The sequence below is a fragment of the Thalassophryne amazonica genome, chromosome 17 (assembly GCF_902500255.1).
Source record: "Thalassophryne amazonica chromosome 17, fThaAma1.1, whole genome shotgun sequence".
Classification (NCBI taxonomy): Eukaryota; Metazoa; Chordata; class Actinopteri; order Batrachoidiformes; family Batrachoididae; genus Thalassophryne; species Thalassophryne amazonica.
In genome coordinates, this window is record NC_047119.1 from 40530299 (window position 1) to 40641649 (window position 111351).

The following is a 111351-nucleotide window of genomic DNA, read 5'->3' on the forward strand; positions in this document are numbered from 1 at the left end:
TTACAGTCAATCCACAAAGGTGACGTGTGGGCAGGCTCGAGGATAGAAGACGTCTGTCCTGAGAAGAGCCGGAACCACACGATTTCCACCGCCACAGAACCTGGTGAATACTGGAGCCGGCAAGTCCCGAATTCCCAGGTGATCACCGTCCCCGACTGTCGGATCTGGTACTGCTGGCGAGAACAAAGACAGTCAAGTGTGGGTGTGTGTACACCCAGTAACAACAGCGGTGGGAATGCCACCTCCAATGAAGTATGATGTCTCGGCAACGAGGTGGAGATGACGTCTGGTCTTTATGGAGTGAGAGGACGTTGAGTAGATGGGTGACAGCTGTCAAGAGGTAATGAGTGACAGCTGTCACCCCCGGCTGCGTCCATGGCAGCAGCGCCCTCTCGTGCCTGAAGCCCGCACTTCAGGCAGGGCGCCCTCTGATGGTGGGCCAGCAGTACCTCCTCTTCTGGCGGCCCACACACAACACAGTCTTCTTCACGGACTAAGGTTAATTATGGAGTTCCACAAGGTTCTGTGCTAGGAGCGATTTTATTCACTTTATACATGCTTCTCTTAGGCAGTATTATTAGAAAGCATTGCTTAAATTTTCTTTGTTACACAGATGATATCCAGCTTTATCTATCCATGAAGCCAGAGGACACACACCAATTAGCTAAATTGCAGGATTGTCTTTCAGACATAAAGACATGAATGACCTCTAATTTCCTGCTTTTAAATTCAGATAAAACTGAAGTTATTGTACTTGGCCCCGCAAATCTTAGAAACATGGTGTCTAACCAGATCCTTACTCTGGATGGCATTACCCTGACCTCTAGTAATACTGTGAGAAATCTTGGAGTAATTTTTGATCAGGATATGTCCTTCAATGCGCATATTAAGCAAATATGTAGGACTGCTTTTTTGCATTTGCGCAATATCTCTAAAATTAGAAAGGTCTTGTCTCAGAGTGATGCTGAAAAACTAATTCATGCATTTATTTCCTCTAGGCTGGACTATTGTAATTCATTATTATCAGGTTGTCCTAAAAGTTCCCTGAAAAGCCTTCAGTTAATTCAAAATGCTGCAGCTAGAGTACTGACGGGGACTAGAAGGAGAGAGCATATTTCACCGATATTGGCCTCTCTTCATTGGCTCCCTGTTAATTCCAGAATAGAATTTAAAATTCTTCTTCTTACTTATAAGGTTTTGAATAATCAGGTCCCATCTTATCTTAGGGACCTCATAGTACCATATCACCCCAATAGAGCGCTTCACTCTCAGACTGCAGGCTTACTTGTAGTTCCTAGGGTTTGTAAGAGTAGAATGGGAGGCAGAGCCTTCAGCTTTCAGGCTCCCCTCCTGTGGAACCAGCTCCCAATTTGGATCAGGGAGATACACACCCTCTCTACTTTTAAGATTAGGCTTAAAACTTTCCTTTTTGCTAAAGCTTATAGTTAGGGCTGGATCAGGTGACCCTGAACCATCCCTTAGTTATGCTGCTATAGACTTAGACTGCTGGGGGGTTCCCGTGATGCACCCAGTGTTTCTTTCTCCTTTTGCTCTGTATGCACCACTCTGCATTTAATCATTATTGATTGATCTCTGCTCCCTTCCACAGCATGTCTTTTTCCTGATTCTCTCCCCTGAGCCCCAACCAGTCCCAGCAGAAGACTGCCCCTCCCTGAGCCTGGTTCTGCTGGAGGTTTCTTCCTGTTAAAAGGGAGTTTTTCCTTCCCACTGTCGCCAAGTGCTTGCTCATAGGGGGTCGTTTTGACCATTGGGGTTTTTCTGTAATTATTGTATGGCTTTTGCCTTACAATATAAAGCACCTTGGGGCAACTGTTTGTTGTGATTTGGCGCTATATAAATCTCTCTAGGCATGCTGACGAAACTCGTAACATCTACAAAAAGCACAACCTGTTAATTTGATCCTATACCAACAAAACTGTTTAAGGACCTGTGGCCCACTCTTGGGCCGACTGTGCTGGAAATTATTAATCTTTCTTTAACTTCTGGATCTGTTCCTAAATGTTTCAAATCTGCAGTGATTAAACCATTACTTGAGAAACCGAATCTTGACCCTAGTGTATTAAAAACTATCGGCCGATATCAAATCTAATTCTGGAAAAAGTGGTGTCACGGCAGCTCGTGGACTATCTTACTGGCAATAATCTCTTTAAGCCACTGCAGTCTGCTTTTAGAAAATATCATTCCACAGAGACGGCTCTCACTAAAGTGGTGAATGATCTTCTGCTTGCAATGGATTCGGACACCACTATGGTTCTTGTGTTGTTAGATCTCAGTGCTGCATTTGATACCATAGATCATCATATTCTACTTGACAGGCTGGAAAATAATTTTGAGATTACTGGGAGTGCCCTTGCATGGCTGACGTCATACTTGACCAGTCTCACTGTGTTTTGTACAGTAACCAGTGGTGTCAAAAGTACACACATTTGTTACTTAAGTAGAAGTATAGATACTGCAGTTTAAAAACACTCTGGTAAAAGTTGAAGTATCAACTTGACCTCTTTACTCAAGTAAAAGTTAAAAAGTATGTGCTCCAAAACCTACTTAAAGTATAAAAGTATAAAGTAACCTTAAAAAAAAAAAAAAAAAAAAAAAGGTAGATGCCGCTATATGAATTGAAAACTTAATTTAAAAACTGATTCATTCTACATGTGGCCCAAGACCCAAAACCCAAAATTAGCCCCCAACACCACCTGCACGAAAATGTTTCAATTCTAGAAGCTCTGAAATGCAATCTGGGACTATTCCAGACAATAAACTGCAGTAAGTGCAGCATCCATTTAGTGAAGGAAAAAAAAAAAAAAAAAACACAACTTTCCTTATTCAGATTCATTCCAGTAGTATTCTGCTCTTACTAGGATGCAGCAGTTTTCTAGTTTGGCAGATAGTTCTGGAGAAAATCACTGAAGAAATTAACACAATGAAAATATGGTTTGACCGAAACAAACTCATTAAATAAGACAGGGATGAAGTGGAGGTGTAAGAGTCACTAGGTGTTCACAGGAAACACTTATTTATTTATGTATTTATTTACGTATGTTGCTTTTATATTTTCTGTTGTGTTTCTATTCAGGTTCTTTTTGCCTCTTTCTCTAGAATTGTATATAATAATCATTAGATTATTAATATATAAACAAAAATAAATTTAAGAAATATTACAATTTGAAAACAAATGCACCCGAACGTGATGAGAGCTGCAACTGCTTAATACTAAGTTTTAACATTGAAAATGCCATAGACATGCTAACGCGTTAGCGTCGCTCCCGTTTTTAAGTTATAAAATACATCCATCAACTGTTTCAGAAGACCATAACAGGTCGGTTTAATATAGAAAAGGTAAATAATACTCACAGAAGTATGCTCTTTAGGGTTTTAGCGGGGGAACATTAAGCGGTAGAAAGAAAGAATAAACGAAGCAATGGTCGAAGCATTGCTTCAATCTGCGAACCACTGCTTCGATTGGTTCACGGTTCAAAGCAAAGCCGCGCTGCAGAAAAGTTGATTACAGGCGCACATGACGTGAAATATATATATAAACATTAAACTGAAGCCAAGAGTAACGAGGCTGTTTGTTTTAAAAATGTAAGGAATAGAAAGTACAGATACTGGTGTGAAAATGTAATGAGTAGAAGTCAGAAGTAGTAAAGTATAGATACCTAAAAAGTGTACTTAAGTACAGTAACGAAGTATTTGTACTTCGTTACTTGATACCTCTGACAGTAACACTACCTCTAACCTTAGTGACATGAAATTTGGGGTTTCACAGGGGTCTGTCTTAGGCCCCCTGCTTTTCTCCCTTTATATAGCACCCCTTGGGCACATATCGTGGCACTTTGGGATTTCCTTTCACTGCTATGCTGATGATACTCAGTTATGATGCCGATAACTGCTGGTAATCTCAAAGGATTCAAAGGATTCAAAAGAATTTTACTGTCATATGCACAAAGGAACATGTTCCCTGCACAACGAAATGTGATTACTGCATTTAACCCATCCTAATTCCAGTTAGGAGCAGACGTTGCCTTTAGGCGCCCGGGGACCAGCTCCAGATGTATATCCTGCCTTAGGTCAACAGCAGGGCTGAGCAAACCTTGACCGGCCTCATGACAATAGACGACACACACATAACACACACATAAGCCGGCCCGGTACATGAACTAATATAAAAAGCACACTCAAGGTAAAACTTGTGTGTGCTTTTTCGAAGTCGAAGTGATCATCATATTCTTTCCACATCGTCTCCGGGAGCTCTGAAACCAGCGGTTGAAGCCTGGACACTCATCCACATAAAATCCTTAGAAGATTGCCTTGCATCAGTGAGAAGCTGGATGTCTAGAAACTTCCTACTTTTAAACTCTGATAAGACTGAAATGATGGTTCTTGGTCCATTGAGACATCGGCATCAATTTGAATGGTTAACGCTTAGCCTAGGCTTGTGTGTCATACATAGGGTTGGGTATCGAAAACTGGTTCCTTTCGGGTATCGTTAAGAAAGATTCGATCCACCGACATCCATAACCTTTTTGCTTAGCGATCCCCTTATCGGTCCTTCAGAGTGGCTGTTGTTTTTGGGGGTGTTTGTCAGGAAAATAATAATTTCTCTACATTGATTACAGACCCTGCAACGGGTCAGTTGTTCTGTTGTTCTAATCAGTTGTTCTGCAGCGCGGCTTTGCTTTGAACCTTGAACCAATCGAAGCAGTGATTCACAGATCGAAGCATTGCTTCGATCTGCAAATCATTGATTTATTGTTTTATTTCGCTTTATCTTAATTTTTCCCCGCTAAAACCCCAAAGAGAATATGTCTGTGAGTAATATTTACCTTTTTTATGTTAAACTGACCTGTTCTGAAACAGTTGATAGATGTATTTCATAACTTAAAAACGGGACCGATGCTAACGCGTTAGCATGTCTATGGCGTTTTCAATGTTAAAGTTAGCATTAAGCTGTTTGAGTCTCAGCACATATGTGTGCATTTCTTTTCTGCATAATAATTATACAGAATAATAATCATGCTCAGCGTTCGTGGTCGTAAAGGAGTCAATTTATATTTTTTTAATTTATTTTTATTAATATAATAATAGCAACAACATTACAGACAGTTGCCCAGTTGTGGATCACCTTTTTTAATGTCCCGCTATACGGAGCCATAATGCAACTGAATATTGGGTATTGTTGTATTTGGTATTTGGATGTTATCTAGCTGAAAAAGTCTGGATTGGGTAGCCCTTCTACTTAAAGTGTGAAGCCACATTATGTGTGGTGCAAATCTTTGCCGGAAATAGATCACTAAGCCCAGTTCTGGATCACGACACTCTGTGTCACTTTGGTTTCATTCCTGGCATCTGGCTGGAGCCCTTCTAATGCAGAACGATACACACTGTGCCCGAGAATGTGTTTTGAACACAAAATGATATAAATTATACTTAAATGAGAATTTACTTAGTTTCGAAAGGCACCGTTATACGTTTTTACGAGCAAAAAATGAAGTGTGGAGGCGAGATTAAAAAGTAAAAGCCCCTACCTTCATGCCCATTCATGATGTTGAGATGACCCCCAAAGTACACATGGCTCACAAGTACTGACACAAGGCTGCTGCTTCAGTGATCCACAACTGGCAAATTTTTTGCATCAGAGATAAATGCGTGCAGCAATTAAACAGCAAGACATAACACACTGACATTTTCTACCCAAGTAAGTAAGTATTTTCGACTCTAGAACCAATGACACTGAATGACTAACACATTTGCTACTTCTTAGAGATCGTCACTTTCACACCTGCAGGAATGAGTGAGTTAGAAAACGCACGCACACCACGGAGACCGGATGTTTTGATTCCTCTGCTGATCACAAGGATGGCTGGATCCGGTCGAGCTTGTGGTCATTTGTAGACAAAACATCAGTCTTTCCATTGGTACCAAGTATTAGCTTATTCGCACTGATTACGAGAAACGGCGGCGCAAATACTACAGCAGTGATCTGGAACTGGCAATGATCCAGAACTGGGCAAGTGACTGTAATAGTAATAATAACTCATAATGACTAATAATGTTACAGTACAATTTTAGAGAAAGAGACAAAAAGAACCTGATGAAACAAAACACAACAGAAAAGATAAAACCAACTAACAATGAAAATATAATATATATAGAAATAAATGTTTCCTGTGTGTTGGGAAAGTGTAGTGACACGGACCCACAACAGGGGGCGTAAATGAACGGACAATGAAAGAGTCGAATATGAACACTTTACTGTTGTGAAAGAGCACAACCAAAACACAGGATTACAGAATTTATGAAAACAGTCAATCCACAAAGGTGACGTGTGGGCAGGCTCGAGGATAGAAGACGTCTGTCCTGAGAAGAACCGGAACCACACGATTTCCTCCGCCACCGAACCTGGAGAATACTGGAGCCGCCAAGTCCCGAGTCCCCAGGTGGCCACCGTCTCCGAATGTCGGATCTGGTGCTGGCGAGGAGCAAAAACAGTAAGACGTGGGTGCGTGCACACCCAGTAACAACAATGGTGGAGATTCCACCTCCACCTCTAACACACACTCGTGCAGCTCCTGTCTAACCACTTATCTGGTTGGGATGTGAAGCGAAGCCGTCGGCACACCACAGGAAAGTGGCTGCAAAAAGAGTTCAGAGTAAGACACAGTTTAGATTACGGCAGAGAATATTACCTTCACAGGTAGATGATATCTCGGCAACGAGGTGGAGATGACGTCCGGTTTATATAGAGTGTAATGATGTAGTGAAGATGGATGACAGCTGACATGAGATAATGAGTGACAGCTGTCACCCCCGGCTGTGTCCGTGGCGGCAGCGCCCTCTCGTGCCTGAAGCCTGCACTTCAGGCAGGGCGCCCTCTGGTGGTGGCCCAGCAATACCTCCTCTTCTGGCGGCCCACACAACACTGTGAACACCTAGTGACTCTTACACCTCCACTTCATCCCTGTTTTATTTAAGTTTAATGACAATTTGTTTTGGTCAAACCATATTTTCAATTTGTTAATTTCTTGAGACGTAACAGTGTGATTTTTTTTTTTTTCCAGAACTATCTGCCAAGCTAGAAAACTGCTGCATCCTAGTAAGAGCAGAATACTACTGGAATGAATTTGAATAAGTTGTTTTTTTCTCACCAAAATGGGTTCTGCACTCACTGCAGTTTATTGTCTGGAATAGTCCCAGATTGCATTTCAGAGATTCTAGAATTCAAACATTTTTGTGTGGGTGGTGTTGGGGGGGGGTAATTTTGGGTTACAGCTTTTTTTGTTTTTCACCACTTTCATCCCTGAATGTCAATTGTGAGTCACTGACTACATTTACATGCTGTTAATATTCGGGTTAAGGTCAATATTCCGGTTTCTGAATCATTAGGAATAACCCGTTTACATGCTTAAGCAGACAGAGTTACTCCTGTATACATGGTCATTGGTATCATTTGGAATATCCTCATCTAAACAGTGACGCACGTCTTCCACCGGTGCTTGATTTGGTCTGGCATTCGTGCAAATCCTGCTTCGTGTAAAACCCCTCACTACACACTTTTCTCAAACAGGCATTAACACTTTCTCACTTTTCTCTCCTGTGTAAACACTCTCTTTTTTCTTCTGGGTGAGAAGATTATAAACAGACACACGCAGAACACAATGCGCGTGCTCTCCTGTAAAGCCTAATTTAGTACACAGAAAATTCACAAGAGCTATTGATAAGGGAATCGATAAGGAATCAGATTGATAAGCGGAATCGATAATGGCATCAATATCGATAAAATCTTATCAATATACATCCCAATCATACATCACACTGACAAAGTGAGGAACCTTGGGGTAATTTTTGATCCTACTTTGTCCTTTGACCTCCACATTAGAAATATTACAAGGACTGCTTTCTTCCACCTGCGAAATATAGCGAAGATTCGTCTCATCCTGTCTATGGCTGATGCTGAGACCCTGATCCATGCGTTTATCTCTTTTAGTTTGGACTACTGCAATGTTTTATTATCTGATTTACCGCTGTCCAGCATTAGGGCTCTCAAATTGGTTCAAAATGCTGCAGCCAGACCTTTGACACAAAGCAGAAACTTTGACCACATTACACCCATTTTGGCATCCCTGCACTGGCTTCCTGTCCCAGTGAGATCAGATTTTAAGGTTCTGCTACTAGTCTATAAAATTGTTCACGGACTGGCACCTCCATACCTAGCTGACCTAATTAAACCTTACGTACCGGCCTGGGCTTTGTGTTCTCAAGGTGCAGGACTGCTTTGTGTCCCTAGGGTGAATAAGAAGTCTGCGGGTCATAGAGCTTTCTCTTATCGTGCCCCTTTTCTGTGGAATGATCTCCCTGCATCAATAAAAGTCAGATTCTGTGGAGACTTTCAAGTCCAGACTTAAGACGTACTTAAGACGCCTCTACTGGTGTTTGGCTCTCACTGTGGTATTGTATCACTTCCTGTTCTGGAGCACAGCGGTGTTTTGCTGTATCTGTTAGCTGTTTAATCTGCGCAGTTAGATTGATCTAGGTAACTAGATAAAGATTTGTTTCACAGTGTAATCTTCACGTGCCTTAACTAAAGCACTCCCTCTGCTGAATCACCTCTAAATTATTTACACATTATTCACTTCGTGTGTTTTTAGGAATCCACTAGCTTAGCGCAGCTACTAGCTCTTTAGCATGGCGGCTTCTCCTGTCTCTCCCGCACTTGCTCTGGGTGTGAAATGTTTAGTTATTCCTCGGCCTCCTTTAGCAGTAATGGTACTTGTAATAAGTGTAGCTTATTCGTAGCTTTGGAGGCCAGGCTGGGCGAATTGGAGACTCGGCTACGCACCTTGGAAAATCCTACAGTTAGCCAGGCCCCTGTAGTCGGTGCGGACCAAGGTAGCTTAGCCGCCGTTAGTTCCCCTCCGGCAGATCCCGAGCAGCCAGGAAAGCAGGCCGACTGGGTGACTGTGAGAAGGAAGTGTAGCCCTAAACAGAAGCCCCGTGTACACCGCCAACCCGTTCACATTTCTAACCGTTTTTCCCCACTCGGCGACACACCCGCCGAGGAACAAACTCTGGTTATTGGCGACTCTGTTTTGAGAAATGTGAAGTTAGCGACACCAGCAACCATAGTCAATTGTCTTCCGGAGGCCAGAGCAGGCGACATTGAAGGAAATTTGAAACTGCTGGCTAAGGCTAAGCGTAAATTTGGTAAGATTGTAATTCACGTCGGCAGTAATGACACCCGGTTACGCCAATCGGAGGTCACTAAAATTAACATTGAATCGGTGTGTAACTCTGCAAAAACAATGTCAGACTCTGTAGTTTTCTCTGGGCCCCTCCCCAATCGGACCGGGGGTGACATGTTTAGCCGCATGTTCTCCTTGAATTGCTGGCTGTCTGAGTGGTGTCCAAAAAATGAGGTGGGCTTCATAGATAATTGGCAAAGCTTCTGGGGAAAACCTGGTCTTGTTAGGAGAGACGGCATCCATCCCACTTTGGATGGAGCAGCTCTCATTTCTAGAAATCTGGCCAATTTTCTTAAATCCTCCAAACCGTGACTATCCAGGGTTGGGACCAGGAAGCAGAGTTGTAGTCTTACACACCTCTCTGCAGCTTCTCTCCCCCTGCCATCCCCTCATTACCCCATCCCCGTAGAGACAGTGCCTGCTCCCAGACCACCAATAACCAGTAAAAATCTATTTAAGCATAAAAATTCAAAAAGAAAAAATAATATAGCACCTTCAACTGCACCACAGACTAAAACAGTTAAATGTGGTCTATTAAACATTAGATCTCTCTCTTCTAAGTCCCTGTTAGTAAATGATATAATAATTGATCAACATATTGATTTATTCTGCCTTACAGAAACCTGGTTACAGCAGGATGAATATATTAGTTTAAATGAGTCAACACCCCCGAGTCACACTAACTGCCAGAACGCTCGTAGCACGGGCCGAGGTGGAGGATTAGCAGCAATCTTCCATTCCAGCTTATTAATTAATCAAAAACCCAGACAGAGCTTTAATTCATTTGAAAGCTTGACTCTTAGTCTTGTCCATCCAAATTGGAAGTCCCAAAAAACAGTTTTATTTGTTATTATCTATCGTCCACCTGGTCGTTACTGTGAGTTTCTCTGTGAATTTTCAGACCTTTTGTCTGACTTAGTGCTTGGCTCAGATAAGATAATTATAGTGGGCGATTTTAACATCCACACAGATGCTGAGAATGACAGCCTCAACACTGCATTTAATCTATTATTAGACTCAATTGGCTTTGCTCAAAATGTAAATGAGTCCACCCACCACTTTAATCATATCTTAGATCTTGTTCTGACTTATGGTATGGAAATTGAAGACTTAACAGTATTCCCTGAAAACTCCCTTCTGTCTGATCATTTCTTAATAACATTTACATTTACTCTGATGGACTACCCAGCAGTGGGGAATAAGTTTCATTACACTAGAGGTCTTTCAGAAAGTGCTGTAACTAGGTTTAAGGATATGATTCCTTCTTTATGTTCTCTAATGCCATATACCAACACAGTGCAGAGTAGCTACCTAAACTCTGTAAGTGAGATAGATTATCTCGTCAATAGCTTTACATCCTCATTGAAGACAACTTTGGATGCTGTAGCTCCTCTGAAAAAGAGAGCCTTAAATCAGAAGTGCCTGACTCTGTGGTATAACTCACAAACTCGCAGCTTAAAGCAGATAACCCGTAAGTTGGAGAGGAAATGGCGTCTCACTAATTTAGAAGATCTTCCCTTAGCCTGGAAAAAGAGTCTGTTGCTCTATAAAAAAGCCCTCCGTAAAGCTAGGACATCTTACTACTCATCACTAATTGAAGAAAATAAGAACCCCAGGTTTCTTTTCAGCACTGTAGCCAGGCTGACAAAGAGTCAGAGCTCTATTGAGCCGAGTATTCCTTTAACTTTAACTAGTAATGACTTCATGACTTTCTTTGCTAACTATTAGAGAAAAAATTACTCATAACCATCCCAAAGACGTATCGTTATCTTTGGCTGCTTTCAGTGATGCCGGTATTTGGTTAGACTCTTTCTCTCCAATTGTTCTGAGTTATTTTCATTAGTTACTTCCTCCAAACCATCAACATGTCTATTAGACCCCATTCCTACCAGGCTGCTCAAGGAAGCCCTACCATTAATTAATGCTTCGATCTTAAATATGATCAATCTATCTTTATTAGTTGGCTATGTACCACACGCTTTTAAGGTGGCAGTAATTAAACCATTACTTAAAAAGCCATCACTTGACCCAGCTATCTTAGCTAATTATAGGCCAATCTCCAACCTTCCTTTTCTCTCAAAAATTCTTGAAAGGGTAGTTGTAAAACAGCTAACTGATCATCTGCAGAGGAATGGTCTATTTGAAGAGTTTCAGTCAGGTTTTAGAATTCATCATAGTACAGAAACAGCATTAGTGAAGGTTACAAATGATCTTCTTATGGCCTCAGACAGTGGACTCATTTCTGTGCTTGTTCTGTTAGACCTCAGTGCTGCTTTTGATACTGTTGACCATAAAATTTTATTACAGAGATTAGAGCATGCCATAGGTATTAAAGGCACTGCGCTGCGGTGGTTTGAATCATATTTATCTAATAGATTACAATTTGTTCATGTAAATGGGGAATCTTCTTCACAGACTAAGGTTAATTATGGAGTTCCACAAGGTTCTGTGCTAGGACCAATTTTATTCACTTTATACATGTTTCCCTTAGGCAGTATTATTAGACGGCATTGCTTAAATTTTCATTGTTACGCAGATGATACCCAGCTTTATCTATCCATGAAGCCAGGTGACACACACCAATTAGCTAAACTGCAGGATTGTCTTACAGACATAAAGACATGGATGACCTCTAATTTCTTGCTTTTAAACTCAGATAAAACTGAAGTTATTGTACTTGGCCCCACAAATCTTAGAAATATGGTGTCTAACCAGATCCTTACTCTGGATGGCATTACCCTGACCTCTAGTAATACTGTGAGAAATCTTGGAGTCATTTTTGATCAGGATATGTCATTCAATGCGCATATTAAACAAATATGTAGGACTGCTTTTTTGCATTTGCGCAATATCTCTAAAATTAGAAAGGTCTTGTCTCAGAGTGATGCTGAAAAGCTAATTCATGCATTTATTTCCTCTAGGCTGGACTACTGTAATTCATTATTATCAGGTTGTCCTAAAAGTTCCCTGAAAAGCCTTCAGTTAATTCAAAATGCTGCAGCTAGAGTACTGACAGGGACTGGAAGGAGAGAGCATATCTCACCCATATTGGCCTCTCTTCATTGGCTTCTTGTTAATTCTAGAATAGAATTTAAAATTCTTCTTCTTACTTATAAGGTTTTGAATAATCAGGTCCCATCTTATCTTAGGGACCTCATAGTACCATATCACCCCAATAGAGCGCTTCGCTCTCAGACTGCAGGCTTACTTGTAGTTCCTAGGGTTTGTAAGAGTAGAATGGGAGGCAGAGCCTTCAGCTTTCAGGCTCCTCTCCTGTGGAACCAGCTCCCAATTCAGATCAGGGAGACAGACACCCTCTCTACTTTTAAGATTAGGCTTAAAACTTTCCTTTTGCTAAAGCTTATAGTTAGGGCTGGATCAGGTGACCCTGAACCATCCCTTAGTTATGCTGCTATAGACTTAGACTGCTGGGGGTTCCCATGATGCACTGAGTGTTTCTTTCTCTTTTTGCTCTGTATGCACCACTCTGCATTTAATCATTAGTGATTGATCTCTGCTCCCCTCCACAGCATGTCTTTTTCCTGGTTCTCTCCCTCAGCCCCAACCAGTCCCAGCAGAAGACTGCCCCTCCCTGAGCCTGGTTCTGCTGGAGGTTTATTCCTGTTAAAAGGGAGTTTTTCCTTCCCACTGTTGCCAAGTGCTTGCTCACAGGGGGTCGTTTTGACCATTGGGGTTTTTCCGTAATTATTGTATGGCTTTGCCTTACAATATAAAGCGCCTTGGGGCAACTGTTTGTTGTGATTTGGCGCTATATAAATAAAATTGATTTGATTTGATTTATTTTCATAGTATAGTTCTACACTTTTTACTCTTTTAATTCATTTTATTAGGAAACGGAGCGTGCCACGGCCTCAACTTTACCTAACGTCTGGGTCTTTTAGTGAAGTTTAGGGCTAGTGGCCGGCGATCACCTTAGTATTACCTGTTTTTCTTGTTGTTTAATGCTGACAAATTATACAGTATTTTTTGTCTTTCTGATGCCTGATTCAGTTTTTTCTCTCTGTTTAAGATGCAGCTCCATCCAGAGATGGATGTGGTATTTGTGCTGGAGACCCTCCTGTCCTGTGCACCAGCAGCATTTCCTGTGTATTCATTTTGTGAATTGTTTCTGTAATTTATGTCTGTAGCATGACCCAAGCAGAGCGTCACCCCTTTGAGTCTGATCTGCTTGAGGTTTCTTCCTCAGAGGGAGTTTTTCCTTACCACGGCTGCTCTGGGGGTTAGTAAGGATAGACCTTACTTGTGTGAAGCACCTTGAGGCAACTCTGTTGTGTTTTGGCGCTATATAAATGAAAATAAATTGAAATTGAAAATCCCATTCCCAGTTAGGTACAAAGGTCTTCCATCTCTTGCGATTGTCATATTTTGGCCTTTGTTGAGGTTCTTGAGCAGGAAATATCCAGTGGTGGCTCACTTGCCCTGTCTAACCTTCATGAACCACATTAGCCGTTGGAGTTGCTCGAGCTTTGTGGTAGCCTAGCTTTCAGCCTACATTGTCACTCTCATCCAGTGTTAAGTAACTTTGAAAAGTTACTTTATTAATTACTTTTTACAGTTACTTTATACAGTTACTTCATTAGCAGCTGTGGACAACTTGTCTGCAGCTGCTGAATGAAACTAATAAAGTAACTAGTAATCTAACTTGGTTATCTTTAGACTGAGTACTAAAGTAACTAATACTTTTCTGATTAGTTACTTTGCTGATTAAGAGTAACCAAGTTAGATTACTCGTTACTTTATTAGTTACACTACTTATTAGTTGTAAGTTGTTGGCAGCTTCAAATAAAGTAACTGTATAACGCTGCTAATGAAGTAACTGTATAAAGTAACTTTTCAAAGTAACTGTGGCAATACTGCTCCCACCATGTTGATATTATGGGCTCTGACTTCTACCATACAACTTGCTCCCTTCTTTTCACTCGGGGTCGCCACAGCAGGTCTGTGTACACGTGGATCTCCGTGTTGTTTTGGCACATGTTATACACCAGATGCCCTTCCTGACACAACTCCATATTATACGGCAGGGGTGGGTTCTGAACCAGTGTCACAGACTGAGATGACCCATTTGTGTATTTGCTATCTGTGCATGCACAAAAAGGGAAAATTTGTTCTATACTGAGTTTACACTTTCTGTATGTGGAAAGGACTGAAAACTGTTTTCAATTTATGGAGAAAAATAAGTCACCTGTAAACCTGATTTTGGTCCGCACACAGAAAGGATAAACTCAGTACAGAACAAACTTCCTGGGCCCAGTTTTAAAGCAGTCTAATCTTGTTTAGTTGAATAAACTCACTTAGCTGACTCATTTTTTTGACGTTAGGCATTGCACAAAGCTTTTAGTTGGCTAAAGTTTCTCGTTACCTGACTAAACTTTTTAGCCTGGTACAGAGGAGGCTAATCTAATTTTAGTCAAAAAACTTCAGTGTCTTACATCAAAAATGGCGGCTATCATGTACCACCACTTGATGGAACACTCAAGAACACCCCTGTTTCGCTCGTATTCCTCCAAAAGGAGAGCTTCCAGCGCTTTTGGCCATGGTTGTAGCAGACGACTGTCGTGATGTGTTTGTGACAGTCCTCATATTAGCCACTGGGTGTCACTGTTATGCTGAGTAGCACTGTGTGTACAAAAAGGCTTAACAGAAGTGTAGAAGAAGAACTGCTAGGTTAAGAGCTAAGCACTTCGTTCTGCAGTTCATATGTGTCCGTAAATGTTAATAAAGCCAGTTAACAAAACAAAGGATGAATAGTTCATGACAACAACCAACCCAGAAGTAAACAAAACTCTCGTGCATTGGAGGTATCTCTTGGCAACGCAAGGCCTCTATACCCATGAAAATCATAGACTAACGTAAAATGGCTAATCTACAAGTTTAGCCATCGATGTGAAATGGAGATTAGACGGATAATGTTGGGTGACAAACCACAGTTGGCCAAGTAAGTTTAATAGACTCAAAGATTAGACTGCTTTATGAAATCGGGCCCTGTTTTTCCACTGAGACAAGATCAGACTTTGGTCACACTAAACCTGATCTTGGTCCACACACAGAAAGGGTAAACTCAGTACCCAACAAACTATTTTTCACACATGCGCAGATAGCAAATATACAAATTTGGTACAGGGGTCAACTCAGTACATGACACTGGGGACCAGGGGCGCTACCAGGGATTTTGGGCCCCATGAAAAGAAATCTTACTGGGCCACCTCCCATATTATTTTGTCAGTATTATAATTGCATATGGGGCCTCTCTGGGCCCCTGTCAGTCATGAGCCCCTAGAATCCTTCTTCTTATTCACCCCTTTTCGGCACGCCTGCCAGGAACCCTCCAGACTGGAAACGTGCATACTAACCGCTTGACCACCACCCCTGCCTATAGGGTGATCCTTTATACAGTTTTTTTTTTTTTTTTTTTTTTTTTGCTGTGTATTTTTTCATGTTTAAATTTTTTTATATTTTTTTTTTTTATTGTTCTTGTGATGTAACTACAAATCACTCACAGTGTCACGTGTCTTTTATAAGGCTGGATTTTTTTTTTTTTTTTTTTACATTTTGCCATTTTGAACACTGCTTTAAATCGTGAAATTTGTGAATCTTTCCCCATTCTGCACTTTTAAAACATGACACATACTACTGGCATTTGTAAAGTGATTATAAAACGTCTCTTTCTTTGGTGGAGTCGGCGCGAAGAGTCTCCAGGTTTGAATGTGATTTCCTGTGGAGGAGATTTGAGGAGCTGTGGCAGGAGGTGCAGGAACCTGAACAGAGCAGCAGCAGGAGATTCAATCTGGAGGATATTTGAAGGATTTGTGAGGATGTGAATAATCCTGCTTATACTCCTCATTGTGCTGTGGTATATTTCTTTTATTACACTGAACCAAACAAAGGTGGTGTAATGCCAGTCTCCTGTGGACGGCATTAACGCCTTGTATGATGAATAGAAGATGTTTGGTTCTCCGTTAGGTCAGGCTGGCTCAGGAGCTCTCTAACCTCGCTGTCACCTTGATTCACACACATTTCAACAGAAGTATTTTGGTTCCTGTAGGTCAGCTGTTCTCTGTTTCCCCTAGTGGCAGGTTGCATTCATAAGATGTTATAAAAAAATGTCACATCCTGTCCTTCCTGGTACCCAGACATCACTTTGGCTCCAAATCAACAGCGGAACAATTCAGATCATTTATCACTCAATTTTTTTCATTTTATCTTTTTTTTATTTTCACCCCTCATAGTAACTATGGACAAGGGTCAGAATTTAACATTTACAAAAGATTTCTATCTGTTTCTGACAGGAGCTGCAGTTACATGGATGACACACACACACAAACATCCATACACACACATTCACACGTCACACATCCATTCAAACTCACACTCACCTATTCACACACACACATCCATTCAAACACACACTCACCTATTCACACACACACACACACACACAGATCCATTCAAACACACACTCACACGTCAGCATGCTGCCATACAAGGTGCTCAACTGAACACCAGGAACAAATTGTGGATTAAGGACCTTGCTCAAGGGCACCTTCTTGAGTTGCCTGTCTGATAGGGAATCAAACTGATAGGGGTGTCGGAATTAATCGATTCATGCCTGAATCCCGATTCTTATTTATTACGATTCTGAATTGATCCAAAATGTCCAAGAATCGATTTTTAAAAAGCATTTTATTAAACATTTCCTTGCTTACTCGCTGCATGTACTGTTTGTCAGGCAACGGCTTCCGTCCTACAGCGTCTCCGCGAGGGGCGGGGGGGTCCGGCGTGCTTCAAACATTTGTGAGCTGTAGCTTAGCGTGGCGGATGAAGAGCTAATTCAGCCAGCACCGTCTTTGCTGAAGGCAAATGTTTGGGTGCATTTTGGATTTTATTATTTGCTGCGTAAGAAGGAGCTTGACATGACTTATTCAGTGTGCAAAATCTCAAAATGAAAGTTAAGTACTTCGGAAACACTTCAAATCCGCAAGCCCACATGCTACGCTATCACCCGGAGTTAAAGGAGCGGAGCAGCGGTATCTGCCGACTACTGACCAGCGCTTCGCTAAACTGCCAGTCAACTCCGAACGAGCAAAGCAGATAAGTAAATTTACATCTTTAGAATCACGAGATTAACCTTGTAAAGCTGCATTTTCTTAAACATAAACATTTTTTAAGTAATATAACTATTTCTCAGAGCTCTTTGAATCGAAAATCGATTCTGAATCGAATCGTCACCCCAAGAATCGGAATCCAATTGAATCGTGAGTTGTTGTACGATTCACATCCCTACTAGTCACTCTCACTGATGCCAGTCACCCTCTGCACACCAACGTCAGCAACCAGAGGAGCTGCTTCACCCACAGACTGCTCTTTCCCAAGTGCAGGACCAACAGACTGAAAAACTGGTTTGTCCCTCAGACCATCAGACTGTAGGAGTACAGGAAGACAGAGGACGGGACGGAGAGGAACAGTAGTAGCCAGTAAACCAGTATGACTGGTATTTATATTTGTATATTTATATTTGCAAACTGTTTTTTTTTTTAACTTTCACTTTTGATACTCTGTGTGCTTCTTACCCTGTGTGCTGCTATACAATGCTGCTGGAACTTCAATTTCCCTGAGGGAGTTTTCCCAAGGGATCAGTAAAGTTCTGTTTAATCTAATTACCTCCGCCAAGGAGGTTATGTTTTCGGTCGCGTTTGTTTGTCTGTCTGTCTGTTTGTCAGCAGGATAACTCAAAACGTTTTGAACGGATTTTGATGAAATTTTGTGGAGTGGTTGGAAATGACAAGAGGAACAAGTGATTAAATTTTAGTGGTGATCTGGATCACGATCCGGATCCCGATGCTAATGCGTTAGCATGTATTTGGCATTTTCAATGTTAAAAGTTAGCATTAAGCATTTGCAGCTGTCATCACGTTCAGGTGCATTTGTTTTCAAATTGTAATATTTCTTACATTTGTTTTTGTTTATATATTAATAATCTAATGATTATTATATACAATTTTAGAGAAAGAGACAAAAAGAAATAGATCACTGTGCCAAGGAATCTCTTTAGGGTCAGTGACCCTATGGCCTTACTTATTAATTAATTTAATTATTATTAAAACAGCTTCTTTCCAAGAGCTGTTGTTGCCCTGAACGCCTCAACCCCACTGTAATAGTCTTTATAACTTCACATTTTATGTCTTTTTATAACTTTTATATTCATTATTTGTTGCACTGTTTTTTTTTTTTTTCAGAGCTGCATTTGAATTTCGTTGAGCCCTTGAGGAACAATGACAAATACAGAATTCTGATTCTTCTGATTCGGATTCTTCTTCTGATTCTTATTATAGCTTGCTGTGTGTTTTGAATAAATGTGTGTGAACATTATTTTCCGCATTTATGCCATGTGAGTGAACTGCCCAAAAAATACCCTTGGACCCCAGAGTTTTATGACAAGAAGTGTTACATTTCACACATCAAAAGCAAATTGAGAGCAGATGAAATTACAGTATATGTGTAAATTTAATCCCAACAATATGGGGAATGTCAAAATACCATCATGTGAAAAATGAAAAATGTTTATTTTGTGGGATAGTCCCATTGGACAACAGAAATATGAGAGAGAGAGAGAGAGAGAGAGAGAGAGATCCTCTGTCTAAATGCATTGTAGTGCAGTGACATGATATATGTACAATGACAATATAATACTACATTCTTCTTCCATGTGATAAAATTCATTCATCCACCATGTTTTGTAAAGATATGTTACTTTATTAGAGATTTAACTGACATCAAGCCAATGACTGTACAAACACCAGCAAAAACATAACCCCAGGAACTGTTCTTCTGATGGTCCAACTCTGGAAATAAAAACCAACTTCATTAGATTTTTTTCAAAGTTTTTTAAGTTGGCATCCTTATCAATCACAAGGTTCTGGAAGCTGGCAACCATTTCTTCTAGCTGTTGGTTGAACTGAGCCTCCTTGAACTCTTTCCTGTAGTGGGTCTCATGCTTTTTTGGCATATGCAGGGATTGCAACTCTTTACTTTCCTGCTCATTCCTAAAGCAATACCCCTCTTTTTCAGCAAAAACTTATATTGCTGTTCCTTGCGTTCCTGGTCTTTCTTGAAGTGGGTCTTCTGCTTTTTCAGCACAGGTGGGTATTGCCTCTCCTTACATGGCTGCTGTTTCCTAAAGTACATACCCTCGTCTTTTGGCATATGCAGGGATTGCAACTCTTTACTTTCCTGCTCATTCCTAAAGCAAATACCCCTCTTTTTCAGCAAAAACTGATATTGCTGTTCCTTGCATTCCTGCTGTTTTCTAAAGTACATGTTGGCATCCTTATCAATCACAAGGTTCTGGAAGCTGACAACCATTTCTTCTAGCTGTTGGTTGAACTGAGCCTCCTTGAACTCTTTCCTGTAGTGGGTCTCATGCTTTTTTGGCATATGCAGGTATTGCAACTCTTTACTTTCCTGCTCATTCCTAAAGCAAATACCCCTCTTTTTCAGCAAAAACTGATATTGCTGTTCCTTGCGTTCCTGGTCTTTCTTGAAGCGGGTCTTCTGCTTTTTCAGCACAGGTGGGTATTGCCTCTCCTTACTTGCCTGCTGTTTTCTAAAGTACATGTTGGCATCCTTATCAATCACAAGGTTCTGGAAGCTGACATCCATTTCTTCTAGACGTTGGTTGAACTGAGCCTCCTTGAACTCTTTCCTGTAGCGGGTCTCATGATTTTTTTGGCATATGCCGGGATTGCATCTCCTTACTTTCCTGCTCTTTCCTAAAGCAAATACCCCTCTTTTTCAGCAAAAACTGATTTTGCTGTTCCTTGCATTCCTGCTGCTTTCTAAAGTACATGTCCTGCTTTTTTGGCATATGCAGGTTTTGCATCTCCTTGGTTTTCATGGAGCACACCTGTAAGTGCTGTACAAATATAAAAAAGTTAATGGATTACAAAGTGTTTTTCAGCTGACTAGTCAGATGCACTGAAATAGAAACAATCAACCTGAGCAAATTAGGCCGGTTTGAGGACAGTACGATGAATTACTGGCCGAGTTTTAGTTTTCTTTTAAATAATCTTTTCAGTAGCAGATATTTGATAATGAGGCTGAAGGTTGAAGTCTGTTCTGTTCACTGCTGTTGTAACTTCAAACTGTGCACACGTTTGTCCTCAGAACGACCTGTGAGCACTGAGCTTACAGATAAGCAACCTACACTCAACAAAAATATAAACGCAACACTTTTGGTTTTGCTCCCATTTTGTATGAGATGAACTCAAAGATCTAAAACTTTTTCCACATACACAATATCACCATTTCCCTCAAATATTGTTCACAAACCAGTCTAAATCTGTGATAGTGAGCACTTCTCCTTTGCTGAGATAATCCATCCCACCTCACAAGTGTGCCATACCAAGATGCTGATTAGACACCATGATTAGTGCACAGGTGTGCCTTAGACTGCCCACAATAAAATGCCACTCTGAAAGGTGCAGTTTTATCACACAGCACAATGCCACAGATGTCGCAAGATTGGAGGGAGCGTGCAATTGGCATGCTGACAGCAGGAATGTAACCAAGAGCTGTTGCTCATGTATTGAATGTTCATTTCTCTACCATAAGCCGTCTCCAACAACCGCAGACCACGTGTAACCACACCAGCCCAGGACCTCCACATCTAGCATGTTCACCTCAAAGATCGTCTGAGACCAGCCACTCTGACAGCTGCTGAAACAATCGGTTTGCATAACCAAAGAATTTCTGCACAACTGTCAGAAACCGTCTCAGGGAAGGTCATCTGCATGCTTGTCGTCCTCATCGGGGTCTCGACCTGACTCCAGTTCGTCGTCGTAACCGACTTGAGTGGGCAAATGCTCACATTCGCTGGCATTTGGCACGTTGGAGAGGTGTTCTCTTCACGGATGAATTCCCGGTTCACACTGTCCAGGGCAGATGGCAGACAGGTGTGTGGCGTCGTGTGGGTGAGCGGTTTTCTGGACGTCAATGTGTGGATCGAGTGGCCCATGGTGGTGGTGGGGTTATGGTATGGCAGGCGTCTGTTATGGACGAAGAACACAGGTGCATTTTATTGATGGCATTTTGAATGCACAGAGATACCGTGACGAGATCCTGAGGCCCATTGTTGTGCCATACATCTAAGAACATCACCTCATGTTGCAGCAGGATAATGCACGGCCCCATGTTGCAAGGATCTGTACACAATTCTTGGAAGCTGAAAATGTCCCCAGTTCTTGCATGGCCGGCATACTCACCGGACATGTCACCCATTGAGCATGTTTGGGATGCTCTGGACCGGCGTATACGAACAGCGTGTACCAGTTCCTGCAATATCCAGCAACTTCGCACAGCCATTGAAGAGGAGTGGACCAACATTCCACAGGCCACAATTGACAACCTGATCAACTCTATGCGAAGGAGATGTGTTGCACTGCATGAGGCAAATGGTGGTCACAGCAGATACTGACTGGTATCCCCCCCCCAAATAAAACAAAACTGCACCTTTCAGAGTGGCCTTTTATTGTGGACAGTCTAAGGCACACCTGTGCACCAATCATGGTGTCTAATCAGCATCTTAGTTCCCCCCCTGGCAGATCCCGAGCAGCCGGGAAAGCAGGCCGACTGGGTGACTGTGAGGAGGAAGCGTAGCCCTAAACAGAAGCCCCGTGTACACCGCCAACCCGTTCACATCTCTAACCGTTTTTTCCCACTCGACGACACACCCGCCGAGGATCAAACTCTGGTTATTGGCGACTCTGTTTTGAGAAATGTGAAGTTAGCGACACCAGCAACCATAGTCAATTGTCTTCCCGGGGGCCAGAGCAGGCGACATTGAGGAAATTTGAACTGCTGGCTAAGGCTAAGCGTAAATTTGGTAAGATTGTAATTCACGTCGGCAGTAATGACACCCGGTTACGCCAATCGGAGGTCACTAAAATTAACATTAAATCGGTGTGTAACTTTGCAAAAACAATGTCGGACTCTGTAGTTTTCTCTGGGCCCCTCCCCAATCGGACCGGGAGTGACATGTTTAGCCGCATGTTCTCCTTGAATTGCTGGCTGTCTGAGTGGTGTCCAAAAAATGAGGTGGGCTTCATAGATAATTGGCAAAGCTTCTGGGGAAAACCTGGTCTTGTTAGGAGAGACGGCATCCATCCCACTTTGGATGGAGCAGCTCTCATTTCTAGAAATCTGGCCAATTTTCTTAAATCCTCCAAACCGTGACTATCCAGGGTTGGGACCCATGAAGCAGAGTTGTAGTCTTACACACCTCTCTGCAGCTTCTCTCCCCCTGCCATCCCCTCATTACCCCCATCCCCGTAGAGACGGTGCCTGCTCCCAGACTACAATAACCAGCAAAAATCTATTTAAGCATAAAAATTCAAAAAGAAAAAATAAACCGGCAACTTAGCCCCGCGACTGGACAGCAACAACGTCCGAGGCCCAACGTGGTGAATTCACTGAGGCCGCGCGCTGCGTCATTGGAACCGCGCGTCACGAGTGCCGCTTCCCCCGAGGCCTCGTGCAGCCACCGCGCATCCATCAGCGCGGAAACACCGAGGCCGCGCGGCACCAGCGAAGTGCAGATCCATCCCGGTGACAAACAACGCAGGGCTGTTAACATCGGCGATCGACAAGCTGCTCATAAGCCGACCATGGGGCCTAAGAAGGTTCTGACAGCGGAGGAAGGTGACGATATTAAAAAATCTCGGACTTTTTATCAGAGGAGATTTCTGTTGTGAAGCAGCAACAGAAATCAATCATGGATCTGGTGGAGGAGGTGAAGGCATTACGGCTCCAGAATGCCGAGAAAGACCGGCATCTGGTGCAGCTGGAAAATAGAGTGGCTGAATTGGAGCAGTACACCAGAATCAACGACGTCATCATCACAGGTCTTCACATCAAACCACGGTCCTACGCACGGGCGGTAACAGATGAGAGCGGAGGGGAGCCCAGTGAACAGGAGGTCAGCTCTGTGGAAAAACAGGTTGCTGATTTCCTCCTATCTAAAGGTATAGAAATGGATTTAAATAACATTGAAGCATGCCACCCTCTGCCCCGGAGAAATGACGGTGATAAACGAACCGTCATCATGAGATTCATCAACAGAAAACACAAAACAGCACTGTTAAACAAGGAAGAAACTGAAGGGACAAACGTATTCATCAATGACATCTCACCAAACGGAATGCCGACATCGCCAGGAAAGCACGCTTCTTGAAGAAACAGGGAAAAATCCAGCACACATGGACTTCAACTGTAAAATATTCATCAAACTGAACGGATCACCAGAACAAGCAAAAGTCATGGCAATAAGGAACATCGAGGAGCTGGACAAATATGAACAATAGTGTTTCTTAAAGCGAGGATCTGGACAGATATGACCAATAAGGTATGAGGACACAAACACATCACAACACCATGACACAGACCAGAGGAACCTATTCATCTACTACCTATTCATCTACATCTGGAGACAAGAAGGATATAACTCAAAGGATTGCTGATCATGGAAAAGTAGAACTGAGAACATTTAAATACACAGACCACAATGTACTGGACTTGGAGCACGATATAGACCCGGACAATAATTTCTTCTCAAATATCAATGACAGTTGTTGCTATTATACAGATGAACAGTTTAATTCGGATCATTAAAACGGATAACAAATTATCAATAATCCATTTCAACAGCAGAAGTCTATATGCAAACTTAACAACATTAAAGGAATATTTAAGTCAGTTTAAAAAAAATTTAACATAATTGCTATATCAGAAACATGGATCAATGAAGATAAAGGAATGGATTTTGAACGGATGGATATGAATTTAATTGTGTAAACAGAAAAAAATAAAGAGTGGAGGAGGAGTGGCTGTGTATGTGGATAAGAACATGGATTATAAAATAGTAGACAATATGACAACTGTGATTGATACTTATTAGAATGTATAACTATTGAAATATGTGAAGAAAAAAGCAAAAATGTATTAGTCAGCTGTATATATAGAGCACCAGGATCTAGTATTGAAACATTCACTGACTGTATGGGAAAAATGTTCTCAAAAAACTAATCAAAAAACTGTGTTCATTTGTGGTGACTTAAATATTGATCTGCTCAATCCAAATAAGCATAAAATAACAGATGAATTTATCAGTATAATGTACAGTATGAGTTTATATCCAAAAATCACCAGGCCAAGCAGAATTACATCCCATAGTGCTACCTTAATTGATAATATATTCAGCAATGATATTGAGAATAACACTGTGAGTGGATTATTAATCAATGACATTAGTGATCTCTACCAGTTTCATCGTTTATAATAGAAACCATCGGCGGAATCAGCCAGAGAGAAAATAAAATACAGGCGAGTGCGGACAGAGGAAACATAACACACTAAAGAAGGATTTACAGGAGCAAAACAGGAAAAGGTATACAGTGAAGTGATGTTGATAGTGCATATGAAACTTTTTTACAAATATTTACATCATTATATGATAAAAATTGTCCAATTAAACAAGACTACAGAAAACAAAAAATCCAAGCTCGACCATGGATGACGAAAGGGTTACGAATGCATGTAATAAGAAAAATACACTGTATAGAGAATTCATAAAACTAAAGACTAAAGAGGCAGAAAATAGATATAGAAATACAAAAATAGATTAACTAATATTATACGGGTATGTAGGAAGGAATATTATAGTAACATATTATATAATAACAAAAACAATATTAAAGGAATATGGGATATATTAATAGCATTATCAAAAATGGTAATAAAAAACAGAGTTACCCTCAGTATTTCATTGATAATAATGTCAAGAAGGAAAATAAGGATGAGGTAGTCAACGGTTTTAATAATTTTTTTGTAAATATTGGACCAAGCTTGGCAGAAAAAATTCCCGATTCCCAACCTGAGGATTGGGATAATAATCTCATAGAAAGAAATCCCTGTTCAATGTTCCTCACAGCAGTGGATGGAAATGAAATTATAGACATTGTGAATAATTGTAAATATAAAACATCTACCGATTTAAATGAAATTGATATGGTTGGTGGTAAAACAGGTCATTGAATGGATTGTAGAACCATTACATACATCTGTAACTTATCATTTCAAACCGGTAAATTTCCCAATCAAATGAAAATAGCTAAGGTTGTGCCGCTGTATAAGACTGGGGATAGACACCACTTCACAAATTATAGACCTGTTTCTTTGCTTCCTACAATTTTCCAAATTATTAGAAAGTATTCAATAATAGATTAGACAAATTCATAAATAACACATAAATACTTACTGATAGTCAATATGGATTCAGAGCACATAGTTCAACATCACTTGCATTAATAGAATCAGTTGAGAGATTACAACGCCATAGACCACAAAATTACATTCAGTTGGAATATTTATAGACCTTAAAGGCTTTTGATACAATCAATCCATGACATTATTAATCAGTAAACTTGAACAGTATGGGATTAGGGGGTTGGTGTTGCACTGGGTGAGAAGCTACTTAAGTAACAGAAAACAGTTGTGAAGTTGGGGGAAATATACATCATCATGCTTGGGACAAGTGCTTGTGGCGTCCCACAGGGGTCCAGTATTGGGTCCAAAACTGTTTCTAATTTATATAAATGATATTGTCAATGTTTTCCAAAATATTAAAATTAGTATTATTTGCAGATGACACAAGCATTTTTTGTTCAGGGGTGGATTTGCAGGAGTTATTGAGGAGGATCAGTATAGAAATGGGAAAATTGAAAATATGGTTTGACAGAAATAAATATTATCATTAAACTTAAGTAAAACAAAATACATGGTATTTGGCTATTGTAATACAGAGCATACAGGTTCAGTTACAAGTCGAGGGGGTAGATATTGAAAGGGTACATGAAAATAAGTTTCTGGGGGTGATAATAGATGATAGAGATAAACTGGAAGACTCATATAAAACATATACAAGTAAACTGTCAAGAAGCATTTTCAGTTCTAAAACAAAGCGAAACACTATTCTGGACCACAACTCACTCCGCATTCTTTACTGCTCACTGGTTTTACCATAGTTTACAGTACTGTGCAGAGGTATGGGTAATACTTTATAAAGGTACAACACAATCACTATCAGTAATGCAGAAAAGAGCTATAAGAATTATTCATAATACTGGCTATAGAGATCATACAAATCCACTATTTTTACAATCCAAATTATTAAAATTCACAGACTTGGTTCATTTTCAAACAGTACAAATTGTGTATAAAGCAATAAACAATTTACGTTCCAGCAAATATTAAAAATATGTGTTTAACAGATCAGAGGGATTACAGTCTGAGGGGGAATTTAATTTAAAGCATCAGTGGGCACGAAACAACATTAAAAGGGTTCTGTATTTCTGTCTGTGGGGTGAGGATGTGGAACAGATTGGGAGTGGGGCTCAAGCAATGTCCAAGCATGAACCAGTTCAAACAGCGGTACAAAAATATGGTTTTTTCTGGGTATAGGGAGGGGAAGGGTAATGAGGGTTAGGGTGTTTTGTTGTTTGCTTCGGCTTGTAAATATATAGTATTTTGTATGTAAGTAGGTATGTGTAGGTGTATAGTTATGTTTGTGTATATATACGTGTATATATGTATATGTGTATATGTTATGTTGATGTGTATATTATGTGTGTGTAATATAATTGTATAGTATATATATATTGATATCGTTTTAGGTGTGTAGGAATTTATGTGTATATGTGGCAAAGGGTATTACTGGTTGTGGGGAAGAAGGGGTAGGGATAAATAAGCTGATGCTTCACCCTACCCCTTTTCGGACATGATGGTACACAGTAGGACTTTTTTGTTGTTGTCTTTACTGATCTATCTTGTAATTGTTGTTGTATCAAATGTTCGAAATAAACAGTTTTCATTCATTCATTCATTCAATATAGCACCTTCACTGCACCACAGACTAAAACAGTTAAATGTGGTCTAATAACATTAGGTCTCTCTCTTCTAAGTCCCTGTTGGTAAATGATATAATATTGATCACATATTGATTTATTCTGCCTAACAGAAACCTGGTTACAGCAGGATGAATATGTTAGTTTAAATGAGTCAACACCCCCGAGTCACACTAACTGTCAGAATGCTCGTAGCACTGGCCGGGGTGGAGGATTAGCAGCAATCTTCCATTCCAGCTTATTAATTAATCCAAAACCCAGACAGAGCTTTAATTCATTTGAAAGCTTGTCTCTTAGTCTTGTCCATCCAAATTGGAAGTCCCAAAAACCAGTTTTATTTGTTATTATCTATCGTCCACCTGGTCGTTACTGTGAGGTTCTCTGTGAATTTTCCAGACCTTTGTCTGACTTAGTGCTTAGCTCAGATAAGATAATTATAGTGGGCGATTTTAACATCCACACAGATGCTGAGAATGACAGCCTCAAACTGCATTTAATCTATTATTAGACTCTATTGGCTTTGCTCAAAAAGTAAATGAGTCCACCCACCACTTTAATCATATCTTAGATCTTGTTCTGACTTATGGTATGGAAATAGAAGGACTTAACAGTATTCCCTGAAAACTCCCTTCTGTCTGATCATTTCTTAATAAACATTTACATTTACTCTGATGGACTACCCAGCAGTGGGGAATAAGTTTCATTACACTAGAAGTCTTTCAGAAAGCGCTGTAACTAGGTTTAAGGATATGATTCCTTCTTTATGTTCTCTAATGCCATATACCAACACAGTGCAGAGTAGCTACCTAAACTCTGTAAGGGAGTATCTCGTCAATAGTTTTACATCCTCATTGAAGACAACTTTGGATGCTGTAGCTCCTCTGAAAAAGAGAGCTTTAAATCAGAAGTGTCTGACTCCGTGGTATAACTCACAAACTCGTAGCTTAAAGCAGATAACCCGTAAGTTGGAGAGGAAAGGCGTCTCACTAATTTAGAAGATCTTCACTTAGCCTGGAAAAAGAGTCTGTTGCTCTATAAAAAAGCCCTCCGTAAAGCTAGGACATCTTTCTACTCATCACTAATTGAAGAAAATAAGAACAACCCCAGGTTTCTTTTCAGCACTGTAGCCAGGCTGACAAAGAGTCAGAGCTCTATTGAGCTGAGTATTCATTAACTTTAACTAGTAATGACTTCATGACTTTCTTTGCTAACAAAATTTTAACTATTAGAGAAAAAATTACTCATAACCATCCAAAGACGTATCGTTATATTTGGCTGCTTTCAGTGATGCCGGTATTTGGTTAGACTCTTTCTCTCCGATTGTTCTGTCTGAGTTATTCTCATTAGTTACTTCATCCAAACCATCAACATGTTTATTAGACCCCATTCCTACCAGCTGCTCAAGGAAGCCCTACCATTATTTTAATGCTTCGATCTTAAATATGATCAATCTATCTTTGTTAGTTGGCTATGTACCACAGGGCTTTAAGGTGGCAGTACTTAAACCATTACTTAAAAAGCCATCACTTGACCCAGCTATCTTAGCTAATTATAGGCCAATCTCCAACCTTCCTTTTCTCTCAAAATTCTTGAAAGGGTAGTTGTAAAACAGCTAACTGATCATCTGCAGAGGAATGGTCTATTTGAAGAGTTTCAGTCAGGTTTTAGAATTCATCATAGTACAGAAACAGCATTAGTGAAGGTTACAATGATCTTCTTATGGCCTCGGACAGTGGACTCATCTCTGTGCTTGTTCTGTTAGACCTCAGTGCTGCTTTTGATACTGTTGACCATAAAATTTTATTACAGAGATTAGAGCATGCCATAGGTATTAAAGGCACTGCGCTGCGGTGGTTTGAATCATATTTGTCTAATAGATTACAATTTGTTCATGTAAATGGGAATCTTCTTCACAGACTAAAGTTAATTATGGAGTTCCACAAGGTTCTGTGCTAGGACCAATTTTATTTACTTTATACATGCTTCCCTTAGGCAGTATTATTAGACGGTATTGCTTAAATTTTCATTGTTACGCAGATGATACCCAGCTTTATCTATCCATGAAGCCAGAGGACACACACCAATTAGCTAAACTGCAGGATTGTCTTACAGACATAAAGACATGGATGACCTCTAATTTCCTGCTTTTAAACTCAGATAAAACTGAAGTTATTGTACTTGGCCCCACAAATCTTAGAAACATGGTGTCTAACCAGATCCTTACTCTGGATGGCATTACCCTGACCTCTAGTAATACTGTGAGAAATCTTGGAGTCATTTTTGATCAGGATATGTCATTCAAAGCGCATATTAAACAAATATGTAGGACTGCTTTTTTGCATTTACGCAATATCTCTAAAATCAGAAAGGTCTTGTCTCAGAGTGATGCTGAAAAACTAATTCATGCATTATTTCCTCTAGGCTGGACTATTGTAATTCATTATTATCAGGTTGTCCTAAAAGTTCCCTAAAAAGCCTTCAGTTAATTAAAAATGCTGCAGCTAGAGTACTGACGGGACTAGAAGGAGAGAGCATATCTCACCCATATTGGCCTCTCTTCATTGGCTTCCTGTTAATTCTAGAATAGAATTTAAAATTCTTCTTCTTACTTATAAGGTTTTTGAATAATCAGGTCCCATCTTATCTTAGGGACCTCGTAGTACCATATCACCCCAATAGAGCGCTTCGCTCTCAGACTGCAGACTTACTTGTAGTTCCTAGGGTTTGTAAGAGTAGAATGGGAGGCAGAGCCTTCAGCTTTCAGGCTCCTCTCCTGTGGAACCAGCTCCCAATTCAGATCAGGGAGACAGACACCCTCTCTACTTTTAAGATTAGGCTTAAAACTTTCCTTTTTGCTAAAAGCTTATAGTTAGGGCTGGATCAGGTGACCCTGAACCATCCCTTAGTTATGCTGCTATAGACGTAGACTGCTGGGGGGTTCCCATGATGCACTGTTTCTTTCTCTTTTTGCTCGGTATGCACCACTCTGCATTTAATCATTAGCGATCGATCTCTGCTCCCCTCCACAGCATGTCTTTTTCTTGGTTCTCTCCCTCAGCCCCAACCAGTCCCAGCAGAAGACTGCCCCTCCCTGAGCCTGGTTCTGCTGGAGGTTTCTTCCTGTTAAAAGGGAGTTTTTTCCTTCCCACTGTAGCCAAGTGCTTGCTCACAGGGGGTCGTTTTGACCGTTGGGGTTTTACATAATTATTGTATGGCCTTGCCTTACAATATAAAGCGCCTTGGGGCAACTGTTTGTTGTGATTTGGCGCTATATAAAAAAATTGATTGATTGATTGATCTTGATATGGCACACCTGTGAGGTGGGATGAATTATCTCAGCAAAGGAGAAGTGCTCACTATCACAGATTTAGACTGGTTTGTGAACAATATTTGAGGGAAATGGTGATATTGTGTATGTGGAAAAAGTTTTAGATCTTTGAGTTCATCTCATACAAAATGGGAGCAAAACCAAAAGTGTTGCATTTATATTTTTGTTGAGTGTACTTTGCTTTGTGATGTGATGCACTTTATTGTCTTTAATGTCATTCAACCTACTTTGCTTTAAGATGTGTACCTTTGTCTTTATATCACTGCGGTATTGTATCACTTCCTGTTCTGGAGCACAGCGGTGTTTTGCTGTATTTGTTAGCTGTTTAATCTGCGTAGTTAGATTGATCTAGATAAAGATTTGTTTCCCAGTGTAATCTTTACGTGCCTTAACTAAAGCACTCTCTCTGCTGAATCACCTCTAAATTATTCACACATTATTCACTCTGTGTGTTTTTAGGAATCCGCTTGCTTAGCGCAGCTACTAGCTCTTAGCCGGTTTAGCATGGCAGCTTCTCCTGTCTCTCCCGCACTTCTCTGCTCTGGGTGTGAAATGTTTAGTTATTCCTCGGCCTCCTTTAGCAGTAACGGTACTTGTAATAAGTGTAGCTTATTCGTAGCTTTGGAGGCCAGGCTGGGCGAATTGGAGACTCGGCTCCGCACCTTGGAAAATCCTACAGCTAGCCAGGCCCCTGTAGTCGGTGCGGACCAAGGTAGCTTAGTCGCCGTTAGCTGTCCTCCAGCAGATCCCGAGCAGCCAGGAAAGCAGGCCGACTGGGTGACTGTGAGGAAGAAGCGTAGTTCTAAACAGAAGCCCTCTGTACACCACCAACCTGTTCACACTTCTAACTGTTTTTCCCCACTCGGCGACACACCCGCTGAGGAACAAACTCTGGTTATTGGTGACTCTGGTTTGAGAAATGTGAAGTTAGCGACACCAGCAACCGTAGTCAATTGTCTTCCAGGGGCCAGAGCAGGCAACATTGAAGGAAATTTGAAACTGCTGGCTAAGGCTAAGCGTAAATTTGGTAAGATTGTAATTCACGTTGGCAGTAATGACACCCGGTTACGCCAATCGGAGGTCACTAAAATTAACATTCAATCGGTGTGTAACTTTGCAAAAACAATGTCGGACTCTGTAGTTTTCTCTGGGCCCCTCCCCAATCGGCCCGGGAGTGACATGTTTAGCCGCATGTTCTCCTTGAATTGCTGGCTGTCTGAGTGGTGTCTAAAAAATGAGGTGGGCTTCATAGATAATTGGCAAAGCTGGGGAAAACCTGGTCTTATTAGGAGAGACGGCATCCATCCCACTTTGGATGGAGCAGCTCTCATTTCTAGAATCTGGCCAATTTTCTTAAAACCCTCCAAACCATGACTATCCAGGGTTGGGATCAGGAAGCAGAGTTGTAGTCTTACACACCTCTCTGCAGCTTCTCTCCCTCTGCCATCCCCTCATTACCCCATCCCCGTAGAGACGGTGCCTGCTCCCAGACCACCAATAACCAGCAAAAATCTATTTAAGCATAAAAATTCAAAAGAAAAAATAATATAGCACCTTCAACTGCACCACAGACTAAAACAGTTAAATGTGGTTTATTAAATATTAGATCTCTCTCTTCTAAGTCCCTGTTAGTAAACGATATAATAATTGATAACATATTGATTTATTCTGCCTTACAGAAACCTGGTTACACCAGGATGAATATGCTAGTTTAATGAGTCAACACCCCCGAGTCACACTAACTGCCAGAATGCTCGTAGCACGGGCCGAGGCGGAGGATTAGCAGCAAACTTCCACTCCAGCGTATTAATTAATCAAAAACCCAGGACAGAGCTTTAATTTATTGAACGCTTGACTCTTAGTCTTGTCCATCCAAATTGGAAGTCCCAAAAACCAGTTTTATTGTTGTTATTATCGTCCACCTGGTCGTTACTGCGAGTTTCTCTGTGAATTTTAGACTCGATTGGCTTCGCTCAAAATGTAAATGAGTTCACCCACCACTTTAATCATACTTTAGATCTTGTTCTGACTTATAGTATGGAAATTCAAGACTTAACAGTATTCCCTGAAAACCCCCTTCTGTCTGATCATTTCTTAATTGTTGTGTGAGCCGCCGGAAGAGGAGGTACTGCTAGCCCACCACCAGAGGGTGCCCTGCCTGAAGTGCGGGCTTCAGGCACGAGAGGGCGCTGCCGCCACGGACACAGCCGCGGGTGACAGCTGTCACTCATTATCTCTTGACAGCTGTCACCCATCTACACTACATCATCTCACTCCATAAAACCCGGACGTCATCTCCATCTCATTGCCGAGATATCATCAACCTGTGAAGGTAATAATCTCAGCCGTATAACTAACTGTGTTTAGTAAACTCATTTTTGCAGCTGTTTTTCCTGTGGAGTGCATTATCTGGAGATTGGCGTGACTGGCGACAGCTTCGCTTTACACCCCACCAGATAAGTGCTGTGTGACAGGAGCTGCACGAGTGTGGATGAGAGGTGGAGGTGGAATCTCCACCATTGTTGTTACTGGGTGTGCACACACCCACATCTTATTGTTTCTGCTCCTTGCCAGCAGTACCAGATCCGACATTCGGAGACGGTGGCCACCTGGGGACTCGGGACTTGGCGGCTCCAGTATTCTCCGGGTTCGGTGGCGGAGGAAATCGTGTGGTTCCGGTTCTTCTCAGGACAGACGTCTTCTATCCTTGAGCCTGCCCACAAGTCACCCTTGTGATTGACTGTTTGCAAAATTTCACATTCCTCTGTATTGTGGTTGTGCTCATTCACAACAGTAAAGTGTTCATATTTGACTCTTTCATTGTTCATTTACGCCCCCTGTTGTGGGTCCGTGTCACTACACTTTCCCAACAGGATATCTCGGCCAACGTCATGGATCCCGAGGGGCGTCACCCATCTGTTGAACAGCCAATGGAAGAGCAGGGTGCACGGGCGTCTGCAGGAGGTGTGATCGGTGAGTTGCAGCAAATCCTCACCGCCTTTACCGCTCGGCTGGATCTGATGACCGAGCAAAACATCATCCTTAATCGCAGGATGGAGGGTCTCACGCACAGGTGGAAGCCGCGCGCTCAGGGCGCTGCTGCGGCTCCTCCTCCTGCCGACCCGGTGCAGGATATAACGTTCCACTGGTCGTTCAACGAACCCCCCCCACCATCTCCTGAAGCATACATAAGTCCCCCAGAGCCGTACGGGGGTTGTGTGGAGACGTGCGCAGACTTTCTTATGCAGTGTTCGCTCGTCTTTGCACAACGTCCCGTAATGTACGCGTCTGACGCCAGCAAGGTGGCTTATGTAATTAACTTGCTTCGTGTGAGGCACGCGCTTGGGCTACAGCGCTTGGGAGCAAAATTCACGGCTCCTTACCACTTATACTGGGTTTGTGAGGGAGTTCAGAACAGTGTTTGATCACCCTAACAGAGGAGAGACTGCTTCAACAGTGCTGCTATCACTGAGACAGGGGCGCCGGAGCGCAGCCGAATATGCAGTCAACTACCGCATCGCGGCTGCGAGGTCCGGCTGGAATAACGTTGCGCTCCGCGCCGCCTTCATAAACGGACTGTTGTCGGTCCTGAAGGAGCACCTGGTAGCGAAGGAAGAACCGCGGGATTTAGATGAGCTTGTCGATCCCGTTATACGGTTAGACAATCGGAGGAACGCCGTCGGGAGCGAGACAAAGGACGTGGCCGGGCACGTGCCGTCCCTCTCCCTTCCGGGTCCGAAAAGGTTCCGCCCTCCCCACGCTCGACAGCCTCAACGTTCCGTGTGGCAACAGCTCCCCCTGCTGACGTTGCTAGGGAAACGCACAGGGCCAAATGAGAACAGATGACAGAATGAGGAGGCTGGTCCGCGGGGAGTGTTTTCTCTGCAGCTCAAAAGAGCACATACAGAAAAAACTGCCCCAAACGGCCAAAACGACAACACTCGCCCTTAGAGACTGGGCTAAGGGGGGTCATAACATTCACGTGGGACACACACATATTGCCACACGACTCCTAGTTACAATCCTGAGCGGGGATTTAACCCTTCAAGCCCCAGCACTGGTGGACACGGGGTCGGAAGGGAATCTGCTAGACAGCAGATGGGCTAGGGAGGTAGGGCTCCCTCTGGTGGCGCTCCCTTCGCCATTGCAGGTGCGGGCACTAGATGGCACCCTTCTCCCTTTAATCACGCACAAGACACAACCAGTAACTCTGGTGATGTCTGGAAATCATTGGGAGGAAATCGAGATTTTTGTGACTCCTTCTACCTCCCGCGTGATTTTGGGCTTCCCGTGGATGCTGAAGCACAATCCCCGGATTGAGTGGCCGTCTGGGGTGGTGGTTCAGTGGAGCGAAACCTGCCATCGGGTGTGTTTAGGATCCTCGGTTCCTCCCGGTTTACAGGCTAAGGAGGAGGTCAAAGTCCCTCCCAATCTGACAGCGGTGCCGGTTGAGTACCATGATCTTGCTGACGTCTTCAGCAAGGATCTGACACTCACCCTTCCCTCGCACCGTCCGTACGATTGTGCCATTGATTTGATTCCAGGCGTGGAGTTTCCGTCCAGCAGGCTGTACAACCTCTCACGACCTGAGCGCGAATCAATGGAGACCTACATCCGGGACTCATTAGCTGCTGGGCTGATCCGGAATTCCACCTCCCCGATGGGTGCAGGTTTCTTTTTTGTGGGCAAGAAAGATGGCGGACTCCGTCCATGCATTGATTACAGGGGACTGAATGAGATTACGGTTCGCAACCGATACCCGTTGCAGTTGTTAGATTCCGTGTTCACCCCCCTGCATGGAGCCAAAATCTTTACAAAGTTGGATCTTAGGAATGCGTATCACCTGGTTCGGGTCCGGAAGGGAGACGAGTGGAAGACGGCATTTAACACCCCATTAGGTCATTTTGAGTACCTGGTCATGTCGTTCGGCCTCACTAACGCCCCTGCGACGTTCCAAGCTTTGGTTAATGACGTCTTGCGGGACTTGCTGCACCGATTCGTCTTCGTATATCTGGACGATATACTCATCTTTTCTCCGGACCCTGAGACTCATGTCCAGTATGTACGTCAGGTCCTGCAGCGGTTGTTGGAGAACCGGCTGTTTGTGAAGGGCGAGAAGTGCGAGTTCCACCGCGCTTCTTTGTCCTTCCTGGGGTTTATCATCTCCTCCAACTCCGTCGCCCCTGATCCGGCCAAGATTGCGGCGGTGAGAGATTGGCCCCAACCAACAAGCTGTAGGAAGCTGCAACAGTTCCTCGGCTTTGCAAATTTCTACAGGAGGTTCATTAAGGGCTACAGTCAGGTAGTTAGCCCCCTGACAGCCCTGACCTCTCCAAAAGTCCCCTTCACCTGGTCGGATCGGTGCGAAGCCGCGTTCAAGGAGTTGAAACGACGGTTCTCCCCGACCCTAGCCGCCAGTTTGTGGTTGAAGTGGACGCCTCTGACTCAGGGATAGGAGCCGTGTTATCCCAGAGCGGAGAGACCGATAAGGTTCTTCACCCGTGTGCCTACTTTTCTCGCAGGTTGACCCTGGCTGAACGGAACTATGACGTCGGCAACCGAGAACTCCTTGCGGTGAAAGAGGCTCTTGAGGAGTGGAGACACCTGTTGGAGGGAGCGTCTGTGCCGTTCACGGTTTTCACTGACCATCGGAACCTGGAGTATATCAGGACCGCCAAGCGGCTGAACCCCAGGCAAGCCCGCTGGTCACTGTTCTTCGGACATTTTGACTTCCGGATCACCTATCGCCCCGGGACCAAGAACCAGAGATCGGATGCCTTGTCCCGGGTACACGAAGACGAAGTCAAAACTGTGCTGTCGGATCCACCGGAGCCCATCATTCCGGAGTCCACTATCGTGGCCACCCTCACCTGGGACGTGAAGAAGACCGTCCGGGAGGCCCTGACACGGAGCCCGGACCTGGGGACAGGTCCAAAGGACAGATTGTACGTCCCACCAGAGGCCAGGCCTGCGGCCCTAGACTTCTGTCACGGTTCCAAGCTCTCCTGTCATCCAGGGGTGCAAAGGACTGTGGCAGTTGTCCGGCAGCGCTTCTGGTGGGCGTCTATGGAGGCCAACGTCCGGGAGTACATCCAGGCCTGCACCACCTGTGCCAGGGACAAGGCAGACCACAGGAGGTCCCAAGGACTGCTCCAACCGCTTCCTGTGCCACATCGCCCCTAGTCCCACATTGGCCTGGATTTCGTCACGGGCCTCCCACCGTCCCAGGGCAACACCACCATCCTCACGATAGTGGACCGATTCTCCAAGGCAGCCCACTTCGTGGCCCTCCCGAAGCTCCCTACGGCCCAGGAGACAGCGGACCTCCTGGTCCACCACGTCGTCCGTCTGCATGGGAAACCAACTGACGTAGTCTTGGATCATGGTCCCCAGTTTTCCTCTCAGGTCTGGAGGAGTTTCTGCAGAGAACTGGGGGCCACCGTGAGCCTCTCATCTGGGTACCACCCACAGACGAACGGACAGGCAGAACGGGCCAACCAAGAATTGGAACAGACCCTCCGCTGTGTGACATCCACGCACCCGACGGCCTGGAGTAACCACCTGGCCTGGATCGAGTATGCACATAACAGCCAGGTGTCTTCTGCCACCGGCCTCTCCCCATTTGAGGTGTGTCTGGGGTACCAGCCCCCATTGTTTCCCGTGGTGTAGGGAGAGGTCGGTGTGCCCTCGGTCCGGGCCCACCTTCGGAGGTGCCGTCGGGTGTGGCGCACCACCCGTTCTGCCTTGTTGAAGGCCCGGACGAGGGCTAAGGCCCATGCAGACCACCGGCGGTCCCCGGCCCCTGCATACCAGGCCGGGCAGGAGGTGTGGTTGCCGACGAAGGACATCCCTCTCCAAGTGGACTCCCCTAAGCTGATGGACAGGTTCATTGGACCATTCAAGATCCTGAAGATCCTCAGCCCTGCCGCAGTGAAGCTCCAACTCCCAGCTTCACTGCGGATCCACCCGGTTTTTCATGTGTCGAGAATCAAACCTCACCACACCTCACCCCTCTGTGCTCCCGGTCCGGCGCCGCCTCCTGCCCGGATCATTGACGGGGAGCCAGCTTGAACAGTGCGCCGGCTCCTGGATGTCCATCGAATGGGCCGGGGGTTCCAATATTTGGTGGACTGGGAGGGGTATGGACCCGAAGAACGCTCCTGGGTGAAGAGGAGCTTCATCCTGGATCCGGCCCTCCTGGCCGATTTCTACCACCGACACCCTGATAAACCTGGCGCCCGCTGAGGGGGAGGGGTCCTGTTGTGTGGGCCGCCGGAAGAGGAGGTACTGCTGGCCCACCACCAGAGGGCGCCCTGCCTGAAGTGCGGGCTTCAGGCACGAGAGGGCGCTGCCGCCATGGACACAGGTGGGGGTGACAGCTGTCACTCATTATCTCTTGACAGCTGTCACCCATCTACACTACATAATCTCACTCCATAAAACCCGGACGTCATCTCCATCTCATTGCCGAGATATCATCGACCTGTGAAGGTAATAATCTCAGCCGTATAACTAACTATGTTTAGTAAACTCATTTTTGCAGCTGTTTTTCCTGTGGAGTGCATTATCTGGAGATTCGACTCTTTCATTGTCCGTTCATTTACGCCCCCTGTTGTGGGTCCGTGTCACTACACTTTCCCAACATTAATAACATTTACATTTACTTTGATGGACTACCCAGCAGTGGGGAATAAGTTTCATTACAGTAGAAGTCTTTCAGAAAGCGCTGTAACTAGGTTTAAGGATATGATTCCTTCTTTGTTATGTTCTCCAATGCCATATACCAACACAGTGCAGAGTAGCTACCTAAACTCTAAACTCTATGAGTGAGATAGATTATCTCGTCAATAGTTTTACATCCTCATTGAGGACAACTTTGGATGCTGTAGCTCCTCTGAAAAAGAGAGCCTTAAATCAGAAGTGCCTGACTCCGTGGTATAACTCACAAACTCGCAGCTTAAAGCAGATAACCCGTAAGTTGGAGAGGAAATGGCGTCTCACTAATTTAGAAGATCTTCACTTAGCCTGGAAAAAGAGTCTGCTGCTCTATAAAAAAGCCCTCCGTAAAGCTAGGACATCTTGCTACTCATCACTAATTGAAGAAAATAAGAACAACCCCAGGTTTCTTTTCAGCACTGTAGCCAGGCTGACAAAGAGTCAGATCTCTACTGAGCCGAGTATTCCTTTAACTTTAACTAGTAATGACTTCATGACTTTCTTTGCTAATAAAATTTTAACTATTAGAGAAACAATTACTCATAACCATCCCAAAGACATATCGGTATCTTTGGCTGCTTTCAGTGATGCTGGTATTTGGTTAGACTCTTTCTCTCCGATTGTTCTGTCTGAGTTATTTTCATTAGTTACTTCCTCCAAACCATCAACATGTCTATTAGACCCCATTCCTACCAGGCTGCTCAAGGAAGCCCTACCATTAATTAATGCTTCGATCTTAAATATGATCAATCTATCTTTATTAGTTGGCTATGTACCACAGGCTTTTAAGGTGGCAGTAATTAAACCATTACTTAAAAAGCCATCACTTGACCCAGCTATCTTAGCTAATTATAGGCCAATCTCCAACCTTCCTTTTCTCTCAAAAATTCTTGAAAGGGTAGTTGTAAAACAGCTAACTGATCATCTGCAGAGGAATGGTCTATTTGAAGAGTTTCAGTCAGGTTTTAGAATGCATCATAGTACTGAAACAGCATTAGTGAAGGTTACAAATGGTCTTCTTATGGCCTCAGACAGTGGACTCATCTCTGTGCTTGTCCTGTTAGACCTCAGTGCTGCTTTTGATACTGTTGACCATAAAGTTTTATTACAGAGATTAGAGCATGCCATAGATATTAAATGCACTGCACTGCGGTGGTTTGAATCATATTTATCTAATAGATTACAATTTGTTCATGTAAATTGGGAGTCTTCTTCACAGACTAAGGTTAATTATGGAGTTCCACAAGGTTCTGTGCTAGGACCAATTTTATTCACTTTATACATGCTTCCCTTAGGCAGTATTATTAGAAAGCATTGCTTAAATTTTCATTGTTACGCAGATGATACCCAGCTTTATCTATCCATGAAGCCAGAGGACACACTAATTAGCTAAACTGCAGGATTGTCTTACAGACATAAAGACATGGATGACCTCTAATTTCCTGCTTTTAAACTCAGATAAAACTGAAGTTATTGTACTTGGCCCCACAAATCTTAGAAATATGGTGTCTAACCAGATCCTTACTCTGGATGGCATTACCCTGACCTCTAGTAATACTGTGAGAAATCTTGGAGTAATTTTTGATCAGGATATGTCATTCATTGCGCATATTAAACAAATATGTAGGACTGCTTTTTTGCATTTGCGCAATATCTCTAAAATTAGAAAGGTCTTGTCTCAGAGTGATGCTGAAAAACTAATTCATGCATTTATTTCCTCTAGGCTGGACTATTGTAATTCATTATTATCAGGTTGTCCTAAAAGTTCCCTGAAAAGCCTTCAGTTAATTAAAAATGCTGCACCTAGAGTACTGACGGGGACTAGGAGAGAGCATATCTCACCCATATTGGCCTCTCTTCATTGGCTTCCTGTTAATTCTAGAATAGAATTTAAAATTCTTCTTCTTACTTATAAGGTTTTGAATAATCAGGTCCCATCTTATCTTAGGGACCTCATAGTACCATATCACCCCAATAGAGCGCTTCGCTCTCAGACTGCAGGCTTACTTGTAGTTCCTAGGGTTTGTAAGAGTAGAATGGGAGGCAGAGCCTTCAGCTTTCAGGCTCCTCTCCTGTGGAACCAGCTCCCAATTCAGATCAGGGAGACAGACACCCTCTCTACTTTTAAGATTAGGCTTAAAACTTTCCTTTTTGCTAAAGCTTATAGTTAGGGCTGGATCAGGTGACCCTGAACCATCCCTTAGTTATGCTGCTATAGACTTAGACTGCTGGGGGTTCCCATGATGCACTGAGTGTTTCTTTCTCTTTTTGCTCTGTATGCACCACTCTGCATTTAATCATTAGTGATTGATCTCTGCTCCCTTCCACAGCATGTCTTTTTCACTTGGCTGTGTGGAGAGGAGCCAGAGAGGCATGGGGGAGGGGGTGTATTTATCTGTCTTTTATTTATTTATCTGTTTTTAAGTTTGTCTATCTTGTCTGAAGTTGTCTGTATTATACGCACCTTGACCATCTGAATTTCCCTTCTGGGATAATAAAGTTAACTTTGACTTTGACTTTTGACTTTGTCCTGATTCTCTCCCTCAGCCCCAACCAGTCCCAGCAGAAGACTGCCCCTCCCTGAGCCTGGTTCTGCTGGAGGTTTCTTCCTGTTAAAAGGGAGTTTTTCCTTCCCACTGTCGCCAAGTGCTTGCTCACAGGGGGTCGTTTTGACCGTTGGGGTTTTTCCGTAATTATTGTATGGCTTTGCCTTACAATATAAAGCGCCTTGGGGGAACTGTTTGTTGTGATTTGGCGCTATATAAATAAAATTGATTTGATTTGATTTATTATGTCATTTGTATTTATCTTGCAGACATCTGACCTACTTTGCTTTAAGATGTGTACCTTTGTCTTTATTATGTCATTCATTTGTATTTATCTTGCAGATAATTACCAATTACTGATTACTCCTTGAAAAAGTAATTTAGTTACTTTATTGATTCACAATTTTAAAAGTAAATAAGTTAGATTACTAGTTACTTTATTAGTTACTTTAAGCAACTGCCAATAACAACCCCCCTGCCACCTCAACATGATAATGTTAACCTGTTTTGCCAATACTCACTTTATAGTGTCTCTTTCTTGGCTCATGGCGCGGCGCCACAGCAAAACACCTCTGTATTGATAACCATTCGTAAGATTCAGGCAGCTTTAGATGGCTTTCAGTTGAGTGAGTATCCGAGAAATTGTTTAACAGCAAGGCATGTTCCAACTTGTCCTGTAAGGCTTCCAACAGAGGTGTTTTCCTGTGGCGCCGCGCCATGAGCTGCTTCGTGCCGACACGCGAATCCATCCGCATGTCTTTCATTAAAAAATTTCCTTTAACAATGGAATGTCCCGATAAACTGCTGATCCTGACCTCTTCTGAAACTTCTCTGTTCTCTCATGATGTCCTGGGTCAACAGAGGCTTAAATTTGGAAGTTTTCAGCTCGAAACAGGCTGACGATGGTGGCTCGGGGTGCAGCGCACCGTCCGGCGCCGTGGGCAGTCCTTAAAGCAATAGTAACACTCCTTAATCTGTCATCAGCCACTAAAATTTTCACAGAAAACCGTCTGAATTTCTCAAATGGTGTCCACTTGCATCTGCCTCACAGTTTCTGAAAACATTTTGATCAAGCAAAGCGCCAGTCTCTCAGCAAGTTGTCAAACAAAGGAATTCCGACAGCAGGGGTGGACCAGTGCTCACTCAAAGCCTGCCCACAGGCGAATGACGCAACCGACAGGCGTAAAAAAACTCACGCATGCGCACGAGGGTTCAAGCTTGTCTGATGTAATCGCACGTGATTCAAATCCATATAGTTTTTGAAAAAAATAAAAAGGTCGGTTACTTTTCTAATAGACCTCGTATATTCTGAATCCTCATGACATGGGGAACAAACTGGTACCATTTTTTTAAAAGTTGAACTGAAAATTACCACGAAAATAGCCGGCTGTGGGTATGACCAGGCAGATTCAAATTTCCAGCCCTGTATACGAGGTCTGTCAATAAAGTATAGGTCCTTTTTATTTTTTTCAAAAACTATATGGATTTCATTCATATGTTTTTACGTCAGACATGCTTGAACCCTCGTGCGCATGCGTGAGTTTTTCCACGCTTGTCGGTGACGTCATTCGCCTGTGAGCACTCCTTGTGGGAGGAGTCGTCCAGCCCCTCGTCGGAATTCCTTTGTCTGAGAAGTTGCTGAGAGACTGGCACTTTGTTTGATCAAAATTTTTTCTAAACCTCTGAGACACATCGAAGTGGACACGGTTCGAAAAATTAAGCTGGTTTTCAGTGAAAATTTTAACGGCTGATGAGAGATTTTGAGGTGATACTGGCGCTTTAAGGACTTCCCACGGTGCGAGACGTCGTGCAGTGCTCTCAGGCGCCGTCGTCAGCCTGTTTCAAGCTGAAAACCTCCACATTTCAGGCTCTATTGATCCAGGACATCATGAGAGAACAGAGAAGTCTCAGAAGAAGTCGGTTTCAGCATTTTATCTGGATATTCCACTGTTAAAGGAGATTTTTTTTAATGAAAGACGTGCGGACGGATTGCAGTGTCTTCAAAACTGTACCTTTAAAGTGTAGGTGACACCAAAAAATGTGCACAAATAATCACTAAAAATGATGAAATGTTGATATTTAAAAAAAATCCTGAACAACAAAAGTCCATGATAAGTGCACAGGTGAAGGAAACTACAGCTGTCTGAAGCCTGCGCTCAAATTTCAGCCCTCAGCCGCGGCCATACTGTTGCTACGTCATCACCAGAACTGCTCCTGCTGATTCAAGCCCAAATCAATAGTAAACACTGTAAAGAATAAATGAAAATATATGCTATTTTACTCATAATTAGCTTTGCATGCTAACAATGCTAAAAGTTACCAATCTGAATAATAGGTCTTAGAAGTATGTACACCATGCTGGTTCAATGAAGAAGGTACAGACGGTTGCCCAGTTCCGGATCACCTTTTTTAAAGTCCCGCTATACAGAGTTATAATGGAACTGAATGTCCTTTATTGTGTATTGTTGTATTGGGTATTTGGATGTTATTTAGCTGAAAAAGTCTGGGTGGAATAGCGCTTCTACTTAAAGTGTGAAGCCACATTATGTGTGGCGCAAACATTTGCCAGTTCCGGATCATGACACTCTGCGTCACTTTGGGTTCATTCCTGGCATCTGGCTGGTGCCCTAATGCAGAATGATACACACTGTGCCCGAGAATGTGTTTTGAACACAAAATGATATAAATTATACTTATTAAATGAGAATTTACTTTGTTTCGAAAAGCGCCGTTATACGTTTTTACGAGCAAAAAACGAAGTGTGGAGGTGAGATTTCTCCCGAATTAAAAAGTAAAAGCCCCCACATTCATGCCCATTCGTGATTTTGAGATGAATTCCACAAGACTCACAACTACAGACACCAGGCTGCTGCTTCAGTGATCCGGAACTGGCAAATTTTCGCGTCAGAGATAAATGCGCGCAGCAATTAAACAGCAAGTCATAACACACTGACATTTTCTACTAAGTATTTTCCCACTCTAGAACCAAAAACACCGAACGGCTAACTCACCTTTGCTACGTTTTAGAGATCGTTACTTTAAAACTTGCAGGAATGAGTGAGTCAGAAAAAACGCAGACACCGGGACGTTTTGATTCCTCTGCTGATCACAAGGACGGCTGGATCCAGTCGAGCTTGTGGTCGTTTGTAGACAAAACATCAATCTGTCCATTTGTACCAAGTATTAGCTTATTCGTGCTGATTACGAGAAACGGCGGCACAAAAACTACAGCAGTGATCCGGAACTGGGCAAGTGACTGTATCTAATATTACAGTTATTACTTAACATCTGAGTATCTGATATTACAGATTTTACTTAATATATGAGCGTCTAATATTACAGGTATTATAAATATATATGTGTCTAATATTACAGTTATTATAAATATGAGTTTTACAGTTGAGTATTACATATGAGTATTAGTTATTATAAATATATGAGTGTCTAATATTACAGTTATAAATATGAGTGTTTTTATATTACAGTTATCATAAATATGAGTTTTACAGTTGAGTATTACATATGAGTATTACAGTTATTATAAATATATATGTCTAATATTACAGTTCTTATAAATATGAGTGTTTAATATTAGTTATCATAAATGAGTGTTACAGTTGAATATTACATATGAGTATTACAATTATTATCAATATATATGAGTGTCTAATATTAGTTATAATAAATATGAGTGTTTAATATTAGTTATAAATATGAGTGTCTAATATTACAGTTATTATACATATATGAGTGTCTAATATTACAGTTATTATACATATATGAGTGTCTAATATTACAGTTATTATAAATATGAGTGTTTAATATTAGTTATCATAAATATGAGTGTCTAATATTACAGTTATTATACATATGAGTGTTTAATATTAGTTATAAATATGAGTGTCTAATATTACAGTTATTATACATATATGAGTGTCTAATATTAGTTATTATAAATATGAGTGTTTAATATTAGTTATAAATATGAGTGTCTAATATTACAGTTATTATAAATATGAGTGTTTAATATTTGTTATAAATATGAGTGTCTAATATTACAGTTATTATAAATATGAGTGTTTAATATTAGTTATCATAAATATGAGTGTCTAATATTACAGTTATTATACATATATGAGTGTCTAATATTAGTTATTATAAATATGAGTGTTTAATATTAGTTATCATAAATATGAGTGTCTAATATTACAGTTATTATAAATATATATCTCTCAATTCTCAATTTATTTATAAAGCACTTTAAAATGCACCAACAACCAAAGCACTGTACACAACAAAAACAGGCAAGTTAAAATAATTGAATAAATAAAAAGTTACAGTTAAAAGCAAAAACACACACACACACACAAAAAAAAACAGTGTCAAGCTGTGTTAAAAGCCAAAGAGAAAAATGTGCTTTAAGAGACGATTTAAAAGCAGAGAGAGAATCAGCCTGCCTAATGTGCAAAGGAAGATCATTCCACAGTCTCGGGGCAACGACTGAAAAAGCTCGGTCTCCTCTACGCTTCCTCTTTGACCTTGGGATAACCAACAGTGACAAATCAGCTGACCTGAGTGAGCGTGAAGGGGCATATAAATGGAACAGGTCAGACAGATATAGCGGGGCAAAGCCATGAAGACATTTAAAAACAAATAAAATAAAATAAAATATATGAGTGTCTAATATTACAGTTATTATAAATATGAGTGTTTAATATTACAGTTATTATAAATATGAGTGTCTAATATTAGTTATAAATATGAGTGTTTAATATTACAGTTATTATAAATATGAGTGTCTAATATTACAGTTATTATAAATACGAGTGTTTTATATTACAGTTATAAACATGAGTGTTACAGTTGAGTATTACATATGAGTATTACAGTTATTATAAATATATATGAGTGTCTAATATTACAGTTATTATAAATATGAGTGTTTTATATTACAGTTATCATAAATATGAGTGTTACAGTTGAGTATTACATATGAGTATTGCAGTTATAAATATATATGAGTGTCTAATATTACAGTTATAAATATGAGTGTTTTATATTACAGTTATCATAAATATGAGTGTCCCCAAACCGAAGTGGCTGCTGTCTGTGTACGCCAGGGATGTCCTGTCAAGGTTACCTGAGGTCAAGGCCAGAATCACATCTGTCTTTGGCTCTGTTCTAAAGGACTCGACCAAAAGGGTAAAAACAACACACAAACAGTAATGTGACAGTTTTTATTTTCTTATTTTTCTTTTCTTTTACAACACACATATAGGTAACCAAAAAACTGGCCGGTGCAGCTGCCCACACTGCGGGCTGGTGCACTAACGTGGGCAACGAGCACGGCCAGGTGTTGGTGTCCATGCTCACGGCTGCAGAGGGACACGGACTGTGGCCCATGGCAGCGGGGCTCGTGAGGCGCTACAGGGAGGCAGGAGTGGCGCCGCCCTCCATTGTGTACGTGGACCGAGACTGCTGCAGCCCACATGGGCAGTCGCAGGTCAGGGCCATGTTTGCAGAGTGGGACGAGCTCTGTGTGCGCTTGGACATCTGGCACTTTATGCGGCGTTTTGCAGCCGGAGTCATCACCGAGTCTCATCAGCTCTATGGTGTCTTCATGGCTCAACTTTCCAGGTTCATGCTGTCAGCTAAATTATGTAGTCACATAGACTATTTTGGGCCAAAGTTATATTTTTGTGACTTAAAACAGACTAAAAGGAAAAAAAAAATCATTATTAAATTGGTCTTATTATCATTATACGTTTTATATACTCGTATATATATATAAAATGTATTTATGCTGTCAACATGAACACTGTCCAGGTGCATCTTTGAGCTGGACCCTGCAGATGTGGCTGCTCTGCAGCTGGCCAAACAGGGGGAGCTCCAGGCCAGAGGCGTGGGCCCAGTCTCTGAGAAGGCACTGGATAAGCTCATCACGAGGAAGGAGTTGGTGCTGCACTGCCGCAAGAGGACCAGAGGGCTGGAGGAGACCGCCAGGAGGATCAAGGCGCTCATCGATAAGCTGGACAGTGAGAAGGGGAGGGACAAGCTGGGGGTCCCACTGCTGGACCACTGCTGGAAACAAAGGAAAGGATTATCAAACTCTTAAAAGAGGGTAAATCATCACGCAATGTTGCAAAAGATGTTGGTTGTTCACAGTCAGTTGTGTCTAAACTCTGGACCAAATACAAACAACATGGGAAGGTTGTTAAAGGCAAACATACTGGTAGACCAAGGAAGACATCAAAGCGTCAAGACAGAAAACTTAAAGCAGTATGTCTCATAAATCGAAAATGCACAACAAAACAAATGAGGAATGAATGGGAGGAAACTGGAGTCAACGTCTGTGACCGAACTGTAAGAAACCACCTAAAGGAAATGGGATTTACATACAGAAAAGCTAAACGAAAGCCATCATTAACACCTAAACAGAAAAAAACAAGGTTACAATGGGCTAAGGAAAAGCAATCGTGGATGACTGGATGAAAGTCATATTCAGTGATGAATCTCGAAGCTGCATTGGGCAAGGTGATGATGCTGGAACTTTTGTTTGGTGCCGTTCCAATGAGATTTATAAAGATGACTGCCTGAAGAGAACATGTAAATTTCCACAGTCACTGATGATATGGGGCTGCATGTCAGGTAAAGGCACTGGGGAGATGGCTGTCATTACATCATCAATAAATGCACAGGCTTACGTTGATATTTTGACACTTTTCTTATCCCATCAATTGGAAGGATGTTTGGGGATGATGGAATCATTTCTCAAGATGATAATGCATCTTGCCATAGAGCAAAAACTGTGAAAACATTCCTTGCAAAAAGACACATAGGGTCAAAAAATAGTCCGGATCTTAATCCAATTGAAAATCTTTGGTGGAAGTTGAAGAAAATGGTCCATGACAAGGCTCCAACCTGCAAAGCTGATCTGGCAACTGCAATCAGAGAAAGTTGGAGCCAGATTGATGAAGAGTACTGTGTGTCACTCATTAAGTCCATGCCTCAGAGACTGCAAGCTGTTATAAAAGCCAGAGGTGGTGCAACAAAATACTAGTGATGTGTTGGAGCGTTCTTTTGTTTTTCATGATTACATAATTTATTCCTCAGAATTGAGTGATTCCATATTTTTTTTCCCCTCTGCTTGGTCTAAAAAAGTAACCGTTACTGACTGCCACAATTTTTTTCTTGATTTCTTATAGTGTTTCTTAAAGCCAGAAAGTTGCCATTTGAAATGACTTTAGTTTTGTGTCATGTCTGTGATCTGCTTTTTTTCTACAAAATTAAACAACTGAATGAACATCCTCCGAGGCCGGTGATTCCATAATTTTTGCCAGGGGTTGTATAAAGGTGTATCTGAAAATGGTATTCTTTTGCTAACAAGACTTCAGCACTTCAGTACTTTGTTAAAATACAGACACAGATGCAAAAACATTACATCAATGAAGAAAACATCAGATATTTTCTGATCTCTTTATTATGTGTAAAAGTACCTGAAACTGTACTTCTTACTTCTACTTCATCATTTTCCACCACTGTTGATGTGGAGTGTTGGATTTTAATATTTATTACACCTTCTGCTTTTTGTGTTTGCAGGGGAGCTGCTGGGTATGGAGTACCTCTACAGTCAGTTGGGGAAATCCCTGACTGTAACAATCAACCCTGAGGAAGAAGACCGGCTGGTGGAGCAAATGGACGACGGGTTTGTAGAGGAGGAAACCGAGGATCTGACGGTGCCCGTCCTCTACGACCCCTTGGAGGCGGTGAGGGGCAATGTCCCCCAGGCCTTCACCAACTCCGCACCACCCTCACCGCTGCCGTCCACATCCAGCCCCCACCCCTTACCCCACACACATCTCCTCAGGCTCCTGCCCAAGCTCCTCTGCTCCCTCCTCCTCCTCGAGATGCAGAACAACCTCCTCCTCGGGCTGCAGACCAGCCTGCTGTGAGTAGACAACTCAACTTCAACTTTAGTTATATAGCGCTTTTCATGCACAAGTGCAACACAAAGTGCTTTACAGATTAAAAACATTTAAAACAACTCCACCCGACCAGCCCTCCCCACCCGTGATAAAATACATATTTACAAATGTCACCAGATCGATTTACACACACACACACACACACACACACACACACACACACACACACACACACACACACACACACACACACACACACACAGAATTGTATAGCTGCAAAAGGCAGATAATTACTTTAAATTCACAGTCATGGTGTGCAGGTGTGTTATTGTTTACTCTCAGAAAAGCTTCACCATATACACTGTAAAATGGGAATGAATAGAAACACTCAGATCCACAAGTATTTAGACTGTGACACATTTATATTTGGGACTATCTATATCACCACAATGGAGTTAAAAAAATCAAAGATGTGATTGTGTAGATTTCTAGCTTCAATTCAAGGTATTTAAAAATATTTGTTTTTATCATTGAGGATTTATGGCCATTGGTATATGTAGGCTCTCCATTTTTCAGAGCCCACAAAGCCACAAATAACATTATCATCGTGTACATAATGGACATTAGGAGCAGGTGTGGTTAAAGTTACATGCATCTTACTAGTCACTAGGGATGTCGGAAAAAAATTGATTCACGTCTGAATCACGATTCTTATTTATTACGATTCTGAATCGATCCAAAATGTCCAAGAATCGATTTTTAAAAAGCATTTTATTAAACATTTTATTGCTTACTCGCTGCGTGTACTGTTTGTCAGGCAATGGCTTCCGTCCTACAGCATCTCCGCGAGGGGCGGGGGGGTCCGGCGTGCTTCAAACATTTGTGAGCTGTAGCTTAGCGTGGCGGATGAAGAGCTAATTCAGCCAGCACCGTCTTTGCTGAAGGCAAATGTTTGGGTGCATTTTGGATTTTATTATTTGCTGCGTAAGAAGGAGCTTGACGTGACTTATGCAGTGTGCAAAATCTGCAAAATGAAAGTTAAGTACTTCGGAAACACTTCAAATCCGCAAGCCCACATGCTACGCTATCACCCGGAGTTAAAAGAGGGGAGCAGCGGTATCTGCCGACTACTGACCGGCGCTTCGCTAAACTGCCAGCCAACTCCGAACGAGCAAAGCAGATAAGTAAATTTACATCTTTAGAATCACGAGATTAACCTTGTAAAGCTGCATTTTCTTAAACATAAACATTTTTTAAGTAATATAATTATTTCTCAGAGCTCTTTGAATCGAAAATCGATTCTGAATCGAATCGTCACCCCAAGAATTGGAATCCAATTGAATCGTGAGTAGTTGTACGATTCACATCCCTACAAACTGAGCACACCACCACCACCCGACCCCGTATTACAGTTTTTCTCTATCGCTAAAACACTAAACCCTCTTGTCTGACCCAAATGCTCAGTTGCCTGAACCCACTGATTGAATCAGTCACTCTTTTGGCAAAACCATAAGCACTTTTCACCTGTTTAGACACAACTTGCCAACACATTTTCATTGTGATGCACCTGTGTTGCATAATGGTGAACACAGATGGAAAAAAGTCAAACACAGTTAAAGCGCTGGTGTCACCGGTTGAACACAACAACACAAAACTGATCTCATTTGTGGCCAGTGATGTGAGGGAGCAGATATAAGGCAGTTCAGAGAGCGCTGGTTTGTGAGGCACTACAACGGACAGAAATCTGAGAGGAGGAGTTTGTGTGAGAGGTGGTCCAAGTGGTAAGGTGGTCAGCAAAAACAAAGAACAGTAATATCTGATGATATCAGACCTACTGTGATTGACCATGTTCTTGTCCACGATATGAGCATGAGGGAGGCCGGACAAAGGCTACAACCAAACATCAGTAGATTCACTGTGTCCACCAGAATCCCAAGATTTAGAGAAGAGAACAGATAATTACCTTTTCTGACATTATAGTATGTAAATGTTGACAGGAATTACTGTATGACTATACTATGTCCTGTACCACAGTATACTGTAAGTAAATACATGTTTCAGTACATCACTGTGCCAATGTACTGTAGTATTGTAATGGAGGGTTAGTCTGTTTTTGGCCTCGTATCCCATGTATATTTTTGTACTTTATTTTTACATAGGCTTACTGTATACAAGTGCTAAACGCACAGGATTTCTGTTTGTTTTTGTACTGTGCAAGTGCTACGTGTAATTGCACAGGATTTCTGTTATTTGTACTTTTTTTTACTACGTACAAGTGCTAAATGCACAGGTTCTTTGTTTTGCAACATGCATTTACAGTGAACAATACGTAAACATTTATTTCTACAGCTTCATGTCCTGAGCGTTGTAGTTCCTATTTTCTGTGTAGTATTTAGATACTGCTCAGTAGTATTTTTAATTTTGATTGACTCGTTGCACGATTTGACAACATAGTTCAGTTTTGAGCACAGATTGAACAGTTTTGAGGTGAAAGCTTGGTTTTTGCAAGAAGGGGTTTGTGTTTACAGTTTAGAGAAAAAGAGAGCAGCTTTCAAGAAATGTGTCTTAGCAATTGAGAAAAACTGTAATGTATAACTGATGGAGTATAAAACCAAACAGTAAAAAAAAAGATGGTTTACACTAGAAAATTTTAAATTTTAGCAGTGAGTCTTCTGTGTCGCTGAAGGTCGAGCCCATCTGTTCAGCTGTGTGTGTGTCCTTGTTGCCGATGTGTACACAGTCTCTTTCCAAAGACTTTGTGTATCAAGCTGAATGTTGTCCACAAGGCTGCCTCACTGAGCTGTTTTCACGCATGAATACGCTCTGAACCAAGGTTCCTCTTTTTGTGTACGTTTGGTCCACTAGGTTTTTTGTTATTGTTGTTGTTTGTTTGCACTGTATTGTTGCGGTCAGACTAAAGAACTTTTCATGACGTACTTACATCCTGACATCAGCATCTGTGTCGGCTGCAACGTGATTGGCTTGTAGACATGCAAGCGTCTGACATCAGCTTGTTGTCAATTTGATGTAAAGTTCAGTTTGAACAGAGAAAATGAATGGATGAATTCTGTTGATCATTTAAATAAATGATCATTATTTGTATTTGTCAGCTCTGATCCTCCAAACCTTTGGGTCGAGTCCAGTTTGTGAGCTCAGCAGTCAAGGTCACTTGATCCGGGTCTGTAGGACTGTAAAGGTCTCATTGATTCACATGTTCACATTCAAACATGCATTGGTGGCACTGTGGTATTTTTTACCAGCAGCATGCGTATGTGGCACTTTCTCATCAAAACAGAAATATTTTCTACTTTTGTTACCTGCTGCAGCCAAACACAAAACAGATGTTTTAACTTTAATGAGTAGAAAAGAGGGAGAGCAGAGAGTCACGGGTGTTAATCGGGTAAATTAACTAAATCTTGTCTCGTCTGGATCTCCCAGCTGGCTTGGAAATGCCTCAGAATCCCCCAGGAAGAGATGGAGAACTTGGCTGGGAATAGGCAAGTGTGGGATGAGCTGCTTGGTCTGCTGGCGCTGTGACCCCGGATAAGCAGCAGAAAATGAATAAATGAACAAGATAATTTAAATCACGTCTTTTCTTCTTCTACTCTTTAATGGGTGGTGATAACTTGCCTCTTTCCTGTAATTTGTCTCAACCACACAGTTTGATCTGCACTGACATTTCCTCTTTGTCAAACCAGATTTTGGTCCTGTTGTCCGAGGCTGCTTTCACACCTACCTTGTTTGGCCCAAACAAGGTAGGTGTGAAAGCAGCCCAAGACCTCTGGGGTTTGGCGACACAGGTTCAGGTCATTGTTCCTCTGATTTGTGTTTCTTCTTTTTATCCTGATACCTGTTTTGGCAGTTATTTTTAATTTTCTGCCTGGTGCATTCCCATTTGGGGTTTTGCCTCCTGCTGTTGTTCTCAAGCAGCATCACAGCAGATTCCATTGTGATGCTGCTGGATTACAAAATCCTCGTTTCCATGTTGTGCTCAGAGCAGATTAACCACAGCTGGTCGGGGGTCGGTGCCGGGTTCAGGATTGATGAGTTTTTACAGGAATCGACCAGTAATCGATGAATAAATTCATGTTGTTACTGTGCAGCCTCATAACAGTTTGTGCTCCACATGAAGATGTATTTTAAGACACTTGACAACAAATCACTTTTGTTTGAAAGAAAACAAAAACTGAAAAGAAGCCATTAAAAAATTGTTACAAAATAGTTTTTGCTTTGGAATATTTACATAAGAAAATAACATGAAATGGGCTATCTTCAAATGCTTCACTTATTGTTTTTTAATAAAGTGAAAACCCTTTTAAATCAGGATCATTTTATCGTAATTTGTTCAATATATCACACATTTACTAATGAAATGGTGCTGCAGTAAAAAAAAAAAAAAAAAAAAAAAAATTAAACATAAAAATTGCTTCAGAACTCGTTTTAAAAAGATTGTTGAAGCCTGTAGTGTCCTGTGAAATTAAAAGATAAGATACCAGCCTTTGCTCCATGCTGACATGTAAATGAAGTATTTGTTTGCAGTGAGGATGGAGAAATTTTTGTGCTAAAGACTCATTTCCTGCAGCTGCAGCTTCGTTAACATGTGAAGACAGAACAGGACGAGCGAGAGAGCTTCATCTGCATGAAAGAGAGAGAGAAACAGGGCAAAATCAAACCCCAGAGAAAGAAGTTTGTCCCACAGCAGCCACCACAAGTCCAAAATAAAGGGTTTTTTAATGCATATTTTATGATTGATTGAAATCAACTAATGTATTGAATCTTGTAAAATATACCATCATGAAAATGTCAAAACCTGAATAGTTATCACAGTGGAATATCAAGACACTGACCTTTGAACTATCTGTTAGATTATTAATTTCACTGTTTTTTAACTTTCATTCTGACATTAATTTAATAATCAGATTTTATTTAAATGTTCGTGCTAGCAGATACTATACTTAGGACAGTTTCCATGACTAACACCCCCGTATTTAAATACGGGGGGGGGGGGGGGGGTTCTTCTGTGGCCCCTCCTCCAACCTGGAAGCCGCAGCAAACTTTTCTGGTTCTCTTCAGTTTGTGAGGAACAGGCAGAATTTTGTTTTCACAGAAACCACTCTTCATTTCTGTAAAATCTCTGAGCAGCCTCACTTTGAGCATTTTTAAGCATTTGGGAAAATGTTTTGACCATTTTTAAATCAGCTCTCAGTGGAATAGATTTGGATTTGTTTGATTTATTTCTGTTAAAATGACCTGGATGGAACTTCTCAGGTGAGTTTGATATAAAACCATTAAAGTTCTTGTTTTTATTTAATTCAAATGAACTGTTTATGTTTTTCTTTCTGCTTTGCTTTTAATGCGTATGTTAATTTGAATCTTCCCCAAAATAAAGTCTTTCTACCTCTTTCAGCATTCATTGAAATGGTGCTTTATTATTTTTTTTTATTGGTTAATTTTGGGATGAAATAATTTGATGTTTGTATTTACAGGTTTTCGTTGATTTGCCTTCATTCTGCTGCCTCAGGTCAGTTTTTCATCAAACACTGAACTTTTTTTGCGGCAACAGATTCAATGAATTTGAAATGAAATGAATTGAAATGGAGCATGTTCTTAAGATTGTATTACTTACAGGGCAGCTGAATTGCATTAGACTGATTTGGTCCAAGTGTTAGGAATGATGTGGGTGGTACTGATGCATTCACCTGAAATGTTTTCTTTGGACATTGAATCTACAATCTATAAGGAGAATTAGTCTGCAGAATAGACCGTTGATGCATGTATGCACCTTTCATGAGCAGTGCACCTTTGTTTTTTGTTTTGTTTTCATTAGGTTTGATGTCCTATTTCAGGTGTGTGATGTTTGTTTTATTTTGAAAAAATGAAAAATTAAATAAAAAGTTGGTCACAACAAAGTAAAAATGATTTGTTGTTTGTGAAAAATGTATTTTATTTCATGTTCAAACAGCATTATTTTAAATAAGCAAAAATCAGACCAGTTAAAAACCAATGGAAATTATTTGAAGATTAAAATAATGTGATTTTTGTATTTGTTTAGTTTATTGTCAGATAATCCCAAAGTGAAACATTTGAATTTTATGTCTGGTGTTATACCAAAAAATAGTTTGATATGAGACAATATAGAAAAAGTGATTTATTTATTTAAAGCCAAAGGAAGGACAAATAAGTGAAGATTAAATGAAACAAAGTAAAAATTGATTAAAGGGATGAAAGATGGAAACTTTGTTTCCCAGTGCATGTTGGGATAGAATACATGGAAGAAGCGAAGATGGCTGAGAACAGAAGAATGTTTTATAGCAGAGGATTCTGGGTAAAATCTGACTATATTTCAGGATGTGACAAAGATGGCTGTAGCAGAGACCACGCCCCCCTCTCATCTTCTTCATTGGTGAAATCCTCACAGCACCCATACGACATCCCAGTTTCAGTGACACAGGCGACTTCAGTAAATGGCAGTGATCGTAAACATCGTGATGCTTCTGCTGTGTTTCCCTTCATTGGCCTCACAGGAAGTAAGTTCACCTTTAAGCCCCGCCCACGTGAGAAAACAAACAGAACAAAGTAATGGTTTGAGACAGTTCCTGCTTCGAGGTTTCATTTGCTGCTTCCAGGATCAGTTTAGAAATTAAGGACCTTGCTCAAGGACAACTTGGTGATTTTCCTGTCTGATCAGGGAATTGAACCTTTGACTTTCTGGTCAAAAGCCCACCTCTCTAACTTATAGGTCACCACTTCCCATAACAGGAAAAAACAGTCAACATGATGAAGACTAAAACCTAAGTCAACATTTGAAAGTAAAAGTCACTAATAAAAAAAAGTTACTAGTAAAGTGACAATGATTCAAAAATGTTTCATAGTTTCAGTAAAAATACATACAAAAGAAACAGCTAGCTACTGTGTTGACTCATATTCACATAATTCTTTAAATAAGGAAAAAGTCAGTTTTTATTATTGTAGTTTAAATAAAATATTTTATTGTCATAAGAGATTATACTGAAAATTATCTTTCTTTAAAAATAATAGATATTTCATATTTGAGGAATAAAATTACACTGAGTCAACAAAGTATTATGACAATGTTACCAGATATTTATGCACAAAAGTTTTATGATTTCTTAAGTCTGCTCTAATTAGATTTTCACACATTATTGCCAACCCCCCCCCCCCCCACACACACACACACACACTAATATTCATGTTTATTTTCAAACATTCTAAAGTTTAATTGTAGTTTCATGAAAATGTAACTTTTTGGAAAAAGTATTATCTTTATTTTTATTATTCCAGAAATTGATTAGAATTTATTTTCTGCTGTGGCCTTGTGAAAGTTTTTTTTTTTTTTTTTTTTATTCAGCTCTTCAATAAAAGACTTTAGATAATTTTATTTTCACTTTTAAAATGGGACCAATGCTTGAAATGTTTTTGTTTTCAGTTTGTTTTTGGAGTCTTTGTGTTATTTTCAGGTGTTTGTTCACAAAAACAGCAGCGGGGATTGATGGTAAACAGACCCAGACAGGAATGTAGCTCCAGACTCTGGTTTGCGTCGGCCTCAGACAGGGCGTGGTTCAATGTGAGGTCTGTGGACCCTGTGGGGGCTTCCACATGGTCCAACAGGGGTCCAGAAGCAGCACTCTGATGTGCATGTTTAACTTCATTGCAACATTTTTTTTTTTCTTTTTGTAGTTTAATTTTAATATCTCAGAAATTCTGTTTGAAGCATGTAGCAGTCTGTGGTTCATGATTCAGTTCACCAAAAGCGTCAATCTATTTTCCGCCTCTTGTGAGTTGCAGCTGCCTGTAAAGATTCATTCACCCAGACCATCAGCTTCTCGGGTTCCAGAGGTGCCACCACACCAGATGGGGTTTATCCCTGAACCGTGTCTTTGGTCTTCCCTGGTGTGTCTCAGTGTATCTGAAGGAGTTCATGAGGCATCCAAGGCCTGGAGAATCGGGTTTCATGGACTGATGTGAATCTGGGAGCAGTTCTGTCAAGAACGTCCCCTCTGGGTCGGACCAAATTCTGGGAGGATCTGGATTCTAATACCATCAAGGGTGGACTAACGATGAACCTGGAGCACTTTCCTGCAGGCAGACCAGGAAACTTGTCCTGTATCCACAGGTCCGGTCATGGTCCACCCAAAACAATAATAGGGAGATGGAAAGATGTGGGCACCTACCCACCAGAAAAGGTCTAAAGGTACCTGTGTACCTGTTTGATATGGGAGACTGGGGCGTAGACATCATGTGCTGCAGGAACTGGTTTCCTTTTTTTAATGGATTACTCCAAAGGTTTTCAGACAACTTTCATAAGATGTGACTCAGAAATCGCTCTTAAGAAGGAGTTGTTAATTTTTGGAACTGAACTGGATGTGGATTCAAGATTTTTTTTTTTTTTTTTTTTTCCCCCCCCCCACAGAGAAACATGCCACATAACTAAAACGTCGACGCTGACGCTCCCTCACAATGCAAATTATTAAATTACTGCAAATAAATTCTACTTGGAATGCATGAGTTTTGTCAATGTTTGTTTCAAAACATTGACAAAAACCTACATTAACGCTCACTACCTGATCAAACCAATAAATGTGGTAATAACTGCATGCCTGCACTGTGATTGGCTGAGCTAATGTGCCAAATTATTGATTACATGAGTCAAGTTGCACAGGCGATTTAGTGCATTGAGACTTCGCTGTGTTTTACGTTGTTGTTGTTTAGGTGCTGAGCAGAGCCGAAGCTGTTGTAAAAATGGAGGAACATGTATCCTTGGCAGCTTCTGCGCCTGTCCTCAGTTCTTCACTGGGAGGAGCTGTGAATACGACAAACGCATCAGGTAAACAAGTAAACAACGGTTCTCCTGCTGTGCAATTATCACCACACTGCTGCTCTGTGTTTACATTCTGGGCGTTTGTGTGTGTGTAGGCGCTGTGGTTTGGTCCGTCACGGCGAGTGGGTTCAGAAAGGCTGTTCATACTGTCGCTGCATTCACGGCGTCCTGCACTGCTTCCCCGACGTCTTCCATAAAGACTGCGGTAAGAACACATGATCACACACCATGTTGATGTGGTCGGTTTGTATTTGAACAGAAGCGCAGACAAGCTGTCGGCGGTTAAACTGTCCATTTTTAAAAAGCTCTTGTTCACACGTCACGTTCTGAGAGAGAGGAAGAAAAAAAAAAAAAGACACGATAGCTGGAAAGTATAAAGGCGCCTCTAAACGCTCACTGAGCTAGTCGCTGCTAACCTTTCTGTCCTTTTTAACCTCCTTCAGCTCGTTCTGTAACGCAACATAAACCAACAAGGAGATCGAGTGTACAAACAAAAACAGCAATCAGTATCAGTTATCAATTAAAAACACAATTTCATCACTATGAAGCAATCAGTGATCAGTTAAAGATATTTCCTCAATAGGAAGTGATCAATGATCAATTTAAAAACATTTTGTCAATTCAAAGCAATCAGTGATGAGTTTAAAACATTTTATCAATTGAAACATCATTTTGGCAATATAAAGCAAGATTTTGTCAATATGAAGTAATCAGTGACCTATGGATAAACATCATTTCATCAATAGGAAATGATCAATTAAAAACATAATTTTGTCAAATTGAAGCGAACAATTAAAACATAATTTTGTCAGTATGAAGCGATCACCTGCTTGAGAACGTTGTGGCATCAGAGCTGTGAAACAACACGTGTCACTCGATAAAGTACAAAGATGAGTTTCTGCTTTTGTAATATTTTCATTCTAAAAGCTTAAAAACCTCATGCAGTGTGTTGGTTTTCAGATGATTCTGAGGAGGTTCTCTGGTTTGTCTCGTCAACTGTCAGAACATGTCACTCCGGGTTCCTCCAGTATGTGGCGCTGCTGCTTCCTCTCTGCTTCCTCCTCTGGGAATGAGGTAAAGTTCAGGATTTCTCTAAAACTCTGACACCTGCTTCAGCATGCCCTGAAAGCTTCAGAAGTATGTCAGGATTCATTCTGTGCTGCTTTCATGTGCTGTCTTAAAACAAAAAAACAAACAGATTTTCTAAACATCCAGTCCATTTGGATCCTGATAAAAACAACAGGTTTTTGGCATTCCCTTTCCATGTACGCTGAAGGTTCATACATTTCACAAAAGATTGATGACAGAACCTTCCACAGATGATCACAAGGAGGATCAAAAGACACATGGACAGTGTTATCATGGCAACCATGACAAAAGTAGAACTGGAAATATTTTTTAAGTGTGTTCCTGATTTTTTTTTTTTTTTTTTTTAATCTCAAATAGTGAGATAAACGAGAGTTTACAAACAATATTTACAAAACTTATTTTTCAGTGTTTTTAGTTTTACTTTGAAGATTGCTTTTTGTCTTGAAGAACATGAAAATAAACTAGAAATTACGTTGGTTTTTTTACTTTGCAGCTGATGTTAATTTGTTCCTGAAGTTCTTCAGTTTTTTTTTTTTTTAATTTCATGTGTTTTGTCTGTGAAAAACAAATTTTATTTGATATTTTGTTTTTAAATGGAACATAGTTGTTTTTATGTATTGTGTTATGTAGCATCACTAATTTATTGTCTCTGGATAAAACTTTAAAGTAAACATAATCCTCAAGTTAACATGAAATTAAATTTCAGACACTCTGTATTTAATTAGTTTATTTCCACTCTTCTTGGAAAAAAATACCCACAGTGAACACAAACAGCACAAGTAAATAAATGTTTTTACTGGTATTTAAAGCTTTTTTTTTTAACTCTGTTATCTGTTGGTCTTTTCAGTACTATCTGTTATTGATCAGCTCTGCTCTCTTATCTTAAACAAACATCAGTCTGTCGCTACAGATGGGTGTTTAGCATTTCACTTCAACTCATTCACTCATTCTTCAACTACAGTCACAGTTTAAATATCTGGATTCATGTCCCTGTGGAAAGTCTCTGTAAAATCAGGAAGGTTTATAAAATGTATTTAATCCAGACAGATGCACAAAGAGTCCAGGAGGAAGAATCCTACCCAGCAGAGGGCGCTGCACATTTGCCCATGATTTTGTGTTGGCAGCGTGATGATAATCATCAAATATCACACATTACCGTTGTAAAGTTAATTAACTTATCACTTTGAGTCATTTTGAACTGATGAAACCAGATAGGCTCATTTTAAAGCTAGCTACATGCTAACTGGCTTGGCAAGACATTTGCAACCTGTATTTCTATTAAACCATAGCAAACCATATCAGTGATTTTGGGACGGTTCATACTTCAGTGATCCCACAGCCATGGTCAGATTACTTGTGTGTCCTTGGACAAGACTATTGATCTGGACTATGTCAGTCCACCCAGCCATAAAGCCCCATTAAAAAAAAAAAAAAAAAAACAGTTTGTCATCTTTGAGCGTTTTTTTTTTTCTTTTCTTTTCGTACAAACAGAGAAGAAACAATATACAGTAAAAATTTTGAGGCTGGGACATGAAACGTCCCCTTGACAAAACCAGACTCACAGCTCTGCAATAGTATTTGATTAAAATCCACAAAAAATATGTACATAATGCCAGAAGTATCCTACTACAAAGAACAAAACCCGCGGGCTGGACCAAGTGGCCGGAACCATGGAGCGCGAGTGCTTTTTGTGCTAATGAGTTGCCATAGCAGAAGAAGCAATGAGGAAAAACCATCGATTTTGTATTTAATTCATTAGATGGTCGATGCAGCCGCCATCTTGCTTGGCGTCCATGTTGTCCAGCATTAGATTAAATAGAAATCTATGATGCGCCTGACTTAAACTTGGGTTAAAGTGATCTGAAATGCTGGTTTGTGCAGCGTTCAGGTGTTGTGACAAGCTGACAAAGGAGTATCACCTGGTTAAAATAAATAATAATAAATTGTGGAGTGAGCTTTACTAAGATGTATTATATGTAATATAAATGATGTGGGGAGGGAAATCAATCAACTTTATTTATAAAGCACTTTTTTTTAAAACAGCTGCAGCTGAAACAAAGTGCTGTACACAAGGGGACATATAAAAGGTAACAAACCACAAAAGTACAAATAAAATTTAACTAAAACAAGTAAATCAGTTAAAACAACCAAAACAGATCAAGATCTCTTCCGGGTGTTAAAGCCAGTGCATAAAAGTGGGTTTAAGATTAGTTTAAAAACAGAAAGTGAAGAGGCCTGCCTGATGTGGAGCGGTAACTCATTCCACATCTTTGGAGCCACAGCAGAAAAAGCTCGGTCCCCTCTGAGCATACGCTTGCACCTCTGCACCTCCCAGGAGGAGCTGATCAGCTGACCGGAGGTGGCGAGCAGGGGCGTAACAATGAAGCAGCTCAGAGAGGTGGGGCGGGGCAAGGCCATTTAAAGATTTAAAAACAAATAAAAGAATCTTAAAATGAATTCTAAAATGCACAGGCAGCCAGTGGAGGGAGGCCAGGATAGGTGTAATGTGCTCCCTCTTACGTGCACCAGTTAGCAGACGGGCAGCAGCATTGTGAACTAGCTGGAGACGTGCAAGGGAGGACTGGCTAATTCCATAATAAAGTGCATTACAGTAATCCAGCCGGGAGGTAATAAAAGCATGGATTGCTGTTTCAAAGTGCTGATGTGCAAGAAAAGGCTTAACCTTAGCAAGCTGCCTTAAGTGAAAGAAACTTGATCTGACTACTGCACTGATTTGGTGGTCCAGTTTAAAATCGTTGTCCATCTTAAAACCCAAGTTTGTGACAGTAGATTTCGAAAAGGCTGACGAAGGCCCCAGATCGACAGGTGAGGAAGAACAGGAGCTGCTAGGGCCAAAAACAATCACCTCTGTTTTCTTTTCATTAAAATTAAGAAAATTCAATGCCATCCAGGCTTTAACATCCTCAAGACAGGACAAAAGGGGCTGAAGAGAAGAGGCATCATTTTTCTTTAGGGGGACATATAGCTGGCTGTCATCAGCATAGCAGTGGAAGCTGATGCCATGCTTTCTGAGAATGGACCCCAGGGGAAGCAAATACAGGGAGAAGAGTAGGGGTCCAAGAATTGAACCCTGTGGGACCCCATATAAAAGTGGAGCAGAGGAGGACTCACAAACCCTGAGGCCAACGCACATAGTCCTACCAGTTAAGTAAGACCTGAACCAGTCCAGGACACTACCACCGATGCCCACAAGCTGCTGCAAATGATTTATCAGTATGTTGTGGTCAATTGTATCAAAAGCAGCAGTCAGGTCAAGCAGGACAAGAATGACATGGTTACCACTATCATTTGCCATTAAAATGTCATTAAAAACCTTTAAAAGGGCAGTTTTTGTGCTATGCAACATTTTAAAACCAGACTGAAAAATCTCTGAAATGTTATGTTCATCAAGGTAAGTTAAAAGTTGTGCATAGACAATTTTCTCAGGGATCTTGAAGACAAATGGCAACTTGGAGATAGGCCTAAAGTTTGATAGTTCAGTATTGTCGAGGCCAGGCTTCTTCAACAAAGGCTGAACGACTGCATTTTTAAACTAACAGGGACAACACCGGAGGATAGGCTGCTGTTTATAATGGTCAGAACAGACTGCCCTAAGGTAGGAAAAAGTTCTTTAAAAAAGTGGGGGGGAACCACATCATGAGGGGAACCGATGGTTTCAAATGAGCCACCACATCCTTTAACTGTGACAGAGTCGCAGGTTCAAATCTGTTAAAAACCGCAGGGCAGGGAGCAGAGACAGAGGGGTCAAAGTTGGGTGGAGAAATGAGAGCTCTTGCAGAAGCAACCTTGTCAATAAAAAAATGTAGAAAACTGTTACATAAGTCAGTGGATGTTTCCAGAGAAACAGGCTGTGGTACATTCAGGACAGTCAATTGTTCTGAACAATACACGGGGATTCTTGTAATTTTCCTTTACAATGTGTGACAAACACTCTCTTTTGGACTCTTTGACAGTGCTTTGATAGTGGCCCCAACGGTTCTTTAAAATTAGAAATGAAACCTGCACCTTGTCCTTCTTCCACCTGCGTTCAGCTCTGCGACATTCCCGTCTGGCAGCACGGGTTCTCTCATTAAGCCAGGGTTCAGATCTAGACTTAAACCGCCTGGGTTTTAGAGGAGCCACAGAGTCCATTATAGAAAGGCAGGAGGAGTTAAACCAACAGCACAGCTCCTCCGTATCAGCCGTGGGTGAAACGGGGAGCACACAAGCAGCAGAGAAGGCAGCAGAAAAACGTTCAGCAGGGAGGGGGGTTAAAAGCCCGACGGAGTCTGACATGCGCTGGCACTTCTCAGGTACACAAGAGAGTTCAACACTAAAAAGACTGGTGCATGATCAGAAAAAACAAAGTCACCGATTTCTAAGTTTGACACAAGCAGACCATGGGAAAAAACCAAGTCTAATGTATGTCCATGTTGGTGTGTGGGGCCAGACACCCACTGCTTCAAATTAAGAGTCCACTAAGTTTAAAAAATCTTCCACCATGGGCTTGCAGGGCAGCAACATGGATATTAAAATGCCAACAAGAAGAAGACGCTCATAGTTGGGCAACAGTCCTGCAAGGAAGTTTGAAAACTCATTTATAAACTCCTGTTGTATTTTGGAGGCCGGTAGATGATGGCGCAGAGCACAGAGTCTTTGCGACCAACCTCGAAAACAGTCAGTTCAAAACTGGAGAAGGAAGCAGGACACTGTTTGCAGGTAAATAACTTTTAAAAACAGTCAATGTTCCTCCACCCCGGTCCAGTGTACGTGGAGATGAGTTAAAAAAGCAGCAATCGGCCGGTAAAAGTTCCATGACAGGGCTGCACTCACCAGCTTTCATCCACGTCTCCGTAACGCAAAGGAAATCCAGATCACGGGTATTAATTAAGTCCCTGAGAATAAAACTTTTGTTTGCCAGCCATCTGGCGTTCACAAGGCAAATTCTGGTAGGAACTGGAGCTTGTAGCCCAGCGGATCGCTGCACACGGAGCGGCGTCCTCAGGTTACAGAGATTTGTCCCACACCAGCGGAGCCGCGGGGACACCGAATTGCGTAACATGAGATTGACGTCATCCACGCCGGCAACAGCTACCAGACAGCTATCAATAGGGTCGAGGAAATGCCAGGGCACCGTAAGGGAGCACCACGAACCTGCGCAGGATGTAATCCCACGAGATGAGTGTGCCAGAAGAATCCTTAGCTTTACCATCTGGCCGAGTGCGTTTTACCACGGCGCCGATGACGCCTCCGACTGGGAAGACGGAGCTGGGGCCCTGAGCAGGTGAGATGGTATTTCCGATAGGAGCGGGGGTAGAGGTTTCGATCCATAATGGTTAAAAAACACTTAATTTGTTGTAGATCCAAGAGGGACTGGCGATCATATACCAGCAGAGACTCGATTCGTGAAGTGCTAAAACTGAGAAACACCAAAAACACACAAAAGCGAGAGAAATGACTAATATTGCTGAATAAATGTTTGAAAATTATTTTTTTTTGTGTCAATCTGTATTCTGTAAAGTAGTGACTTCATTTTTACTGCCTGGATGCTTTTTGTGATAAACATTGCACATTCATTTAGCAATTCAATTGGAAGTCTCACTTTCATAAGTCTCAGTTTATCCCTTTTTAATTAGCCTCACGTTTTTTCTTCACATCAGGTTTTCCATCCTGAGATATTCTGTACGAGCAAAGTCATAGATCTGAAATTTTTTTTGTTCCTCTCTCTCTCTCTCAATTTGGTGGGTCAACTTGGTCCAGAAATTATTGAATAATCTTACTTTCACCATGGCCGGCATGGTTGTTTCATTTTATTTAATTTGAAATTTTTGCAGAGAAGCGCTCCTTAAATGCCGCGCTGCAGGTGTGTTAAGAGCAGACTTTAATTTTAATATGATGCAAGCGTGTGAAGCTCTTACTTTCACCCCTGATTGTTTCCCATCTTTAACTTTTTTATGACATTAATTAAGGATCAGACTCGTATCTCGTGTTGTGGCAGACAGTGTGTTTGACAAACTAATGGTATTATTTTGTATTTGGACTGGGACTAACAAATTGATTCAAGTCTATTATATAAATAGTCTGATCATCTTCTATGTTTGACAAATATTGGCTGTACAAATGTGGGTCTGTGAGTTTGAATAAATGTAACAGCACAGTAATGGCCCGGAAAAGCTTTATCCTGAAACTCTCTTTAAAACATTGATCATACCCACATTGATTTCTATTCATGTCTGGTGGTCAGACGCTACCCAAGATGGCAGCGCTCTGGCAACAGCCAGAGAATGAGTGGATCAGCCCCAGTCCTCCATCGAGTGAGTAAATAGAAATCAATGGGGGAAAAACTCACTTTGCAACCGTTGTACTTGGTGTCCAAGCTACTTCCATTGCCCCAGCGATACCACATGCATACTGGCTGTAAATATCACTCATGGTCACATTGGGGGGGGGGAATGCCCAGCCCATGCCATGGCTTCAGCTTCTGGCTTGTCTGCAAATCTGTATCACGATCAACAGCGTTGTAATGCATACTGTGGTTGTCAATGACGACAAGCGGTAAGTTCCGAGGTCTGGCTCGGTAAACTTCGGCCAAAGCACACTCACCCCTAACGGACGTGCCAGTTCTTTGCCACCAGCTGTACCGCCATCAATAAAATTCACCAAAATAAAATGATGCATGCTGATTTTTGGCATGCGGGCAGTAATGTGTTTTTTTTTTTTTATGGGCGCTAAATGGGTACTGATTCTGGTTGGGAAAGTAACTATAAGTGGAATGGCCTCCCCTGCCGGAGGAAGTTGTCATCTCAGATCTGCTTCACGCTATAGAATTGGACCTCAGAGTCTGGACTGACGTACAGAGCAGAACTTTATCAAATGAACTTATTTTGTGAGAACATTTGAACTGCGTGATCTGAAGGAATCCTCTGGGGGGGGTGTGTGTGTTTCTTCTTATCGCACTTTATTTCAGGAGCCCTGGACAGATAAGCAGAGAAAGTGTTTCTCCTCCTCATATAGCGCCAAATCACAACAACACAGTTGCCCCAAGGCGCTTTATATTGTAAGGCAATGGTGTGGTGGAAATTACATTTACAAGGCCAATAGTGCCTGTAGTTAAAGAATCACCCATTTATCTTTGTGTCTGTTTAGAATAAATTTAGTTTTAAGTCTGAACTAAAAGCGTCCAATTCACATGACTGCAGGAAAAGCTAAAAAAAAATGACTGAAGGTTTGTTTGTTTTTTTTAAACCCAGATGATGGTACTGAAGATTCACTGAGAACGTTTCCACCACAGACTTAATCCTCAGACATTTTAACTGGTTTCAGAACACTTTTCTTGTGTTTTGTGGCCTTGTTGACATGCACCATCTGACTCGGACCTGCTTCTGTTGGTTTGACAAATTAGCTCAAACCTGTTGGTTCGAAACTGTTGTGAGGCCTGTTTCAAACCTCAGTCTTCAACGTGTTGCTCATAAATTTGTCTTAACTGCTGAAATGGTCACTGATGTTATGATGATGGTTTATTGAATGACAAAGTTCCCATATTTTAGATGTTTGCAACCACCAACCCACAGGGGGCAGCAGAGGCTGGCTGAGAAAAACGTGCTGATGTCATGGACAGATTTTGAGAAACGTTTTGAACGGGGGGGGATGTCATTTTCAAGAAAGAGTAGAATAATTTTTTTTTTCTACCTTGTAATATTAGTTGTTTAATAAGTTTGCAGCTGCAGTTGTATGTAAAACTTTGGACACCCCTGATAATTTTCATGATTCTCCTTATAAATTATTGGTTGTCTGGATCAGAAATTTCAGGGTTTTTATATGTATATATATATATATATATATATATATATATATATATATATATATATCAGATGAACACAGTGATATTTGAGAAGTAAAATGAAGTTTGTAGTATTTACAGAAAGTGTGCAATAATTATTTAAACAAAATTAGCCAGGTGCATAAATTTGGGAACCCTTGTCATTTTATTGATTTGAATATTTAGCACTAATTACTAGAACACAAAATTGGTTTGTTAAGCTCATTGACCCTTGACCTCCTTACACAGGCGAATCCACCCTGCTCAGAGTGCCGCTCTCATTGGACCGACATCTCTGCTATTATGGAATTGTGGGATAGCCCGCGCCCACAGACTGAGCTCACCGGACTACTTTCGCCACAATGCTCAGTGTGCCGCTCTCATTGGAGCGACAACACACAGAATGTGTCTCTTCCCAGATAGATTTCTTTCAGTGCAGCTTCTCGTTCTGACTTTAACACGAAGTTAACAATGGTATGGAATGGTAATCAAAACATTCCAATCGTATCTTTCTGAACTCTTCCGTATCAAACTCCATCATGTCAATGTTTACAGTGCTCATAAACTTTTATGTTTCTTAAATATTTATTATGGCCACTCTTAAAACTTCAGTTCTCTTTTTATTGCTGGTAAATTTTAGAATTGATTTAGATGAGATACACTCAGTATCTCACAGGAATACATCACAATTAACTGGGAACTACTTTTTGCGCAGGAATTCATCAAGCACGTCGATCACAGGCGCGTACTAACACAGAATCCCCAGAAACTGTGGAAAGTTGTTCGGCCAAAACGAGCGTCCACTTTTAGCTTGTCATAAGCTAAGTTAGTGGCGCTCGTGAGAGTGTGACGTGAATCCACTCATGAGAAAGGGTATTTAAGGTGGCCATTTGCAAACAACATGGGAGCTTCTAAACAACTCTCAAAGAACCTGAAAACAAAGATTGTTCAACATCATGGTTTAGGGGAAGGATAGAAAAAGCTATCTCAGAGATTTCAGCTGTTAGTTTCCACTGTGAGGAACATAGCGAGGAAATGGAAGACCGTAGGCACAGTACTAGTTAAGGCCTGAAGTGGCAGGCCAAGAAAAATCTCAAGCTGAAGGAAAGGATGGTGAGAACAGTCATAGTCAACACACAGACCTGCTCCAAAGACCTACAACATTATCTTGCTGCAGATAGTGTCTGCGTGGATCATTCAACTATACAGCGCACTTTGCACAAAGAGATGCTGTAATGCAGAGGAAGTGTTTTCTGCGTACACGCCACAAACAGTCACTTGAGGTATGCTTAAGCACATTTGGACAAGGCAGCTTCATTTTGGAATAAGGTGATGTGGACTGATGAAACTAAAATAGAGTTATTTGGACAAAATAACGGCGGTATGCATGGCTGAAAAAGAACACAGCATTCCAAGAAAAACACTTGCTACATACAGTAAAATTTGGAGGTGGTTCCATCATGCTGTGGGGCTGTGTGGCCAGTGCAGGTACTGGGAATCTTGTTAAAGTTGAGGGTCACATGGATTCCAGTCATATCAGCAGATTCTTGAGAATAATGTTCATGAATCAGTGACAAAGTTGAAGTTGCGCTGGGCTGGATCTTTCAACAAGACAACGACCCTAAACACTGCTCAAAATCTACTAAAGCATTCATGCAGAGGAACAAGTACAACATTCTGGAATGGCCATCTCAGTCCCCAGATCTGAATATTATTGAAAATCCGTGGTGTGATTTTAAGCGAGCTGTCCATGCTCAGAAACAAACAAACCTGAGATGTTTTGTAAAGAAGAATGGTCCAAAATACCTTCAACCAGAATCCAGACTCTCACTGGAAGCTATAGGAAGCCTTTAGAGGCTGTTATTTCTGCAAAAGGATCTACTAAATATTGATGTATTTTTTTCTGCTGGGGTGCCCACATTTATGCACCTACCTAATTTTGTTTCAAGAATTATTGCACACTTTCTGTAAATCCTATAAACTTCATTTCACTTCACAAATGCCACTGTGTTTGTCTGCTATATGATATATTTAACTGAAATTGCTGATCCAAACAACCAATGATTTATAAAGGAAAGTCATGGAACTCATCAAGGGTGCCCCTGCTGTGATCTGATGGTTGGCTGAGCTCTTTGATAACAAAGTGTTGAACAGTGTGGTTTTTATGCTGTAAGAATAAACTTTATTTGTACATTTTATACAAGAAATGCAGCTCAAAGTGCTTCATGTCACAATAAACTAATTTAAAATGACCACAGACGCAAATAAAATGCAAAAAAAAAAAAAGTCAAACATGACCGATCAGTGAAATGAAGGTTTTTCTGGGTGCTTTTTGTTTCTGCAGAAGTTTAACTGTTGTCAAACTCGCAATCACTGACTGGTGCAAAACGTTTAACAGCTTATGTTAAGGGGAAAAAAGTCAAAACTTTAAATTGTGCATATTTGCGCAACATTCTCATTAAATCATGCAAAACTTGTGTAGCCACACTGCCATCTGTTGGAGATCTGCAGGTACTACGCACCAAACGTAGTCTCCTCTGCAAATGTTATAAGGAGCCGAGGATTTGGATACTCTGGGGGATTGTTTTGTTTTTGTTTTTCTCAATCAGTCGATCAAAAACACTCAATTCAAATTTCAGAAAAACTCAAATCTGAAATTTTCCATTTCTTTAAAGAATGAACCCAAATATCAAATTATATACTGCAAATAAAATACATTTTGTGGCCTTGCAGACTGGAACACGTTTGTATTTACTTGCTTAAACACTACAGGAAGTCGTGGAATGTTTTTTGTTTTTAAAGGGGACAGTTTTCTTTTAACAGGCCCGTTCTGAACCCCGGCCGTGTCTGTGTTGGTATTTGTCTAGTTCACCAAGGTTTGGTTGCCAGTGGCTTCGGCCCTCGTGTGCCCATGTGACCTATCGGGGTCAGTTTCTGAGTCGCCGCCCTACGATGAATTTAAAACAGCTATTTGCGACCATATAACAGCATGAACGTCTGCAAATCATCAGACACAAGGGGGTTATTCCCATTCTAATTCAATTCCATTGTTTGCATGGTTTATTTTTCCATAGGTAATTTGCAGAGGTGGGAGGAAGTCACCAGCAAGTCACTTTCAAGTCATGAATCGGCAACTCGCAAATCTCAAGCCATAATAACCACCAGTTGTTTGCAAGCTGACTTGAGACTTGAGTCTTGCCGATTCATGACTTGAGAATTACTTGACAGTGACTTCACCACACCTCTGGTAATTCGGTCAGCGAGCGTCGCTCCAGCAGCGGTCAGGGCGCGGAGTAATCCGTCAAATGTGAAAACCCATCAAATATGAAACGGTAATTCTGTATCAGAATCCACATCAATACTTTCATATGGTAGCTTAAATTCACCCATTTCGGCGGCGCCAGTGGTACACAACTCTCTTTCGCTCTCAGCTAACAGCTAGCAGCGCACACACCCGGTGTTCTGTCGAATTGTGTGTCTCGTCACATAAATTGACAGTTCCACGTCCCAACAATATTGCGTATGCGTGTGCATGCGCAGTTGCGCAGAGGACAGGAATGACATTCGACAGGAACGATATCTCGTCAGAACACCAGTCAAGGCACAGAGTAATACATCCAAATGTGAAACAGTTTAATATTTTGCCACCGTTGCCCCGATATTATACGGTCTGAAATCTCACATGCTTAACCAGTCAGATTTGCATAGCTGAAGAACATGCAGACTCTAGAACCTCAAAACTCAGAGAGATGCTGCAATCATTCTGTTGTCGTCTTCTTCCTCGTCCCCTTCCTCCCTCACTGAAGTTTGGTTCATCTTCCAACTTGTCATCCATTCGTTCTTCATCCTTTTGTCCTCCTCGTCTGTCAGCCTGATAAGCTTTGGACTTGTACGCTCGGTGTACAAAAACACCACGTCGTCCTCCTGTTTCTTCAAATGGCAAATCTTCCACGAGTCTTTCCAAGCTGACAACTCATCGTCCTCCTCGTCATCCTCCTGTTCATAATCTCCTCTGTAAGGTAACGCTAAGATCCAGGAGTGAGTCCATGAGGACAGGGTCTTGTTGAGTTTGTGGAACTGCAGATGGAGCGGGACATTTCGCTTTCTTATCCTCAACCTCTCGTTCATCTTTTCTTTCTTGTCCTTCTGTTTCTCAGGGGCTGTTTCTTTGTCATCCTTTGTCGTGATTGCGATCGTCTGTTCCTCGTCTCTCACCTCATCCTCACTGACCTTTACTTTGTCCTGCTGGTCACTTAATTCTTTCTCCTTCAAATTCACCTCTCCATCATTTTTGTCTTTCTCTGCTTCATCCTCCTCATCTACTACAGCATCCTCGTCTTCAGCTTCATCCCCCTCATCTACTGCTTCATCTTCCTCTTCTGCTTCATCCTCCTCTCTTAACTCCTCTTCATTTTTGTTCTCCTCTTCATAGTCTTCCTGTTCAACTGCTTCTTTCCTCCTTTCCTTTGTGTCTAACTCTTCTTCTTTTTTGCCTGCATCCTGGTCCTTTTCTTCTTCCTCCTCATCTTCATCCTCTTCATTGCTTTCATTATCCTCATCACTTTTTTCATTGTCCTGGTTTCTGTCCTCTTTTTCCCCTTCCTTATGCTCCCCATCGTTCACAATTGCATCACTATCATCTTCATCCTCATCCTCGTCTTCTACTTCCTCAAGTAGATCATCATCCACCTTAACTTTGTCTTCATCATCTTCTTCCGCTTTGACTTTCTTTGCATATTTTTCTGTAATCTCATCCATGTCTTTGTCCTTCTCTTTGGTTTCCTCCTCATCTTCCTCCTCCTCTGTTTCAAACTCTGTGTGCGTCTCTGATCTCTGTGAACCTTTGGGGCTCCTCCAGGCCTCCACCCACTCTCTGGTGTAGAACTCATCATTGAGTGGTAATGTGAGGAAGATGTTTGTGGATTTGCGTCTCCTTGTTAGCATGTCACTGTATCGCCGGTGGGACTCCCACGAAGCTTTGCACCACCTGCAGACACACATTTAGATTTTATGCTCTCTCCCATCTGTTGACAACAGGTAAGAGGTTTGTGTGGAATTTTTCACACTAAGATGAAATGTTTTTATGCAGAATACCAAGAGTGCTGAATCCACCACCCTACAGAATGGTAAATGGACTGCATTTATATAGCGCTTTTCAATCTGCATCAGATGCTCAAAGCACTTTACAATTATGCCTCACATTCACACAAACATACTCACACCGATGTCAGGTTGCTGCCATGTAAGGCACTCGCTATACACCAGGAGCAACTGGTAGATTAAGGACCTTGCCCAAGGGCCCTTAGTGATTTTCCAGTCAGGCTGGGGTTTGAACCGAGGATCCTCTGGTCTCAAGCCCAACACTTAACTACTATACCATCCCCTCCCTGAATGGAACTGTCCTAGGTCCTGATAGGCAACCAGCCAGGTAGACCAGTGATCCGTCACTGTCTCCTGACAATAGCTGTCAATCTGTGAAATGTACGATATCAGTAAAAGTGTTTTTTGTGTTTAAATGTGAAGACACACGTCCTGTGCTATGGTTAACTGCATTAGTCTCATTGATATGTATGAATCCATAGATACAATGCAGTGGACATATGCAGGATATGTCCTGCTCCTCTGTTGAGGTGGAGCTGTGAGTGATGCTCCACCTATATCCATCCAGAGGTCGAATAAGGAGATGTCATATAGGCATCACTTTCTCGTGAATGCAAAAACATTCCAGGAAATTTACATGATCCTTTTAATTTAATAATTGACTCGTTAATTGCTTCCACAGTTACCACGGTTGAAATAGTACATCTCTGCTATCTTCTAAAAACTATTGGTGCCACCTGCTGTTATCAGAACCGCTTCCCCTTCCCCCCCGCCAATAAACAAAACAACAACAAAAAAAAACCCGGGTCACCTTAGCAACAGCTGGTAGCATGTATATGAAAACCGTCAACATTATCTAACAGTGGAGAGGCAGTAAAATTGGCAACTGGCAACAATTATCCATGTCAGTTAACACGTTATTAGCCAAGTGAGCCGTGAGATGGTTGCAGAACGTTCTGCTGTGACATATCGGTGGACGCTGCAACTTCACTCTGTGGAACCCACCTGAGGAGTTGCCAGTATCCCCAGCAGGACCACCAGTCCTGGTTAAGTTCTTCTTTTTCATCAAGCGGAGGTGAAGAAAAGAGCCAGGACCGCTTCCAGCCGGGCTGGAAGACCTGGACCATCGCTGTGGTGTCGTCTGCAGGGTTGCTGAAATCAGCTGGATGCAGCTTCCATGAGTCTTTCCAGTTCAAAGATGCCACCTGTTATATAAACACGCATCAGTGGACTGAAGTGTTCTACAGCAGAACGTCCAGACAACAGCAGGGGATAGATTTACTCAGTTTGGTTTACAGATGACTATTAGTCATGACAGGGTGTTGAGGTCTGGGGAACCACTCTGGGGTTCTGTAGTTGTCTCTTCCTCCCTTCTGTGTTTTCCTGCCAGTGGAGCGGACTGACTACACCTGCGGCTGCGACACACCTAGGTCAATTAGCGGCGTCCTATTTAAGCCGGAGCTGAACTGGGGGCGCCACCAGATCTTTCCATCCATAGAAGTGGTAACCTGGCCTCCTTGTACACGTTACAGTCTCCCACTCATATTTCCTAGTCTCTTCCTGGTATCTTTGTCTGTTCACTCATCATCGTCTTTTTCCTCTTTTGCAGTCTGCAGCTGCCACCCTTTCCTCTGGCCCACCTGGTAACCTGCACCTGTGACCCGTCTGCCAGTGATTCCACCTCCTGGTCTCCACCTCATCTCTACCCTTTGCACATTTAAAATAAATTGTTATGATAGAATTTTTACACCCAAACTGCCTCACTGCATTTGAGTGTCTCCAGTTCCTTCTGTTCTGCTGTAACACATGAATTACCTTGTCTTTTTTATTTTGAGAAACTTTTCTTTGCTCTGTCCTTTGACATTCTTGCTTTATGACGTCACAAATATGTCATCTCTATGCAAGCCCTATGATTTACACTTTATACAGAGAAATGTTTTATGTTGTAATAAACGGCTGATTTCATAAAGATTCCCACCTGCTTGTCAATTTGAAGATTCTGTGTCTCTGCGAAAATGTTTTGTTGGTAAATGGGCCAAATACAGTCCCACATCTGTTTCTCTTGTCGAAAAGCAAAGTTTATGTACTTCCATGTTCTGGCCCACAGAGGCAGAGAATAATTTTCTATTTCAGCTGAATTAGTCAATTTTCTTTCAAATATAATCTCCCACGGAAGTAGTTCATCCTCTGAACACTCTTTAAGAACCAGACTCTTCACCTGGAAACAAAAACAGAATAAAAGATGGTCAGAGATCTAAATGCAATAAAATTTACATACAAATTTTTTGACAAAAAAGAAGGAAGGAAGGCAGGAAAATGAAAAGATTTAAAAATACATACATTGTGATAGGTAATCCAAATAAACCAAAATACAAAATATATGCAGTGATTTCACGAACACTTTGACCTGTGAGTTTGTGCCGAGAGCACAGACAGATGGAAACTATTGGTTCTAATGCCAAAGTGCCAGTGGTTCTCACACCTGATCTGCCACTTTGGCAGATTTAGAAAAGTGCCAAATAATGACACAGAGACTTTTAAAATTCTACTTACATTACAGTTTGTGATGAGTACTATGATGTATTGTCTGCATAAACGTGTTTGGATTTATTAATGAACTGAAACATTTGGTGAAAGTACACGGATGGAAATAAAACAGGACCAAGAACTGATCCTTGGGGAACACTCTACTTGAATGAATGAATGAATTTATTCAGCACAGACACAAAATTCAACACACAAAAAAAACTCCTTGTCAAAAACATTTCAGCACTGAAGTATCACTTGGTGACAAAAATGAACTATTAAATGGTAGTACTAGTACTACAGTACTCACAGGAGCAACAATAGTATCACAAGTATGCTTAGTATTTCTAAGGTGTAGACTTTTTTTTCCGTTGTATTTGAGGATGGGTTTGAAATGTTGAAACATTGATGCTTTTTATATGAAGCTGGCGGTCTGTGTCGCACAGTACCTGTTTCCACGACTGACTCCATTTAGCATCAGTCTGCTTCATGTCAGGGTTGGTTATTGTTGCTTTGTACTTCCTGTTGTCACTCACTTCTATGCAGGTGAATCTTGAGATTCTACTTTTGGACTCTTTGGGCTTCAGATACAGATACTTTGGAGGTTTCAGACTCTTCCAGGACTCTTTCCAGCACAGGCCAAAAACATCCACCTCCACTTTGCGTTTGGGTCGGCGGGATTTTGGAGGAGCCTGCCTTCTGGGAGGAGGTGCTGGAGGAGGCTCGGGTTTGGGTTTAGGAGGGGGAGGTCCAATTTTGAATCTAATCTTTGGCTTTTTTTCTTCCTCCTCCTTGTTCCTGTTGAGTTTGCTGAAGTCCGACATCTCTGCACTGGAAACCGACCAGTGATAAGTCCACTTTGAGAACAAGCTGCAATAAACAAAAATGTGTTAAAACTGTAAAATCCAACCTACAAAACAGATGCTAAAGAATAAATACCCCAAGCAAAGTGGATTTTTCTGGGGGTGACAGAGTCTGTACCAATATAGAGGAGTAAAAATTTTATCTTACTGATATATCTGCTGATATTTACATATCAAACCATTATGACTTTAACTTCATTATAAATAAAACCAACAGCAATGCACGTCACTCTGCCTCCACTTGGACTAGCAGTTGCCATGTTGCCTCTCTTGGAATTTGCATAAAATAGCCTTCTCGTATATTTTGGCCTTCTCCTAGCTGGCAGCATAGCAACCTCTTGTTTCTTGTCGCTGTAAAGTACTCACTCTTACTGAAAGTGAATGGCAGCTGGTTCTCTGGTGCTTTGTCTCTTCTTGCTAATGTGACCAAGGGGTGGGGTGCCCGCCATGCTTAACAACATTGTAAAGAATGCAGTCCGAGTGCACTCTACTGGACAAACCACGTAATGACACCGTTTCCAACAGCCAATGTGTTTTTCTGTATTTTTTTAATTCTGTAAAATAAAATCTATTTGCTTACATAGTCTGTGACGTTTGTGAGCTCTTGAGTATCATGAAAAGTAGCATAGATATCAATACTTTCATGAAAGGCTAGTATCGGCTGATATTATCCTTCAACCAGTCTATCACTTGGACTCTCATTCTGCATATTCATAGTAATTATATGTTTTAACCCACAATAAGTTTGATTGTGACAGAAAAACTCATTTTGTTTCTTACACTTTCAGTGCGCTTTTCTGCTTAAACTCCTCATCCTGTTTGCATTGGTCCGCTATGCTCTGAGCTCTCTTCTCCCATTGGTCCCTTAGTGGCCCATTGCTGAATGTCCTCTTTTCCTTCTCGTTGGACAACATCTTGTTATCTTGGAGACAGACCTGCAAAAAAAAAAAACAAAGATCTGAGTGCGGGGACCCTGAACTACACACAGCTGTGTTGTGTTCAAGTGCTTAATGTGAGGTCATGGGATTTTCCAGAAACATTCCTTATTTAATGATTGATGACATCAAAAGATAAGACACTGGTACTTATTTAAAAGACAAATTCCTGTCTGATACGTAAGTCTGACTTAATGATTTTTAACATTTTAACATCTTGAGGTTAGATCAACACTTGTTTTGATGAGTGAGTCGTGTTTTGGAGCAAAACCCATAATGTTTTGGTTCCAGTACGCTGTGGGCATAACTAGGAGATCTCCAGTTTTCTACTGGGCAGCGCAGTTTCATTTGAGAGTAGACAATAAAGGAGCAAAAATGACGCATATGACGTAATTTCTCTACTTCCAGGGACAGAAACACGGCACGGTCTCTGAGGTTTTGGGCAAATTACACACAAAGTGAAAATGCAAAGAAAAAGTGATGGTGCGGTGGGAAAGTGGACACGTGTTGTGGTTTGTTTATGACCCGGAGCTCAAATGTGTTGATGTGGTTGTGCAGGTGAGAGAACAGAGCTAATCTGGTTAGCTGTGTAGGCTAACACTTACTAGCACGACCTCTCCCATTTGCCTTGTCTTCCCTTCTCCACTGGGAACCAGAAAAAAAACGCGCTTTTTGCGACTACTTCGTAGATTGTAGCCAAAAACAAAACAGTACACCATTTTCCCGTTAGAATTTATGCTGTTTGTGGGAAGAGACTAATACCCAGGCGGAATGTGAGGGTGTCGACACAAACCATTCGGAGGATGGGGGTTTCAGCGGAAACCATTTTAAACCAGCACATCTTAAACCGGCAAGTCCGCTAGGTGACAGCGTGTTTGTTCTTAAGTTTACCGAGCCAGGTTGAATGGTTTGTGCTGAAACTCCCACCCTCCACCAGGGGATTCTCTGCCATGTTCGTGCCGGCTATCCCCAGATGTGGTCTAATCCCACAATATCACATAGGGGTTCAAACGAGACTGCGCTGCCCTATTGGGGCAGGATCTCTTCAAGGCTATTCTAATTGTACCCACCAGGTGGCAGAGTTTATACAACCTTGTATATTCCCCAAAAGGTCTTAATGGGTCGAGATCAAACTAGCTCCTGTACAGTACATATTGGTTGTCCAAGTCCTTGTCTGGCTGATCGTCCTATGTAATGTCACAGATCTTCAGTGTATCGCTAAATAAAATCACACAACATTTGCAGAAGATCTAAAGTTTTTGTGGATTAATTTCCACAGAAATACGGTATACTGGTTCAAAAACTAAAAGGAAAAAAAAAAAAAACATCATCAGACCAACAGCAAAGTAAGTCAAATATAGACCAACTGTAAAAACCAAAAGGTCAAACCAGCATGGCAGCAATCCATCTCAGTCTTTAATCCCCGTCTGTCTGGGGGAGGAGGATTCTCACGGCTTAGCGCTGTCAGGGTTTGACTTCTTCAATTAGTAACAACTTATAAGTAGGAATTGACATCAGACATCAACCTTTAGAAACAGATTTAAATCCAGGAAGAATCCAAACTTGAATGGTTTTATTTTATTAGAATAGAACCTTTATTTGTCATTGTACGCACATGAGACTTGTTCACTTTTTAATCGTAATGATGTCACTATTTGCTGTCATGTCACAGTTTATGGTCCAAAAAGCACATTTTTCTCAGTAACCCTGAAACTGGAAGAGCTGGAAAGAAGATCCAGAACATCATGTTCTTGTGTATATGAGACATCACAATGCCATCACCACCGACTTTCTCGGCTTGTCGAGAACATGTATGCTGCTGTCACTGTGAAGGAATTGGGTTGTATTTCGTGGGACAGTCTATTTGCTTACATATGCTGTGATGTTTGTGCACTCTTGAGTATCCAGGAAGGACCACAGTTTGTCTTCTAGGATTGACTGTGCAGCAAATGCCAACAGACAACCAGCTCCCAGAACCACACGAAGACTTAAAACTCAAATAAAACTAAAAATACCGTATTTACTCCATTAAAGACCCTCACCCTATTAAAAGCCCCCCCCCCCCCCCCCCCCCCCCCCCCCGCCCCGAGTTTTTTCTTCACATTGCATGGAGTAAAATTGTGAATTCCTGAGAAAACAGAGTAAACTGAAAATGAAACAGTCCTACCTCATTGCCACAAAATCTCAAGTCGGTTCTGGTTTCCATCTTTCTTATGCAGCCACAGTGTCTCATATTTCAGACCCTTTCCTGTCATGCGAATGCCTGCTGTTCTCCTTTCCATTTTATCAGCTCCTCTTCAATGTCCTGATAACGCACTTTCCTTCCCCCATGAGGCAGCCATTTAGCTGTTTTGGTCAGGGTTGCAAGCTTATCCTTGTTCCTACACCACTCCCAGATGTGTTTCCTATTGACTAGGAAAATCTGAGCAGCATGGTACTTCCTCTTTTCTTTCGCTTCGTTCATGACTTTTAGCTTGGACACTGCCGAGTTGCGTGGAGCCATTTTATGTAATTGTGCAGCAGGTACTGCATGCTGAAAAACATTCGTTTTGACTTTGCACTACTTCTGTTGCATGCAGTATTCATGTCCGTATGTACCGTAAAGTCAACAGCATGCATGCACGCGTACGCAAATGATTGTCAGTAAATGCCCCCTTTCACAAAATCTGCAGGCCCCCGGGGCATTTAATAGAGTAAATACGGTAGGTTTATCTAGTGAAGCCCATTAGACCAAATGGATTCAGATCAATGTTGGGCAAAAACATAGATCAACTTTAGCTTATGAGAAATGGACGGACCTCGGTTTGGTTTTTGGGATCAAAATGACCCTCAGTTGCTGGTAATCATGTGAACATAGATGAAGAGGATCATATTTAATGTGGGTAGCCAACGAAAGCGCAAAGCTTGTTTCCAGAAGGGCAATGTGTAAACCATTACACCACCACCTCCCTAGTAGTGTGACTTGATTCAATTTAGGTAATGTTAGCTTTCCTGCTAATGCTTATGAGTTGCTAAACAGCTAGCCAACACCTATGTATGTTGTTATTTGTCTTTCAGCTGCCAGTGTTTGTTCAGGGTCGCCAGAGTGAATCAGTATAGACCCACATTAGGCTTTGGTACAGGATTTATACATGCCCTTCCTGATGCAACTCCAGCTTTACTTAAATGATTGGCATTATAGCTTTTTAAGAGCCCGTGTCTGTCAGATTTTTCACTGGCATTGTGCCAGTGAGTGCTTCATCCTGGTGCTTTGATAAAACAAAAGTGATGTGTGTTAGTTTCTGTATCAGTAGACAGCTAACAACAAGCTCACAACATGGAGGCATTCAGTGCACAGTATTTACCAGCAATATTTAGAGTCGATCCAATCTGCTCCCATAGATGAGCAGTCATAAATATATATATTTGTGCAATATGTTGCCAGTCTGTGCCGTACTTGTTTCTGCAATGTCAGAATGCTTGCTAATGCTTGGAAATGGAGGACTGAAAACTCTGAAATTAACCTTTTATGGCGTTATGTGAACAGTTTCCCTAACTTGCTGTCTTTAGCTGTGTTAGCTTATGTTCCACTTGCTTCTGGTGTTTGTGATAAGCGAAGCTAACCATTTAATATACATTAAAGTCACAAATGTCTTAAATAGTCTGTGAATAAAAGTATCGTTATTTTTCTGATGTTTTACCTGACTTGAGGGGTGGTGCTGAGATAAAAGGTGTCCGCGTGTTGGTCGTTCTGTTTTTCTGCTCTAATGTTTAACAGCTCAGCCTGTAACTGCTCCGTGTTGAAGACGCACTGCTATTTTTACACCATCACAGAAGCACCTCTAAATTTAGCGAGTACCAGCGGCTTGCTATGACATGAATGAAAACACTCCACTGAAACCGATCCTGAAGTTCTCCATGGCCGCAGGTGCAGCAGCGCCACCTTGTTCTCAGAACTGACATTTTCAGACATCCCCAGTGTAAGCCCCGCCTCAGGCACCACGCTGTCAGCTTCAGATCAGCCAGTCATTGTTCAGTATCTGTCTGATGATGAAGCGTTTATGCGTTTGGTTCAGAGGCACCAGCCTGAAATGTGCACTGTAACTTTAACCGCGATGAACCGTTTGCTAAGAAAACGGTCTGTAATCGTTGAAGGATGTGATCTATCTGTCTGTCACACCAGGGGAGGAGCCTGTGTTTCTGACCACACTGACAACAAGGACCTTTTTCCTGCATTTTTCATCATCATTGTGATCCAGAATTTATTTAACGCTGCTGTTGGAGCGTGTCTGTCACAGAGTTGCACATTTTGTTGGACACGCTTACTTCCTTTTCTGACAATAAAAGCAGTTTACTATCAGTGGCCTAATGGGAGGTGATGGGCTTGAGATCAGAAGATCTTCAATTCAGATCCCTGGAATATCACTAAGGGCCATTGGGCAAAATCCCTAATCCTAAAGTTTTCCCTGGTGTGCAGCTCAGCTCCTTGCATGGAAACACAATGACGTCTATGTGAATGGATGAAAGAGAGGCACTGCTGCAAAATACATTGAGCGACTGCTTCAGCTGGAAAACAGAGACAGTCCATTTATCTTAACCCTGACGACTTGCCTGAACCTTGATCCCAGAGTGGATCAGTTACATGAAGCAGCTGCTGTGAGTCTTGAATCAGATCAAGAACTCAATGCAAAGAACCACAACACAGGCCGGTTAAAACAGGTTTTATTGTAGTACAACAAAAAAGCAGCAGCAGTAATATGACAGACTGAAGCAAGAGGTCAACAACTCAGGCTCAGATTTGGTGTACAAAACTGTGATCCAAAGCCAAGCAGGGTTCTATAACCAGAGGTCACTTAGTGATGTTGGTCTTACTAGTGCGACAGTAGATTTGTCTGTCACAGAATTAGATCAGTAAGCAGGAGATTTTACACCACAGAGACCAAACGGCAGACTACAGCAGGAGTCTGGAATGGCAGCAGGGTTCTACAACCAGGAGTCCAAAAACATGAACTAGATCACAAGACAGAATGCAAAAACAGAGGAACAGGACAATATCGAGGTCGGGAACACCACGTCAGGAAATGCTACAGAGCTGAGTGGGACCCAATACACACAGATGTTTTCATGGAACTTTTAAAGAACATGAATCACTGAAACCCGGAAGTGTGTGGACACATGAACACGGAAGTCAAGAACCCAGTGGTTTTCTGGTCATGCACCACTAGTTCATAATAAAGTGTCAGGACTTTGACACAATGATTGGAAGCTCGCCATCTGTATAATCATGACTACAGGATTCAGCTGTGACAATGAAGCACTGACGCTGATCTGCTCACGTCAACTTTGAAGCAAATATTAGTCCCACAATGTTTGACTATTTGACCTTTGACGTGAGGTGTTGTTGTGGCTGATTTTCTGCTCAGTGGAACAGGAACCTGATCTGGTCCCACTGTGGGTGACAGCAGTCTGTAAGTGAAGACAACTTGATGAGAAGCTTCACTCCTATTTTTACAACCGCAGTCTGCAAAGTGAGACCTGCTTCACTTCAGCACCATTAAAATCATTTTCACGTCATTGTGATGCTTATATTTACGAGACAGTAATTAGAAAATGAACGCAAGTTTGTATGTTTGCAGCAAACATTTTAATATTTCAAACCAAATATAAAGTTGTCATCACACATTACGATAGACACAGAGTGTAAAAATGCAAGAGTGACGATTAATATGTATATGTCGCGGACATGAATGAGCGAAGCTCTTCAACATCTCACCATGTCATTTAGGTCGTTAAGACTTTTTTCAGTAAATGCTTCTGGAGAACATTAGCATGGCTAAAAATCTTCAGCAGAGTGGGTGACTTAGTTCAATAGTTTGTTTGTCTCAGCCAGTTTATGTGAACAATAACCTAAAAACCCTAAATGCTTTTGTGGCAGAATGGATAATGGTGGGTGAATAATGGAACAATGATGGATAATGTATCCTGTCTATGATGCCAAAATGTGGCAATACCATACGGGTAAATAGGGCAGTGTGGATGATACAGGGTGACCCAAAAAAACAGAACCCATAAAAATTTTCATAAATAGGAGATGTAATAAATATAGACTTATGGGCCTTTCACACTGAATACGTCAGATGCGTCAAAAATCGGTCTAAAAAGCATTATTTTCAATGAGACGCGTTGTGTCAAAAGCTGAGCTAAACCGATGCTTCTGATGGGAGCGCGCATTGCCACTTGTCAGCAGGCTGATGGAGTCTAAGTTCAATCCAATCCAACTTTCAACGTTCTGAACTGTGACGTACCTTTACGTTGTCCAACAGGAACGACGCGTCGGGCCAAAACACGGAAGACGGGTGGCAGAAACCACTGATCTCTACAAAATGGATCAGTGTAGAAACCACTGATCTCTACAAAACGGATTGGTACAGAAACCACTGATCTCTACAAAACAAACGTGTCACAGGAGTGCTCATTTATGGAGCAGTTTTCTGCAGAAAAATCCTTCGAAATGTTTTTTGTTGTTGTTAACTCAGAATTTCTGATTACTGTTAAAAAAGTTTAGAATACTTGTAATTAAAATAGCTAAATAAATCAATAAATGGTTCTTTAGAAACCTTTCATTTGTAAATTAAAACCACCTGTTACTTCAGATTAGATAATTTCTTGTTTAACATAAGGAACCTAGGACATTTATTTTTAGACAAATAAAATAACATTGAAATTTGTACATTTTTTTTAAGTCTGGTAGATTATTTATATCTCATTTCAACCAGAAAAACAGACACTGTAAATAAATACAAATGTTTATTATAAATGCAACAGGAAATATATTCAACAAAAATATAAACGCAACACCTTTGGTTTTGCTCCCATTTTGTATGAGATGAACTCAAACATCTAAAACTTTTTCCACATACACAATATCACCATTTCACTCAAATATTGTTCACAAACCAGTCTAAATCTGTGATAGTGAGTACTTCTCCTTTGCTGAGATAATCCATCCCACCTCACAGGTGTGCCATATCAAGATGCTGATTAGACACCATGATTAGTGCACAGGTGTGCCTTAGACTGTCCACAATAAAAGGCCACTCTGAAAGGTGCAGTTTTGTTTTATTGGGGGGGGGATACCAGTCAGTATCTGGTGTGACCACCATTTGCCTCATGCAGTGCAACACATCTCCTTCGCATAGAGTTGATCAGGTTGTCAATTGTGGCCTGTGGAATGTTGGTCCACTCCTCTTCAATGGCTGTGTGAAGTTGCTGGATATTGGCAGGAACTGGTACACGCTGTCGTATACACCAGTCCACAGCATCCCAAACATGCTCAATGGGTGACATGTCCGGTGAGTATGCCGGCCATGCAAGAACTGGGACATTTTCAGCTTCCAAGAATTGTGTACAGATCCTTGCAACATGGGGCCGTGCATTATCCTGCTGCAACATGAGGTGATGTTCTTGGATGTATGGCACAACAATGGGCCTCAGGATCTCGTCACGGTATCTCTGTGCATTCAAAATGCCATCAATAAAATGCACCTGTGTTCTTCATCCATAACAGACGCCTGTCCATACCATAACCCCACCGCCACCATGGGCCACTCGAGCCACAACATTGACATCAGAAAACCACTCACCCACACAACGCCACACACGCTGTCTGCCATCTGCCCTGAACAGTGTGAACCGGGATTCATCCGTGAAGAGAACACCTCTCCAATGTGCCAAACGCCAGCGAATGTGAGCATTTGCCCACTCAAGTCAACGAACTGGAGTCAGGTCGAGACCCCGATGAGGACGACGAGCATGCAGATGACCTTCCCTGAGACGGTTTCTGACAGTTTGTGCAGAAATTCTTTGGTTATGCAAACCGATTGTTTCAGCAGCTGTCCGAGTGGCTGGTCTCAGACGATCTTGGAGGTGAACATGCTGGATGTGGAGGTCCTGGGCTGGTGTGGTTACACGTGGTCTGCGGTTGTGAGGCTGGTTGGATGTACTGCCAAATTCTCTGAAACACCTGTGGAGACGGCTTATGGTAGAGAAATGAACATTCAATACACGAGCAACAGCTCTGGTTGACATTCCTGCTGTCAGCATGCCAATTGCACGCTCCCTCAAATCTTGCGACATCTGTGGCATTGTGCTGTGTGATAAAACTGCACCTTTCAGAGTGGCCTTTTATTGTGGCCAGTCTAAGGCACACCTGTGCACTAATCATGGTGTCTAATCAGCATCTTGATATGGCACACCTGTGAGGTGGGATGGATTATCTCAGCAAAGGAGAAGTGCTCAATATCACAGATTTAGACTGGTTTGGAACAATATTTGAGTGAAATGGTGATATTGTGTATGTGGAAAAAGTTTTAGATCTTTGAGTTCATCTCATACAAAATGGGAGCAAAACCAAAAGTGTTGCGTTTATATTTTTGTTGAGTGTAATTTAACAATGACTGCAGTGTGATTGTAAAGTAGGATTTCTGTGACATAAACCTCATGATGAATTTTTTTAATGGTCATTTCAACTTGTAATTTCGCCAAAATATGTAATTGCCTTTAATGTTGTTATCAGGACAGAGTCATTTCTAAAATATGAATTTGAGTGCAATAAGTGGAGAGCTTGTACTTGTGCAAATGTGTTTTGACTTTGATTTCGTGGACATTTTTAATGATCCGTTCATTTATTGTTAAAATATAAAATGAAACAGCTTTTTAAAAAATAATAAAATAGTCGCTGTTGAAAGAGCCTTTTATTTAGAAGCAGGTGATGTTATGCTGAATTCTTGGGACCAGATGAAGGTCTCTTCTGCAGCTTTGACCTCTGGTGGTGTTGCTGAAGACACTTTTGTCCTATTTTGAAGAGCAGAGATGTTTTCTTTCGACTGGACTTCGTGGTATTCAGCTCATTAATGGAAGTTTGGTTGTCTGCACAGCAAATGTTCCTGATTGGGACAAATAAAAATATTTCTTTAAAAATAAAGAAACACTAAACAGTTTATATATATATATATATATATATATATATATATATATATATATATATATATATATATATATATATATATATATATATATATATATAAAGGGGAAAAAAACGATGAAAAAAAAAAAACGCCCGAAAAAATAAGTTAAAGTTGAGCTTTTGTGGTGTCTGAAAAAAGCTGTAGCTTTATTTGGTAAAAATAAAAAAGACTGAACCATTTAGAAATTAAACTGTTCACTCAGATCAACTGTGCTAAAAGGCTACGCTAACATTAGCCGATCAATAAACCTTCACAGCAGTTCAGCAAACATCACATTTTGTTTTTACATTATTCTCACCTTGATAAAGCTGCAGAACTAAACTCTGTTGGGCAAACTGGTACTTCGCATATATCCAAAAAGTGGGAGATTTCGGACTGAGTGGGTTTGCTCCACCCCCCTGGCTGCCTGCCTCGGTCTGCCCAGGAATGATGCCTGAAGGCCGGCTTCTCCGTGCGGGTCGGCCTGCTGTCGCGGTTCGATCGATATCCCAACAAGTTGTCAGTCCTCCCTCGGTCTGTGTCACTCCGCAAAGTAGCTGAAAAAAGCTTCTCCCAGCAGGGTGATGGGAGAATCGTTCTACTGCTGTTTTTAAAGCTTTTTTTGTGGTTCAGGCGACACAAATTCAAGATGGCGATCGCTGAACTTTTTTCAGATTGTGGAAACAGCCAGAGGGTGACGTGGCAATCTCTGGCCCCTTGCTGCTTCCAAAGCGACGCGTCTGACGTCATGCGTCGGATGCATTAAAAACACATCTTGACGGATCGGAAAGCGTTGACAGATTGGCCTAAAGTATGCAGTGTGAAAGGCCCATTAAACTTCAGTCTGTATACGATCATTCTCCAAAGTTTCAGTTGCCTTGGTCACTTTGCATAAAAGTCATGTTCTTTCAAAATTATGTTCCAAATGGAGTGATTTGTTGGCAAAGTAGTCCTCTGGGCAAAATGTCTTTTCCTTGGTTGACCAAGACATGTTGGGAAAGATGATTGGAACAATAGTCTTCCAATAGTTCAGATAAATTCAGTGAAAGTAGAATCAGATACTAAAAGTCCTTGAAAATGCCCTGTGGCTTTTTCAGAAGCCAAGATGGTGCGCAATATGGCCGCCATTTAACTTATTTTTACATATCTCTGCTCCTGGAAAGGTTTGGAACCAAATTTAAATTATTAAATGTATGTGTAAGAACCTCTTGATAACCGCTTTACCATGATGATCTAGAGGTTTTTAGAATTGGAGATGTCAGAAACTAATATGGCAGGCACACTGGAATCCAATGTGACCGCCAGTAATTTCGGTTTAATTCTCACTTGCGTGTAATTTCCCCTTTTAGATTATTTCTTCTTTCTGTCAGATTTCACATTTTCTCTCTCTCTCTCTCTCTCTCTCTCTCTCTCTCTCTCTCTCTCTCTCTCTCTCTCTCTCTCTCTCTCTCACTCACTCACTCACACACACAGAATTTAGCACCAATGTTTGTAGAGTTGAACAGCTGAGAAGGTTTATGGAAGGTCCTTTGATAATGATTCTGACGAAGGTCTTTCAATCAATATACTTTATTGCGGGCTCATGTACATAGCATAATAACAATACATAGTGGTCCGTAGACTCTAAAAACTATATCCAAAATCTAAAAACATCAGCTAACCAGAGCTGATACATAAAGCCTGGGTCCCACCGAATAATAATGAATAATGAGCCACGCATTGGTGTGTCAGCGATTATTCGAAGAATGACCCACGTTTTCATCTATCACGTATCCGCTATGAATCCGCCTCTGTGTGCCTCTCTGTATCCCGCATGTGCCACGTAGCAGCCTCTAGTGAGCCACGACCGATCTGTCATTAGAGCCTCGAATGGCTCGCATCAGCCACACTAAGCCATGTAGTGCTGTGATAGCGTCATGATAACGCAATGTTGGCGCACGTTTAGGCATGGGCTTGGTCCAAACCTCCAGCCCTCCCACACCTGGCCCCTTTAACCCCTTAACGCCCATCGTCGCATATATGCTACAATCTCTGACTCAAATATGCAACTTACCAAATTGACCTGTATGCCTGTTGTCGCAAATTTGCAACATACCATCATTATTATTATTATAACATTATAACATAAAGTCATTACCAGAATACCCAATATTACTATCTAGTTTTTGTGCAAAAGTGAAATTAATAATCTCAACATTATTTACCATCTACTTAAAGGCAAAAACACACACAAAATATTTTTTTATATACAGCTATATAAATTCGGGCGTTAAGGGTTAAAGTGTGGGTTTTCACACAGTTCAAAAATAGACGCTCCAGGCTGCTGTCCACCTGTAATGCACCAGACCAGCTAGAACCGAACCAAGGGTTCCTGGACAGCCGCCTCTGTGCTGCTCACTGGCTTTATTTCTTCTGCGGGTTTAAACACACACACCGTGATCCCACTTTTAACTTTATGTTTGTTAATTTATTTCTGCAAAATCGCTCTTTTGTGCATGCGCTGCTGTTGTGCATTCATGGACAGCCGCCTCTGTGCTTCTTCTCACTGGCTTCCTTTCCATCCGTGGCTTGCTGGCTTTATTTTTTCCCTGACTTTTAACACAGTCATTTTCACACCGTGATCCCACTTTTAACTTTGTGTTCATCCGTTGATTTCTGCAAAATCGCTCTTTTGTGCACGGTCACGTTCTGCATACAGAATGAGGTGGCCGCTTTAATTATATACACCTGTGGATCACTTTAAATATATACATATTTATATTTCTTTATTTATTTTGTCCGCAGCTTACAAGTCACCGTGATACAACTTTTAACTTTGTATTATGTCTTCAAAATCGGTCTTTTGCGCACTGTCCTTCTGTGTTGCTGCACAGCTCTGTGCTACTTCTCGCGGCTTCGCAGGAGTTATTTCTTCTGCAGCTTTAAACACACATCCACTTTCATGCAGTCATTCCAAATTTTAAATTTGTGTTCGTACAATATTGACTGAAAAATCACTCTTTTGTGAGCTGGCGTTCTGCCTAAATGCTCGTTTAGAGCGTGATTAGGCAGTGCACACACACAGCGGAGCTCATGTGATCCATTAACAACATATTAAATCAACTATAGACATACTTTTACAGCTAGGAACTGTTTTATCAAGCTATAAATCCATTAAAAATAGTTACCTTAAGCTGTTCAAAATACATTCCACATGGAGCAGGAAAGAGAAGGGAAAAAAGCATCCAGATGAAACAGTCCTCTGTGATTCCAGAAGCGATTATAGGTGTTTTCAGCATCCAAGGTTTGGCAGAAAATGATTAATCCGCTACAAAATAATTGTTTTATATACAGTGTCCAATGCACAGAGCAGGTGGAATTGTGTGCGCAAGAGGGCAGCTGCTCCAAAAATAGCCTCTTGGTCCTGTGTAGCTGCCAGGCGCACGGATAATGGGCTTTTAGCAAACTCTTATGCCACATTCACACCGCACACCACGCATCGCCACAACGTCACTTCCCTCGCCTGGCGATGGACGCACCACCATCGCCCGGTGTGTCACTCTGCTTTCACTGCGAAAAATTCACCCCAATGTGTCATCAAATAGGAGGAGCTTCCATTCCGCTCGCCGTCAAGTCTACATGGTGAACCCTGATCACACGGAGCGAGTTGTTGTGCTCTATTTGTTGTGGAAAGCTGACAAACGTCGGCAGCAGCACCATCCCTGGGTTCATGACATCCTCATGAGACATTCCCAATTTGGGGAGTTTCATTATTTGCTGCAGGGGCTGCAGCAAATAACTGGAGCTGCAGGAGCTCCAGTTTGAGGACCTCCTGTCCCGTTCGCACGTGCACATGTAAACAAAGAAAAGAAAAAAACCCTGGCTGTCACTGCGGTTCCTCGCTCTCTCTCTCCCCTCAAACTCTGTCACTGTGTTATAAACCAGTCACCATTTGTTTTATTGTACATCTGTGTAGTTAATAAAATTATCTTCACGGACAATTCGTTCATGCACACACGTGAAAAAAAAAACACTGGCTGCTGCTGCAGTTCCTCGCTCTCTCTCCCCTCAAACTCTGTCATAATTGTGTTATAAACCACTCGCCATTTGTTTTATTATACATCTGTGTAGTTAATAAAATAATCTTCACGGACGATTTGTTCACACGCGCATGTGAAAAAAAAAACTGTCTGCTACCGCTGCTGCTCGCTCTCCCCTCAAACTCTGTCATAATTGTGAAATAAAGGACAAAAGGGACATAGGTCCTGCTTACAGGCTGGCTGCCAGAGACAAGACATGTCCACATCAAGTATAAACTCCAGACATCTTCACGTTACTACATATCCAGTCCAATTGGTCATCGCGGCGTGACAAGATGAAAAAGTTCAGATTTTTCAACACGGGGAGGACGGCGACGCGATATTGCGCCACAAATGCGCTGATTGCTCAAAATCGATTCATTCTCGTCCATCGCATCACACTGCATGGCTTGAACCTTTGTGGCGCCACAACGCGTCCTTCCATAGGGATTACATGGCAACCTGTTGCTTACGTGGCGTGCGGTGTGAATGCGGCATTAAGCACCACGCACATGCCTCCAAGTCGTTGTAGTAACTCGTACACAAACTGTGACACTCTGTTATGCTAAATTTTGAACATCTTGAAATTAGCGCCACACTCAGAGAGGAGCCTCGTTAACTGAAGAGCCACTCAGAGACCTATTCTCCCACGATAGTTGAAGAAACCCTCTCGTAGCAAAGAAAACTTGCTGCGTGGCTCATTATTCATCCTTTATTATTCGGTGGGACTGTCTGTGTGTGACTCAGTTAGCCAGTTCCGGTACAGTCGCGGTCATTATAATGCACAAGTAGGAGCCTGTAAACAAGTGTATGCATGTTACAGAGTCATCTCACGATATTACGCGTTTTACTATTTGTTATATTAATGCTGAAATGAGTTATGGTGAAAGTTGTGTCCATATGGTCCCCATGTTGTAGTCATTTTCTATCGCCACTAGATGGTGCCATTTCACTACTTTCTGTAGTGATTTACTGGTTTGGAGTTCACATGCTGTGTGTCCATACCAATGAGTGGCTGCATCTTATTTGTTTATAATAATTGAGAGCTGTAATGTTTTGAACTAATTAATATTATTTGGTTAGTTATTTCAGACTTACTTCACTCCATCACCCTCCCTAACTGCAAATATTTGTAAATATGTTCATGAATATCAGCTGAAGGACATACTGGAGTCTGGTGTCTTCATCCCTGTATTCTGGCCAACACACCATCTTGTTTACAGGTAGCCTCAGTAACATAAGGTGAGCAGATCCCATCTTGTCTGACCACTCATGACACACTAAAGTAATCTGAGTAAACGTTACCCCACCTGACACACATCCGCTGATAAGAGTACCAAAATATCAATATTATTACAACATAACCAGGAACTCCTCTCCTGACAAGTTTTTCAAACAGTATGCAACCATGCAACAGTATGCTATGACTAACCAGATCAAATGCCATGCTGGCATCTAAAAACATGCAAAAATCTCTGACATTAAGTGTGTGATATGCATCTACTGTCTCCTTGAAGGCACATAATACACGTCAGTGCCAAGTTTCATCTTAAATCCAAATTGATCTTTGTCACAAGATATATTTCCATGTGATCTATCAAAATAATCTCAACAACCGTACTAATTATTCTAGTAATTGCAATTGGTCTGTAGTTGTCTTTTGCAGTAATTTTACCAGTTTTGTCCTTAATGACAGGGACAAGCATCACATAACATAGAATCTGGCAAGATTCCATGTACTAGAAAACTGGTCAGAAACATGCTAAGTAACAGGTGAAGGCGGTCAGAAGAATGTTTTAGGTGTTCTGCATATACACCATCAAAGCCACAGGACTTGTTGGAATCAAGCCTCTTGATAGCAGCTTCTATCTCTCGCTCTCTTATACACATCTTTAAACTCAAAGTTACAATCAAATCTCTGACTCCAGTCACTCCTACTTTCAACACTGTTACGTAAACTTGAGAAATGCTTTCTCCAGAGCTCAGCAATGTGTGTTTCCCCTGAGATGCCATCAATAATAGTTGGAAGGGGAGTTTTACAGTTGTTCATAAGTTTAATTTCTTTCCAGAAGTTATTGTAATCATGGTTTGATAACTTTTTTGCGAGTGACTCCTTACAGAGCATCTGCTTATTTGATTTGATATAACGAATAGAATATTTACATCTTGCTCTGCATTGTCCGTACATATGGGACATGGGACCACTTCTAGGCCAACCACTTGGGAAACAGAATCAAGTCATCTGCAAGTGATTTAGCACCAGGTTCTTCGGTATCACTTCGTCTAGGCAGGATTCTGACTTGGAGGCATTCAGTCATAATCCCACAGATGGTAGCTTCGCACCATTGGCTCCTCAGCCAAGTACATACACCAAATGTCTGAATCTGCGGACTATAGCCTGGGATAGTTGTGGTTAGTAGCAAGTCACCTATTAGTATTAATATTAGTTAGTAGCTTGTCACCTATGTCTGGACGGAGTAGTAGATTGTTATAGGTCTTTGGTTGTTATTATCTTATTATTTATTATTACTATTATTATTTATTATTATAATTAATATTATTATATTTATTATTTATTATTATTTATTTATTATTTATGATTTATTTATTATTTTGGTTGTTATTATTTTAATTGTTATTGGTATAGGTCTTTGGCAGACCGCTACAGTTATAGCTTATGATTTTAAGAGCCATAATAAATACTCGTATTTAGTCACAGTTTATGTAAAGAAACACCTGTTCAGCAGTGACTTCATACAGTTTGTTTAGGCAGGGATCTATCATTCTCCTTTCCATCCTTATTTGGCAGTCCAGCTAGCTGCTGCACATGCTGTTTCTGTTCACTCCACCACCAAACAAACGCGTTTTGTGGCCAGAGGTTTGCATCCATGAACACTGACAGGTCCGTACATTCACACTTGATATGAAATGAGCCGTAGATCTGTGGGATCTCAATCTAAAATGTTTTCAACCTTTTTAGAAGCAAAACTACTGTATGTTTAAAAGATGTTTTTAGTGGGGGCACCATCTTGGATTCAGAAAAAGCCACAGGATTTTTGAGGAGTGTTAGAATATGAAACAACAACAATTTTCTGGACATATCCAAATTTTTTGGCTTGTTCTGCAAAACATCCGTTATTGAACCATTTTTGAGCTCATGCCTTTGGGCTAAGAGGTGGGGATGTTTGCCACCCAGGTTCTAGAGCATGATGGATCCAGCAGCACGTAGTACCAGTGGACGCAATCTAACCTGACTACAGCTGCTGATTAGCATGAGACGCTTTGTTGTTTTTCTGGTTTGTAATGTGGTTGTTGAGCAATTACTCAGAACACCGAAGAATGTCAAATAACCCGCTGAACAAACTTTGGAGTTTACTGTAAGTGGAACAGAGTCAGACATGGTTCATTGATGATCCACTTGAGTTTTAATCTCGTATATTAAAGGTGAAAAACAAGATTTCAGGGCTTCACGTCAAGCTACGGTGTTAGCTAACGGGAGACAGCCATGAAACAAGATTCAGTTTTATAAAGGGTTTTACTGTTCAAAAAGTGGAATGATTTAGTTTTGAATATAACTTAAGACTAGAGTGTAAAAAAATAGTCACTTCAGATTTATCATTCAAGTAGCAAAGGAGCCTGGTTAGTCCCCGCCTCCTCTTCTAGTCCCCGCCTCCTCTGTTAGTCCCTACCTCCTCTTCTAGTCCCCCCTCCTCTTCTAGTCCCCGCCTCCTCTGCTAGGCCCCACCTCTTCCGCTTGTCCCCACCTCCCCCACCAATCCAGACCTTCCGCTAGTCCTTGCCTCCTCTGCTAGTTAATTCAATTCCATTCTTCTTTCTTCTTCTTTCATCTGCTCCCTTTAGGGGTCACCACAGCAGATCAGTTGTTTCCATCTCACCCTTTCTTCTGTGTCTTCCTCTGTCACACCAACCACCTGCATGTCCTACTTCAACACATCCATAAACCTCCTCTTTGGCCTCCTTCTTCTCCTCCTGCCTTGTGGCTTCATCCTCAGCATCCTTCTCCCTATATACCCTGGGTCCCTCCTCTGTGTATGTTCAAACCATCTCAGTCTCGCTTCTTTGACTTTGTCTTCTAATGTCCCACCTTAGCTATCCCTCTGATATGTTCATTCCTAATACTGTTGAGTCTCGTCACTCCCAAAGAGAATCGGAACATCTTCAGCTCTGCCACCTACAGCTCTGACTCCTCTCTTTTTGTTAGTGCCACTGTCTCTAAGTCGTACAACATAGCTGGTCTCGCTACTGTTTTGTAAACTTTCCCATTCACTCTTGCAGATGTCCTTCAGTCACAAATCATTCCTGCCACCTTTCACCACCCACTCTACCCTACCTGCACCTTCTTCTTCACCTCTCTACCACAGTCTCCATTACTTTCGACAGTTGACCCCAAGTATTTTAACTCATCTACTTTCACTACTTCTACTCATTGTAACAGCACTATTCCACCAGGCTCCCTCTCATTCACACTCATGTAGTCAGTCTTTCTCTTACTGACTTTCATTCCCCTTATCTCCAGAGCATATCTCCACCTCTCCAAGCTAGACTCCACCGGCTCTCTACTCTCACTACAGATCACAATGTCATCTGCAAACATAAGTACATGGACACTCCTGTCTGATCTCATCAGTCAACCTGTCCATCACCATTGTGAACAAGAAAGGACTCAGAGCTGATCCTTGGTGTAATCCCACCTCCACCTTGAATGAGTTTGTCAATTCCTACTACACATCTCACTGCTGTCACATTATCCTTGTACATGTCCTGCACTACCCTCACATACTTCTCTGCCACTTCAGACTTCCTGAATTGCACATTACCACAACTCTCTTGATACCCTGTCATAAGCTTTTTCTCAATCCACAAACACAGGATGTCAGTCCTTCTGGCCTTCTCTGTTTATCATTTGTCATTTGCCAGCCAGTAAATGCACTAACTAGCAATATGGAGGCTAGTTTGTGTTCATTTAGCATGCAGCTAACTCAAAAAGCAAGCATTGTCAAGCATTTTCATGGTTTGGCACTGACTTTACTATTTTTTCAATGACATGAAGAGCTGGCTCAACGATGTGAAATATGAAACCACAGAAATTCAAGCAGGGAAAAATAAACAAAACAAAACAAAAACTTTTACAGCTTCACTGTTTTAAAACAAAATGTGTATGTATGTGGATACAATAAAAACCACCAGCCACTGAAATAAAATGTACTGAAAACACTACTTTCATATTTTATCTGAAATATATTCAGCCACTCTTTCAATTTTAATATTTTATTCAGTATCCTCGGGTGTTTTAAGTTTCCTTTTTAATGTCTGGAAACTTTGAAAATTGTTTAAAAGAAGTTTTTATTTACTTTGAGCAAAACAAATCAGCAGCATAATCACATAAATCCAGTTTAATCAGTTCAGGTCTCATTAATGTACAACTAGAAAATAAACTGTTTTGTCACTCAGACGAAACAGAATGACATAATGATAACTCTTAAAGTGACAGTACTGAAATTAAATCACCAAGAAACATATTCACAAAAACGTGTGATTCCTCCGACACCTTAACTTTATTATTTTGTTAATTAAATAATGAATTAAATGGTTTTAAATGACCATTCATCCAGTAATTGTAGTTTTTATTTTAAAAGTTCTTTCCCCAAAAAACTTCCATTTGTATAAAATATTTATTGATGAAGTTCTGAGAGAAATCCCTGAATAAATATTTTCAATTTGAACTAATAAACCCGTGTGTAACTGGAAAAAAGTCTCTGTTCTTGGAAGTCTAATTATACTATTTAAACGGTTCTTTTAGTCAGACAGGGAAGATTGTTTTACCTGCTTTACATGTTTCGGCTACTTCCTGTAGCCTCCTCATCAAATTCACGTACGAAGAGGAAACAAACAATGAAATAGCTTTTTTGGACTTAAAAATACACCACAACACAGACGGCAGCATCAAACTTAAAATACACAGGAAACCCACTCACACGGACCAATATTTGCTCTGGACATCAGAACACCCCACAGTTGTCAGTAGTCAGAACACTGTACAACCAGGCCACCATAGTCACAGATACACAGGACAGGGAAGAGGAGGAGACACACATACACAATGCACTCACAAACTGCCAGTATCCACAATGGGCAATAGAAAAAGGTAAAAAACAGGTACAAAACACAGAAAAACATGCACAAAAGAAGAAAAAGAACACTATCAACAAAAACAAACCGGCCATAGTCACACTGCCATATATCAGGGGGGTCACTGAATGCATCCAAAGAGTCATGAAAAAATACAATATCAATACACCGGTAAAACCACACACCAAACTCAATCAATTCAATCAATTTTTTTATATAGCGCCAAATCACAACAAACAGTTGCCCCAAGGCGCTTTATATTGTAAGGCGAGGCCATACAATAATTATGTAAAACCCCAACGGTCAAAACGACCCCCTGTGAGCAAGCACTTGGCTACAGTGGGAAGGAAAAACTCCCTTTTAACAGGAAGAAACCTCCAGCAGAACCAGGCTCAGGGAGGGGCAGTCTTCTGCTGGGACTGGTTGGGGCTGAGGGAGAGAACCAGGAAAAAGACATGCTGTGGAGGGGAGCAGAGATCGATCACTAATGATTAAATGCAGAGTGGTGCATACAGAGCAAAAAGAGAAAGAAACAGTGCATCATGGGAACCCCCCAGCAGTCTACGTCTATAGCAGCATAACTAAGGGATGGTTCAGGGTCACCTGATCCAGCCCTAACTATAAGCTTTAGCAAAAAAGAAAGTTTTAAGCCTAATCTTAAAAGTAGAGAGGGTGTCTGTCTCCCTGATCTGAATTGGGAGCTGGTTCCACAGGAGAGGAGCCTGAAAGCTGAAGGCTCTGCCTCCCATTCTACTCTTACAAACCCTAGGAACTACAAGTAAGCCTGCAGTCTGAGAGCGAAGCGCTCTATTGGGGTGATATGGTACTACGAGGTCCCTAAGATAAGATGGGACCTGATTATTCAAAACCTTATAAGTAAGAAGAAGAATTTTAAATTCTATTCTAGAATTAACAGGAAGCCAATGAAGAGAGGCCAATATGGGTGAGATATGCTCTCTCCTTCTAGTCCCCATCAGTACTCTAGCTGCAGCATTTTGAATTAACTGAAGGCTTTTTAGGGAACTTTTAGGACAACCTGATAATAATGAATTACAATAGTCCAGCCTAGAGGAAATAAATGCATGAATTAGTTTTTCAGCATCACTCTGAGACAAGACCTTTCTGATTTTAGAGATATTGTGTAAATGCAAAAAAGCAGTCCTACATATTTGTTTAATATGCGCTTTGAATGACATATCCTGATCAAAAATGACTCCAAGATTTCTCACAGTATTACTAGAGGTCAGGGTAATGCCATCCAGAGTAAGGATCTGGTTAGACACCATGTTTCTAAGATTTGTGGGGCCAAGTACAATAACTTCAGTTTTATCTGAGTTTAAAAGCAGGAAATTAGAGGTCATCCATGTCTTTATGTCTGTAAGACAATCCTGCAGTTTAGCTAATTGGTGTGTGTCCTCTGGCTTCATGGATAGATAAAGCTGGGTATCATCTGCGTAACAATGAAAATTTAAGCAATACCGTCTAATAATACTGCCTAAGGGAAGCATATATAAAGTGAATAAAATTGGTCCTAGCACAGAACCTTGTGGAACTCCATAATTAACTTTAGTCTGTGAAGAAGATTCCCCATTTACATGAACAAATTGTAATCTATTAGACAAATATGATTCAAACCACCGCAGCGCAGTGCCTTTGATACCTATGGCATGCTCTAATCTCTGTAATAAAATTTTATGGTCAACAGTATCAAAAGCAGCACTGAGGTCTAACAGAACAAGCACAGAGATGAGTCCACTGTCCGAGGCCATAAGAAGATCATTTGTAACCTTCACTAATGCTGTTTCTGTACTATGATGAATTCTAAAACCTGACTGAAACTCTTCAAATAGACCATTCCTCTGCAGATGATCAGTTAGCTGTTTTACAACTACCCTTTCAAGAATTTTTGAGAGAAAAGGAAGGTTGGAGATTGGCCTATAATTAGCTAAGATAGCTGGGTCAAGTGATGGCTTTTTAAGTAATGGTTTAATTACTGCCACCTTAAAAGCCTGTGGTACATAGCCAACTAACAAAGATAGATTGATCATATTTAAGATCGAAGCATTAAATAATGGTAGGGCTTCCTTGAGCAGCCTGGTAGGAATGGGGTCTAATAAACATGTTGATGGTTTGGATGAAGTAACTAATGAAAATAACTCAGACAGAACAATCGGAGAGAAAGAGTCTAACCAAATACCGGCATCACTGAAAGCAGCCAAAGATAACGATACGTCTTTGGGATGGTTATGAGTAATTTTTTCTCTAATAGTTAAAATTTTGTTAGCAAAGAAAGTCATGAAGTCATTACTAGTTAAAGTTAATGGAATACTCAGCTCAATAGAGCTCTGACTCTTTGTCAGCCTGGCTACAGTGCTGAAAAGAAACCTGGGGTTGTTCTTATTTTCTTCAATTAGTGATGAGTAGAAAGATGTCCTAGCTTTACGGAGGACTTTTTTATAGAGCAACAGACTCTTTTTCCAGGCTAAGTGAAGATCTTCTAAATTAGTGAGACGCCATTTCCTCTCCAACTTACTCAGACAGCTTTTAGTCAGGCCCAAGGACAAGATAAAACCAGAACACAAATGCGATGTAATATATGAAATACCATGCCTATCATGCAACAACACATACATTGGGGAGACAGGGAGACAATTTGGAACAAGGAAAAATGAACATCAAAAAGAATGTGAAAAAGAGAGCCAACAGACAAACAAGAGCAATAAAAGAACAAGCTGAGCAGGAAAATCTCAAATCAGCCATATCTGACCATTGCAAGAGGAAAAATCACATCATGGACTGAACCAATGCCAGGGTCATACGTGCTGAAAGCAACAAATACCACCGCTGGATCAGAGAGGCCATCGAGATCCGCAAGCGAAGTCCAAGAAGCATGAATCGGGATGAGGGGGCCTACACCCTATCACATACATGGGATGCCGTCCTGGAGAAGACGTCAGACAGTAGGGGGCGTAGGTTCCCCCTGCTGTCTGGCCAAACCAAGAAGTAGCAGCCTACAGGACACGTCACTTCCCCATCTTGTGACGCTTCTGAGGAAGGCTACAGGAAGTAGCCAAAACATGTAAAGCAGGTAAAACAATCTTCCCTGTCTGACTAAAAGAACTGTTTAAATAGTTAACTTAAGAAGACAGTATGAAATTTCACAAAAGTCTAATTATAGTCTGTGTTTGTGAAGAAGTCAGGGTGGAGCAGGCAGGATGGGATTATCCTGCATGGCAGCAGCAATGATGGCCTGGAAGAGGATGACTCTCCGCATCAAATCATGAGAAATGTAGCTGCTCACCACCTGCTCTTCTGTTTCAGTGGTGGTGATCTGTTGCTCCTCTTCTTCCTGTTTGTTTTCTTCCTGAAGTTTCAAATTGGCAGTAGCCTCTTCAAACATTTCATCGTCAAAATAGCGACCTCCATTCGCTGCCACCATTTCATCAATCTTTTCAATCAACTTAACCACTTGAGTCCTGTTTCGACTTTTGTTGTTGAAGACGTGGTAGCGGTTGTGGCACTTGTTGATGACTTCCCGTAGTTTGGGGTGACCGTTTGAGACATAGTGCTGGATGGATCGGCCCCTTAAGTCATCACCACGTGTGAACAGGACAATCATGAATTTGGATGCCTTGGCTCCAAAGAGCTTCTCGAATGCTTCCACGCAGTTCTCTTCCTCTCTTGTGAAGCGGCCAACCTGGATGACCAGCAAGAAGGCATGAGGACCCGGCGATGCCATTTGGATGCACTTCATGATTTCTTTCTTTATGGTCTCAGCTGTCTTCGTGGTATCCAGAATGCCTGGTGTGTCAATCACGTGAATCACTCTGGAGGAATTGACTCGTTCAATCTGACAGTTCTCCGTCACTGATTTGGCGCTTGCAGAAGATTTGAACAGTTTTTTACCAACCAAAGTGTTACCAACAGCACTTTTCCCAACTCCAGTTTTTCCAAGCATCACGATCCTCAGAGGAGGACCTGCAAATACCAAACACCAATAATTTTCATGAAAATATACCCAGTACAATAAATATTTGATCTTCTACCTTGGCATTAGGATCTGAGAGCTGAGAGAAGATGGAAGCTCACCGCGTGGAATAGAGTGAATAAGTCCCATTTCTGCCAAACGAATGAAGGCAGAAATGTTGCTGTCTTAGTTTTGTCAGAGCTTATTTCATAACTCCGCCCACTGGGCTGGTCTCCCCTCAGTGTATATTTGTAAAAGTCATTCTGGCTGACTTCAGATGATCCAGATTCTTTGGTGAAACCTGAACACTGTCTGACGCTATGGCTCAACGAAAATCTCAATGTAAGTGATTTCAGTTAGTTTTATTGCAACTTATCAAACACATCATGTTTGTTACATCATAGTTACATTAATAAACGTGTTATTTTTTAACATGTGATGAAGTTAAATATTTGTTGGGATTAGAGTTTCTAAATAATGGGGTTGAGGTCCTCCTGAGAAGGTGACGTGGATGATCGATGGAAAAATTTACATATTGCTTCCACACTTTTTGTTTTACCTGCACACTGGAAGCTCTGAAGGTTCAGAGTCTTGCTCAAGAACACTAAAACTACTTCAAACTACCAACTCTTAAGGTAATGGTGCAGCAGTCACCTAAAGAATTTTGAGATTTTCTTTTTTCTACCAGCAAAATCAAAAATGCAGTTGATGAACATTTCCAAAATTCTGCAGAGAGACTGTGGTTTGGTCAGTGAAGAGTTGGCGTTTTCATGCAGATGTGGTTCTCTGACAAGTTAGAATTATTACACATACAGTATCTCTCAATTTTGAACTTTGTGCATGGAGCATTTTTAAGAACTCATGACTGTGAGGGTCGATAGCATCATGTTTGGGTTTGAGGTCAGATTATGACCACCGCCTGCCTGAAGTCATCAGAACATTCCCGCTTCCAAGTGTATTTCACCCAACAGCTGGTTCATATTGTTGACATGGGTTCAAAGCCCTCATTTTGTGACTATGGGGGCATGAGCATCAATCAAAAACTGTTTCCAATTGTGACACTTCAACAGAAGTTCCAGGCTCAGGAGTTAATTGGTCAGGTGTGATCCACACCTTTATAGAACTTTGTGCACTTTATTTTGTAGAGCAGGTAGCTGAGTGACTAAAGAGCTGCTCTGCCATCCCTTACCAAAAAGTAGTATATGCAAGTATGTTTCAAGTATACTTCTAGTTTACTTTTTATATACTTATCAGTACTATTTTTTGGTAAGGGAATCTGTAGACCTGGGCTCAAATCCCACTCATGCTGTCAGTCTGAGTCCTTAGAGAAGACATTTGATCTTTATTGCCCCAGTCCACTCACCTGTAAATGAGTAATGGCACTGGCCAGGGAAGTAACCTGGCATCTTGTCGAGGCGGAGTCGTGGACTCCCATCCGCTTCATGCTACAAAATCCACATATATGAAACAGCACTAACCAGCCTCAGGACTTACTTTTGATACACACAACATAAAGCAATGAAAAATGTAGCATGTTGATGAGGAAAATCCCAGACTTGCCTGTCAATGTTGTTCTTTGCCTTTTGGGTGCCCCCATCGATAGAGAGTCTTCACAGTGGGTCCAGTACAGATCTGCACTGTGATTTGGCACAAGTTTTACACCAGATACCCTTCCTGATGAAACTCCAGGTTTACCTGGATACACAGAGACCCCCCAGGGTCTTCCTAAGAGGTCTCCCACCCAAGTACTCACCAAGACCCGTCTCTGTGGTCTGTGGACCGTTGAAAGAACTTAACATTGGAAGCTTTTCTGAGTTGGTTTAACAGCTTATGTACCAAATCTCTCAAATGAAGTAAGTTTTTGTTTTGTTTCAACAGATTTCTCAAAGAATCTAATCATTGTTCTGTTAGGAAAAAATGCCCATTTCAAGAATTTCATTGGAAATATCATCCTAGATAATGAAGCTTTTTGCACAGTGTCAAATGACTGTTCCATGGAGATGAACAAAGCATTCAAAATCATCAATACTCCAGACATTTTTGATGAAGAATGTCCTCATCCAGACCAGCAGATTATTGACTGCATGGCTCTATCTCATCCCGGCCCAAATCTCTTCATACTGGTCATGGGTTCAGAAAACACTCAAGAGAACGAAGTGGCAGAAGACATCAATAAACTGAAGAGAATCTTTGGAGATACCATCACAACCAAGTTGGTGGTCATATTTGAAGACATGCAAAGCCTCCAAAGAGCTGAACATTTGCAAGAAGAGGTTAACATGACGGTCCCCGATGATAACCTGATTAGGAAATGTTCGCAGTGGTGTTCCACCTCCAGGCCTTACAACTACACCTACAACAAGTACAGTGAAGAAGTTGTGACTTCAAGGAAGCACTTTCTAAGCAAGAGCAGGTAAAATGTTCTTTATTCTTATCTGTAATGAACAGAAGCTTGTCCATCAGAAGTGTGTCTATGTGGTGAAAATGTTGAAGTTGTAATAAGTGTAAGAATCATTCCGTTGATACAAGCACCACATTTACTATAAATTCTTCTGAGAAGCCCTTTTTTTTCTAAAAAAAAAAAAAAAAAAAACTGTTTGCCACATGAAATTTAAAAATGTCTATTTTTCAATATGGCCACCAAAAATATCAGCAAGCAAATACAGATGAATATTGTACTAAATCATTAAATGTGATGCCACTAAACATAAAGGTAATATTTAAGATATAATTTGAGTCATCTTTGTTTTTAAAAGTAATGATTTTTGTGGGGTAAAGGTGTTTATCCACAGCAATTTTAGAAAACATGAGCTGACACTGAACCCTGTGCAGAGTACCACAGCAGTGATCGCCACCAGTGGGCCCTGGTTGTGCTCAACACTAATACCCCTGTCACACTAGAAGCCGAATGAGTCCGAATGCCGTCCGAATGTAAATTTGATCTCTAATCGGGCAAAGTCGAGGCGCAGTCGTAACCCTCCGACAGCATTCTGCATACATTCCAAACCGTCAGGCAAATTCGTGTGGCCGGCCCGAATGTTTAGCTCATGTTCAAAGCAGTCAAGGTGCAGTTGAGGTGGAAAAATATTGTACACCAGTCGAGGTGGACTCTAACTGCAATCTGACTGCATTGTAAATATTTGCACACCATCAAAACAGCATTTGAAACAGTCTGATCTCCTTCGAGGGAAATCGCCATGGTCAGCCACGTCTAATCCTGCCAACTGCATCCCCTTCAGGATGCACAAAGGAAATATTGTAATGTGCAAAGTCTGTGGTACACAGTCATTTTATGATGTAGATGTGAACATTGTGCAATCATACCCAAAACACTGTGTTGCTGTGAGTCCATATGCGTCACACAGCTGTGGATCAGCGCGCGCAGCTGAATGGCCTGTCACAGCTTTAATGCGCATCATATGATGGATATTATTGTCAGTCCACTTCATGATTTACAACCCCAATTCCAATGAAGTTGGGACGTTGTGTAAAAAGTAAATAAAAACAGAATACAATGATTTGCAAATCCTCTTCAAACCTATATTCAATTGAATACACCACAAAGACAAGATATTTAATGTTCAAACTGATAAACTTTGTTGTTTTTGTGCAAATATTTGCTCATTTTGAAATGGATGCCTGCAACAAATTTCAAAAAAGCTGGGACAGTGGTATGTTTACCACTGTGTTACATCACCTTTCCTTCTAACAACACTCAATAAGTGTTTTGGAAATGAGGACACTAATTGTTGAAGCTTTGTAGGTGGAATTCTTTCCCATTCTTGATTGATGTACGACTTCAGTTGTTCAACAGTCTGGGGTCTCTGTTGTCGTATTTTGTGCTTCATAATGCGCCACACATTTTCAATGGGCGACAGGTCTGGACTGCAGGCAGGCCAGTCCAGTACCCGCACTCATTTACTACAAAGCCACGCTGTTGTAACACGTGCAGAATGTGGCTTGGCATTATCTTGCTGAAATAAGCAGGGACCTTCCTGAAAAAGACATTGCTTGGATGGCAGCATGTGTTGCTCCAAAACCTGTTTGTACCTTTCAGCATTGATGGTGCCATCACAGATGTGTAAGTTACCCATGTCATGGGCACTAACACACCCCCATACCATCACAGATGCTGGCTTTTGAACTTTGCTGGTAATCTGGATGGTCTTTTTCCTCTTTTGTCCGGAGGACACGACGTCCATGATTTCCAAAAACGATTCGAAACGTGGACTCATCAGACCACAGCACACTTTTCCATTTTGTGTCTGTCCATCTCAAATGAGTTCAGGCCCAGAGAAGGCGGCAGTGTTTCTGGATGTTGTTGATGTATGGCTTTTGCTTTGCATGGTAGAGTTTTAACTTGCACTTGTAGATGTAGCGACAAACTGTGTTAACTGACAATGGTTTTCTGAAGTGTTCCTGAGCCCACACGGTAAGATCCTTTACACATTGATGTTGGTTTTTAATGCATTGCCGCCTGAGGGATCGAAGGTCACGGGCATTCAGTGTTGGTTTTCGGCCTTGCAGCTTACGGGTAGAAAGTTCTCCAGATTCTCTGAATCTTCTGATTATATTATGGACTGTAGATGAAGGAATCCCTAAATTCCTTGCAATTGAATGTTGAGAAACATTGTTCTTAAACTATGGACTATTTTTTCACACAGTTGTTCACAAAGTGGTGATCCTCACCCCGTCTTTGCTTGTGAATGGCTGAGCCTTTTGGAGATGCTCCTTTTATACCCAATCATGACACTCACAATTAGTGTCCTCAGTTCCCAAATGCTTATTGAGTGTTGTTTGAAGGAAAGGTGATGTAACACAGTGGTAAACATACCAATGTCTCAGCTTTTTTGAAACGTGTTGCAGGCATCCATTTCAAAATGAGCAAATATTTGCACAAAAACAATAAAGTTTATCAATTTGAACATTAAATATCTTGTCTTTGTGGTGTATTAAATTGAATATAGGATGAAGAGGAGTTGCAAATCATTGTATTCTGTTTTTATTTACATTTCACACAACGTCTCAACTTCATTGGAATTGGGGTTGTAGAAGATCTATCTGTAATATTATGTTATCATGGCTGTAACAGCCCAATCAGATGGCTGTGCACTGCGTCAGCATGTCTCTGAGCGGTGGACCAGTGCACTCAGCTGAACGGCCTGTCATAGCTGTAATAAACATATAATGACCCAGCTACGACCCATCTTCAATGCTCTTACTGAGGGAAGGAGGTTCTTTTTCAAAATCTCACGATACACGACCCCATCCATCCTCCCTTTGATTCGGTGCAGTCATCATGTCCCATTTGCAGAAAAACACCCCAAAAAATTTCCACCTGCATGCTTCACGGTTGGGATGGTGTTCTTGGGGCTGTTCTCATCCTCCAAACATGGCGAGAGGAGCTGATACCAAAATGTCTATTTTGGTCTTATCTGACTACATCACCTTCTCCCATGCCTCCTCTGGATCATCCAGATGGTCACTGGTGAACTTCAAATGAGCCTGGACATGTGCTGGGGTGAGCAGAGGGACCTTGCTGCCCTGCAGGATTTTAAACCATGATGGAATAGTGTGTTACTAATGGAATCTTTGTGACTGTGGTCCTAGCTCTCTTCAGGTCATTGACCTGGTCCTCTCATGTAGTTCTGGAATCATCCTTACCCAACGAGGTGAGATCTTACATTGAGCCCCAGACTGAGAAAGACTGACAGTCATCTTGTGTTTCTTCCAATTTCTAATAATTACACCAAACAGTTGTCTTCTCACCAAGCTGCTTTGCTGTTGTCCTGTAGCCCATCCCAGCCTTGTGCAGGTCTACAATTTTGTCCCTGGTGTCCTTATACAGTTCTTTGGTCTTGCCCATGGTGGATAGGTTGGAGTGTGATTGAGTGTGTGTGTGAACAGGTGTCTTTTATACAGGTAACACATTCAAACAGGTGCAATTAATTAGGTAAAGAGTGCAGAATAGGAGGGCTTCTTAAAGAAAACCTAACAGGTCTGTGAGAGACAGAATTCTTGCTGGTTGGTAGGTGATTAAATACTTGTTTCATGTAATAAAATACAAATGAATTATTTAAAAATCATACAGTGTGATTTTCTGATTTTTTTTTATTCTGTCTCTCACAGTTGATGTGTACCTACAATAAAAATTACAGATCTCTCCATTCTTTGTAGGTGGGAAAACTTGCAAAATTGACAGTGGATCAAATACTTATTTGCCTCACTGTATGTGTGCAGATTACATTATATTTTACTTCTTTTGGTGAAATGGTATGAGCTGAGAGATCTCAGTCAGTTACATGTTACATACTTAATGAACATAATGAACACTTACATAATGAATTTAAACTCACATCCGTGTTTCTGTCACACACCAGTGAAACCTATCCCAGAACCACTACGTTTCATTGCCTTATTGCTGACATTATTGACATTGTTTGGCTTCATCTCTGACAAGGAAGTTCCAGCTTTCAGTCACTTACCGTCAGTCAGTCGTTCTACATTCCAAATTGAAAAGCAAACCAGACAGCATTCTTACTTTCACATTCCTTAAACTTCAGTAGACAGTCATGCACAGTCCCATTAAGGACATGTGAAGCTCTTTATTCATTCACTCAAACGTTGAAGTTGTGAGTTTTTCTGATCCTGAAGTCAAGCATAAACTACAAAGATTCATGCATTTTTACATTTATATATATATATATATATATATATATATATATATATATATATATATATATATATATATATATATCACAGAATAGTTGCCAAATATAATGGATGAAAACACAACTGAGTTTATGATTTATTTAATATTTTGTACATTTATATAATATGTTGCTGCTCTTTCAGGTGTGAATCTCCTCCCTATAACAACTGCACAGCAGGTATGTAGCTGCTCCATCTTGCTGTCTTTTATCTGTATATAAAGAGCAAACCAATGTAAATAAATTAAGAAATAAATATTCCTGGTAAGACATTTGTGACTATCACACCTATGGGGAGGTGATGGTCTAGTGCTTAAGCGTTGGGCATGAGACCAGAGGCTCCTCAGTTCAAACCCCAGCTTGACTGTAAAATCACTAAAGCCCCTTTGGCACTGGGCCAAAGCAGAGTTGCCTAATGTGGTGTACCGATTACACTGAGTTTATGCAGCCCTATGTGACAATACACTGAGGGACGCAAAGGGTCCATGAAATGGACACAAAAAATTCAGTTCAATATTGGTGTTCTTTTTGGCGATATGAAAACTTTTGTTCTACCAAATAAATGTGAAAAACAGGGCAGCACGGTGGATTAGTGGTTCACACTGTTGGCTCACAGGAAGAAGGTCATGTGTTCAATTTCCACCTGTGGCCTTTCTGCATGTTCTCCCTGTGTTTGCGTGGGTTTCCTCCCACATTTAAAGCCATGCAGGTTAGGTGAATTGGAAATTTTATAATTGTCCAGGTCTCCCTTGCAAAAGAGATCTTGCTCTCAATGGGACTAAACTGATTAAATAAAGATTAAATTAAGTCTATGGTAAATCTGCATGGAGTAGACAGTTCTCAAAAACTGAGTGACTGTGCAAGAAGGAGAAGAGTGAGGAAAGACTGGTATACTGTTTGTATTTCTTTCTTAATTTATGTAAATAAAGTCCAAGACATATTCAGTGGCAACTTTACCATCAGAGAGCCTCATCCACAACTACAACAAAAGACTCCAAGCTGTCACTGATGTTAAAGGGGGCAGCACACGGTATTAAGAACAGGGGTATGTAAACTTTTGATCACAACTGTATATATCGGTAACATAAATGCTTAATTCCTAATATCTGTATAGGCCCCCAAAAGTGCATTTTGATTGGATTTGTTGTTGTAATTTGGAGGAGTAAAAATGAAGCATTCAACCCCAAGAGCACTGAATCATCCTTTAGCCCAGTGGTGGAAGCATCATGACGTGGGGCTATTTGAGAGCCAGTGGAGATGGGGACAAGGTGGGTGGCATGTGGTCTAACAGGACAGCGTCCCCAAAACACACATCAAAGATGGTTGTGCTTTCCCCAAATCCTGACGAAAATGGATGGACTGGAAACTAGTAAATTTAACTGAACTTGAACAAATCTGCCAAGAATATTCATCACATATCCAACCATAGTTTACAAGAGTCTGCTCAAAGTCAGACTTGCAAAGAAATATTCACCTAAATATTACATGTGCTGTTTGTTCTTTAAAGCTGTTTTATCTCTCATTTCCACAGTGGCTTTGTGCCAATATCCATCCATCCAACAGCAGAATGTCACCAAACCTGCAGAAACGGTGGCAAACGCACCCAAAAACTCCAACGGTACTAACAACACATCACTCTGTCTAACAAACCTGCTGCACATCCTTTCCAGTTGCTACAAGTCGTTTTTCCTTCGTGTTTAAGCTGGTGTGTGAAACCCTGTGTACCAGCCCGTCTCTGTGTTCTCAGAATGCAGGACTGTTGTGTGTTCCAAAGGCAAAGAACAAGAACCTCTTCATGTTGTTCACCTCTTTTATGGAACAGCCTGCCAACAGCGATCAGACTGTCTGATTCAGCTGTATCTTTTTATTTGAACCTTTGTTTTTTTTTTTTGTTTTTTTAACATTTGGTCAGATAATCAGTGAGGGTGACTAACAGATTTTCTGGGGTCACTTTTTTTTCATATTATTCTCATTGTGCTGTTTTTCCAGCATATTTAAATCACACAAATGCCCAAAATGTTCACAGAATTTTCTTTTAAAACTAACATCTTTTTTTTTTAATCTTTTGACCAGATGAGGTCGTGCCCCAGCCTTCTACAGTCGGCAGCAACCACACCACATACCGTGCATTTACCATCACGCTGCTGGGACAGTCTGGGACCGGAAAGAGCGCATCTGCAAACACCATCCTGATGGCAGCAAAATCTCCTCCCACAGCTTTTACTTCAGTGCCAAGCTCGATGCCCGTCACCAAAGAGTGTGAGATAAGAGTTATGAAGAAGCTGTTTGGGTCACAGGTCCGAGTAATCGACACGCCAGACTTCTTTCACGACAAACTCAATGTTCCGCAACAAGAGATCGAGCGACTGAAAGCATATTGCTGTCAGAGCGCGTGTGTCTATTTAGTGGTTCTGCAGCTCGGCCGCTACACGGAAGATGAGAGGTACATGGTGCAACGCCTGGAACAAAAACTGGGCTGGATGATCCGAGACAAAGCCATTGTCCTTTTGACACATGGAGAGGACCTGAAAGGCCAGAGTGTGGAGGAATACATCAACCAACAATCTAACCTGTGTCAGATGGTCAGGCTGTGCGGAAATCGCTGCCACGTGTTCAACAACAAGGCCAAAGACAAGAAACAAGTCATGGAGCTTGTCAAGAAAATTCCTTATTATCCTGATATTTTCCCAAAGATTAAAGACAAAGATTTCAGCCAAGAATGTTGCATATGTTAAAGTGGCTGCCCAAGAGTTCCAACCAGAGGGGTCTAATCCCAGCTTCAGTGAGTTAAAGTCCAACCACATATTTGTTCCATCCACCTGCTTAATCATCTGATTCCCAGTTAATTCAACTAGTTGAGCTAATCAGTGAAATCACCTGTTGTAGGCGCACAGGTAGAAACAACACACGGTAGGACTTTTACATCTGGTTACACCTGACGGCGTGCAAATGACAAATCTGCAAATTCTATTTATGCTTCCACCATAGTCATGTGGCGAGTTTTTCTGTACATGATCCAGCATGCAGGTGTCTCAGTGTTGAGAATTGGTGAAGCGCAAGGACACACCCATGTTTCACCTCTGGCTAAGGACACGCTTCACCTCAGAGCGTCAGTCAGCATGGGAGGTGACTGACAACCTTCTCTGGATCCACAGACTGGTATGAGCTGGGTTCAGGAAATGTTCAGCAGTCCTTCTGAGAACAACTTGCTTTTCACAACCTTTCAGGCTAGCAACAAAAATAACCAACCTCTCTGTGGCTTTTCTAAGCTCCTCCCACACCAACCACCTCAGTTGCAGCCCATCTGGTCTCTGGATACCTACCTCCTGCATCAGGAGTCCACCCAGACTTCCCAAGTCGAGAAAGCTTCCTTTTTCAACCACATTGAAACATGAGATAGGTAGAACTTTGATCTCTAACATTCTGGCCATATGACATCACAAACATCTATAGATGGGTGGTATTTGTGTTCTAAAAAAATCTGTAGAAAGCAAGTGGTGTTTTTACGCTTTGGCAGAGGGTTAGTCTCTTCATGGAGCTGAGACTACAAGATTAAAGGTTAATGGGATTGTGTTGTTGTTGTTCTTCTTTATCTTCGTACTGATATCGTGTGATAGAACATCAAAGTTGCATGTTCATTAAAATCACTTTGTACAAGTCTGATCAAACCAGGATGGAAAGGTCTTTTTTTTCTTTGGTTGAACTTGCAAAGAGAACATGGCCAAACTCGGTCACAGGAAAGATACTCACTGACTCATCTTCAACCGCTTACTACAATTTAAGGTCTACAATAAAGGGCTGGAGCCTATCCCAGCAGTCATAGGATGTACAGAAAAGATTTGGAAGTTTCCTTATTGTGATCAGTTTATTTTCTTATGTCCAACCCTTGAAGAAATAAAATGGCTAAAGTTAAACAATGAAATGCCGCCACAGGGCACGCGACTGATTAAAAACATTAAACCCGCTCTCCCGTTCACGTCGGAACCTGAAAGTTACTGATTTTGTTGGACAGCCTGGATTTTTGTTGTCATGATGACAGATGTGGACCGTTTTTGACAATCTGAAATCACTGTCAGTTTTCTTCAGCACAGTGCAGCAGATAACAGAATATTTACAGAGGAGTCTTTCAAATGGTGAAACAAGCACTGAATTCGGCACAAATATTTCTTACTCTTTTCCAAAAAACCGACTGGCCACTTGGATTTTCAATAGGCGGGCAGGTAGTGGTTGAATTGAAGAATTACACAGGGGTCAAACTTTAAAAAAGCTCCAGTCACATTGAAAACTGTACCACATTATTTGTTTCATCATAAAGATTCCAAAAAGGTGTAGTTTGGACTATGACTAAATTCTATCTGCTCCACTAGCAGGAGGCCGCACTGATGTGCTAGGAGACAGCACACCGCCACCCAGAGTCTGCTGGAGAAACTGCAGATGTTCCAAATCAACGAGTTGGGGATAAATTCAAACTGCTTCGATTTCAGCTTCATATGAGACACAAAACAAAAGTTGAAGCAAATGATAATTTTCATACTTCTAATCATCAAAATCATTAACACGTCATGTAGATAAAATTCATAATGTGTTTCAATTGATCAGTTGTTCAGTGTTTCAATGTGTTTCAGTTGTTCTCATATAAAGGTTACAGTTTGGTTTGTTTGTTTAATTGATTGATTGCTGTATAGCTGTAAATTGTCTGCACTGTTTTTCCTAATTCTTGGTAAGAATAAATGACTGTCTTTTCATTTTGTGTCATGATTTATTTTTATTAATTATGTAGCATGGTGGTTTTGTTTGTATTTTATGTAGATTTAATGCATCATAAAAGCATTAAAAACGATGAAAACCTGATAAATATTCATAAATAAATAAAATGTGTGATGAATTTCAACTTCAATGATAATATGAATTCTATGCGTGATTTTTCTGAATGTGCAGGACCTCAACAGCTATTTTAAGAAAAGCGTGACTTAAAGTATGAGTAAAAGTGTTTTACACAATCATTTTAATATTGCATGATCATTTGCAATTGTATTTGCAGCCAGTCTGCTCTGTGTCAGCCTGATCCCGTCAGGTCTCAGAAGCTAAGCAGAGCAGGATCTGGTTAGTACTTGGATGGGAGACCTCTTTGGAACACCAGCGGCTGTGTGTGTTTCTCCAGGTAAAACTGGAGTTGCGTCAGGAAGGGCATCTGGCGTAAAACTTGTGGCAATTACCAATGCGGATCTGGCTGTATCCGCTGTGGCGACCCCAAACAAAACCGGGGGCAACTGAATGAACAACAACATTTGCGACTGTATTTGTGTGGTATTCTACTGGGCAGTACACTTACAAATATTTTTATTGAATATAGCTCACATATTCACTTTTGCTGAAACTGATTTTGTATTGACATGCCAATAAAAAAGGGGGTGGGGGGCATCAAATGCTTCTTTTATCATAACTCTGGACGCAGCCCAAACAATATTAGATAATATTAAAGAAAATCCTGCCAAAGGATAGTCGGAAAAAGGTATAATATATGATTTTTTTTTTTATTACTTAATGACATCCCAAGTTTC

The 111351-nt window shown here is 41.4% G+C and overlaps 4 protein-coding genes across 4 annotated transcripts; 2 read left to right on the top strand and 2 right to left on the bottom strand.

Annotated features, from left to right (window-relative positions):
* The first annotated feature begins 46659 nt into the window (after positions 1-46659).
* tdgf1 (teratocarcinoma-derived growth factor 1) lies at positions 46660-58786 on the top strand. Its single transcript, XM_034192361.1, has 7 exons — positions 46660-46946; positions 48425-48773; positions 54237-54271; positions 55098-55277; positions 57481-57595; positions 57685-57794; positions 58550-58786. Exons 2-7 carry the CDS (start codon positions 48439-48441, stop codon positions 58660-58662), a joined length of 888 nt encoding a protein of 295 aa, XP_034048252.1. The 5' UTR covers positions 46660-46946; positions 48425-48438; the 3' UTR covers positions 58663-58786.
* Positions 58787-70206: 11420 nt separating this feature from the next.
* On the bottom strand, positions 70207-80128 carry LOC117529085 (golgin subfamily A member 6-like protein 7). Its single transcript, XM_034191789.1, has 6 exons — positions 79602-80128; positions 75767-75921; positions 74573-74993; positions 73576-73815; positions 72603-72802; positions 70207-71484 (listed from the first exon to the last, which is right to left on the bottom strand). Exons 2-6 carry the CDS (start codon positions 75898-75900, stop codon positions 70239-70241), a joined length of 2241 nt encoding a protein of 746 aa, XP_034047680.1. The 5' UTR covers positions 75901-75921; positions 79602-80128; the 3' UTR covers positions 70207-70238.
* Positions 80129-97532: 17404 nt separating this feature from the next.
* LOC117529815 (GTPase IMAP family member 7-like) lies at positions 97533-99373 on the bottom strand. Its single transcript, XM_034192679.1, has 2 exons — positions 99203-99373; positions 97533-99091 (listed from the first exon to the last, which is right to left on the bottom strand). The coding sequence occupies exons 1-2, from the start codon at positions 99228-99230 to the stop codon at positions 98310-98312; spliced, it is 810 nt and encodes a 269-aa protein (XP_034048570.1). The 5' UTR covers positions 99231-99373; the 3' UTR covers positions 97533-98309.
* On the top strand, positions 99352-110535 carry LOC117529814 (GTPase IMAP family member 8-like). The gene is made up of 5 exons (XM_034192678.1): positions 99352-99422; positions 100959-101493; positions 105936-105970; positions 107322-107408; positions 107864-110535. The coding sequence occupies exons 1-5, from the start codon at positions 99401-99403 to the stop codon at positions 108523-108525; spliced, it is 1341 nt and encodes a 446-aa protein (XP_034048569.1). The 5' UTR covers positions 99352-99400; the 3' UTR covers positions 108526-110535.
* Positions 110536-111351: the final 816 nt, after the last annotated feature.

Coding starts and splice junctions, on each gene's coding strand:
- tdgf1 (XM_034192361.1), top strand. CDS start 48,439: ATGGAGTACCTCTACAGTCAGTTGGGGAAATCCCTGACTGTAACAATC. Junction 54,272..55,097: donor CCTTCATTCTGCTGCCTCAG/GTCAGTTTTTCA, acceptor ACTATATTTCAG/GATGTGACAAAGATGGCTGT. Junction 57,596..57,684: donor GAATACGACAAACGCATCAG/GTAAACAAGTAA, acceptor GTGTGTGTGTAG/GCGCTGTGGTTTGGTCCGTC.
- LOC117529085 (XM_034191789.1), bottom strand. CDS start 75,900: ATGTTGTCCAACGAGAAGGAAAAGAGGACATTCAGCAATGGGCCACTA. Junction 73,816..74,572: donor GGAGTCAGTCGTGGAAACAG/GTACTGTGCGAC, acceptor TTTTGTTTCCAG/GTGAAGAGTCTGGTTCTTAA. Junction 71,485..72,602: donor GGATACTGGCAACTCCTCAG/GTGGGTTCCACA, acceptor GTGTGTCTGCAG/GTGGTGCAAAGCTTCGTGGG.
- LOC117529815 (XM_034192679.1), bottom strand. CDS start 99,230: ATGGGACTTATTCACTCTATTCCACGCG. Junction 99,092..99,202: donor TATTCACTCTATTCCACGCG/GTGAGCTTCCAT, acceptor TGGTATTTGCAG/GTCCTCCTCTGAGGATCGTG.
- LOC117529814 (XM_034192678.1), top strand. CDS start 99,401: ATGGCTCAACGAAAATCTCAAT. Junction 99,423..100,958: donor GGCTCAACGAAAATCTCAAT/GTAAGTGATTTC, acceptor TTGTTTCAACAG/ATTTCTCAAAGAATCTAATC. Junction 105,971..107,321: donor CTATAACAACTGCACAGCAG/GTATGTAGCTGC, acceptor TCATTTCCACAG/TGGCTTTGTGCCAATATCCA.